Source organism: Magnolia sinica, chromosome 1, assembly GCF_029962835.1.
Source record: "Magnolia sinica isolate HGM2019 chromosome 1, MsV1, whole genome shotgun sequence".
In the NCBI taxonomy this organism is placed as follows: domain Eukaryota; kingdom Viridiplantae; phylum Streptophyta; class Magnoliopsida; order Magnoliales; family Magnoliaceae; genus Magnolia; species Magnolia sinica.
Window position 1 is genome coordinate 79754865 of NC_080573.1, and position 144179 is coordinate 79899043.

Sequence of the window (144179 nt, forward strand, 5' to 3'; positions counted from 1 at the left end):
TGACAACCTTAAACCCAACAATCCATTTTATTACTTCCAAAGGACCCATAGCTCAAGAATACAAGGGGGGACAAAGAATAGAGAAAAAAGACCAAATCACATATCAAAAAAGCAAAAATAATATTAACAAATTCAAAGCCTAAGCCAAGGAAGCAAAATAGAAGCCTCCATCCCAGGTCTGGAAACGAATAGAAAAATCCACACCGTGAGATAAGGAGAAAAGAAAACCGCATGGCTCCCACTAGAGGGAAAAAAAAACAAGAGGAAGAAGAAAAGAAACCAAGGAAAAACTATCTAAACAACTGAATATTTCTATGCTAACATATGTCATTTTGATTTTCCATAATCAGCTTGCTTCCAGATGTGATGGGCGAGTCACCTGGCGACTTAAGTTTGTGTTGATCATCACTTTACCTAATCATATGTATTAGAGCTCTTTCCTCATGGCTTTATATGCAGTCACTCATCTTTTACCATGTGTTGTGAGAAACATCATCCCCAGTTAAAATACTGGTCTGACTTAGTCTTATAAGCCACTAGGGAATATATGGCCTATCTTGCATGGTTACATATTACATAATGGCTTTTTCTTGAGACACAACAACACACATCTCGTGGCAGTGCCATTCCTTATATTACACAATCTCCTCCCATAGATTGTAAGGCCTGACAATCAAATCAAGTGTAAACATGTGTTATGGGGAAAATGGACCAACGCTTAACCAAGAAAATAATAAGCCCTTCCATTCTCCACTCTCCAACATCAAAAATTGCCTTGGACTTTGATATAGCCAGCTCCGACGAAGACATAGAGAGAAGAAGAGGGAGAAGAAGCTCAATCGCCATGGGAATCTGCTTCCTACTCAGAGTCTATGGCCGAGGAACGTCCCGCAAGAGCACCACCTCCGTTGATTCCACGACCTCCAAAGTTCGTCAAGAATGCTCCATTCCTTTGCCCGACAATGATGACAATGACAATGAGGAAGACGATAGTAACTGCGGTGCATCTCAACCGAACAAGCGACTCTGAAGCTGAGAAGGAGATGAGGTCAGGCTCGACGTCCCTCCAACAGGCCAGAAGGACCACATACCTGAATGGAGCCCAACCGCTCGACTAAGGAGACAGGTCGGTATGACCCAGGTCAGCATAACCCAGTTCGGCATGACCTAAGTCGGCATTTCCCAAGTTGGCATACTTCAGGTCGGTGCAGCTCACCTCTTATCAAGGCCTAACTGCATCCACCCGAGATCCTAGCCGAAGGTCCAAGAAGCTTATCGTGATAGAGATTTGCCCTAGGTCTTTGGAGGATATCCGCAATATGTTCAGGATCCCGAGATCTTTGCCAAGGATCTCGGGAGATTCCCCACGTGTTTGGAATTTGAATCCCTCTACAATATGCACCTACTAAAATAGGGAGATCTCCTCTACATTACCGTCTCTCCTAAACTATAAATAGAGATGCCTCTAATGGTGAATGATATGCACAATTATAAGCCTTAAACCCTACATTCGACTTTACCTGAATTCCTTAGTCTGACTTTTTCGTCGGAGGGTTCCCTACTCGAGACAGGGTCTCCTTTGTCTGTTACTTGTGCAGGCACACGAAGGTCCAAGGAAGGCACCATTTTTTCGCATCAACAGTTTAGCACTGTCTATAGGAACGACGTCGAAAGCTGTCTCATCTCACCACAGTTCAACAATGGCAAAAGAGAAGAAGAAAGCTCTGCCCTCCCCCATTGCACCTGATCTCTTAGCACCGAAACAGTCTACCAACAATCAGGATTCTTCTTCCCAGCTTCAGGCCAATTCCTCACCCGCGAGGCCAATGCAGTGATCCCGAAAACGGGGAGGACGACTTATATTCCTCGAGTAGCAAGTTGAATTGTTGAATAGCAATATGAACTCCATGAAGTAGTTGTTGGAACAACTACAACTACATCCCGTGCAGGGGGCTGGACAAGTGGCAGGACCAATGGGCCAAGGGCTCCCTGAACCACCCAACGTGCCCACTGTTTCCCATAGGAACGGACAACTTGGAACATAAAGACCGGCACCTTCTCATGTTTCTGGTACTATCGCACTAGTCATTTCTGACTTACACTATGAGTTGGACAGGAAGAAGTGTGACAATGTACCCGAAGCAGCGGCCGAGGTAATAGCTGAAAGCGGCGACCCCTGGGAAGCCGAGCTTAATGACTTGCGAGGTCAGATTGGGGACATACGAAAAGCCTACCCTGTGAATTTCTCAACCTCAATGGGCACAATATTGGAGGAAACCAACCCCCCATTCACCACCAACATCATGCATGCACAACTTCCATCGAGATTCTATATGCCTCAGATCGCCCCATATTATGGGGCCACCGACTAAGCCGAGCACCTGGAATATTTTAGGGCTTCGATGGAACTGCATGGCACATCAATTGCAGTAATGTGCCGAGCATTTTCATTAACCCTAATAGGAGCAACTCGAAAGTGGTTCCGGTAGTTAAAACTGCAGTCGATCAGTTCTTTCACACATCTTAGCAAAGGCTTCATCACCAACTTCATTGAGGGGAAAGAAAGCCTCAAACCAGCTTCCCACCTCCTCAATATATACCATTCAAAAAGAAAGTGAGTTGTTGAAGAATTATATCAAGCGCTTCAACCTAGAAACGATGCAGGTATAAGTACACTCGAAAGAAATTGCTCTGACTACCATGATGGGAGGCCTAAAAGAAGGAAGGTTTCTCTTCTCACTTGACAAGAACCCTCTAACAACAGAGCCCAAAAATACTCCAACGCCAAGGAAGTCGCTAGTCTACAAAGGGCTACTTGGAACAAGAGAAGCTTGACCAGGGAAAAGTGACCTAAGGAGGAGCCGACCTCGACCAACAATAATAAGAGAAGGAAAGATGACGAGCCCCTTAGGGGCCAACGCCCGAGCAGAGGACCCAACAGCAAGTTCCACTCGTACACCCCTCTCAACGCAATGCTCGAACAAGTCCTTGTGGAAGTTTGAGACAAGTGAATTCTCAAATGGCTGAATAACATGAAATCTGATGCCGACAAATGGGACAAGTGAAAGTACTATCACTTCCACCACAACCATTCGACTGGCGACTGCTTCGACCTACGAGGTGAAATCGAAGCCCTCATTCACAACAGGTACTTACGGGAGTACATTACCAAAAGAGAGGAGCAGGCAGACCCAAAGAACTAGCAACCCATTAACAATGTACCTAATGGGGAAATGTGCACTATCTTTGGCGGTCCCGCTGGAGGGGGCAACTTGAACAGAGCTCAGAGAGCCATGCCTGAAGTTTAGCCACCGTGGCTCGGAACACCAAATCAACGTCACCAGTAGGCCTCTGAAAGAGTAGAAGATGGCACCTTGTGACTTGGTTTTTATCGAAGAGGATGCCCGAGGTGTTCACCATTCCCATGCCAACACACTGGTGGTGACGATGACTATAGCCAGCCACTGAGTATTTTGAATCTTGGTAGACATTGGCAGCTCAGCAGACATCCTTTTTGTCAAAGCATTCAACAAGATGGGGCTTGGAAGGTCTCGACTCCGACCTATCAAAACCCCCTGCTCAATTTCACAGGAGAAAAAGTCACCTCAAAAGGATCGATTCAGCTTCCGGTCACCACAGGAGAAGGGTAGAACCAAACGACAACTATGATCGACTTCAATGTCATCCTTGGATGCCCCTCTCTCAAAACTCTCTGAGTAGTAGTGTCAACATATCACCTCGCGATGAAGTTCCCGACCGAGTATGACACTGGATTAATCAAAGGAGATCAATAAGAAGCTCGGCAGTGCTACTCCCTAACATTGAGAAGCCGACTTCATGGTCGAGGTTGTGCACGAAAACAACCCAGAATCTAGCCTTGAGGCCATGACTGATCAACCTGAAGATCAAATGACTGAGCTAGAAGTATCGACCTGGACGGTGCATGTTGATGGCTCATCCAATTCTAAAGGCAGTGGGGTCGGAGTAGTCCTGGAAGCTCTTGACTATGCCTACATGCAATATGCCTTGAGATTTTAATTTCAAACATCGAACAACGCGGCAGAATATGAGGCACTGCTAGCCAGATTCAGACTGGCAGCAGCAATGGGAACACAACACCTGGAAGTCCACAGTAACTCACAGCTCATCACTAATCAAATTACCAGCGAATATCAGGCTAAAGAAGAAAGAATGAAGGCCTACTTGTAAAAAGTCCAAGAACTGATCGGTAAATTTTCAAAGTGTAACATCAGCTTAATCCCTAGGTTAGAGAACTCCAAAGCAGACGTGTTGGCGAAGCTGTCCACAGTGAACAAAGATGATATCCTGAAGCCAATCCCAATCAAATTATTGACTGAACCAAGTATCAGTGGGTCCAACCTAGGCATAGTCCTCCCGATACATCCGAAACCGACCTGGATGGACCTAATAATCGACTACCTCCAGGAAGGCAAACTGCTCGAAGATCAGCCGAAGACGTGTAGACTATGATCCAGAGTAGCCTGATACATTATGATCGGAGATACCCTGTATAAAAAAGGATTCTCCCTGCCCTACCTCAGGTGCCTTCGACTTGAGGAGGCCGAGTATGTCCGGAGAGAAATCTATGAAGGCATTTGTGGGAACCACTCAGACGGTCGCACTCTCACTCATAAAGTCATCCAACAGAGATATTTTTGGCCAAACATCCAGAAAGATGCCAGAAAATATACTCGAAGATGCGACAAGTGCCAGTGCTTCACAGCAATACCCCATTAGCTTACCCCATTAGCTGCCCGACCAGCTGATTCCCATGACCGGACCATAGCCCTTCTCCCAATGGGAAATCGATATCATCAGTCCCCTATCGACCGGCAAAGACAAACCAAGTTCAATGTTGTCACGATCGACTACTTCACGAAATGGGTCGAGGCCGAGCCCCTAGCCACGATGACTAAGTAAAAGATTGCCAACTTTGTTTGAGAGAACATAATATGTCGATACGGGGTCCCCCATACATTCATATCAGATAATGGAAAATAATTCGACAATGACCGATTTCAAGGAATGTATAAAAACCCAGGGATTCAGAATATCTACTCATCACCCTGGCACCCTCAGGCCAACGGGTAGGTCGAAGCAGTCAACAAGATCATTAAGAATCACACATCCAAACTAAGCTCAAGAAAGCCAAAGGAGACTGGGCAAAAGAACTCCCTCTCAGTCTCTGGGCATACCGGACCACTGCTCAAACGGCCATAGGAGGAACCCCCTGAAATTACGATTTACACCGCTGATACTGAAGAAGGAATATGAGTTAAGGTCCTAAAGGGGGGTGAATAGGACTTTTCAATTATTTTTACCTATTTAAAGTCCTGATTGCCTAACTTAAATAATCATTCAATTTTAACCAATTTAGGCAAAATAACTCTAATGGCTTCCAAGCCAGTTAGAGGTTCCAATCACAAAGGCTATAAAGGATATGCAAAATATAACAACTAGCCTAGTGTTGTGAGCTTGTGTGTGGAATGTGCTTCCTATTAATCCATAACATTCATTCAATCATGTATGAGAAGTCAAAACATTCAAGCATATATAAGCATGATTAGATAGATGCATAAATGACAATTCCAAGCACAAGCATTTATAGTGGTTTGGCTACGTGCCTACTCCACTCCCAGCATCCACACTCAATCTCAGAGTACACCGGATTTCACTATTAATGGTTTTAAACAGGGTCACCAATAACCTTTATAGTCCTACACTAAGGACACCAATTTATGCTCTCCACAAGAGCAAAGGCTCTACACTAAGAACCCATGTTTAGGCCCACCGGCCAAGGTCCCACACTAGGTACCTACTGTTTAGGCCCATTGGCCAAGGTCTCACACAAGGCAACTACGTTTAGGCCCACTAGCCAAGGTCCCACACAAGGCACCTACATTTAAGCCCACTGACCAAGGTCCCACACAAGGAACCTAAATAAGTTTATTAATAGGAAACTCTTAGCCTCATCCTACACGAGGAAAGAGACTAAACTTTGAACTCTTAATTATGACATTTACGGGATGCTTAATCTTCGCGCTCTCATGCTTGAATCAGCTTTTCGGTGCTCCCCCGATCGTGTAGCTTGGATTTACCTGTTGGCTCGGCTTCACAATCAAGAACCTTACATAAGATGTACCTATAAAGGTGACCAATGTTATGGGAGTTGGTTGAGTCTCCTCTTTAGGATAATGAGTAGATTTTCTAAGGGATTCAACCTATGAATGCTCTAGAGTATCAAAGAACCAAAGATTTTTCTATTGGTTTGGTCTTTGTACTCTAGAGAAGGTACGAGTTTGTGTTCTCCATTAATCGGAGCTTTGAATGCTCATAGAAGTGAAGGATCACAATGAAGAGAACACGAAACTCATATAGATAGAGTCTAGATAGGGTAGGATAATCTTGGGATACACTAAAGACTCTATGATGCCTATTTTCACTAATTTTGCAAGTTTCTACAAGCCGCTTTTATAGATAAAACGTTCTAACGGATAGAAAATGGCTAGTTTATGGTACTACCAAAGCCAGCTTCGGTATCACCGAACTTGTTTTGGTGGTACCAAAATATCTTTCGATAGTACCTAATAAATTCCCCAAGTTACTATCTAAAAATAATCCCTTTCGATGGCACTGAACATTGTTCGTCGTTGGCAGTCAGTGTCACTGAAATATCCAGTCAATGACACCGAATTAACGTTATAAGTTTGCAGGATTGTTTTGAGCCCCTTCGGTAACATTGAAGGTATCTTCAGTGGTACCGAACATGTTATTCGGTGGCACCTTCGTCCTACCGATAATAGACAAATTTTTCTGCTTTTCCTATTTTGTCCAATAAATCTTTCACCAACTTGGGACTTGCTTAAGCCAAGGCTAAATGATAAAAACTATGAGTTTGAACTTGGCTTTGAATAGATGATCTAAGTAGGTTTTCCTATTTTGGTTGGGATCATCTATTTACAAGGTTTAAGGTCGTAGAAGCAGTCCTTTGTCTTCAGTATGACTTTAATGCTTCTGACCCAGTTGTGTCGCCGATCTTCATTTACCAAGAACTCATCTGAATACAAGACACAACCAGTCACGTAATTGACAAACATGTGTGCAATGTTAGGTGCACTTACACCCCCTTCTCCCTGACCTTCGATGTTGAGGTGGTCGTCCCGGTTGAGATCAGACTCTCGTCTGCCCGGACTTAATCCTACGACGAGCATCATAATGTGTTCACCACTCCAAGTATAGGGTTGCAATATAGTAATAATCTCTGTAAGATCGAGGTCGAATCCATAGGCACTGAACCTTGTACGTAATCTGAAAGTAATTAGAACTAGAACTAGAAGAAGATGTAATCTAAATCAGAAAATTTTAAGAGAATAATGGTGAAATCTTAAAGTAAAACTTGTGAAATTCAAAGATGAGAAACTAGGGTGCCAAGGATCCACATGTAGATATTAGGGAGATCTATGCTTGATTCATGAACACAACTGGATTTAGAGTCACATCTTCATCCAGTTGGAAGATATATCATTAAAAACTAAATCTGAACTTCCTTTGATCCAGTTTTCATGAGATGAGAGGTATGAGAATTAGATTTGATTCCATCATAAAACCATGCCCATGAGACAAAGCAAACAACAGAATTTAACCAATCCATAACCAATCTAAGAGATGTATGAACATTAGGAAGGATTCCATCATCCACCTATGCCCATGAGACGATGGCGAACAACAGGATTCCCAAATTCACAATCCCTATAATGAATAGAAAATACTCAAACCTATCGCAGATCTATTATAATTTAAGTCACAACAAACCATTAAAAACTATGAATACTCCTTATAATCAAACCATAATTAAAGAGAGTTCAACTTTACATAAATCAAAGCCATAAAAAACACCCCATCACGCTACAAGCTTCACCTCTTATCCCTCGCTAAGAGAATTAGCCTATCACAGAAATGATTAAATTAAGATCTTTCAAAGGAAAGATATAAAGAAAGCATATAATGAAAAAGGAAGAAGGAAGAAGGTTGATGAAGACCGGCCACTTCTCTCTCTCTCTCTCTCTCTCTCTCTCTCTCTCTCTCTCTCTCTCTCTCTCTCTCTCTTCTTAGCTTCCCACATCTCAGGATGGTCTTCAACTCTTTTTCTTCTCTCCTTTTATATGGAGCAAAGGGTGGTAGACATTGTGTGCACCAAAGGCAATGGAATGAAGTGCGTAACTCATACGCACGTTGCGTGCGCAGCGACAGCAGAAAAGCAAAAATTAACTTACATTTGGAGGAAATCTTTGGATGGTGGACGTTCCAAGAATTGATTTTAGCTTCATGGTTGGGGTAAAAACCACCTTTCCAAGCTGTTCGATGGTTCAGATCAAAGATCTGATCATCATCTGGGCTGTACAATGCCTTGTAACGTCCGGGAAAATCGGACGTGCGTAAGGTATGAATTTTCCTACACTGAGATGCTCGGTGAGCCCCACAGTGATGTTTTCAGAAATCCACCCCATTCATTAGATTCCTAGCGAAACTTCGGTCAGAAAAGAGTGGTTTTGGTCGAGTTTTGGTGCGGCCCACTGTATCAAATCACCCCACCATTCATCCTATATTTGACGGTGATCTACATGTGTACATGTGCATGGGACTAAACGATCACCATGGCTAGGGTTGGGGCCACCCCCCGGAGCGAATGGACGGTCCCAATCATCCAATGGGGTCATGATGCTGGCCCACTACGGTCGCCCGACAGACAGTGTCCGCTCGCTATTGTGAAGATGGGCGCGGGTCGAGTCAGCCGTGTGTTGACCGGACTCGCGATCCGGTGCAGTACGGGAGTGCACTGCACCTTGTACGGGCAAGTCCCCCTATGGGGTCCATTGTGATGCGTGTGAGAAATCCACTTCAGCCATTCATTTTTTCACCTCATTTAAGGGGTTGAGACCAAAATTGAAGCATATTCAGTTATCAGGTGGACCCCAAATTAGTGTCCAAATTAGTGTTTTATGGGCTGATCTGTCCGTTGGGCCACTTTCACAAGGATCCAATGGCTAAAATTCAATGTGTGCAGTTAATTTAGGGTCCTCAGGCCAGATATAAAGTTTCAAACCAAACAAATGGTGGGAACCCTGTGGTCTTGCATTCAAGATGAATTTCAGGCCTCTTGGACTTCAATTGCTTGATTTTCTCTGATTTTTGGCGTGTAATTTCTTCGATCTCGGTCCCCTAAGATCCGTCCCTTGCCTTGGTGATTTCTGAGCATTAAATCCATGCTTTTAGCACCCTTTTCAGTCCAAGCTCTTAAATTCACCTTGCAACACAAACACGATTAAAATAAGACATTAAACATTATCATGTTCGTAAAACCAAGCAATAACTGGGGTCTAGTATGCAATATTTGACCCTCAACATAATGTCGAGCTAATGACGCTAAACCTAGACCTAGTCTAGTAAAGAAGGGAGCAAGCCTAACTTAGAGTCGCAGCGAGGCAACAGCAAGTCGCCCGTTTCTATAACTCCAAAGTAAAGATGAGAAGATTCCAAGTAGGAGACCTAGTCCTACGAAGAACATTCCAGAATACCAAGGAGTTCCGATCATGGACCTTAGGACTAAACTGGGAAGGACCCTACAAAGTGACAAACACGAGCCGACCAGGAACATACCGACTTAAAAGTATGAAGGAATGTCCCTTACAACATCTATGGAATGTTGAGCCCTTGAAGATCTACTATAAGTAATCGACCAAGCTCAGGCACACCCATTTTTATTTTGTTTTCTACTATGTCGAATTTGCAATATTGACATTTACATGTTTCTTTTTTTTTAAAAAAAAAGTTACAATAAAAGTCCCGAGTCAAGGGAATTTCATGTTATGTTCCTACTTACTAATACCAACCTACAAAGTCTACTGAGGGCTCCCCTTCGAACAAGGGAAAAGGCGTCCTCGTTAATGGCCCAACCCTTAAAGAGGAGCTCGGTCCAATAGTCGACTACATGAGATTGTCAAGGATACCCCAGTAAAAGCAGTCCCTTACAAGTCTACAGATCCATGAAAGGGAGGTCAGACCTCCGAGCATCATTACTTAGACACTGCGGCCTAAGGAGGTCATCCCAACCTCTAAGAGTTCGGGATAAGCTCCCCTAATGTCTTCTAAGCACCTGTCGTACCCGGCACTGTAGAGAGTGTCCCTCTCTTCCTCCCATTTCTTGGAGGCCTTCAACTACTCTGCACCTACTTCCTTAGCCTTCGGAGGGCAACCTGAGCCTCCTTCACTTTGAAGTTAAGAGAATGCCTTAAATCAGCATTCCCAACTTTCCACCGAGCCCCCTTTTATAGGGCCTCCTTAAGGAGCACCTTCGCCCCTCGAACTTAGTCTCTGTAGACTCAAGTTCATCCTTCAGCCCATCCGCCCAAGCTTGTAATGCAACGTTTTCAAAACAAAGCTACTTGAACTCGACATTTTTCTACAGCAAGCTCGCCTCCGCCTCCTTACACTCCATCTTCAAATGAAGAATATTGTGACAAGCACTTACGAGGGAGGGGATGAACCGAAAGACATCCCCAAAGTTAGAAGAAGAAAAACTACTTAACCAGTAACCCACATAAGAAGGACGGCTCACCCGGTATAAAAGAGCCACAATAGACCCACGACAACTTTGGAAGGCAGGTCCATCAACCAAGTCAACTCGGCATCAGGTACGTGCCGAGCAATCTAGGGTATAAAGCCCTCTATCGCGGTGACAACGACATCAAGGAAGGCTGACCTTCACTAGCCAAGCTAGACAACTGAAGCGAAGAAGGTCGAGCCTCATTACTCGGAGCCGCCCACACCTCCAAAGGTCAAGCCTTTGTTGTAGGGGCCTTCCCTGCACCGACTTCGACTCCCCTAGAGACCATAGCTTGATCTGGAGGAGTAGCAGTAGCAGTAGGGGCAGGGTCGGTAGCCGCCTTCTTCTTCACGACATGCCTCAACTTCTTTTGAGCCAGCTCGGTTGTAAGAGGAGCCTTCCTCTTGACCTTTGTAACGTCTCAAAAAAATCGTACAAAGACCTGAGTACCACCTTAGGCAGAAATCACTAAGGACCGAATCCTTTAGAAATCAGACAAAAATTAATTAAGTACTAAACTGAATTAATCGGTAGATTAGCTGAACCACTTTCTATACGATCTGTAAGACCCAAAACAAGTAGGATCGCTAACTTTACATTACTTGAAAACCTAGGATCAATCTCAAAACCCAGTTGCTCTCGGGAGTATCACGAAACTTCGTATCAGACCTGGACCGCGCGTCAAAAGTTCGATTAACGCAAAGCTATACGATTATGACCACCTTACTGGGCTCGACAACCATCTCGAAAATCAAGTCCAAATGGTATCCCGAAACGCATAACTTGAGGCCGGAGTAAAGTGTGTGAGAAACGCGAATATCACTAGAAACTGAACTCAAACTTAAGTGAATTAGGTCGTTCGCTTGCGGGCCAAATTTAAGGTTTCAGACCGTCAGATTCCGACCCAACTACACCCTCGGATCAGGGAAATTTCCCTATACAGGTCAGTGTACTTGTGACCCTGATCGACTGACGACGACCGTTGAACTAAAACAGGTCCACTGTGGTCGATCTACTGATCCGATCGGACTGAAAACATAACCTAGCATAGATCCATTGTTAGGGGACTTTCTCCGGACCGTATGCAGGTAATGGGGCTCCATATGAACTCCATTGGCCCGAAACAACCGCCATTTGGCTATAACCTAAGTATACCATGGCCCTGGGGCCATTGAGCTCGCTTTTGAGCCTATATAAGGCCCTTAAACCCCCTCTCTCTCATGCCATACGAATTCTATAAACCCTAGGAGAGAGAAGAGAGAAAAGAGAAGGAGAAAGTGAGGAGAAGTGAGAGAGAGTGAGAGATAGTTGCTAGGATTTGATCCCACCGCTCTACGTACTGAATCGTCTCTCCCGTACCGCTATATCGACAATTCCAATTCTGATTTTGGGTAAAAAATCCTAACCCTAACCTATTTTAGGTATCCAAATAGAGTAAATGGTGAAATAGCTAACCTATTTCATGTCATAGGTAGCCGTTGTGCCATAGACGAAGGCATAGCGTTTGAACTAAGTTCGATACGAGTTTACCGGCGAAAGGTGCGGACTATAAACATTTAGGTTATGGTTTTCAAGGCTTTCAATGCCAGTTAATGATTTATAACTGACTTGATTGCTATCACATGTGCTTAGATACGACATTATCCGTATATTACACATATATGTGTATTATGTTGTTTTAATGCATTTTATGTGTTTGTTGAAATGTTTGATTGAATATGGAATTATGATTTGTGCTTGCCATGATTATTGATTGATAATACATGATCGATGTATGTGTGGCAACTCCTTAGTGAAAAGATTTGCTATAATATACGTTATAACAAATTTATTACATGTATGTGATATGTGTAGTCTAAGTGTTTGATAAAATGCCTGAATGTGAAAATGCTTGTTGAAATGGATTTCATGAGGGTGTGGAGATAGGATTCTCAATCCCCTCATCTATAGTTACCGTTTCCTTTAGGTAACCTATCTTATTACTATGTTATTTGTGGATGAAATGCCTATGTGTGATAACATGCGTATTATTTTTTTATTGAGATGCTTAAATGAGATTTATATTTAGATTAGTAGTCACATGTTGTCTTTGACTACCACATGTGAATGCTATTTTTGAAGTGTGATTGAGGCTATGATGTAGTCCAGACAATCGATAACGGTTTACAATCGGCGGCCGAATTGTTTAGCCATAACGGATACGTTCAACGAATCCAAGTCGTACGGTGATTATTGACAGTGGTTAGGCCACGAGGAGTGTGTATGCGCTCCATGTTGATTAATTCAACGTACGCTCGTACTAGTCGAGCTTGTCAAGTAACCCGATTAGCCTAATGTATGTTCACCATGTATGGACGCTACTGCTTGAATCTAAGGTACCAATGTATCAGTGAAAAACCTGTTTAACCTTGGTACCACAATCCACTAAGACTCATGAGTCGAGCATGGTGGTATGGGACACCGTGGTCGAGTTGTCGGCCTACGCTGGAATGACGAGCCTCCCTGTAGTGTCCAGTGAGCAAACAAACTCGTGAGCCGAATATGGTGGTATGGGACACTGTATTCGAGCTATCGGCCTACGACCAGGTGACGAGCCTCTCGTAGTAACCTCGAGTATACACTAAGACTACGCTAAGGTGACGAGCCTTCCGTAGTGACTTCGAGTATAAACTAGGCATGCGCTGAGGTGACGAGCCGATCCATAGCGACCTAGAACTGCTATCGTATGAGATTAACTAGGATTGACGACCCTAGATGGATCATTGTTTGGGTAAATGATATAAAGGGAGGTGCCTTAGCTTCCCAACCTGCTGTATGATAAGACTAAGTAAGAACTTGGCTAATCATGTACATGCACCGCATTGCGTGTGCCTTTGGCGTTGGAGTTGAGCATAGAGGAAGGGGTGCATGCCGCGATCGTGAGATGATGTCACAGAGGGAGTGTAGGTGAGGGTATGCATCATTAACACATATCATCCTTGCATTAACCAGAGTACCTAGGAATGCTTGTTTTATTGCTTTATCATTACCACTTGACTGAATTGATAACATGTTAACCTTTTCCTTATAGCTCCACTGAGTTGATCACTCACTCCCACTCTGGGACGGTGTTTTAAAATACCAACTAGACCCTGTTGTAGTTGCAGATAATGATGCAACTTACAATCTGGAGCCGGTCTTCTTCAACGACGAGGAGTTCTCCTACCTGTAACTCTCTGACGGGTCTATGTAGACAGGGAGTTGCGCCACCGGGGCTACAGGGTTATGGATTAGCAGACATTACATTTTATCATTTTGTAATTTTGGAAATTATATATGTAATTTACCTAACCTGGCGACATGTTGATACTCTAGGGACTTACCACTTTATGCTTATATGTACTTATCACAGATCTTCCGCTTGTGTAATTTAACTGTCTCTGAAGTATGATACATTGATTTGGTATAATCCCACTCATGTTTAATGCACTAATACGGACAACATTTAATCATCATTATCTATGTTGCATAAGTGAGGTGTTGGAACTTGGGAGTTGGGCTCCTGCTCGACTCCCGATTTTCAGGGCGTTACAACCTTGCTCTGCTCAGGCATCTTTGTATGACCAAATACGAAGGATATGAGTCAACAAACACATGAGTAAAAAGAATCTATAGTGGGGAGAAAGTTATACCGGTCAGAAATGAATTGAGACCTGATTTGAGCAGCAGCTGAGGGGTGATCCAGTGTTTCCAAGACCTCCGACTAGCCTCTATAATCCGAGTAAGAGCCTCTGCACCCACCGTAGTAGGATGCTTGGGAATGACTACCAGGAAACATCAATCAGACCAACCATGATGACAAAAACAAAGCTAAGCGACAAAAATCAAGTCCGGATATACCAACCTGGCTCGGAGAAAGAGGGAACCCACGAACACAGCCTAAAGATTCCTAGCACTTCCCACTCCCCAGGCACCCAAAACCACTTGTTCTTTCAATTTTTGTTGGAGGTCGGGGCGTCCATAATCAGGGTCTTGCTAGTTCCTTGCGAAGAGAAGTAATACCAACCCTCATGCAAAGGGTTGGATTTCACTTGGTATAGGTGGAGAAATTCATCCATGGTCAACTCGGGTTGGTTCAGCTCAGTGCATAGGATGAATGACCCCACCAACACTCTTCAAGCATTGGGAATCAGCTGCCCAGGGGCTACCCCAAGTGCGCAAGCACTCGCCTCACTATCCTCTAGAGGGGATGCCTAAGGCCACATTGGAGGGTGACCTGGAAAATGACCACCTCACCCTTAGGGGACTCGTTAGGAAGCTCGCCCGGTGAGGGAGGTCGGAGTACCATAGAGTCTGGAATGTGGTACCCCGACCTTATCCTCACCAGGTCGGCCTTCGTCAACACGGACCCAACTAGGCCCCTTTCCTCCACCTCTGACGAGGATTCTCTAGCCTCCTCCACCACTGGAAAAGTCCCATCCGCCTCCTCAGGCAGCTCTGCTAGGGACCGTTCAACCGCTCGTGATGCATGGGACACATGAAAATCCCTGTAGTTCATCATCATTAACGGTGACGGTGGGTTCGACATGGAGTGAAGGTCATTTGCCCCACGATCACGACCGGGGGTCCCCTCCCACGGACTCGAGGTTTCCGGCATGGCGGTGGGCCCAAAAAATGCTGGAAATTTTGAAGAAAAGAAGAAAAAAGGGGAGAAGGGCAAGAATATAGGAACAGAGCTTATCAAGGAAGAAGGTCTCTAGATATTGCCAGAATTCGTGCTGAGAATCATCTAAGTGCAGAAAAATGGGTGAACGGGTAGAGTGACGGCATAAAGTAAGCCCTACTCGTCTAGGGTTTCCCCTCTTTTATAGCGAAAACGTTCGTACAACATTAAATGCCACATTCATTACGACAGCAAGAACGGCTCCTCGACACACATGCCCGGACACGTGGAGCTTCGTCATTCGTCATACGACTCATGACCAAAGCGTGCGCCACGGGTTGTCGCCCCACTGGTCAAACGCCAAAAAGGCTCCCTAACGGCGCACGTAACCTCGAGCAGCGAGCATACTATATTGAGTACCACGTGTTATGATTGTAGATACGCTTCGAGTCTTGTGCATGACGCCTAAAATCGACATTAATGAGGAACCGGCTTAACAACTCGGGTAACAACAATCCGACCTGACCGGGTCCAACGTTCTTCTCAAGCCTACTTCGCAGGCTTGAAAGTAAGGGGGGCTTACTATTATGAGGAAATGGACCGACCTATGAGAAAAGGTCAAGTCGGAACCTTACACGCTCAACCAAGTAAATAATAAGCCCTTCCGTTCTCCTTTCTCCAACATCAGAAACTGCCTTCGACTTTGATATAACCAACTCCGTCGAAGAGATAGAGAGGGAAGGAGAGGGAGAAGAAGCTTAGTCGTCATGGGAGTCCACTTCCTACTCAAAGTCCGTGGCTGAGGAACGTGCCCACAAGAGCACCACCTCCTTCGATTCCAAGATCTCCGAGTTCGTCAGGAACGCTCCATTCCTTTGCCCGACAATGATGACGACGACGATGAGGAATACAACAGTGACTGCGATGCATCTTAACCAAACAAGCGACCCTGAAGCCGAGAAGGAGATGAGGTCAGGCTCGACGTCCCGCCAACAGGCCAAAAGGACCACTGACCTCAATGGAGCCCAACTGCTCAACTAAGGAGACAGGTCAGTATGACCCAAGTCGGCATGTCCTAGGTCAGCACACTTCAGGTTGGCGCATCCCAACTCCTATCAAGGCCTAACCGCATCCACCCAAGATCCTAGTCGAAGGTCCAGGAAGCCTATCACGATAGAGATCCGCCCGAAATCTTTAGAGGATATCCGCAACATGCTTGGGATCCCAAGATCTTCACCAAGGATCTCGAGAGATTCCCTACGCATTCGGAATCCGAATCCCTCTACAATACACACCTACTAAAATGGGGAGATCTTCTCTACGTTACCGCCTCTCATAAACTATAAATAGAGACGCCTCTAATGGTGAATGGTACGCACAATTCTAAGCCTTAAACCCTACATTCAACTTGACCTGAATTCCTTAGTCTGACTTTGTCATCGGAGGGTTCCTGCTTTAGTCAAGGTCTCCTTTGTTTGTTACTTGTGCAAGCACACGAAGTCTTAAGGATGGCTAACCAATTTTCTGCATAAACAATATGCAATGTGAACATACCCGTGTGGGTTTAATAAGCGTCCACTTTCATCATAAAAGTCTGATCCACCTGTAAGTAGATTGATCTAATCTATGGACCAGGCATGTTCAGGAAATCAATCTGAGTCGTTGAGGGTTTCCAAAGTGCATCTATACGCACATCATCATTCATCATTTGAATCAAAACGGCATTTCAGCTTCAGACGCCCCCTCCGGATGGTGCATCCAAGCAGGCCCCGAACTATCTCTGTAGTCCACAAATATAATGGCTAAGATTTCCCCGCACGGGAAATTGATGGGGCAGTTCGATCCTAAACATGTATCAAAGACTGAAGTTTTAGACCCAGTTGAGTCGACTTAACATGCATCTCTGATTCACCCTCAGCTCGGGCGAGTCTGGCTTCAACTCTAGGCTGAACAAGTTGATCCAAGCGGGTCCTTACTCTGGCCCCGGTGGTAGACTCTCAGGAGTTTCAACACCTGGTCAAGGGTTCGAGTACCCATAGGTGAGGAAATCCCAATACGGCTGCCTGCGTGTGTTTTTTTTTTTTTTTTTTTTTTTGAAAAAAAAAAAAAGTTGATCCAGATTAGAAAATTCCTTGGTAAAAGAAATCACAACTAAAACAATTATAATTGTACTGTGTTTTTTTATTGCAAGGAATTCAAGGCATAGATATAGAAACTGTTGTGATCATACACATCTCTTTTTTCTGGAAGAAAGTAGGATTTCAATTTTCGAGGTTGGATAGTATGCGAAAATCCCGGATTCACTAGAATGGCCTCACCACCTGCTTCTCGCACGAGAGGATCCTAACAGTGGATTAGCCTAGTAGAATTCATCTATCCAAACCACTCTGCATTTCTAACACGGTAGAATTGGTGAAAAAGTATCATATAATCATTGCATACTATAGAATTCTCTCATACAAACTGGCCCTAAGGCTCCTAGTTCATGCACTTTGGGCCGACATCTCAGTGGAATAGACTTTCAATGAATTCTCTCATACAAACTGGCCCTAAGGCTCCTAGTTCATGCACTTAGGGCCGACATCTCAGTGGAATAGACTTTCAATGAATTCTCTCATACAAACTGGCCCTAAGGCTCCTAGTTCATGCACTTCGGGCCGACATCTCAGTGGAATAGACTTTCAATTTGGAGGCTGAAAGGGTTAAATGATCATCACCACTGATTTGAGGACCTTTACCAGTTATGTACTGTCGGATTCTTTTCTAACCGTCCATTTATAGCCTGCAAAAGTATTCCAATAGGAGCTAACATCATCTAACCTATCTGAGTTTTGGGGGACGCCCCATCTGCAATAGGACCCAGCAGAACAATGGCCTGGATATCATACATGCATGCCATGAATAAAGTTACAAGGAGAAAAGCATATCATGGAAACAACGCCAGAACTTACATATATCTTATGATTATTTGAATGTAGTTTCAGGTAAGGTTACATCGAATTTTTGAGTGATTTCCAGATGTATACAATTCCATATCAACACAAACCTCCCGCAAAGTCCTCCAGATAAATAAGCAGCTTTTACATGATCGCGGAAGGGAATTCATCACCTTGGTACGTGGTCAATATGATAATTATGCACGCCTATATTCATCACCACAGTCACCAATTACTCTGAGTAGATCTTTCCCCCTCTTTGACACTTCTCTGATGCTGTTTATATCATCATCATCCAGAACAAGTGAAAACACAGCACTGGAGTCCCGGATATGCTCAGAGAGACCGAGTCTCACGCCTATCATGGAACCCGCCACTGCCGGCTGCAGTCACAAATCAGTAACAAAAACTAGCAGTATGTCAGCTGCACCATTGAAAGAGCTAATTTGAGTTCACAATCGGCGCATCTACAGGTCCAGATCATTCAATTTTTGGTATGTATTATGGATGAACCCTACCCTGAAAATTTGCTTCTGGTGATCCTGGTTGCATACTTGCGTTGGGGGATTTTTGTCCATTTACTGTCCGTAGACCATTTTCAATGTCTATTTGCAATATTCAAAAGTTCTCCAACATTGACCAGGATCACCTGACAGCTGTGATTTCAGGTACAGCCCATTCACCTGGATAATGAACAATCTGCATCTCTTACATGTGTGCCACATGTGCAGAGATAAGGTACTTACTACTAGAATATCATGATAGCACCGGAGCCTTTGAATTAGCAGGCAAGATCAACAGACCTGATCTAGTATGTATTTCACAGCCACAGTTGGGATAGAGGATCCATGCTTTGAAGCTATTTTCTTCAGTGTTTGAAGCAAAACTTGGAACAAACTCCACCCTCCCCAAGCATCAACCATCTGCAACATTTCAGCACTTGAAATCACGCAACATCATTCGAAGGTCCTGATACTGTCAAACAAAAGAGGCGTCGGGCGCGCCATTTCCTCCCTTGGTGCATTGAATGAAGCCCCTTTAGTGCATCACATGCAACATCTATGTGGAGCTTCTGTTGATTGCACTATGGGAGAGGCTATGAGGTCATCTGCAACCATATAGGGTTTGCCAACATGCAAAATTCCATACATGTGAGGACTACATGGTGATGATCCAAACCATAAATCTGACGAGACACAATGTGGCCAGTATTTACTAAAAACGGTGTTTTAAATAGCGGTAGCGTGTTGCGCAGTGTTTAGACCTTTGTAGCATGTAGCATAAATAGCGTACCGTGTAGAGTAAGCTACACGATACATCTATTTTTTTATTTAAAAATACAATAAGTGGTAAGAAAACTATATATATATATATATATATATATATATATATGCCTAAAAGATAATTCATTTTTTCAAGTATACATATGTTCAAGCAAGCTATTAATTATCATTTATCAAAAGCCAATCCATAGATATACGGTCTTAAACCAAGTCCAATAATTATCACATCAACAACTTTCTAAGCAAACCACTTTAATTAAAAATATGTAATTGGTAACCACAAGTCACAACTCACAAGTATGAAAAAAAAATAAAAAATCCACAGGTTAAGTGATGCAGGATATGAAAATTAAACATGATATGTAAGATTTCAAACTTTAGATCATACTAATTTAGAAACATTCACAAAACTTCCACATCCCACAAAAAGTCAAGCATTCAATCAAGGGGAATCTACAAGGGTCCAAGCCTACACATACTAGGGCTGAATCAATTAAAATTATAAACCAAACAATTATCAAAAGAGAATAGATTCATCCACACATGCAAATGATTATTTCCCCAATCAAAGGGATTCACATGTTTCAATTCGAGAAACCCTAAGGTTGAAAAAGGGGAATAGAAATTGGGATTTAGGATAATTTAGGATTAGAGTTAGGGAAATATAGTGAGAGAGGAGTGAAATAGAGGAAAGAAAGAACCTGAGATCAGTCCACGTGTGTGGACAGCAACCGAGCCTGACGCACGTGCGTGGATTGTGGCCCACACGTGTGTGGGGCCCACGAACCCAAAAGGGGTCAGCAAGGGGTTGGTCGGCCAGGGGTAGGCCACCCACACACTAATTTTCAGATCGAATGAATGACTGGTTTGAGCATGGTGCTCCGTCGAAGTTTCAGCCCTCCTGTAGGGCGTGATTCTGGAAATCTGTCATAGAGAAGGATTACTGCAAAATAAAAATGGATTTGTAGAGTGGATGGCTGTGAGAGATGATGATTATGGATGGTAGGAGATGGGGGTGATTTGAGATGCGTGTGGCTTCGCACCACCGTAGTTAGCCCTTCGAAGAAGGGAGGGTATCGCAGCCAATTGGATTTCCACAACTCAGAAAATTAGAGAAGCAAGAAAACGCAGAATTTTATTCATAATATTCAATGCCAAAAACCCTACAAGGGGTTGCTTATTTATAAGAAAAACCTATACCTCAAAAGCCGCGCCATGTGCGCACCCTATTACTTAAAGACGAAGTAATAAAAATAACAATTAATCAAAGCAATCTAAACCGTCCATGATATTCCCAATAACAATAATAAGCAAAACTCAAAGTACTAGATCATCTAGGGTAGTAGGCCACGATCATAAGATCCAATGGTAGGATCCACATGATGATCGGGTTCACTCCAAGGAACCAAAACACATTCTTCTAACTAGGAGGCCCTCCATGGATGTCATCATCGATCCAGATCGATGGAGAGGCCCTCCTCCTTGCGTACGTGCATCGGGAGGGCGTGCGTGTGCGCGAGATGTCCCCATCAACTCTCCCTGTCTGCGAAAATTTCGCCACTGACGAAACAAAACTTTTGAACCGCTCCAAAATGTCAGGATTAACTCATTGAAGCTCTTTCCCAGTGAGCCACGTACTATCTAAAGCTGGGCGTGACTTCCATTTAACCAGATACTTTTGAAACCTGCCGTCCGACATCGATTCCACTTGATGGTCCAAGATATCTTCTATCTCCTCTCTGGGTATGGGAAGGGTAGGTATGGGAGGTAGAGGCTGAGAAGAATGGTCGGGAAGAGGCCATGGATCAAGGAAAAAGGTCTGGGGAATCAAGATGGTTAGGTGAGAGGTTGGACAATGTATCATAAGTCCCCTAAAATGCAACTAGATCCTCCACATTAAATGTGGAACTAGTTCCCATGGAAGGTGGAAGATCTACCACATATGCATTAAGACCGTTTCGTTTTATAATTTTAAATGGTCCAGCGCTACGCACGTGTAATTTATGAACGGTTCCCTGAGGCTACCGCTCTGGCCTGATGCGGACCATCACAGAGTCCCCTACATTGAATTTCTTAAATCGTTTATGTTGGTCTGCAGAAGTTTTATAATGTTCATTACTAGTATTGATCTTTTGCCTAATTTCTTGATGCAATGAATGAATGTGATGTGCAAAGGACTCTGCAGACTCTGATGGCCTCCAGGACAGGGACATTGGGACAAAATCAATAGGCTTCCTAGGTTTATATGTCCCAAATTGAATATAAACAATATCACACAAAAATGTGTGTTTATATGATCCAAACTGAATAGGAACAAGACAACAGTGCGTGACTGGAATGGAAGTTTCATCAACCCACGACACTCTATACGGTTGAGGATAGGCTTCAAGCTTAAACCCAAACGGCTCACAGTGTCAGTTGATGCCACGTTGGCACAACTATCGCTCTCCACGATCATCTTGCAACTCTTTTCACCACATTTTGTGTAAGTATCAGAGATCATGTTGCGGCGCCAATCGTCAGTATTCTATGCATGTGCAAAGGTGCAACGCACAACTGCAAGGGTCGCGGACTCTTGCACTCCCTCTTCTTCATCAGTAGGGGTTTCTACTGGCTCATATTCTTCCTCCTCACCGTCACTGTCTGGGGGCACTAATTCCACTTGCCCCTCAATAAGGAACACCTTGGTGCCCTCTTTCGCGCCACACCGGTAGGCAAAGTGACCAAACCCCTGACATCTAAAACACATATTCGCATCGCTTCTGCGTAAGCTAGATCCTACAACTTCTTTACCCTTGTCATCCTTGGGCCTAGACTGAGAACTACTGGAAGACTTGTACTGATATCCAGTGCAAAGTTTATCACCAGAAGGGTTGGCCTTAGCGCCAGAATCACGAGGCTCAAACCGCCTTCCCACTGATGCTTTGAGGTATTGCTCGATCTCCAACACTACTTGATACATCTGTTCAAGAGTGTACATGTCCTTGGCGAGCAATTCTCTCCTAATGTCAGAACGAAGGCCCGTCTTAAATCGAGCAAGAGTGAGTACGGAATCCTCATCAACTTCACATCAGGTCAAGTAATCTTCGAACTTCTCAATGTATTCAACAACATCCATGGAACCTTGTCGAAGAGATTGCCATTCCTCAACCAACCTCAAGTAATAAGAGAAAGGGAGGTACTTTTCCTTAAGAGTTTCTTTCATTTCTCTCCAATGGACTATTGGGTCCTCCCTCAACCTTTCTTTCTTTCGCTCTACAGTAGCCCAAAATCTCTTTGCTTGGCCCACAAGCTTCATCTTGGCGAATCGGACTCGATGAGCATCCGACATGTCATACCACTCAAAATAGTGATCCATATCCACCAACCAATCTAAAAAAGCCTTAGGGTCCAAGTGGTCATCAAACATAGGGGCTTCTACACTAACTCCCTTGAGGAGTTGCGCATCTGGGTCATAATGATCGTGATGCCCCTCGTGGTGTGGGTGCACGGGTACTCACCCATGACCAATTCCTTGGCCACCTCCATTCCTTGATCTATCCTCCTGACCTCCTGCTTGAGATTGCCCAATCTCAAGCAGGTCTTTAATTGAGTAACGCGCACATTAAGTTATTCAAAGCGTTACTTCATACATTGTTCCAAGCACCTACCCAAAGACTCAAACTGTTGGGTTATACTGTTCATTATTCTTGCAATTGCTCCATGTTTAGTGTAGGGTGCAAGCCAAAACCACGACCAATACGTGTGGGCATACAACGACTTACTCAACTCAAAGACCCCCTAACACAACTATGTACCTAAATGGGACTAAATGATCTTATTGGACTCTATATGAGGGAAGCTACACAATGCTACTAAAATTCCAGTAACCTAACTGCCCAAAGAGTCTGTCAACAGAAAATTCAGCCAAGAAATTTGGGAATTTTCTGACAGCAGAAAATTCAGCAGCCCCTAATGTGAATGATAGGTCCCAAACAGCCCTATATGATGAGAGTTAATGCAAATTAAACGTGAGTAGACTAAACCTTAAACATGCAATACAATCCCCTATAAGAAACCTACGCTCTGATACCAAATTTGATGCAGGACATGGAAATTAAACATGATATGTAAGATTTCAGACTTTAGATCATACTAATTTAAAAACATTCACAAAACTTCCACATACCACATAAATTCAAGCATTCAATCAAGGAGAACCTACAAGGGTCCAAGCCTACACATGCCTGAATCAATTAAAATTATAGACCAAACAATGATTAAAAGAGAGTAGATTCATCCACACATGCAAAAGATTATTTCCCCAATCAAAGGGATTCACATGTTTAAATTGGGGAAACCCTAAGGTTGAAAAAGGGGAATAGAAATTTGGATTTAGGATAATATAGGGTTAGGGCTAGGGAAATATAATGAGAGAGGAGTGAAAGAGAGGAAAGAGAAAACCTGGGATCAGTCCACGCGTGTGAACAACAAGTGGGCCTGACGCACGTGCGTGGATTGTGGTCTGCACGTGTGTGGGGCTCACGAACCCAAAAGGGGTCAGCAAGGGGTTGGTCGACCAGGGGTGGGCCCCCACACACTAATTTTCAGATTGAACGAATGGCTGGTTTGAGCATGGTGCTCCGCCAAAGTTTCAACCCTCCTGCAAGGCCTGATTCTGGAAATCTGCCAGAGAAGGATTGGCTGCAAAATAAAGGTGGATTTGAAGAGTGGATGGCTATGAGAGATGATAATTACGGATGATAGGAGATGGGGCGATTTGAGATGGGTGTGGCTTCGCACTACGATAGTTAGCCCTTCGAAGAAGTGAGGGTTTCGCACCCAATTGGATTTCCATAATTCAGAGAATTAGAGAAGCAAGAAAACGCAAAATTTTATTCATAATATTCAATGCCAAAAACCTTCCAAGGGTTTGCCTATTTATAAGAAAAACCTATATACCAAAAGCCGCGCCATGTGCACGCCCTATTACTTAAAGACGAAGTAACAAAAATAACAACTAATCAAAGCAATCTAAACCGTCCATAATATTCCTAATAACAATAATAAGCAAAACTCAAAGTACTAGATCATCTAGGGTAGTGGGCCACGATCATGAGATCCAATGGTGGGATCTACATGATGATCGGGTCCACTCCAAGGAACCAAAACACTGTCCTCTAACTAGGAGGCCCTCCATGGATGTCATCATCGATCCAGATCGATGGTGGAGCCCTCCTCCTTGCGTACGTGCGTAGGGAGGGCGTGTGTGTGCGCGAGATGTCCCCATCATTAAGAGTATGAAGTACAATACAGATGTCATCTATACAAAGAAGGGTTTTCAAAAACCCCTTTTTAAAAAAGTTTAGTTTCAAAGGTTTTTTAACCTGTGAATTTCACACCAACTTTAAAGGATCACCACCATTTTAAGAAAAGTAAACAACGAAATGTTTAGTTTTAACTTTAGATTTTAAGTCTTTTATAATGTGAGTTTTACACAATTTTTGACAAACAAAACTTCAACAAATAAAAAATAAAAATAAAAAACATTATAGCGTACGCTACTAACGCTACACGCTACAGGGGATTTACGCTATTTAGCTACGCTACGAGCGCTATTTGAAACACTGACGAAAAATCCTAGATTCCTAGATATGAACCCTTCATTATTTGTCATTTCTCTGTTTAACAAGAATCATTGCTGCACCTTTTTGCTGCTAACAATCTATTTTGTTAAATTAATGCCCTTTTATGCAATGCATGTATGTGTTTGAATACATACATGAGAAAATGCTAAGGGTCTTAAGCATGCATGTATTCATGCTTAGAAATTTATGACAGAGTTGAAAATGGTGCATAATCTCTTAGTTTTTTATACACACATTAAGAAGCTTTTATTTGTTGCTTAGGAAAGTTAAAAGGTTGCTTACGGATTAGTATATCTTAAATATTGAAAATTTGAGAAGAATGTACCTGAAATTCTATAAATATGTATGTGTGATTCATTTTGTAGTGTGAGGAAGCAATACAACAAAAAATTCTGCAATTTCTCTTAGTATTTTCTAATTTTTTCCAAGTAGAAGGCCATAATAACCTACAAATTTGTGGGCCACCCTAACAAAAGGTTGGGATCTCCCAATCTAGTAAGAATTCTTTAGCAACCGCCATTGATTTTGGCTTGGATCACCGAACAATTGGCCCCACACATATAGAGTTCTTGCACGTCACTGAACTACACATTTGTCAATGTGATGGACCTACAACTCATCAGTGGGATGAAACCAAGAGAAGCAATTATAACTACCAGGTTTGACAACCAATAGACACGTATAAGGCAGCCGATCTACACAACGAAGCCAATGACACATACATATGAGGTGCATGATGCATATGAGAGAGCCCACATTTTTTTTATAAATAGGTACAACAAAATCTTATAACCGATTGGAATGGCCTTTCCTTTTTTGAAGTTCTTATATTTGGCTTCTCTAATGTTTGGATTGCCTTAGTGGAGAAATGTTTGAATAATTGTTGTTTTTCAATAGCCCTAGTAGCCATCCATTGGGTTTCTTTGGGTCTAAGACGGGGACCCTTCATCTCCCAAACTGTTTATTTAGGCTGAAGAGGTGCTGAGTAGAGGGTTAAAAAGATTTTTCTTTGATGGAAAATGCTAGCCATTTCATCCCCGACATGGCAGCCCTGTTTCCTCTCATTTCCTTCTGCTGACAATGCAAAGATTATTTATTTATTTTTTATTATTATTAATATTTTTCTTATCTTTTGAAAGATAACAAAAATTCTATTAACAACCCACAAAGTGGGAAAAGAATGCAACGAAGAAAGCATGAAACAATTGTGAAAAGATCACCAAACACACCACCCTTAACATAAACTGCCCAGCCCGAAACCAGCCCTTTGATCCACCTAACATGAACTCTTCCACCGACTTTGGCATAACCTAATCTATATGAAGCAACCGAATAAGATGGACCCACACTTTAGAAGCAAAGGAACAATGCAAAAACAAATGGTCAATTGATTATGTATTCTCCTCACACATCATACATATATTTGGTAATATCATCACTCTCCTTTGAAGATTGTCTAAGGTGAGAATCCTCTTGTACCCCACCAACCAAACAAAAACCCCGACCCTTGGAAAACCAGTAATGAAATGGTTGAGGAGCCATCGAAGATGGACTCTCCTCACAAATAGACTTCACTAAGGAACGCACCAAGAATTTACCAAAAGGGTGCCCCAACCAAACCAATGAATTTGAGTCAAAAGGGGAGGGAAAACCTTCTCCAGATGGGCCAACAAATCAACAAAGTCATCGAACTCCTCATTCAACATATTCCTCCTACGAGGGGGATTCCAAACCAGTGACCCACCAAGTGTAGAAAAAGAGTTCACAACCAAAACAAATCGTCATGAGCTAGTCTTTCCATTCTTGGAAACAGATCTTAAAGAGCTCGATCTCCACACCATCTATCAACCTAGAAACGAATGCGATGCCCATCTTCCAAAGAGAACGTAATCCTCCTAAACACAAGATGCTCCGTCATCGCTATCGCTTTCCATACATGAGAAGCCCTATAGAGCGAAGATCTCTTCACCAACCAGCCAGCCACCTGAACCCTATATTTTGAAGCAACAATTTCTCTCTATAATCTTGTCTCCTCAGACACGTATCGCCAGATCCATTTTCCAAGGAGAGCCAAAATCATACCTCCTACACATGGCAACCCTGTTACCTCTCATTTCCTTCTGCTGACAATGCGAAGATTTTTTATTTATTTTTTATTATTATTATTATTTTTTCCTTATCTTTTGAAAGATAACAAAAATTCTATTAACAACCCGCAAAGCGGGAAAAGAATGCAACGAAGAAAGCATGAAACAATTGTGAAAAGATCACCAGACACACCACCCTTAACATAAACCGCCTAGCCCGAAACCAGCCCTTTGATCCACCTAACATGATCTCTTCCACCGACTTCGGCATAACCTAATCTATATGAAGCAACCGAATAAAATGGACCCACACTTTAGAAGCAAAGGAACAATGCAAAAACAAATGGTCCATTGATTATGTATTCTCCTCACACATCATACACAAATTTGGTAATATCAGCACTCTCCTTTGAAGATTGTCTAAGGTGAGAATCCTCTTGTACCCCACCAACCAAACAAAAACCGCGACCCTTGGAAAACCAGTAATGAAATGGTTGAGGAGCCATCGAAGATGGACTCTCCTCACGAATAGACTTCACTAAGGAACGCACCAAGAATTTACCAGAAGGGTGCCCCAACCAAACCAAAGAATTTGAGTCCAAAGGGGAGGGAAAACCTTCTCCAGATGGGCCAACAAATCAACAAAGTCATTGAACTCCTCATTCAACATATTCCTCCTACGAGGGGGATTCCAAACCAGTGACCCACCAAGTGTAGAAAAAGAGTTCACAACCAAAACAAATCGTCATGAGCTAGTCTTTCCATTCTTGGAAACAGATCTTAAAGAGCTCAATCTCCACACCATCTATCAACCTAGAAACGAATGGGATGCCCATCTTCCAAAGAGAACGTAATCCTCCTACACACAAGATGCTCTATCATCGCTATCGCTTTCCATACATGAGAAGCCCTATAGAGCGAAGATCTCTTCACCAACCAGCCAGCCACCTGAACCCTGTATTTTGAAGCAACAATTTCTCTCCATAATCTTGTCTCCTCAGACACATATCGCCAGATCCATTTTCCAAGGAGAGCCAAAATCATAGCTCCTAGACATGGCAACCCTGTTACCTCTCATTTCCTTCTGCTGACAATGCAAAGATTTTTTATTTATTATTATTATTTTATTTTTTTTCTTATCTTTTGAAAGATAACAAAAATTCTATTAACAACCCGCAAAGCGGGAAAAGAATGCAATGAAGAAAGCGTGAAACAATTGTGGAAAGAGCACTAGACACACCACCCTTAACATAAACTGCCCAGCCCGAAACCAGCCCTTTGATCCATCTAACATGAACTCTTCCACCAACTTTGGCATAATCTAATCTATATGAAGCAACCGAATAAAATGGACCCACACTTTAGACACAAAGGAACAATGCAAAAACAAATGGCCAATTAATTATGTATTCTCCTCACACATCATACGAAGATTGTCTAAGGTGAGAATCCTCTTGTACCCCACCAACCAAACAAAAACCGCGACCCTTGGAAAACCAGTAATGAAATGGTTGAGGAGCCATCGAAGATGGACTCTCCTCACGAATAGACTTCACTAAGGAACACACCAAGAATTTACCAGAAGGGTGCCCCAACCAAACCAAAGAATTTGAGTCCAAAGGGGAGGGAAAACCTTCTCCAGATGGGCCAACAAATCAACAAAGTCATCGAACTCCTCATTCAACATATTCCTCCTACGAGGGGGATTCCAAACCAATGACCCACCAAGTGTAGAAAAAGAGTTCACAACCAAAACAAATCGTCATGAGCTAGTCTTTCCATTCTTGGAAACAGATCTTAAAGAGCTCGATCTCCACACCATCTATCAACCTAGAAATGAATGTGATGCCCATCTTCCAAAGAGAACGTAATCCTCCTAAACACAAGATGCTCTGTCATCGCTATCGCTTTCCATACATGAGAAGCCCTATAGAGCGAAGATCTCTTCACCAACCAGCCAACCACCTGAACCCTGTATTTTGAAGCAACAATTTCTCTCCATAATCTTGTCTCCTCAGACACGTATCACCAGATCCATTTTCCAAGGAGAGCCAAAATCATAACTCCTAGACATGGCAACCTGTTACCTCTCATTTCCTTCTGCTGACAATGCGAAGATTTTTTATTTATTTTTTATTATTATTATTTTTTTTTTTCTTATCTTTTGAAAGATAACAAAAATTCTATTAACAACCCGCAAAGCGGGAAAAGAATGCAACAAAGAAAGCGTGAAACAATTGTGAAAAGATCACCAGACACACCACCCTTAACATAAACTGCCCAACCCGAAACCAGCCCTTTGATCCACCTAACATGAACTCTTCCACCGACTTCGGCATAACCTAATCTATATGAAGCAACCGAATAAAATGGACCCACACTTTAGAAGCAAAGGAACAATGCAAAAACAAATGGTCAATTGATTATGTATTCTCCTCACACATCATACACATATTTGGTAATATCAGCACTCTCCTTTGAAGATTGTCTAAGGTGAGAATCCTCTCGTAACCCACCAACCAAACAAAAACTGCGACCCTTGGAAAACCAGTAATGAAATGGTTGAGAAGCCATCAAAGATGGGCTATCCTCACGAATAGACTTCACTAAGGAACGCACCAAGAATTTACCAGAAGGGTGCCCCAACCAAACCAAAGAATTTGAGTCAAAAGGGGAGGGAAAACCTTCTCCCGATGGGCCAACAAATCAACAAAGTCATCGAACTCCTCATTCAACATATTCCTCCTACGAGGGGGATTCCAAACCAGTGACCCACCAAGTGTAGAAAAAGAGTTCACAACCAAAACAAATCGTCATGAGCTAGTCTTTCCATTCTTGGAAACAGATCTTAAAGAGCTCAATCTCCACACCATCTATCAACTTAGAAACGAATGCGATGCCCATCTTCCAAAGAGAACGTAATCCTCCTAAACACAAGATGCTCGGTCATCCCGATCGCTTTCCATACATAAGAAGCCCTATAGAGCGAAGATCTCTTCACCAACCAGCCAGCCACCTGAACTCTGTATTTTGAAGCAACAATTTCTCTCCATAATCTTGTCTCCTCAGACACGTATCACCAGATCCATTTTCCAAGGAGACGCGCCATTCTAGAAAAAAAAAAAAAATCCATCCTCATCTTTTCCATCCTATCCAACACCTCCTTGGGACATTTAAATGGGGACATAAAATGAACCAACATATTAGAAAAAGCTATTTTGATCAAGGTGAGACAGCCCCTCATTGAATAGATACCGGTATTGCCAAGAAGCAAGCTTCCTTTTGTTAGTGCATTGTTCTATGCACCCTATTTCTCAATCACGTAAGTCCTTGTGTCATGTACTCAGTTGAGCCCTTGGAAGCTGAAGAACGAAGACACAAGTGAAGGTAGAGTATCAAGAAGCAAAGAACAGGTAAACATGGTGCATTGGTGATCCTAACCCTTGACCCAAAACAACCTAAACCTCTAGATAATCTTAAACCCAATAGGTAAAACCTTTATTGATCATCCCTTAAGCCACATGAGACTAAATTGGCCATCCTTAGATTGGCTTTAGAGCTCCCATGTTGCTGAGAAAAGTGCACAATTTCAGCAACCTTCGATCCCACCGAACCCACCTTCGTTCCAACCAAAAACGGCTAAAATAGGACAGTGAGCTAAGCAGAATTCAGGGTAATTCAGCTACAATCGAGTGTCACCTTTAGTCCCACTGAATACCATGTTTGTTGTGACCGAAAACCACTTTGGTGCAATCGTAAGGGCCCAAATCTGTCCAGCAGCTTTCTTGCCTAATTCAATTCGACAGAACGTCAATTTGGTGCGACCAAACATCCACTCGATGAGACCAAATCTTTATGGAAATGATGGATTTTGACATTTTAGAGACCCTGGTGCATTCCAAGCTCTATCAAACCTCCTAAGCTCTATCCCAATGAGATTCATACTCTCTTCTTATTAATTTTTCACTCTAATGAGCATTTCAAGCTCCTCCACAAGAAGACCATGATCTCAAGCCCTCTTCATAGTCTAGACACCATTTCTCTTGACAAACCCAAATATCTATCAACCTCTAGAGTGTCCATCAAGTAAAATTCCCTAGGCATAGTAGCTTCCCATTAGTTGTAGGAGATTCTACCTAACCTCCCATCACATTGGTCACTGCATCAGAGCATCACATATAAGGTGTTTGATTTTTGAGCTGAAGCCTTGGCAAAGCATCAGCATCATGATCGGAGGAGCAAGGAGAGCTGATTGAAGCACGAGAGAGCATCGATCAAGCAACCCAAGAAGGCATTATAAAAGGGGCTCAATTCGACAAGTAAGTTGCCTTGTGTAAGAGTCTGTATACACTCCTTCCTTGTGTATAAGTGTAAGAGTTTGAATCGAAAACAAACTATACTAAGTTCTTGTGTAGGACCTTGGCTCTTGTATAGGGCCTAAATCAAAAGTCCTTGTGTAGGCCACCAGACACGGGTGCTTACGTGTTAGTCTCTGTGTGAGCTTCTGGCAGGAGTAAACGTAAGTCCTTGGATTAGGACCGAGGTTGTTGGTTATCCTATAGAAAACCAACCAAAGTCTCTTTCAGAAGCCTCCAGTGAGAGTGTACATCAGTAGGTTCTTGAGTAGGACCGAGGTTCATGGCGAGCCTATAAAAAAACACAAAGTCTCTTGCGGGAGTTAGTACTTGTGTAGGATTGTAAAGGTTAGAGGTGAACCTGATTTCAAACATCTGATAATGAAATCCGGTACACTCATGGATTAAGTGCGTAGAGTGGTGTAGGGAAACTGAACTACTATACATGCTTGTGTTTGGGATTATTATTCAAGCATTTGCTTAATTATGCTTGTGGTGAATGTTTAATTATACATAAAGGTGTTCCGTATCCGTTACAATACGCCCGTAACGGCCGATACATATAGCTAACGGCCATGACCGTTACGCAATACGGGGGTGAAAAAGGGCAATTAGTTTTTTGAAAACGTATCAGCCGTTATGGTAGTCGTAAAGGCCGTTACAGGGCATAACGACCGTTACTCTCGTAACAGTCGAAAAACTATCACTTTTTTTTCTATTTAAATTCATTTTCTCCTCTTTTTTACTTTTCTCATTCCAAAAACTCTCCTATATCATTTTACAACAAATTTCGTCCACTCTTACTATAGCTTTTAAGATTAAAACTGTGAATTGAAGTGATTTGAGCAAATAGAATCTCCGAGGGCCTTTTTTTCAAAAAATTGAAAACGCAATATTTATGCCTTTTTAAAAAATAAAATAAAATAAAAAAAATTCTAGTTCTAATGCTTGATTGTGACGTGTAAACATTAGAGAAATAATCATACTAAACAATTCACTAAACAGTCCGATACAACACTCCTGTAACGGTCGAAAAACTATCACTTTTTTTTTATTTAAATTCATTTTTCTCCTCTTTTTCACTTTTCTCATTCCAAAAACTCTCCTATATCATTTTACAACAAATTTTGCCCACTCTTACTACAACTTTTAAGATTAAAACTGTGAATTGAAGTGATTTGAGCGAATAGAATCTCCAACAGCCTTTTTCTCAAAAAATTGAAAACGCAATATTTATGCCTTTTTCTGATTTCTAGTTCTAATGCTTGATTGTGATGTGTAAACATTAGAGACATAATCATACTAAACAATTCACTAGACAGCCCGATACAACACTCTCACCAAATAGTGGACTGTTACGCTACCATAAATATGTTCAAAACAAAAAATGAATACATATTTGAAATATTTACATTATTCTTGATTTTCTAAATATTTTTTCAGAATTTTTCGGGCAAAAGAAAATTTTCAACCGTTACGAGAGTCGTAACGGTTGTTACACCCCCGTATTAGCTATTATGGCCAATACCCGTATCAATAATGGTGGTGACCGTTACAGCCACCGTTACCGATACGGAATACCTTGATACGTATGCATAATTAGATGAATGCTAGGTGTTGATTGTTAGCATATCCCACACACACATGTACACTATCATATTGATAAAATATCATGGCGTAGGGAAACAGAACCAGTATACAAGCTTGAGTAGGACTAGTTTATGCTAGATCAAGGATATCCTCATATCCCCAAATCCTTCATTTTTACTATTTACGTGATTTTATGCTAAGGGGCATGATCCTGACGGAATGATTTCATAGCTGTGTTGAGATTTGCTTAATCAACGTGCATGATAACTATTAGTTAATTAATTTTATTATTTGAATCTCTTCAACCTGATTATACATGCATCTATGGTTAGGCCATCACATGTCCCTACATCAAACTCACTCCTAACCGGCCGATTCTTGGTGTCCATTGCACATGACCAAATCATCAAAGTCTACTTTCCCTGATCTTATTACATATTGGTGCTACTCCTAATTCCCTCGAATGCATTCACTTTTTGTTCTATCCTTGTCTTGCCACTCATCCATCCCAACATCCACATTTCAGCCACATCATCCCATGAACATTTTGTTCCTTCACTATCCAACATTCTGTCCCATAAAGCATGACTGGTGTTATAGCCATCCTATACAATTTCCCTTTCAATTTGAGTAGTATATTCAATATGGACCATAAATTTACTAACCTAGGCTCATACAAGCAAACTGATTTCAAAGGAATAAGCAATCAAATAGAAGGCCAAATAATGTCCGCATCCCACCCTGTGAGAAAACACTTTCCTTTGTAAATTGCTTCCTTTGGTTTTACAATCTCAATGTGGACCATCCATTTCCCAAATCACTAATCAAATGGTTATGTCATCTGATCAAAGGATGATCAATCAACAGCGGGCCCATAGGATAGACACACTTTAGTATACTCAATGTGGACTATACATTTCCTATCCCACTAATCCGGTGGTTAGACTCATACGATCAAAGTGATTTCAGACGAATAAGCAATCAAAGTGGGCCCCACATGTTGGACAGTCCACAACAATGCTTAGACCTCTCTAGTATACTCAATATATATTGTCCATTTCACCAAACCACTAATTGAATAGTTAGGATTATCGGATAAAAGAGATTTAAAAGGGATGGACAATCAAAGGTGGACCCCACATGATGGACAATTCACCTCAAAGCTTAGACCTCTTTACTCTTGTATACACAATCTGGACCGTCCATTTCGAAAGCACTAATCTGATGGTTAGGCTAATCAGATAAGAGTGATTTGAGCGGGACATACATCATAACAAACTAAGGTAGCATGAGCATTGTTGTTCAACATGAAGGTTCCCAAAATGTTCCTGAGTAATGTTGTCCTAACAACGTGTTAATTAAGCAATTGTATGCCATGATCTGTTCTGAACAGTCGTACCCTTTATTCCATCTTATGTCCCAACATTTCTATGTTCTCCATTCCTCCTAAGGTGTTCAGTTGTGTGTGTTTTGCATATCAAATGGATCACTCTCTTAAAAATTTGAACCCAAAGCTATTAAATATATCATTCTTGGATACTCTTGCACAAGGATACAAGTACTACAAGCCGTCCTCATGAAAACACTATGTCTCGATTGATGTTACCTTCTTTGAGTGTACACTTTTTTTCTCCTCAGGGATACAGAAACAATATCGATATCGCTGATAACCATAAATGCGAGAAAACATGGGAACAACGGTAGAATTTTCAGTAAGACTTCAAGAGATGCTAAAATACACATATTTGCATATTTAGGAACAAAAAATTTGCAAAAAGAATGAATACACAATAAGTTTCCATTTAATGGGGGGTTAAAAGCATGTGTGTCGTTGTAAGAACCATTTCCAGGCTTTTTTAACCATCACATCCATCCAACCTTCCACCCAAACATCCATCAATATTGCAGAATATTGACAACTCATAATATTTTGCAAAGAAATCATCAACAATAGGAAAGGAAACAAAAGATTGTGGTCTTGATATCGCACGTGTTGCGATAATCATAATATTGAGATATTATCAATATTAGCAACAACAAATTGAAAAGTGCATACAACAATGCGCTCATAAAAAATTTTGAAATAGAATTTTTTTTTTTAATAAACAAACTTTCTGTAATATCACTACATTGGCGATATTATTGAAATATCGCTGATGCACTTGTGATACAAGCGTCCCTAGAATTTACACAGTTGGAAATATTGGCGATACATAGGCGATATCGATACATTAGTAATACAAGCGACGCCTGGAATTTACAAAATTGAAAATATTGGTGATATCAATTCGTAGGCAGTACTTAGCAATACATTGTTGATGCTTGGAATTTCTAATACTACCGATGTTATTGGTATCGCCAAGCTGGAGATAATGATACTATCGGAGATACTTCGATAATGTCATAGATAATTCAAACAATGATGTTTCTCAAGTCAATTTATGGTCCAAAACAGTCCTCTTGAGCATAGTTCAACAAGTTCAATAAAGTGATGTGTGATATAGCATGAGATGGAGACAGGCTGATCACTCAATTTTTGTGAAGCATAGTCAAGTAAGCATCATTGTACCAATAGTCTTGTGGATGATATCATTTTCACATGCAGAAATAGTGCAAGCAATGTTGTCGAATCGCATAAGCGATCATGTGCAATTGCATATGCCTATGCGCATGTGCGATTGCATATGCCTATGCGCATATGCGATCGCATATATTTTTTTTTTTAATAATTTTAAAAAATAAAAATTATATATGGGGAAATTTTTTTTAAAAAAATGTAAAATATATATATATATATATATATATATATATATATATATATATATATATATATATATATATATATAAAAGAAATTAAGGAAAACTTTCTTAAGTTATAATAGATAACTAATTTTACATATTTAAAATACATTTGAGAGAAATAGAATCAAATAAACAATGAAGTAAACATCAAGTGCTTGAATCTTAATTTTCCAACTTCCAAGAGAGGGAATGTGGGAGAGAGAGATTAAGACCACTTGGAATTAAGAAATGTAAGAGAAGAAGAGAGTAAGAGAGCTTTAGAGTGAGAATATTGCAAATGGAAAACGTTTGGAAGCCTTTTTATAGGCAAAAAGTTATTTTTTACAAAAATAAAAATAAAAAATTATGTGCCAACCGTTGGCCAATATGCGATCGCATATGTTGTATGCGATCACATACATCGCATATGCGATCGCATATTTTCGCCTATGCCACATATGTGCCAAATCGCATATGCCATGATCGCATATGCGATCTACATATGGATATGCGCATATGCAATCGCATATGCGGTCGCACATGACAACAATGAGTGCAAGCATTGAAAATGTTAAAAGCATTTCTTTAAAAGCACTTCTATATGAAGGACTTCAATCAACTATGGTATTTCTTAGGTATTGAAATAGCTAGATCCAAGATGGGTATTAATTTCTCACAACAAAGTATGTGATGGTGTTACTACCGGAGACCACTCGTCAAGGTTCCATGCAATTTGAAACACCTATGGGTCCAATTTCAAGCTGAGTGTAGATTAAGGATAATTGATTAATGGTCCAGGAAGATACTATCGTCTTGTCGGCAAATTGATTTATTTAACAATCACTCGACTAGATATCACCTTGCCTGTGAATGTAGTTAGTTAGTTTATGCAGGCTCCTCGTGTTCCTCATATGAAAGCCATATCGCGCATCCTCAAATATCTTAAAGGGGCTCATGGCCATGGGATTCTTCACAAGAACAATGGTCATCTTAGAATTGAGGGATATTCTGATACTCCTGACAAGCAATCTACCACTGACTATTATAACTTTGTTGGAGAAAACTTAGTTACTTGGAGTAGCAACAGGTAGAGTGTGCTAGCACATTCAAGTGTAGAATCAAAGTACAAGGAAATGGCACATACCACATGAACTTTTGTCATTCAAGACAATGATAAATATGTTGGGATTTGAAGTTAAGGGTCCAGTCAAGCTTCATTGCGACAATCAAGCGGCACCATATTTTGCTAACAGTCCAGTTTATCATGAGAGGGAAATTGTTTCTTGGTCATGTTGGTATAATGAATATCGAGATCAAATGATGGTTTTGGTTGTTTCTTTGTTACTGGTTTTAATTTCAACTTCTTTTATAGAATTTGTGAGGAGTAAGGTTTCATGCCCCCCACTGTTAAGGTGTAATTATTTTCCTTTCAATTAATTATATTAGAGGTGGCACCGCCCACCTTTCACAAAAGAAAGGGTACAGCCAGTATAAACGCAACTCATGAGCCCAGCTACACACATCAGGTGGATCCCAATTAAAAGATTCTACTTAAAAGGTTAGGTTATTCAACTGAACAAGGGGGCCAAGGTTTATGACAAAAATGGGTGGCTAAAAAAATGGCCAATATTTTCTAAGCCATCTAATTTTTTGCCCATGTGATGAGTTGATGGCCTGATTTTCAGAATAGGCATCTTCATTGTCAGACCCACCTAATGGACAGCTTGGATCTCCCATTTACCATTTGGTACAGGTGGTGGCATGTAGATGGGGGCTGCCTCATACATGTGCTTGTGATTAGAAAACATCTACAGTTAGTTACAGATGACTGACAGAACAAATGTAAAGAAGGGATATATACCCTTTTATACTTCTGGAGGGAGGGAGTGTTTAAAGGAGGGCCAGCAAAAGGAATAGATAAGTTTGTGTCTAGGAACTTTTCAGATAAGAGGCCACCCATCACAGTTCCATACCTGCAATCAAAAGTCTATCCGGTCATGAAAGAAGTATATAAACATATGCAAAGATAAATTGTCAAAGCATTAAACTTCTTTTAGATTCGATGAGGGCTGGAGTGCCACTAGGCTCAGAACTTAATCGAATCTTCAATACACTTTTCAAGGTTAAAAGGCACATGCCCATTTGATTTTTTGAGACTTTGGGTAGTCAATGGGGTTTCTATGGTTCACTCCTGACAGTTTGATGCTCACCCAGGTTTCTTTTTGAGGTACTCACAAAAGTTCTCAATAGAGTTTCTTGTGGTCTTAAAGAAACCATAACAAAACATGAGAGAGTATCTGGTGCTAAGGTTTGCTAATCCTACATCCGTGCATAACCCATCTAATGCGGCACATGGATGCAAGCTCCAACCCATCCATCAGATGGGTCCCACCTAGGGGTGGCAATGGGCCAGCCAGCCCAACCTATAGAGCCATGGCATGGGCCCATAAACATGGCCGGAGGGCTGGGCAGGCTGGACCCAGAATGAAATCTAGGCCAGCCTGGCCTGTTGCCACTCCCAGTCCCACCATGTACATGCCCTGCCAAAAAAAAAAAAAAAACAGTACAGCATACTCATCAAGTGGGTCAAATGATACAAATGAATGGACGCCTTAGAAAACTCATGCATTTTTTCATTAGTTGTCCATTTGTATAATAACGGTTGCCCACATGATGATCAAAATGGCCTGATCCTTGGGCAGGACACCTATATCTTGCATCCACGTGATATTGATGTGTGTAGATGGGCTGCCTTATACGTGAAATGCAGGATTAGCAGATCTCTTCCAGTGCTAAACACAAATACCTAAGTTATCAAGAGCTCACTTTCCATAAAAGTGCTAGACAAGCAAGTCTGGACCATTCATACACTTGGCCTTCCAGTAATTATGGGAACCTCAGTCAGGTAAGCCTCACCACTGGTTGGATGTTTTTTTAAGATTAAAGTTGTGCATCTAGATAAAAGTTCAACAAAATGTCAATATTCAACTTTAGAAGTCTTCCCGCTTCTGCTAGGATCTTCTCGCCAACATGGTTGTTGGCAATCTGGCGCATCCAAATTAGGATCAAACAGATGAACGACTTGAATCCCATACATTTGCAGACATGTACCACGGTTGAGTGCTTGAAACTAAGAGCAAAGCATGCATGGGTGTATGCAAAGAGAGAGAGAGAGAGAGAGAGAGAGAGAGAGAGAGAGAGAGAGAGACGTTATGAGTTTGACTCCTGTAAGCTGACAAAGTTCTGCCATTCTCTGTTGAGGACGCATGTCAACAATAGAGTGTTGTACCTAACAATGCACCAATTTGGTTTGATTAGTGTATGAATATTTCATACTAAAACAAACACCAGTAAATCTCGGGAAGAACAAAAAGTATTTTAGTTACCTGATTGCTGACAATTGGGATTCCATTTTCCAGGATTATTTGTAACCTTTCCGTATCAAAATTTGTCAAAGCCAATGTTTTGATTTTACCTGCATCCCTTTCACCAGAGTAATCAAAGCTTTATCAAAGATGTGGAGAACATGGATTTCATCACGAGTTTTTATAAGAAACCATGATTTATCTAAGAAGCTTCAAAAGCCCACAGCAAGAACACCGCATGGAACAAACAAACCTTCTTCTTTTAGATCTGTAAGGTGTTTTAGCGCATCCAGGTAGCCAGGATTGGAGTAATCCCACCTATTGACAAAGAAACAACAAATAAATGTTAAGATTTCTAAAATTGAGTAGGCAAGCAGTGGAATGAGTGCAACATCTTCGCAGATATCAAAGTTCGAAAATCAAGCTAGTTAGTGGGGTTCACCAAGAAAACATGTTGCATTTTGTGTGGAGGCAGGCAGAAAATTGAATTTGCATTAAGAAGGCTGACGTTTTCCCACTTTCAACACCTTGGAACATGCTTTTGGAAAGGAACCCAAAGTACAGATGATCATAACAACCATAGTCTCAAGCGAGCATATCTTGTTTTTTATTCCTTTTTTTTTTTTTAATAGCAAAAGGTCATGATCATGCTTTCTTTTCTTGAATACTTGACCTGAGGTTCAAGCAGTGTTCCATAGTGATGTTAATGGTAATTCGCCGTATATTATCTATATCGTGGGGTCGGAGATACCAAAACCCCAAGTACCATACAAAATTCCAAATATCAATATTATCGGTGATATTTGGTGATATCAATGATATTTTGGTCTCTAGACAGTATAAAGCTTCCTTGGTATTGACAATAATAGCAACAATATCACTAATAACAGGGATACTCCTGTAAAACGCCAGAAATTCACGAGAAAATGGACATATCCCAAAAATTGAAAAAAAAAAAAAAAAAAAAAAAAAAAACCATTGGTTTTTTACGATTTTTTTTCCTTAAATGATTTCAACCACTCCTGGTTTGTGTTGAACCAAAGTTTAAATTTGGGGAGAAATCTGAAACCAAAACCCAAAGGTAACAAATAATCAATAGGAACTTTATTTATTTCAAATGTTAGCATCAACTGCAATGTCCATGCAAAATTCTCATGTATTAACATGGATTTGAGGCGAATAAATCAACATTTAAGTGGGTGAATTGAGGAAATCCTAATTTCCTCCATTTCTACCCGTCAAATTGAGAATGAATGTTTTATTACTTGCATCATATGGTATTTGAATAATATGAACTCATTTTGGATATAATTGCACTGCTTTTTCTCCAACAGCACATGGTCCCTATAAAATGAAATCTTATTACGTATAGGTTTTTTTTTTTTTTCCTAAATATGTAAACATGGGTCATTTAAGATCACCTGAAGTTTCACTGAACAATTCCACCTTTTCCTAATGTTTCCCTCAATCAGCGATATTTTTCCAACGCGACAGTATCAGCAATATTGATACATGTTTTCGTCCCTCTAGTCATCGATACATATAACAAAAGCAATACTCTGAAACTGTGTTCAAGTGACATGTGCACCTTAAGTTTCATCAGCTAGTAGCATGCAACGTATGCATTCCTGCTAGTAGCCGTTTCTTTTTTCATGTATTCATTTATAATTCCTAAATATGTAAACATGGGTCTTTTAAGATCACCTGAAGTTTCACTGAACAATTCCACCTTTTCCTAATGTTTCCCTCAATCAGCGATATTTTTCCAACGCGACAGTATCAGCGATATTGATACATGTTTTCGTCCCTCTAGTCATCGATACATATAACAAAAGCAATACTTTGAAACTGGGTTCAAGTGACATGTGCACCTTAAGTTTCATCAGCTAGTTGCATGCAACGTATGCATTCCTGCTAGTAGCCGTTTCTTTTTTCATGTATTCATTTATGATGATGCACTTTAAATCAATGATCTCGGGGTATGTGATCATAACTAGATTTCTTACTTCTTCCTTGGCCTTATTAAATTGTCCACTTGGCATCTTTGCTGATCATGAAGCATCAGCTGCTCTCATCCTATGATTCCCATTTAAACAAACATTTTCCTCTGGTTAAATTTATCAAGGCCTATGTAATTAGTCCATCCAAAGTGAGTTCACTATGATAATCAGGGCCTCCGTAACCCCACTAATTCATGCACTTGTAAGTTTACTTTTGACACTTCATTCCTTTTGGTGTCTTCATGACCGATTCATTGTGTGGTAGAAAAATGAGTTCGCCATAGTCTTGAAATGTCATGCTCAAACTAGTGCTCTGTGTATCAGCAATACAACCGATAATATCAGCTGATATTATCTGTATCCCACACTACCTATACAAACATAGGAGGAAAAATAAAAAAAAACTTTACAAAATATCAAGGTCATTATCAACAATATAGGCCGATATGTGGCCAGTGTTCGAAATATCGGTATCGCGCAATGTATCGCACCCTTGGGATACAGATATGTATCGGTTATCGCACGAGATATATCGTTTGTATTGCGTAATTTATCGCACTTTTTGGGAAACATGGAGAAACATTGGGAAAATGGTTGAATTTTTCAATGAAACTTCTGGGATTATTAAAAAAGACCTTAATACATACTTTTAAATCATAAAGTTTCAAAAAAGAAGTGTACATGATAGATTTCCTTTGTATAGGGTCGTAAGCTATGCGCTGTCCGATTGAACTAAGACAACTATATTCAGTATCAACCCCGTCCATCCGTTTTTCCATATCATTTCAGGACATTATCCAAAAAATAAAATAGATCCAATAATCAGGTAGACCATACCATAGGAAACAATGGTGATCGACCATTAGTGGGCCACAAAAGTTTTGGATCAAGCTAATAATAGTTTTTTCTCTTCATTCAAAGCATAAAATTATCTGGTAAAATGGATGGAAGGAGTGGATAAAATACACGAATTATAGTGGGCCCACAAAGTTTACAAAGTACACTGCTCACTAGGGGATCCACTTCCCACCACACTGGGGTGGGGTGCTGACGCACGCATATTTCTTGCAAAGTTCCTTCGCTCGAAACCTAGGTGGGGCCCACTGTGATGTTTGTAAGAAATCCACCCCGTCCATTCGTTTTTTGAGATCATTTTAGAACTTGAGAGCAAAAATGAGCAGGATCCAAGACTAAAGTGGGCCACACTAAAGGAAAAGGTGGGTAAGGAAATTCCTACCGTTGAAACCTCCTTGGGTCGACAGTGATGTTAACATGCCATCCATACCATTCATTACGTTATTCCTACACGGATGAATTTAAAGTACAAATATTAGTCTGATTCAAAACTTATGTGCCCCATGAATATTTCAAGTGTGGATGTTCAATCCTCACTTTTTTGGCACACTTGAGTTTTAGATTCTACTCATTTTTGACTCCATGTCCTAAAATGATCTCTCAAAACGGATGGACGGAGTGGATTCCTCACAAACATCATAGTAGGCCCCACTAAGGTTTCAAGCGCAGGAACTTCCCACGGAAGGCTTTGGCAGCAAATTCATGTCTAGCACTGACGCTTCTCGAGCTCAAGTTGTACTAACATTTCAAAGTTACATGGCCCCACAATAATGTATTTATTATATCTACACCGTTCATGCATTTGGAGAGATCATTTTAGATCATGAACCCAAAAATGAGTCATATCCAAAGCTTAAGTAGACCACACCACAAATAGCAGGGGGGGACTGATTTTCACCATTAACATATTCGTAGGGCCCACCATAACGTTTATTTTCCATCCAATTTGTTAATTACGTCGCACAGATCTGGATGAAGAGGAAAAATAAATATTACATTGATCCAAAACTTCTGTGACCCCCAAAAGGGTTTCAATAGTAGACGTTCAATCTACCACTGCTGTTTGCAGTGTGGTCCAGTTGATCTTTGGATCTGTCTTATTTTTCGACTCAAGCCTTACGAAGAGCTCGCCAAATGGATGAACGGTCTGGATATAACACATACCTCATGATGGGACCCACAGAACTTGGTGACGTCAACACACTAGTTAGCTCGGTGGTGTGCTCAGTGGTCAATTTCAATTAAAAAAAAAGGCTTGAACGACCTTTTTTTTAAGCAAAGAGGGTTCCAGAAGCTGGAACCCTATAATTTCCCCCAAATCTCATCATATCGGCGAGGATGTATCCGGATTTCCCTCCAAAATCGGAGATTTTATTTGCGGTAAACTAGGAACGATGCTTCGATTCGAATGGCCCACCAAATTGAAGCTTCCGATCATGGCGATCTCTTCTACAGGTATTGAAATCCACCCTCTAATTTTATTTTATTTTATTTTCGATTTTTTTGGATGATGACAAAATCTCGAATGATATTTGCTTTCTTTTTAAAAAAAAAAAAAAACTTTTTGGTATCTTTCGAAGGATATCGTATCGCTGGACCGCGATACCGATAATATCGGCCAATGGTATCGATATTATGGACACTGTATGTGGGATATCTCGCCATATCGAAAATTTCACGAGATGTCAGCAAGTCCCATTTAATATAAATGCACTATAGCATCACAAGCAATAATTATTGAATGTAATGACAATAACACCGAAATTTTTGTGAAAATTAGATATTCTGAAAATTTGAAAAAACTTAAGTCTTCATTTTTTAAAGAAATTTTCTTGGGAGAATCTCTTCATAAGGTTGTTTTAACAACTCCTTCTGGGATGTTTGACATCAAACACGATTTTGATATAGAAATTGCAATTTGAGAGGCATCAAGCTACAAACACCACTAGTAGGAGCATCGATTATTGTTACGCTACAAACTCAGTATCCACCAATGTTCATACCAATTAAATTTGGTGAAATGAGTACCATATGTCAAAGAGTACACGGCCTGGATCATCAGCTCATGAGCTGGCATATTGCTGCAGAAACATGGAGCAGCAACATTATAGCCACCCTGGTGAGGACAGCAAACAACTTTGAGCCACCTCATACTCCATTCAGGTCTAAGGCCAACTTATATGTTTGGTTCTCTTTAGTTTCTCCTTGTATTATTTGCATTTTATTACTTTTATTTCATGATATTTTAATGATATGAACCCATTTTCATATCATTGCAACACTTGCAGTTGACAACGCATGGTTTTTCCTAAACAATGGAAAACTACTATGCATTTTGTTTAATCTTTCGAATCCTAAGTGTGCAATAGGGAGAAGGCTTAGATGATGATGATGATGTCCTAAGTGTGCAATCCAAGGTATTCCATAATGGTGGCCGTAACGGCAATAACCATTATTGGTACTGTACGGCCATTATGGTCTCTCAAAAAAAAACCTATATTGGCCTGTAACGGACTGTTACAGGGTCGGTATGGGGCATTTTTTCCCATAACATCGTTACGATCCCATAGCACATAATAGTTGCCACCATTATCATTACATGACAGCCGTTATGGCACACCATGGTGCAATCATGTGTCTTTTAATATCTCTTGAAGTTACAATGAAAAATTCCACCACTTTCCTAATGTTTCTCCAATCTTTCCCTCTAACAGCAATATATTTCCTGGTCTCTGTAATATCATGGACAGTATCTATACATGTTTTGGTATCCCAAGGGTGTGATACGTATACAATAACAATACATAAAAAATTGCTCTAACCAAGCTTGGTTCACAATATTAAAAAAATAAAAAATAAAAATTCTTTTGGTTGCTTCATTTGTTGATTCACCCACATTGTGCCATCTCAACCACAGAAATGAGCAAACACCACAAACAGACAAAATATGGGTATATTGCACACATGAATCACAAAAAAAAGGGGGGGGGGGGGGGAGGATATGGTATTACTTTAATAGATGCCAATTGAAATATGCCACCACAAATAGGTGCATGTGTTCCTTAAATGTAATTTCTAATTGATAAGACTCTATGTAGGTGGTCGCGGTTCCCAAGCCAAACTGAATGTGTTAGCATCAAATCATGGGTGAAATAATGACGGGTGTTTGGATCTTTATGTTCTTATTACAACCATGGTTTGGGAAAAGAACGGAAAAACAACTAGCAGCTTGATGCAGATTATTGCTTTTATCACTAAAGCCTAACACCATGCACACAAGATTTACCTGCAAGCACCAACTGCAATTTGGAAGTACACCCAAATGTTAACTAAACAACACCAATTAGATTCTCAAATTCTGATGACGCCATCCTATCTCATTTCTTACCCACACATTCTGCAACATAGATTTCAACATTTCATTCTTAAACATTTAATTACAGATGACACACAAAGGAATGAAAAGAGTACCAATGAAATTGGAGCATGTCCAAGCAAGCAACATCCATCCTCTTTCGTGAAACATTGATGCTTTCCTTGACATAACTACTCGTCATTTTAACCGGAGGTGGCACCCACTTTGTCAGACTGCATTACATAATATATAGGTGAGATGGAACAAAGTCCGGTTCAACCAGAAAGAATGAAAGCAAAAGCTGAAATGTCAAGATAATAATTTAAACGAACAATCCAGTGCACACTCAGAGACCTTGTTCCCTAATACAAAAGGAAAGAAAAAGGTCCAGAGTCCAGACACAAATCCAACCACTACAAGACTTGCTTCTAGCGAGGCCTAAACATGATATGATACTAAACATATTATGGGTTCTGCATCTTTAATACAATCATTGAATCTCTTCAACATGATCATCAATTCCAAATTCAGTAGATGCCTTGGGCACTCAACTCGGATGTCGGATCAAATTATTTTAACAGCATTAATACTTGAGTGAAAGCTTCCAAGATGATGTCATCACCAGTTTCATAACAGATTTACATTTAGAGTGGACTTTTGGTTTACCCAAAATCCTAGTAGCCTTGATGCTAGTATTTGGACAGACGAATCCCCCTTCTCTGTTACCATTTGTGAGAACTTTTATTCAATAAACAGCATAAATACCTGAGCGAAAGCTTCAAACATGAGGCCATTGTCAGTTTCATAACAGATTTACATTTAGAATGGACCTCAGATCTGAAAAGGAAATTAAACAGCTCCAAAGAATTCCAAAGTATCAGTCTCCTTCATAACCCATGTATGGACTGTTTACATATACGAAATGCACAGGGTTATTTATGAAATTTTCTGGCAAGCATACTTCTTGGGTCCATAGTCCATCCAGTTGTCTTTCTGTTGCCCTTCTGTGGATGGTTGTAGAAGTCCATTTATAGACCTATGTGCAAAATGATTTGATTGACTTGGACTCTTCTATTTTCGTTCCTCCGCATAATCACAAGTTGACACAAGGAATTCAGATCTAGAAAGAAAACTGAACAGCTGTCGAAGGCTCCAACCTGCCAAAGACTCCTGCAAACGCCTGGGTACAGACTGTTTGCATATCCATACTCAAACTCAGGGGTATTTATGACATTTTGCGTCAACCGTATGGAGTTGTTGAGCCCACAGTCCATCCAATTGGTTTTTATTGGCCTTTCAATCATACGTGGGATCAAGTGGAGCCCATTTCCTCTCCTTTGTGGGCTGAAACTCACATGCATCTATTTCCCTCAGCCTGGAAGAACTCAGCCCTTAATTGTGTACTCTTCATATAACTCCAGGTGGATGCACTAGAAGTCCTGAGGTGGGAGTGACACCTGCTTAGAAGGATCGTGCAACTAGGCATACTCAATTGCCTCATTGAATTGTCACGTACCTCTAGGGTCATTATGTATGTTCTTATGCGTTCTCATCATAATTTCCAAAATAGGCAATGAAATACTCCTCTTTGAATATAGGGTTGATCTTTAGTCCGAGTGGAAGTTCTATAAGATCTACATTGCCACCTGACTGCTTCAAGACACAGTAAGGATCCACATTTCACAAGCACAATTTGTTGTGGAAGGCCCATCAAAACCGCTCCAGTTTGAAAGATATCATAAGTTCATAACCTATCACCTTCTTTGAACTACACCGAACAGCATCGAATGTCTACATGGCCATTATAGTCTCACCGTTAAGGCCTACTTTCCACCTCACTTCTTCATGTATCCCCCTGATATGTTGTCACAAACCCTTGGCATATTGTCTTCATCTGGTGGAAATAGTTAGTGCCAAATCAATAGGCTTACAAGGTCCAATATCATACGCAATTTCGAATGGAGAAAGCCCTGTAGTACAGTTCATGGAACTTTTATAAACACATGGAAAAACAACATCCCAAGTACTAATAAGATCACCCACAAAATATCATAGAAGTTTTCAAAGACCATAGTTGACTATGTCTATCTAGCCACTATTCAAAGGATGATAAGTGCTTGAGAATTTAAGCTCGGTTCCCATCTTAGCCTGAAGTGTCTTCCAAAAGTAGCTAGTGAACTAAATGTCCTGACAAGATACAATGACATTAGGTGTCCATACAGACAAACAACCTACTTGAAGAAGACAATGGTGATGCATTACGCCCAATTGCTTCTTGCAAGGGATGAAATGGGCAATCTTAAAAAATAGGTCAACCACAACACAGCATCATAACCATGTCATGTCTTATGTAATCCTGAGACAATCCATGCTGACATTTTCCTGTGGAGTGTTTGGCACGGGCAGTAGGGCGTATAGTCTAGTATTCTATTTGTCCTTTTCCCAATTGACAAGCGCGACATTGCAGAATAATAGTCCCAACATCTTTCTTCAAGCCTGGCAAATGGTAACAATCTTCGACCAAGGCAGTCATCTTATCCAACCTGGAATAACCAACCATGACCACCACAGTGGAGCTCACTAACAAGGAGTTCTAACAAGTACGCTCTTAGGAAGACATAATTTTGTGTCACACAACAAATATCCATTGTGAACAATAGCATGGATACTGAACATTGGATCTCTTGGACAATGTTACATACATTTTGCCAAAATCTCCATTAGTGGTGTTAATCCCTCTACTTTTTCAAACCTGACAACAAAAGCTGCGAGTGATGATTTTTCAGGCTAAGAAAATTCACCACTTGTTTTCCACACCCACTCAACATTTAAGGTAAACATGAACTCCTGAATATGCGCACTCCAATTAGTGCATCATGCATTCAATTTCTTTTGAAGTGCAAATAACACACCACCTCATAGTCAGATTACCGCACAAACTCCCAATGAATCATAAAATGTCAACAATGTGGATGGTGTAGAACTCAAAAGTCGTAAGTGGAATACCTCTTACAAGAATTATCGAGTTTCTCACTAAAGAATGTAACAAGTTGTCCTTTTGACTGAGAACACCATCAATTCCCACATGGGGATGCAACCAAGTTGCAAGGCTGAATCTAGAACTTGTTGATATGGGGTAAAATCTCCATAACAACATTCACATGAAGAAGGATAACAAAAAGATAGAGGCCCCCTTCTGCTCCTATTTGAAAGAGATCAGTTTCAGAGCTTTTATAATACCGGGGCATTTTCACACTGGGCTCGAGTGGGGTGGCCTGTGGATGTAGGGGCACGCTCGGGGTGGGCGGCGCATGTAAGGCGGACCCCACCCATGTGAGGTGGGTGGCTCGTGTGAGGCAAAACCGGTGTGATGTGGGGCCCACGAGGAGGGTTCAACCGAGGACCTAAACCATGGGATGTGGGGCATGAGCTATGAGATAAATGGATTGATTCTCCACGCTCTATCAGTATGAGCTTTTAGAGCAAGTGGTTAGTTGTCTTGCGTCAAAGTGGTATCAAAGTAAGAGGTCTTATGTTCGAGACTCCTCACCAAGGGTGATTAATGCAGGAGCATTTTCACACCGAGCTCGAGTGGTGTGGCCTGTGGATGCAGGGGCACACTTGGGTTAGGTGACCCGTGTGAGGCGGGCCCCACTTGTGTGAGATGAGCGGCTCGTGTGAGGTGGAACCCATGTGATGTAGGACCCACGATGAGGGTTCGGCTGAGGACCTAACCAATGGAGTGTTTGTCAATGGTGTCTCTGGCACCAAGGGCTCAGCTGATGATTCGAAGTGGCTTCAAGAGGGCTAAGGAGATGAGGATTGGCGAGTCACAAGATTTGCCCTCCTTGGAGCCAATTTTTCGATGTAAAAGAGATAACAATGTGAAGGAACAAGGAAATCTTGGAAGACAAGGGAGACGAGATACCCACCAACCAATGCGAGATGAAATTCGAGTGCGGGTGATGGGGACATCATGTGCACGCCCCCCACCCTACGCACGTATTCGAGGAAGAGGCAGGCCCCACTTTCAATCTGGATCGACGACGACATCTTTGGAGGCCTCACAGTTAGGGGCTGTGCTATGGCGCTTTGGAGTGGACTCGATCATCATATAGGTTCTACCATCGGATCTCATAATCGTGGCCCACTACCTTAAATGATCTAAGATTTTGAGTTTTGACTATTCTCGTTATTAGAAACATCATGAACGACTTTGATTGCTTAGATTAGTTATTATTTTATTTACTTAAGCTTTAAGTATTAGTGTGCGCATATGGCACAAGGGTAAAATTGTCTTTTGGGGTTTAGGGTTTTCTTATAAATAAGCAACCCCATGTAGGTATTCTCAATGAAGTTTATAAATAAAAATTCTGCGTTTTTTCTTCTTCTGTCTCTTTGGGTTGAAGAATCGAATTGGGTGCGAAACCCTCCCTTCCTCGAAGGGCTAACTACCGTGGTGCGAAGCCACAATCATCCCAAATCACCCCCACTTCATTATGCCCCACATCCATCATCCTCTACATCCCTTCCACCTTTAAATTCACCCTCTTTCGTATCTAAGTTTTATCCTATAACAGTGTACAAATAGATTTTCAGATTCTGGCCCATCTGAGGGGCTGAAACTTCGGCAAAGCACCATACACAAACCGTGCATCGAATTGACAGGAAATTTGGCATGGAGGCAGTCATACCCTAGCCGATCCTAGCCTAGGAGTCGGTTTCGGACTTTGTGGGCCCCACACACATGCGGACAAGTGGTCACGCACATGCACCCAAGGCCAACTGCTGTCCACACACTTGGCTCATCTCAGGTTCTATTTTTCCTCTATTTTCCTCCTCTTTAGACTTAAATCCAGATCTTTAACCCTAAAGAATCTCAAATCCCAATTATCCCCAAATTTGAGCCCTAGATTTTCCCTCGAATTGAAACCTGTGAATCTCTCGAATTGGGGAACAATCCTTTGCAAGAATGGACGAATCTTACACTCCTTTGGGCATGTTTGGTTTATAATTTTATTTGATCCAACCCTAAACTTGTGTAGGCTTGGACCCCCATAGATTCCCCTTTTTGAATGTTTGATAGCATGTAGGATGTGGAATTTTGTGACTGTTTAAATTGGTATAATCATGAGCTTGATTTCTTGCATTCCACATTTAATTTCACATCCTACATCAGCAGGAGTTGTGGAGGAAGGATTTGATGCAAAGAGAACTTGATTTTAACACTAAAATCAAACACTCCTTCCTTCTACAGCAGCTGTGGAGACTCGAAGTAAGAAACCCCCAAAAAGAAGATTTGAAGCTGAACTGTCGTGCGAGATTTATATCATTGTCCTAGCACTTCGATTAATCTTCGATGCCATCATAGCTTTACTTCGATGGCATTAAGGTCCCATCGAAGCTTCCATCGAGCAGCAAAATTGGAAATTTTGTTTTCCAACTTTGAAAAGGACAAAATTTTGTTGTGAGGTGCAAGCAAATTTGAGAGTCCATGGTCCACAAATACACTCACGTATACACACACAAAAATTAAAAATAAAATTAAAAAATGAGGCTATGAATCCTCATAATTACCAATTAATTCACAGAAAGCTGATAGATACCTATGAAGCACATACCCCGATGGACTTTTGAAGATCTCCAAATCGATTTGTGTCCAGGGGTTTAGTTAATATGTCAACTAATTTCCTTTCAGTAGGCACATAATCGAGCGAGATGATATGCTCCTCAACAAGCTCACGAATGAAATGGTGTCGGATATCTCTGTGTTTCGTCCTAGAACGTTGAACCGGATTTTTGGATGTATTGATGGAACTAGTATTGTCAGAAAATAGTGTCATTGTAGTTTATTCAATTCTATAATCCATCAACATTTGTTTCATCCATAGAAACTGGGAGCAACAACTCCCAACTTCAATGCCTTCGGCTTCGGTGGTGGATAAGGAGATGGAGTTTTGCTTTTTACTATACCAAGATACCAAGTAGTTTCCAATGTAAAAACACCCGCCGCTAGTCGATTTTCTATCGTCCATATTTCCAGCCCAATAAGCATCTGAGTACCCGGCAATTGTGGTTAAGATGTCAAATGGGTACCAGAGAACAAAATATGTAGTCCCAGCCACACATCGAATGACTCTTTTCACAGCGCTTACGTGTGACTCTTTATGATCAGCCTGAAATCAAGCACATGTGATGGGGACATCTCGCGCACACGCACACCCCCCTTACGCACATACACAAGGAGGGCCCCGCCTTCGATCTGGATCGATGACGACATCTATGAAGGGCTTCCTAGTTAAAGGACTGTTTTGGTTCCTTGGGGTGGACTCAATCATCATATGGATCTCATCATTGGATCTCATGATCGTGGCCCACTACCCTAAGTGACCTAGGACTTTGAGTTTTTCATATTACCGTTATTAGAAACATCATGAACGGTTTAGATTGCATTAATTAGTTGTTATTTTTTATTACTTCCGTCTTTAAGTAATAGTATGCGCACATGGCGCAGCTTTTGGGGTATAGGTTTTTCTTATAAATAGGCAACCCCTTGTAAGCTTTTTTGGGATTGAAGATGATTAATAAAATTATGTGTTTTCCTGCTTCTCTAATTCTCTGAGTTGTGGAAACCTAATCGGGTGCGAAACCCTCCCTTCTTCGAAGGGCTAATTACCGTGGTGCGAAGCCACACCCATCCCAAATCGCCCCCATCTCTTGCCCTCCATGTTCCTCATCTCCTACAGCCATCCCCACATCAAATCCACCCACATTTGCAGCTAATCTTTCTCCTACAACAGATTTTCAGAATCTGGCCCTGCAGGAGGGCTGAAACTTCGACAGAGCACCGTGTTCAAACCGATCATCCATTTGGCCTAAAATTTGGAGGGAAGGTGGCCCATCCCTGTCCGACTAGGCCCTAGCTGACTGATTCCAGATTCATGAGCCCCACACACGTGCGGGCCACCATCCACACACGTGCTTCAGGCCGATTTGTTGTCCACACATGCGGGCTGATCACAGGTTCCCTCTCGTCTCTATTTCACTCCTCTTTCACCTTGTTTCCATAACCTTAACCCTAGATCATCTCAAATCTCCAAATTCTATTCCACTTTTGAAACCCTAGGTTTTCCCGAATTGAAACATGAGAATCCCTTGGATTGGGAAATAATCTTTTGCATGTGTGGATGAATCTACTATCCTTTAAGCATTGTTTGGTCTATAATTTTTAATTGATTCAGCCCTAACATGTGTAGGCTTGGACCTTTATAGATTCCCCTTGTTGAATGCTTGACTTTATGTGGGATGTGGAATTATTGTAATTGTTTCTAAATTATTATGATCTAAAGCCTAAAATCTTGCACATCATATCTAATTTTCATGTCCTGCATCAAATTTGGTATCAAAGCTTAGGTTTTTCATAGGAGATTGCATTGCATGTTTAGGGTTTAGTCTACTTGCGTTTATTTTGCATTAAGTTTCATCATATAGGGTTGTTTAGGACCCATCATTCACAACATAGACTACTGAATTTTCTATTGTCAGAAATTCCCCAATTTTCATTGCTGAATTTTTTGTTAACAAACTGTTTGGATAGTTATGTTGCTGGAATTTTAGGAGCATTACATAGTTTCCCTCATATAGAGTCTTATAAGAGCATTTAGTCCCGTTTAGATGCATATAATTGCATTAGAGGACCTTTGAGTTGAGTGGGTAGTTATATGCCTACACGTACTGGTCGCGGTTTTGGGTTGCACCCTGCACTAAACATGGAGCAATTACAAGAGTCAATGGACAACATAACCCAGCAGTTTAAGTCTTTGAGTAGGCACTTGGAACAACATATTGACAAATGTTAGAATTAGCTTAATGTGCGCGTTACCTAACTAGAGACCTCCGCCTGGGCAAACCCCGCCATTGGGGAAGATGCCCAATATCAGGTATGTAGTCAGGAGGATAGACAAGCGAATGGGGGTGGCCAAAGAAACAGACATGGGCGCGCACCCGTGCACCTACCCCGCGAAAGGCATCATGATTATTATGACCCAGATGTGTAACTCCTCAAGGGAGTTAGAGTAGAAGCCCCTACATTTAATGGCCACTTGGGCCCTAAAGCTTTTCTATATTAGTTGGCGGATATGGACCACTATTTTGAGTGGTACGACATGTCGGATGCTCGTCGAGTCCGATTTGCCAAGATGAAGCTTGTGGGCTAAGCAAAGAGGTTTTGGGCTATTGTGGAGAGAAAGAAAGAGACGTTGAGAGAACCCCCAATAGTCCATTGGGGAGGAATGAAAGAAACTCTTATGGAAAAATACCTCCCTTTCTCTTATCACTTGAGGTTGGTTGGGGAATCGAAATCCAAGTCTAAGCCTCTCTATATTCTAAATACCAAAGACTTTGAGCAAGAGACTGAGTCGGACTCGATGGTGTAGGCCCTTGTGGCTAGGGAAAGTGCACCAGAGGCTAGTGCAGAGTTACCCACTGAGGTCATTCAGGTAGTGAATGAGTTTCATGATGTCTTTCCTAATGGTCTACCGAATGAGCTTCCCCCTATGAGGGATATACAGCACGCCATTGATTTAGTCCCTAGGGCGACTCTACCAAACCTGTCTAAGGTGGTTAATAGGAGTCTGGGAAATTTGATCAGGTGTTTAGTGGGGGAGCACACCAGGACGTGGGACACTGCACTAATTATTGCCGAGTTTGCATTTAATAGTTTTATCAATAAATCCACAGGTTTAAGTCCTTTTGAAGTCGTTACTAGTTATAAACCTAAGAAGCCTATTGATCTTGTCCCTATGTCCCTGTCTCATAAGTCATCAGAGTCTGCAAAGTCCTTTGCACATCACATTCAATCATTGGATCAAGAAATCAAGCAAAAGATCAATACTATTAATAAACATTACAAAATTTCTACTGAGCAACATAAACAATTCAAGAAACTCAATGTAGGGGACTCTATGATGGTCCGCATCAGGCCAGAGGGTACCCTTAGGGAGCCGTTCGTAAATTACACGGGCGTAGCGCTGGACCATTCAAAATTATAAAACGAAACGGTCTCAATGCGTATGTGGTAGATCTTCAACCTTCCATGGGAATTAGTTCCACATTTAATGTGGAGGATCTAGTATTTCAGGAGACCACTGATACATTGTCCAGCCTGTCACCTAACCATCCTGATTCCCCAAACCTTTACCTTGATCCACAGCCCCCTCCCGACCCATCTTCTCAGCCTCTACCTCCCATACCTACCATTCCTACACCCAGAGAGGAGATAAAGGATATTCTGGACCATCAGATAATATCAACGTCAGATGGCGGATTTCAAAAGTTCCTAGTCAAGTGGAAGTCACACCCAGCTTCAGACAGTACGTAGCTCACTGAGGAAGAGCTTCAGAGACTTGATCCTGACAACTTGTAGCGGTTCAGGAGTTTTGTTTCGCCAGTGGCGAAATCTTCGCAGCCGGGGAGAGTTGATGGAGACATCTCGCACACAACCACGCCCCCCTTACGCACATACGCAAGGAGGAGGGCCCGACCTTCGATTTGGATCGATGACAACATATATGGAGGGCCTCCTAGTTAAAGGACTGTATTTTGGTTCCTTGGGATGGATCCCATCATTGGATCTCGTGATCGTGACCCACTACCCTAGGTGACCTAAGACTTTGAGTTTTGCTTATTACCGTTATTAGAAACATCATGAACGGTTTAGATTGCATTGATTAGTTGTTACTTTTTATTACTTCGTCTTTAAGTAATAGTATGCGCATATGGCACGGCTTTTGGGATATAGGGTTTTCTTATAAATAGGCAACCCCTTGTAGCCTTTTTTGGGATTGAAGATGATTAATAAAATTCTGCGTTTTCCTACTTCTCCAATTCTCTAAGTTGTGGAAACCTAATTGGGCGCGAAACCCTCCCTTCTTCGAAGGGCTAACTATCGTGGTGCGAAGCCACACTCATCCCAAATCGCCCCCATCTCCTACCCTCCATATTCCTCATCTCCTACAGTCATCCCCTCATCAAATCCACACACGTTTGTAGCTAATCTTTCTCCCACAGCAGATTTTCAAAATTTGGCCCTGCAGGAAGGCTGAAACTTCGACGGAGCACCGTGTTCAAACTGATCATCCGTTTGGCCTAAAATTTGGAGGGAAGGTGGCCCATCCCTGGCCGACTAGGCCCTAGCTGGCCGATTCCAGATTCGTGGGCCCCACACATGTGCGTTAGGCCAGTTTGCTGTCCACACAAGTTCCCTCTCATCTCTATTTCACTCCTCTTTCGCCTTATTTCCATAACCCTAACCCTAGATCATCTCAAATCCCCAAGTTCTATTCCACTTTTGAAACCCTAGGTTTTTCCGAATTGAAACGTAAGAATCCCTTGGATTGGAAAATAATCATTTGCGTGTGTGGATGAATCTATTATCCTTTGAGCATTGTTTGGTCTATAATTTTTAATTGATTCAGCCCTAACATGTGTAGGCTTAGACCCTCGTCCCCTTGTTGAATGCTTGACTTTATGCGGGATATGGAATTATTGTGATTGTTTTTAAATTATTATGATCTAAAGCCTGAAATCTTACACATCATATCTAATTTTCATGTCCTACATCAACATGCCCCTACACAAAATGCTATATCAGGCCAAATAGCTGTGAGATAGAGGAGGCTACCTATCATGCTTCGATACAAGTGCTGATCCACACTTTTTCCAAATATATCCTTAGATAGCTTCCAGTGTGGTGCTCATATGCGTGTGATGGGTACGACCAGACTCAAGTCCAAAACGTTTTACCAATTCTTTTGCATACTTGGTCTGGCTCACAAAAATGTCATTCTCAGGCTGCTTGACTTCTAAACCTGAGAAGAAATTCATTTCTCTCACCATACTTATTTCAAATTCAGATTGCATCAAGTAGGCAACCTGATGAGCCATTTCCTCACAGGAACCAAATGTCATCCACATAAATCTAAGCATGAGAATGGAATCCCCCAGCCTTTTGAACAAAGAGTCTTTTATCCACACTCCCCCTCCCCCTAGAGAACTTGTGGTCCATTAAGAATTGAGTTAATCGTCCGTACCACACACAAGGAGCTTGTTTAAGACCATAAAGTGTTTTCCTCAATTTGTATACTTGACAAGGATATGTGCGATGAGCAAATCCCTTTAGTTGTTCTACATATAATTCTTCCTCAAGTACACCATTTAAGAAGGCACTTTTCACGTCCATCTGAAATCATTTAAATTGTAAAGCACACGCTATAGACATGAGGATTCGAATAGACTCAAGTCGCGCAACAGGGGCAAATGTTTCGTTAAAGTCAATACCCTCAATCTGAGAGTAGCCCTGCACAGCCAACCTAGCTTTGTTTCTAACAACATTACCAGATTCATCAGATTTGTTTTTGTAAATCCACTTGGTTCTGATGATATTTGTGTTTTGTGGCCTGGGAACTAATTGTCACAACCCGTTTCTTTCGAATTATTGAATCTCTTCTTACATAGCTTGTATCCAGTACTCATCCTGTAGAGCTTCAACAACATTCTTTGGTTTGATTTTGGAGGTGAAGCAAAAATAATTGTTTATGGTCTCAAGTTGTCCTCTGGTTTTCATACTAGTTCCACGATCTCCAATGATTTGATTAAGAGAATGATCCTTGATAATCGGAAGGTCAACCAGAGGTTGAGACATGCTTGGAGAAGAGGGTTTTTTATTAGATTTACCTATTTCGCTCGGACCCCCCATTTTCATCCACGTCCATCTCAGGACCAAATTTGTCGTTGGGTTGGTCATCAACAACCACATTGACTAATTCTTGTAGTGTTAAGGTCCTAAGATTATAAACCCTATATACTTGACTATTCAAGGAATATCCTAAAAAGATCATGTTGTCACTCATAAGATCAAACTTGCCTAAGTTGTCACGATCTCTTAGAATGTAGCATTTACTACTAAAGACTTTGAAATACTTGACACTAGGTGGCTTTCCATGTCACAACCCTTATGCCGTTTTTTCCAGCCCTTCTCTTAAATAAACTCTGATAATAGTATAGTAGGTTGCATTAACAACCTCAACCCAGAAAGATTCTTATCAGCATCGGATATTTAACATAACTGAGGCCATTTCTTGAAGCACCCTATTTTTCCTCTCAGCTACTCCATTTTGCTGAGGGGTTTTAGGTGCTAAGAATTCATGCCGAATTCCAAATTCACCACAAAATGTTTGGAATCGGTCATTTTCAAATTCTCCACCATGAGCACTCTGGATCCTGTCTATCATGTAGCCTTTTTCATTCTAGAGTCACCTAGCAAGCTTCTTGAATTCATCAAATGTATCTAGTTTTTCTCTCAAGAAGGCGACCCAGGTGAACCTGGAGTAATCATCCATGACTACGAAGAAATGTCTTTTACCACCCTGACTTTGTATTCTGGTAGGACCGACAAGGTCCATGTGTAAGAGCTCGAGGGGCTTAGAAGTTGCCACAGAAGTTGTCTTTTTGTGAGCGACTTTGATTTGTTTTACTTTTTCACAGTCACCACAGACAATCCTGGCCTTTTTTCCAATCTTAGGAAGCCCTCTTACCAGATTTTTGGAACTCAAGCAAGACAGATTTCTATAGTGGACGTGGTCGAGTCTTTGATGCCAAAGTTCAGTCTCGTTATCTCAGGCTATGTGGCATATAGCTCGAGATACAGATCCTCCACTGCTTTCCATAACATAACAATTATCGTTGGTGCGAAGACCTCTCATAATAAGTTTACCTATGGAATTAGAGATCTCGCACATTTCTTTTGAGAACCTAACCGAATGTTCTTTGTCACAAATCTGCGATACGCTTAAGAGACTATGCTTTAATCCCTCTACGCAAGAACATTATCGATTTTGGGCACTCCTGGCCCAACAAATGTCCCTTGCCCAATCAACTTAGCGGTGCTCCCATCTCCAAAAGTGATTGACCCATCATCAAAATCGGTGTAATGGTAGAAATGAGTTCGGTGACTTGTCATGTGTCTCGAGCACGCACTATCCAAATACCATCTAACATTACTACCAGCCTTAAGAGCGGTATGTATTACTAGGCAGTTTGTTTTGTTCTTTATGACCCAATTAGAGACAACTTTCTTTCGGCCGGTATTGGATTTTAGAGAGAGAGTATCTTTCTTGGACTCATCTCTCAAGGGCGAGTTCTAGGAGAATAGATTTTCATAGCCAATTGTTCATTGCCCTGATTCACTTGAATCATCATCTCCTTTGTTTTTCAATTTATCTAGGCAACTTACTTGAACAGTTCCTTCATTCTCCTATTCATTTTAGGAGTGGGATACTTCCTCCTCTTATTTTCCTTTTGAGGTGACTTTCTAGGTGGACTTCTCACGGTCTGCAACATTTTCCCAGTTGGTATATATTTACCTATGATGCTTGTACATGGGTAGTTCATGAGTGTCTAAATGCTAGATATTCAAATTTTAGGTGTCCCATGTCACTGCATGCATGACATACTAGAGATGTTTGCAGTTTACTACCTGAAGCCATTGATTCTTTCCTAATCACAAGGGGAATTAAAGTTGAGCTTGTTTTGATGCTATCATATCCTAATCCTCTCTTATCCCTTGAACTCTTACCCATTCCGAGAAGTCTTTCTAATTTTTCTTCGTTCTGGGTAAATGATGCAGGACATGAAATTCAAGTGTGATGTGCAAGATTTTCACGCTTTAGATCACACTAGTTCAAAAACAATTACACAAAATTCCACATCCCACACAAAAGTTCAAACACTCAAACAAGAGGAATCTTATGCGGATACAGGCCTACAAATGCTACAGCCGAATCAATCAAAATTATAGACCAAATAAGAATCAAAGGAGGGTAAATTCATCCACATATGCACAGAAATAATTCCCCAATCCAAGGGGTTCACAGATTTCAATTCAGTGAACCCTAAGGTCGAAAAAAGGACAAAACTGGGGATTTGAGTAATTTAGGGTTACGGTTAGGGATTTGGGGTGAAAGAGGGGTGAAAGACAAACCAGAAAAGTACCGCACGTGTAGACAGCAGCAATGGCCCAGACGCACGTGCATGTGATCTCGGCCACACGTGTGTGGGGCCCACTATTCAGAAAAATGCTACCTTGGCCCTGGTCGGCCAGGGATAGACTCTAAAACCCCCAAATCTCAGCTCAATCCGATGCATGGTTTGTACATGGTGCTCCGCCAAAGTTTCGGCCCTCCTTTAGAGCCAGATTCTAGAAATCTGTTGTAGATGGAGAAACGCCTGCAAATATTGACGAATTTGCAAATGGAATGCTTGTAGGAGAAGAGAAATATGGATGGAAAAAGGTGGGGGCGAATCGGGATAGGTGTGGCTTCGCACCACGGTAGTCAGCCCTTCGAGGAAAGGAGAGTTTCGCACCCAATTAAATCTCCACAACTCAGAAATTTAGAGCAGAAAAACGCAGCAATTTTATTAATCTTCATCAAATAAAAAAGACTACAAAGGGTGCCTATTTATAATAAAACCCTATACCCCAAAACTCACGCCATGTGCGCAATCTATTACTAGGCGACAAAGTAATAAAAAATAACAACTAATCAAAGCAATCTAAACCCTCCATGATACTCCTAATAAAAATAATAAGCAAAACCCAAAGAACTAAATTAATTGGAATAGTGGGCCACAATCATGAGATCCCATGGTGGGATTCACATGACTATCGGGTCCACTCCAACGAACCAAAACGCAACCCTCTAACTAGGAGGCCCTCCCTGGATGTCGTCATCAATCCAGATTGATGGTGGGGCCCTCCTCCTTACGTACCTGCATGGAGAGGGGGGGGGGGCGTGCATGTGTGCGAGATGTCCCCATCAGTAAACCTGTAATTTATGTTGATATGAGATTTTGATTTTTCTAACTCTAATTTCAGACCTTGATTAATTGTTTGTCTTGCTTAGTTCAGTTTCTAGGTCTTTGCTCTTCCTTGTTAATTCAACCAAGTTGCTTTCGTATGAGGCGTTTTCCATGGCGTAATTGGCATTATCTCTGGTGAATTCTTCAATCTCACTTGCCAATCGTTCATTGGCTTCTTCAAGTTCCATGCTCAATTGCTTATTTTCGATCTTAGCCTGGCCAAGCTTTTTACGAACTTTTAAGCTTTTGGTGTAAAATTGGTTGTAGGCTTCTTACAGACCGGTATTGTCAACTTCCTCCTCTTCTTCTTCGGAGGAAGACTTTTCTTCCATATGTTCATCCTTGTTTCCTATGTCCGTTAACTCAAGGATGTCTGTAGTAGTGGAGGCCATGAGAATTCTCAAAGAGCCTTGGTCTCCATCACTTTGGGATTCATCTGAGTCTGAGTTTGAATCCTCAGAGTCATCCCATGTGGCAGCCATTGCCTTCACTTTTGATTTGTTTTTTGTGGGACATTTAGAAACAAGGTGATCATACCCTCTACAATTGTAGCATTGGGGATCTTTTAACCGCTTGGGAGATTTACCTATTCGGCATTTCGAGTCATACTTCTTCCCCATTTTGTAGAAGGTTTTTCCTTGATTCTTATTAAAGAATTTTTTGAACCTTTTGGCCAACAAGGCCATTTCTTCATCTTCTTCATCGTGATCACTATCGTCCTCAGATTCATATCTTTTCTGTGAGGCTTTTAGAATATTGTTTTTGAATTTTGCGGAATTTTGAAATGTAGTTCATATGTTTGTAGGGAACCTAATAGTTCTTCTACTTTCATGTCTTCAATGTTCCTTAGACCTTGGTCACAAGCCGAGTTAGCTCGATAAACTCGATTGACTCAACTCGAAAAAACTCGCCTTGACTCAGTGGGACGAGTTGAGTCGAGTCACATTTTGGAGCTCGAGTCAAAAAACGAGTCGAGTTCGAGCACTAGGTCACTCGACGCGGTTCAAACTTGACTTGACCCACCATATATAAAGCAGGCTTTAAAAAAAAAATTAATATAAAAAAAATGCCTTAATTTGTTTTGTACTTTGTTTCACCTCACGCAGCGCCCACGACTCCTCATTCTTTTTGGCTTTTCCTTTCTTCTCCCTTTCCCTTTTCGGCTTTTCCTCTTCTTCTCATTCTCCAATCTCTCCATTCCTCCTTCCCAAATCCGATTCGAATCATGCAGTCTTCGTTGGAGCCTGGAAGTGGAATCGAAGAAATTGGTACTCTCTCTCTTATTTTCCTATGTTGGAGCTGGAAACTGAAATCGTCCATCATCATCATCATCATCATCTCTCTCCTGTTCTTTTTTTTCTTTTTTCTTTCTTTTTTTTTTTTAACGTTGCTAAAAGAAGAATCAAGCAAGACTGCCAAGGCAGGCCGTACCTCATCAGCAGAAACTACTGATTTTGGAATGGTGGGACCCACGTCCTTGAGTGGGCCTTACAATGATCCACGTGGCCCAAATGGCAAGCTACGATTTCATCTCAAGACGGTAGTCCAAGGTGTACCAGACCTCAGAAATGAGAACCAATGCATTCCATGCAATGTATGCCACCATGAGCTTATGTTGGTACCGACAGATGTGCGAGGCCCACATGATACATCAACACTACCTAACCCGTGTATCAAATGCGTCACGTCAAGAAATCCCTAGCACCCAAAACTTAGCCCGATCCAAAACTAAGGTGGGCCACAAAAAAGGTAACAATCTGGATTGGATTAAGGGTCTGGACGGTGTTGATAACATATGCACAACACAGTGGGCCTCCAAATGTAATCAACAGTGGTTGTTCCCTGTCAACATGTTTCCAGTGTTGTGGACCATCTGAGTTTTGGATCGGTCTGATTTTTGGGTTATTTAGGTTTTCTGAGGCAACCCATCTTATGGACGGGCCCATCTGGTGATCCAAACCATCTGATGGTAGAATAATCAGAACCATACATCTTCTACGTGATGGTCGGATGTGGTCTCAAAAAATGCTATTGGAAGAGCATTTGGCCTTAGAAAGTTATTAATAGTGGGCGTTCAATCACCATTGTTTTCCTGAGGTATGGTCAACCTGAGATTTGGATCTGCCTCATTTTTAGGCTCATTCCCTAAAGCAATGATGCAAAACAGATGGATGGCGTGGATAAAATACATACATCATGGTCCAATGCACAAAACACTGTCCAGTAGCAATGTTGCCATTGGCAATGTAAGTATGCAAGTTGCACTCGGTTTGAGTCGGGTCTTTCCCAGAATGGCCCAAATCAGATTAATTTAAAAAGGTGATGGGGACATCATGCGCACGCGCACGCCCCCCACCCTACGCACGTACTCGAGGAGGAGGAAGACCCCACTATCGATCTGGATTGACAACGACATCTATGGAGGACCTCTTAGTTAGGAGGCCGTGCTATAGAGCATTGGAGTGGACCCGATCATCATAGGGATTCCACCATTGGATCTCATAATCGTGGCCCACTACCCTAGATGATCTACGATTTTGAGTTTTGGTTATTATCGTTATTAGAAACATCATGAACGGTTTTAATTGCGTTGATTAGTTGTTATTTTTGTTACTTTGTCTCCAAGTAATAGTGTGCACACATGCCGCGGCTTTTGGGGTTTAGGGTTTTCTTGCATGTAGGTTTTTTTTCATTGAAGTTTATAAATAAAATTCTGCGTTTTTTCTTCTCTATTCCTCGAAGTTGAAGAAGCTAATTGGGTGTGAAATCATCCCTTCCTCTAAGGGCTAACTACCGTGGTGTGAAGCCACAACCATCTCAAATCGTCCCTACTTCGTACACCACACATCTATTATCTCCCACAACCTTCCCATCTTCAAATTTATCTTTTTTTTGCACCCAAATTCGCCTTTATAGCAGATTTTCATATTATGGCCCTCCAGGGGGCCGAAACTTCAGCGGAGCACCACGCACACACCGGACCGCGGATCGATGTGAAACTTGGCTTGAGGGTGAACCTCCACTGACCGGCCAACCCCTAGCTAGCCGTTTCCAGTTTCGTGGGCCCCACACATGGGCGGACAGGAACCCACGCATGTGCATCTGGGCTGGGCTGCTGTCCACACGTGTGGACTATCTCAGGTTATTCTCTCTTCCCTATTTCACTCCTCTCTCGCCTTAAATTCCCAACTCTAACCCTAGATAATCCCAAATTCCAAGTTTTCCAACTTTTGCAAACCCTAGACTTTCCCCGAATTGAAACATGGTGAATCTCTTGAATTGGGGAACAATCCTTTGCAAGAGTGGATGAATCTACACTCCTTTGGGCATTGTTTGGTTTATAATTTTATTTGATCCAGCCCTAACGTGTGTAGGCTTGGACCCCCATAGATTCCCCTTGTTAAATGTTTGATCGTATGTGGGAAGTGGAATTTTGTGATTGTTTAAAATTGGTATGATCTAACGCTTGAAATCTTGCATGTCATATTTAATTTCATGTCCTGCATCATAAGGGGCCACGTTAGATTTTTCAAGTTGATTTTGAGAGGCTCGACTCAACTCGAGGTAAGCTCGAGTCGACTCGATCCACTAGCTCAACTCGATCTCAACTCAAAAGCTTTGGCAAACAAGCCAAGCTCCAATGTTGAGCTTGAGGGCGAGCTCGAGCTCGAACTCGACTAGAGCACGGACGAGTCAAGCCGTTCTTGGCCCACCTCGACTCGACTCGGCTCGATGTACAGCCCTAATGTTCCTACATTCCTCTATTGTTGTGACCTTGGAGGAGAATCGCTCTAGTAATTATCTCATGATTTTCCTACAAATATGTGGTACTGGAACTCTCTCCTAACCCCCACATGGAGTCATATGTCACTTAGTTTGGTTTAAAACTCTACAAATGTCTCATGCTCCTCCATCTTTATGTTTTCAAATTGAGTTGTTAGGAGCTGGAGTTTATAATGTTTTACTGTGCTTGTCCCTTTATGGGTGGTTTTTAGTAAATCCCATGCTTGTTTAACCGTTTCGCACATGCAGATTCTTTTAAATTCTTCTTGGGAGGCAGCGCAGTAAATAGCATTCATCGCTTTTGCATCGCAGTTGGACCTGGTTTTGTCATAGTCGGTCTAAAGCGTTTGAGGTTTGGATCTTGATGTATTAGTACCATCATCAGATATGATTTGTTCCATCAGTGCATGCCACCCATTTTCAAACATGTCCCAAACTGCATAATCTAGGAACCTAGGGAAAATACGCATTCTAGTTTTCCAATATGCATAATTAGATCCGTCAAAAAGTGGTGGTCTTGACACCGACGTCCCCTCAGTTTTAGACATTTTTAGTTTCAACTAGAATCTCCCTTTCGGTTGTCCCTTCAAAATGAACCCGCTTTGATACCAATTGAAATTGAGGTCTTACCGTTATAAGCGAAGCTTGAATATATGACAAATGTCTTAGAGGGGGTGAATAGGACTTTTTTAAATATTCAACTAGATAGGCAACAATCACTTACTTCTAATTACTCATACACATCAATAGAAACAAGAAGTGTATCTATTAATTCTACTATAGTGAAAACATCATTCAAGCATTCTGTCAAACATGCTTGCTATAGTAAACAGAGTCATTCATATTATCTAGCAAAATAGAACAAATAAAAGGATAAAACATTTAGCCCATTGCACACAACGTATAGTGGTTCGGCTACGTGCCTACTCCACTCCCGACTGACTCACTCACTCTCTCCTGAAGTGTGCTGGATTTCACAATCCAAATCGTTTTAAATTAGGTTCACTATAAACCTTTATAACCTGCACAAGGTCGATAAGATTTGCATCCGTCCATGGCCTACACAAGGTCCTAGTGAATTTGGATCTCAAACTCAAACACGAAGTCTTACACAAGGACGACAAACGTACTCTCTCGTCGAAGGCCTACACAAGGACTTGGCAAGTTTGGTATTTCAAACTATGAAACTCAATCCTACACAAGAATCGGTTTCCAGACACAATGGACACATAAACTTTCTTACCTAAAGTGGATAAGCCCTATACAAGTTCCTTAATGAAGAATCATAAAAGCATCTTCAACTTCCTTGAACCGCATCCTTGATGATGATATGCCTTAGAAGATGTTGAGGTATGGGTCAAGGGTAGGTGAATCCAAACTTGCTAATGATGAGTCTTTATGGTTATGGTTAGGATTCCTGAGGATGGGCATTCAATGCTTTTCTAGCATGACAAATTTGCCATTAAAGATGGTTGTTAAAGCATTAATGAATGATGGAGTTCATTCTTCAATCCGAGCTTTGAATACTCAATTAATGTCTTTAACACAAGGATTGAATGATGAACTCCACAAGGAAAGAGAGCTTGGGAGAAAGGTTTTAAGCTAGGGTTTCACACACTCACAAGGCTCTCTCTATTACTCACCCATTTGCAAAGAAACCCATCTTTTGTTTATGTAGAGGGATTTGAAACAGTCAAAAAACCGGGCAGAAATATGTTAACTTCGATGGCATCGAAGTCCCCTTTGATGTCATTGAGAAAATCCAATTTTAACTTGAGGGGTTGCTGGACAGTTTTGGTTCTCTGCTCGATGCCATCGAGTGGTTTGCGATGCCATCGAGGTGACCATCCGATACCATCAAAGGTCCCTCGATGCCATAGAGAAAATCAGGGATTTTTTCCACTAGCTTGTTGGACAGTTTGAAGCATCCACTTGATGTCATCGAGTGGTCTTTAATGCCAACGAGGTCACCCTTCGATGCCATCGAAAAAAATCCAAGAATTTTACTTGAGCTTGCTAGACATTTTGAAGTCTCCATTCGATGTCATCGAGTGGTCTTCGATGCCATCGAGGTGTCCCTTCAATGCCATCGAATGTGCCTCGATGCCATCGGAAAAATTCAAGATTTAATCATAAGCTTGTTGGACAATTTGCTCTACCTACTCAATGAGCGGTCAATGGGATCGAAAACAGTTTATTTTTCTGAAGTTCTTTTTAAACAATTTTCTTCCCATGACCATTTACTAGCTCGTATTGGATTGGTTTTTCATATTGGGTTTAGGCTACTTGGAATGTCAAGTTTAAGGGTTTTATAATGGGTTTTGAAGAGGGTATGGCACTTCATCTTTTCTTTGAATTTCCACTGCTTGGATGCCTATTCTCTTCGAGCCTTCAGTCTTCCATGGGCCTCTTTGGACTCGATGACTCACAACTCACGCTAATCGACAAAACAGAGCACTTACAGTGTCTAACTTAAACTTATTTACACAATTGACTAGTGGTCAATGTATGTATTTGACCAGACTAGGAGGGATCTGGCACTAAGCTGGCGATGACAAGGCTTGGCCTTATGTGTTCTGCGAGCGGTTGCGAGCACAACTGGAGTGCATTCATGTCGGTATGTTTCACAACTTAAAGTTCTATAATTCACTTTCAGTTCCAATGCTAAATTGCTAATTCACATTTAATTGAAATTTCTAAATGTTATGCAAATTCACACAACAAAAAAGAAAAAAAAAAATTCACCTCGAATAAAAAAAACTCAATGACTTGGTATGCGTCCAATATAAGCAGAAGCTATGGGAATGATTTCAAGCTAGGTGAGAAAAGACTGGATTCTATGATCCTATCAGCCTAAATGATTTGGAGGCAGATAGTAAATGGCTTGTGGATATGGAGGATCCAGTCTTTGCCGGCGAGACCCTTACATGGTACCAAGTCGAAGACGCCGCTTAAGGATCGGCAACTGGCGAAGGTTCTCAAAGGCGGAGAAGAGGGGCGAGCAGTAGCACAAGGGCTAAGAAGAAAAGATGCTTGACCATTAGATGTGGATGAACAACTTGTGCGGACAGATGATGAAGAAACAAAAGATGAAGTATATGTTGAATAAGGAGATGACTTTGACAATGATGACGACGATGGTGGTGGTGGTGATGTGCCACAATAGGAGAGGGAACAATGTATATAGATTAGTAGTTTGTAGATTCGTTTATCAATAAAATTATTAAGTTTTTTAAAACAAGTCATTGAGTTGTTAATTTTTAGTTTTTTACATCTTGTGGTTAATGGTTGTACACAAATTAGATTGAAAATTGAAATAGGTAAACAAAACCAAATTAGAGTAGTTGAAGTCTATGTGAAAAATAAAAAATAAATTTCTTCCCATTTTTTCACATTTTTTCTTTTTTAAATTTTTTATTTTTTTTAAATAAAATCATGTGATCACTTATGCGATTGTGCGATCACATAAGCGATCACACATGTGGGATTGCTTACGATCACTTAAGCAATTTGACAACATTGCTTGAGATACGATATTCATTACACTGCCGCCATCAATGATAATGCTACATAACCTACCCTGGCATTTAACTCGCGTATGGAAAACAGTGGTCAGTCATCAGTGTTCCTCTTCATCCTTGGTAGTGTTCGAAATATCGGTATTGCGTTACGTATCACACCCTTGGGATACGGATACGTATTGGTTATCGCATGGGATATATCGGTTGTATCACGTACTGTATTGTTGTTGTTTAAAACAAGGGGAAACATTGGAAATTGGTAGAATTTTTCAATGAATTTTTAGTGGTTGTTAAAAAAGACATCAATACACACTTACAAATTAAAACATTACAAAAAACAAGTGCACCTAATAGGTTTTCTTTGTATGGGGTTCTAATCTATGCGTTATCTAACTGAATTGATGCAAGTATATTCAAAGTCTATTCATGTAATTTATAAATGTAAGAAGATGTGTAGAAATACAAGCAATACATTCAAAAGCAAAAGAAGAATCACTAGATTAGGTTACATACATGTTTGATTTTGATTTTTTTCAATTATCCACAACTCATTCCTTCTCCTCCAAATCTAGAATCGAAGCTCCCAATCCATGATTTTTCATGTTTTTCATGGATTTGTAACAATTTGACACTGATTTAACATGATTTATAGAAAAAAAAAAGAAAATGCTCACCGGATCGAACATGTGGGATATATCCCACTACTTGTGCGTTTCGTATCGCACAAGTGGGATACAAGATATATCGTGGGATATATCGGCCAATATCATCGATATTTAAAACATTGATCCTCAGTGGTGGTAAGGAGGCGGCATGTGATAAGAATGGGACCTTCAACCTCAACTTCAAACACAGTCTCAGCAAGGGGGTCCTCTGGCTGTGATGAAGGTTCTACATAGAGTTATTCCATCTAGATGTGCTCTTCGTAATACTCGTGGTTGTACAAGTAGCAGGGGTGATCCTTATTACCGTAGTAATGGAGGTTCCTGGCTCGCAGCAACTCGTTAGAAAAGTGACATATCTGCCTGCAATGGTAACAGTCAACACCTCGTCGTTCTCTCCTGAGGGAAGGATTAAGATTAAGACCTCACTCCCTGGTGTCATGTCCCTGCATTGTTGGCTGCTTTGGGTATGAATTTTGTGGCAGAAAGCATTGAAAACATTAAGACTACCTTTTAAGAGGAGTCTACATCTATGAGCACGGCTGAAAAGGGTAGGGAGGTGGTCAATAACCCTGTGGTGGAGTCCAGTTGAGACGCAGATTCGGACGCTTTCTCACATAAGGTTCCCCAACTGGAGAACCAAAGCGTCGAGAGTATGCCGTCGCAACTATGGTTCAATTCATCGAGCCTTCCTACGAACACCATCAACTGACTCGAAATCATACATGACCATCTCGTGTTAGATCTCTTGGCATAACCCTACACGATAGTATTCAGTTGTTATGCGATCTATCTCTACAAGCTTACAGTAGACAGAACCTCATTGAACTTCTCAATGTAATCATCCATCAATAAAGTTCCCTATTTGAATGCAAAGAGCTCTTGGATAGCAAGATGACCCATGATGAGGTTGTCGTCATCAATGCTTCACCACCAGATTATTGTTGGGCCCTTCAACTTTACTTGACCTTGACAAAAGCCACTTGCTAGACATCATCCATGTCCTACGGCCACCATACAAGCGTTATAATCCAATCGACAAAAGCCTTTGCATAAAGGCGACCCATGAAGTCCGGAACTTCAAACAAACTAGATTGGTGATACACTTTATTAGGTGTCTCTATCGTGGTGTCATGGGCTTTCTCTACAAAGAGACTTTGCATGAAGTTATAAACACTCCTGAGGACTTGTACCATTTTGATTCACCAAAGGTTCTCGTTAGAACCCTTGTTGGAGATTTAGATCACCATCGAGATCTCCAATGGGATCAAGTTGCTCACCATGTTGTTCTCCACCCATACCATTAGGGTTGTTAATAGTTTGGGATTTTGGACTTAATAGTTATAATGGGGACTAGATTTGAACCTGAATATGACTCCTTTTTTCTTATGGGGGGGGCGCTTCTACTAGGCTAAAAAAGGGTTGATTTTTTTTTAATGGGCTAATTTTGGCGATTTAATGAGCTGCAATGGGGCTGATTTAGGAGGTTTTTATGGGCTAGAATGTCGCGCCCCAGACTCGGAAACCAGCCTCACAAAATTCGACAACCTCCATAGTACCCCATTCTCGGACCAAGTTCTGATCCTAGGATCTTACAAAGAGGATTTGTATAACATAAGTCTAATTTATAAAGAGCATACCCAAAATCATAACATCATAACCACGGATAGATAACCACAGGAACAGCATTACAAAATCCACTAAGAATTTAAACATTTCACAAGTACCAGGCTCAAGGGAGAATTACAAAGGCTATACAAGAACAACTCCAAAAGGGTCCACGGCACGCTCCACGCTCCTGCTCAGCTACTGTTGCTGCCTAGAATCACCTGCACGCATCAATCGTGCATAAGCTTACAGAAAGCTTAGAGGGCAGTGTAAGTGTGTGCAAGATACCATCTGCTAATCAAGGGTTATGCAATGCGGGGCTATACAGCCAAGTGTCATATGCAATATGCAACGCGATCATGCTCATCCCCGTATCAAGTCCACAAATCAGTACAATTCCTCTCTAGGAAATCACCGAAGTCAAATACACTACATGCTGACTGCCGCCTCCCTAACTGCCCAGCCCAACGAGCGTAAGAGACCTCACTACCTGCCTGTGGACAGTCAATCATCAACAAGACTCGACGGTAGCGGACCCATTTACGAGCTGGTCAAACTCAGCTTAGCTATTGCCCCCTCACTCAGGTGGATAAGGCCACACCCCCTCCTAACTGACCACGATACAGTGGGAGACGCGGCCTAATAGTAAAGGCACCGGCACTCATGTTTTCCACTCGGTCTCGGCGTTGGAGCATCTCCTGGTACCATGAAGGTTCTGGGACTTTCACCCAAGGACATCCTACGTGCCCACAATGCTCAAACTAATATTTCCGGTGTCCAAAAACTGGCCATCCATGATAAACCTGTGGAGGTTACGGCTTTGATGAAGCTAGGGCGAATATCAACTGTGCTATGCAATGCCAAATGCATGAACCGCACAAATCAACCATGCATCAGACCTGTGCATACAGCGCGCTCAAAAGGGGCAACTCCACCACTCAGGGAGTCCCATACAGCCTGGCCAATGGCATAAACCATGACCAATCACATCTCAACCAAGCACACATATGATGCACATGGGAATGGGTCATGAAGATAACTAAGTATGCCATGCGTTGATGTTGTACTCTCCTCATAACAAGGTAGGGTCTAGGTACTTAGTTTTACATGGAATGGAAGGAGCACAACTACTAATGGGGACCCAATAGTTTGGGGTATCCCACGAGACTAAGTAGACAATGCCATGGGCCTAAATGATGAGAATGGGCCTAGCAACGGGTCTAAGGTGGACATTCAACCACCAATAGATGAAATGGGCCTACCAAATGGGCTTAGAGGGGTTCTCAATGGGGACATTTAACCACCATTGTCTCCTAACAAAGCGGCCCAACAATAATCTACCTAGAAGCAAGGCCCAAGGCCCAAATACCACCATAAAAATGGGTAGCCACATATATATACATATTTCTCACATAATGGCCTAAAGAAAATGGCCCAAACCTACATATAACAACATGGGCCCATAGGGGAGATTATGGCCCAATATCAATGTCACCAAATCCATGCATTATGTTGGACTTAGTGGGCAACCCATAAGCCCAAGTACATAGGCAAAAATCATATCCAAGTTGGGCGAAATGGGCCTTACAACATCAGCCCAAAAACTGGTAAATTGGGTGGGCAATCAAGGACCCAATCACATCTACATTTCAGCCCAACTAGTCCAACATAATGATGGAAGCAGCCCATATATACAACTGGGCCAAGCTTGGACGTCCCAACCCATCTGGGCCTGCTAGACATCCCAAAAATTCTGGTCTATTTATTTCGGGCTCAAACAACAACAAAGGGTGGGCCTTTCTTGGCACTAATTAAGCCCAAAAGCCTTAGAATTAAAAGTATAGCATATACACACATTATTTCTCCACTTGGTGGGCCCCACATTCTTAAAATATCCAGCCACATATACGATTTCTTTAATAACACCTTGCTGGACCTTCAGCCCACCCAACTTCCTGGGCCTGCTGAGGTCCTGCAGAAAATGATTTTTGGGGAGATATAAATTTTATGGTGGTCCTTGATCATCATGGTGGACCCCAACAGATGGAGAATGTGGATAGAACACATAAACTCAAGTGGCCTGCTACTGGACTTGCCCCAAAAGCCTGGACGTCCCAGGTGGGCCTGGGCGTCCTAAAGGCTTGGACGGCCAGCCTAGAACACATCAAGGTGGGCTCCACAAGTGGACGTCCCACCAAGGGATGGTCCACACTTCAGTGGGCCACACAAGGGGGTACATGTGGGAAGAAACCAGTGTTTGAAATATCGATACTATCGGCCGATATTATCGTTATCGCACCACTGCGAGACAATAAACCCTCGATAACCCTCGGAAGATACCAAAAAATCTCAAATTCAAATGTCGGCCGATATATCGTCGATATCGCACCATAAAAATCGGATCCGAGTTGTGGAGAATAAAAATAAAAATAAAAAATGAATTAGAAAAAATAAAAAATAAAAAATCGGAGAGTACCTGGTTGTAGCGGTGATCGGAGGTGGGCCATTCGACAGGTAAGTAGGATTTTCTTACCATTTTCTTCAACTTCCCTCTTTCTCGGAAATTCCAGTGAGGAATCAGGCCGGATCGACGAACCGTTCCTTCCGGAACGAGATTTGAGGGGAAGAGCCTTGCGTGCGTGAAAGAATCGGATCGGACTCCATGGATGGCAGTGAAAATGGAGAGAGAAAGGAAAGAGGGGCGGGATGGGGAAATCAGATTGCGTATGAGTTACTCGGTACGCTCTTATCGTACTGAGTAAACTCTGTAGGGCCCATTGTGCAGTTTTTTAGTTCATCCACGCCGTCCATCCGTTTTTCCAGATCATTTTAGGGGTTGAGCCCAAAAATAAAGTATATCAAAATCTCAAGTAGACCGTACCAAAGGAAATAGTGGAAGTATTGATTTCCACAGTTGAAATATTTACAAGGCCCCCAATGATGTTTATTTGTCATCCAAACTGTTCGTAATATCACAAAGACATGGATGAATGGAAAAAACAAATATAATCTTGATCTGAAACTTCTATGGGCCCCAAGAACTTTTCAACGGTAGACTTCAATTCAAACTGTTTCAGGTGGTGTAGTCCACTTGAGCTTTGGATATGATTAATTTTTCTTTTAAAGCCCTGAAATTATATGATAAAACAGATGGACGGATTTGATAAAATGCGTGAATGACAGTGGGCCCCACAGTTTACTCAGTACACACTGCGCAATCCGCTTCCGTGTATGGCTTGTCGTGGTGCGTGGTGTGTTACTCAGTACGCTCTTATCATACTCAGTAAACTCACTTGGGCCCACCTTTAATGTATGTGGTCCATCCACGCCGTCCATCCGTTTTCCCATCTAATTTAAGGGTTGATCCCAAATTTTATAAAAATCTAAGATCATACCACAGGAAACAACGGTGATACTGATTTCCACCGTTGAAACCTTTCTCAACTGTTTTCTATAGTGGGGTCCACTTGAGCTCTGGATCTAACCCATTTTTTGGCTCATGCTATAAAATGATCTCTTCAAATGTATGGACGGTGTAGATAGAAAAAATACATCATGGTGGGACCCACGTAACTTGGTGACGTCTTGTGCCCCTCAGTGACGAGCGTTCATACAGATTGCGTACTCAGTACGCTCTTATCTTACTGAGTAAACTCCGTTGGGCCCACCGTGATTACACGTGGTTTATCCACACTGTCCATCCGCTTTTACTGATCATTTCAAATGTTGAGCCCAAAATTGAACCATATCCACAACTCAAGTGGACCACATTACAGGAAACAGTGTTGAATGAATGTTGACCATTAAAACGTTGTGGGAGCCATAAAAGCTTTGGATCAACCTGATATTTATTTTTTCCCTTCATCTGGGTCTGTAGGACCCAATCAACAGATTGGATGTCAAATAAACAGTACAGTGGGCCTTAGGAGGATTTTAATGGTGGATATCCAATCATTATTGTTTTCCTTTGGTGCTCTGTGGGGGCCACCATGATATTTATGTTTCATCCATGCCGTCCACCCATTTTCCCAGATCATTTTATGATATGAGCCCAAAAATGAGATTGATCCAAATCTCAAGTGGACCGCACAATGTTGATTGAACGCCCACCATTAAACACTTCTTGGAGGCCACAAAAGTTTTGGATCAAGCTGATATATATTTTTTCCTTTCATACAAGTCTGTATGACCTGATCAACAGTTTGGTTACAATGGGCTCAAGAGGTTTTTAATGGTGGAGATTCAATCACTACTGTTTTCCCATGATGGACGGCGTGGAAAAAACAAATACATCATGGTGGGGTCCACGTAGCACTACCCCACAATTCTTCACTTACCCGTTACCTGTAAGGAAATGGGGCCCACATGCTAGAGTTACTATCACACCACTGCATGGGTGGGGCCCACTGCAAGCTGACGGGACAAACAGGCGTGGTTTTCCCGGATCCACAGAGGTGGGTGGATCCCTCACTGTGGGGCCCACTATGATATATTTTCATCACATCTATTCCGTTCATCCGTTTTGAAAGATCATTTTAGAGCATGATCCCAAAAATGAAGAATATAAAATTTTGAGGTGGACCACACCATAGAAAACGTTTATTATTGGATATCCACTTTGTAGTCCACTTAAGCCATGGACCTGCCTCATTTTTTGCATCATAAATTAAAATGACCTGAGAAAAATTAGGACCCTATACAAAGGAAATTTATTATGTGCATCTTTTTTTTTGAGATGTTATGATTTTAAAGTGTGTATTAAGGGCCTTTTTAACAATCCCCAAAGTTTCATTAAAAAATTCAACCATTTTCCCAATGTTTCCCAAAAAGTGCGATAAGCTATGTGATACAAACGATATACCCCGTGCGATAACCGATACGTATCTGTATCCCAAGGGTGCAATACATTGTGCGATACCGATATTTCGAACACTGGAAGAAACACATACGTCAAAGTGGGCCACAAGGGGTGGACGTCCAGGCCAGCGCATGGTTGGACGTCAGCCCAGCTGGACGTCCGGCATGGTGCTGCCGTCCCAGCCCCCCAAAAACCCCAAAAATTCTATGATTCAGGTGACCCACATGCACCTGAGGTAGGTCCCAACAAGTAGGCCACAAAATGGGGGAAAGAGTATGGCCATAAACACTTCCAAATAACTGTAATACAAATGGACAGCAAGGTTGTAAAAATTCTGCTGCTGGAACAAATGTTGCTGGCCCCATCTTGTACACCCAATGGGGTTGGCCCAGGCCTGCCAAATCAAAGGGGAAATGGGTGGATTGCATGCACCCATATATAGACAACATGTGGGGTCCACCAGAGTGGCCCACTATCCCCAAAACTAGGCTGATACAGGGGCATTTTCTGCATGCGGGACTGCTGGACAGTCCAGAAAATTTGGACCGTCCAGCCCTCTTGGGCCCACTCCATGGAGCTCAAATCAAGGGTGGATGGTGTGGGGTCCATCCTACATCAAGGTGGGGTCCACACCTCAGAGAATACTCAAAAAAAAATCAGGAGGAAAAGCATTATAAACAGGCCCTACAACAATGTCCAAAACTATACAACAATGGGCCTAAAATCTAGACAGCAATATGTGTTGTCCATTTCCAGCCCATTGTAAAATTAATAGAGGGATTAAAGCTTAGATTAAACAAGTGGGGTCCACCTAGATGGGCCACAAATATTCTAGACCCAAGCCCCTTACAAAAACATCCAAGAAAGCAGGCCTTAATGGCCATCCAACCCATACAACCAAGATGGGCCTGGACATCCAGCATGGTGGGCCTGGACGTCCCAAAATGTGGATGGTCTGGGATGTCATAGTCACATCAAGCAGGCCACATTCATCAGGGACAAAAGAGGGTAAGAGAGAGAGAGAGAGAGAGAGAGAGAGAGAGAGAGAGAGAGAGAATCACGGCCATGGGAGGACTCCGCCACTACGAGTCCTCCAACAATCCAAACCTTACATCATAGGTCCATGCATACATAGATTCTTACATCCAAAGAAAATCTGAGGTGGGGATGTCATCCCCACCATTCAATCTTGGGTCTAGATGACCCAACAACCATAGATCAAAGGGAAAATCATCATGATGGGGTCCATGGAGAATGGCCCCATCATTGCAACATGCATGCATGAAGTGAGCCACTAGCCATACTCATAGAGTCATGTAGGATCTCCACCATTGATTGGTGGATCCTACAAGCTCCCAAGAATGAGAAACAAGATTACATGAAGGAAAAATCAGAAAACTAATCCTAGAAGTACACCCACCTCTAAGATCTTCCTTCTTCTTCTAGCCTTAGGTTCTATAGCTCCAATGGTGAGGTTTTAATGGTGAGGATGGGATTTAGAGGGTTAGATTAGGAGGATTTTTGGGTGAAAGGGGCTGAAGAAAGAGAGCTCTCCCATGGACGTCCAAGGGCTAGAGAAGAGAATGAGAGAAAAGAGGGAGATGAGAAGGAGGAAATGGTAGCTAGAGAAAAGAAATGATGAGTTTTGGGAGAGTGGGAGCATGCTTGCAATCATGGCAAGCAAGGCATGCTCTAGAATGACATCATAAGGCATGCTCAAGGTTGACATCATGCTAGGGTGTTAGGGTAGCTATAGGCTAGTTGTAGCTTGCATGGGGAATGTGAAACACTAGGGTGGGCCCACATGGGAAAATGTGCACATGGGTAAAGTGGGTCCCATATCATGATCAAGGGCCCAAAAATGGTGTGGGCCACAACTTTAGATCTAAACCTCGGATTGACGCACGAGACGCAGCGTTGGAACCACGGCGTCGATGCAGTCGCAACGGTATAGGTTTCGGGTCGATCCGGGTCGGGTTTACATGATGAGTCTTAAGCAGTGTTCAAATTTTCGACGAAATGTTGATATTATCGCCGATAATATCGGTGTCGCTAGTCTAGCGATACCGAAACCCCAATTTTTCATCTCTCCCTATTATCGACGAAAAATCAAAGATATTGTCGATAATTTTGGATTATCGCCGAGAATATCGACCATAGCCACCAACCACGTAGCCAACAACCTATTTTTTCGATAAATAGGTAAAAATAAGGAAAAAAAATCAAAAAATCGCTTTGATTTCGCTGTTTTTGTAAATACGTGAGAGTGATCGCATACCTAGTTAATCGGAACTCACAGCTCGGAAGAATGCCTCCTGTCGATCTTCGAACATTGCAAAGAGGTAAGAAAAACCTCAAAATCCCCTTTCCCTTTTCGATTGGAAGCTTGAAATTTCTGCGAAAAATCAGCGATTGGGGAATTTCCTCGCGATTTGGGAATGATATAGGGTTTCGAAACCCTCCCTCAAAAAACCCCTTTCTTCGGCAAGAATCCCTCGCGAACAACATTTCAGGATTTTCTTCTTCATTTTTATTTTATTTTTTTCTTTACTTCGAGGCTCGATATAAGGACGCGGATTGGCTGGTGTACCTTACACAAGCTGTATACCTGCTGTTTTGATGTATTGACGTCAGCAAGTTCAGTGGGTCTGATCATGAGGTATGTGTTATATCCAGACCGTCAATCCATTCGGCGAGCTCGTCTTAAGGCTTTGGAAGAAAAATAAGACAGATCTAACTATCAAGTGGACCACACTGTAAAAAATAGTGGGAAATTGAACGTCTACCATTGAAACACTTTTTGAGGTCACAGAAGTTTTGGATCAATATGAAATTTGTTTTTCCTCTTCATTCAAGTCTTTGTGACCTTATGAACAGATTGGATGGAAAATAAACGTTACGGTGGTCCTTAGGAAGGTTTCAACAGTTTACATCAATCTTCCCGCTGTTTTGTGTGGTGGGGTCCACTAAAGCTTTGGATCTGCCTCGTTCTCTGGGTAATGCCTTAAAATAATATCTCCAAATGAATGGACATTGTGGATACAACATGTACATCATAGTGGGGTCCACAGAACTTGGTGACGTGTAGCGAGTCTCACTACTCAACCTGTCAGTATCTAATCCGCATCCGGTTTTTTCGCGGAAACCAGATTGCATACTAAGTTACTCAATACGCTCTTATCGTATTGAGTAAACTTTATTAGGCCCACCGTGAATGTATCTGGTCCATCCACGCCGTCCATCCGTTTTTCCATATTATTTTAGGGGTCGAGACCAAAATTTAAGCATACCCAAAGATTAAGTGGACCATACCATTGGAAACAGTTGGAATAATAACTTCCACCGTTGAAACATTTCTTAGGCCCACAGTGATGTTTATTTGTCATCCAACCTGTTCATAAGATCACACGGACATGGATGAAGGAAAAACACAAATACAAGCTTGATCCAAAACTTCTGTGGCCCCCAAGAAATTTTCAACGGTAGATGTTCAATTCACATTGTTTCCCATTGTGTGTTCACTTGAGGTTTGGATATATTTCATTTTTAGGCTAAGTCCAAAAATTATCTATTAAAATGGATGGACGGAGTGGATAAAATACATAAATCACGGTGGACCCCACAGAGTTTACTCAGTACGCTTAGCCTATTGAGTTACTCAGTACGCAATCTGCTTCATTTTAGCGTGGTGTGCGGGTGCGACCGTAAGTGGCGTGTGGACGTCACCAAGTTCTATGGGCCCCACCATGATGTATATGTTATATCCACGTGGTCCATCCAATTAGCGAGATCATTTTAGGTAGTGAACCTAAAAATGAGGCAGATCCAAAGCTAGGGTGGACCACACCGCCAAGGCAGTGGGGACAATGATTCCTACCGTTGAAACCTTCCTAGGCGCTATGGCCCACAGTGGTGTTTATTTGTCATCCAAGTCGTTCATAAGATCATACGGGGATGGATGAAGGTAAAATACAAAAATGACATGGATCCAAAACTTTTGTGGCCCCTAATGATTTTTCAATGGTAGGCATGTTCAATTCACATTGTTTCCTATGGTGTGGTCTATTTGAGCATTGGATATGCTTCATCTTTGGGATCAAGCCTTAAAATTATCTTGTTAAATGGATGGATGGGGTGAATAAAATACATAAATCACAATGGGCCCCACACAGTTGACTCAGTACGATAAGCGTACTGATTAATAGGGTGCGCACGTGTCACTTGTTTTGATGGGTCGATGTTATGTGGGGGCATCATAATGATAAATATTTTATCAATGTCGTCCATTTATTTTGATAGATAATTTTAAGGCACGAGTCCAAAATGAGACAGATCTGCATGACTGCATCTCAGGTGGACCACACTAAAGGAAACAGTGGTGATTAAATGCCCACCATTAAAAACTTCATAGGACCATTGTAATGGTTTTTTTTTTTTTTTTTTTGTCATCCAACCTCTTGATTAGGTTACACAGATCTTGATGAAGCAAAAACACGATTTAGATTATGTTAGAATTTGCCACATGTACCATTTTCAAATGATAGGTATCAAGTGTCATACGCAGCCAAAGTATCAAATACCACACTGATTGGATAATCTAATCCATCCTTGATTTGGCATCTTTGAGTTCATTTACTTTTACATGTCTTAATTACTGTATGCCAGCTACATTTGTATTATATGAACTCATTTTGGTTACTATCTGAGTTATTTTTTATGACAACGCATGCTTTTTGGCCCCCATTAAATGGAAACTTCTAATTTAATGCATTTTTTTTGCAATTTTTTCATTCTTGAATATGTAAATATGTGTATTTGGGCATGTCCTGAAGTTTCACTAAAAAATTCCACCATTTTCTCCATGTTTCCCCCTTTTTCCCTGCATTTCCGATTATCAGCGATAACGATATTATATCTTTATCTCCGGCCAGCGAAACTTGTAGCAATACCGACAACTCGAACACTGGTCTTAAGAATGATCGCAAATGAAATCTACAGGTCGCGGATCACCGGAATTTGACCGGTAGGACAGCGGGACCTAACGGAACAAAATGGACACTAAGGTTAAGGGTCTTACATAGAATTTGATTGATTTTGGGGATTTTAATAGGTTGGAAAATGGCTTTTTTTTGGGGGCTTTTTAATGGGCTGGTTTTGGAGGTTTTAATGAGTTGGAATATGGTAAATTTTTTAGGGTTTTAATGAGCTAGAATGTGACTGATTTTGGGGGTTGGAAAATGGCTGATTTTTTTTTATTTTTTTTTTGGGGGGGGGGGGGGGGGGGGTTTAATGGGCTAGAATGGGGCTGATTTTTTTGGGGTTTTAATGGGCTGGAATAGGGCTGATTTTGGGGGTTTTAATGAGTTGGAATATGGCAGATATTTTAGGGTTTTAACGGGCTGGAACATGGCTGTTATTTGGGAATTTTAATGGGCTAAAATGAGGCTGATTTTGGGTTTTAATGGGCGGGATTATGAAGGGTAGATGGCTGCCAAATTTTCGACATAGTTTCCCCTTATCAATTAGACTTTTGGGCTTTGTAAAAGAAAAAAAAAAAGGTGAATAGGAGTAAGAGAGATGAATGCAATGAAGAAAATAAGAGCATGTTTGGATTCATGGAAAGCATGAAAAAGGAAATGGTGTTTCCCATGAAACTCACTTTCCTTTGTTTGTTAAGCCTTTCTTTGTGGGAAATTGTGGGAAACACCATTTCCCACTTTCTATCCTTGTTGGAAAATCCCACCTCCACACCTAAGAAATGCATTTTCCCACGATGGAAGGAAAATGGGTTTCTCAAGGGTGCCCAAATGTGTCACTATCCATGTTCAATCACCTTACATGTGCCACATGTGCCAATGTGCCAAATGAGACATTGTCCATCTTCAGTCATACTCCACACATGCCACTATGCCACATGTGACACCATCCATCTTCTCTTGCACCCTACATCAGCTATTCTTCCACATGTAACACCATTCATTTTACTTGTGCCTCCACATGTGCCAATGTGCCACACGTGCCATTGTCCATCTTCAATCTTGAAATATGGCATGTGCGAATGGTGCCAATGTGCACAAGTACTGTTATCTATCTTTAGTGCCCACATGTCAAATGTGCCAATGTGTGTCTTGTGTCACATGTGCCAGCATACAACTTCAAGTACCTCACATGTACCACACGTTCCACAATTCAACTTCAAGTGCTCATGTATGCCATGTATGCCACATGTGCCATTGTTCATCTCTAATCATCACACATGTGCCACATGTGCTAATCTGACACATGCTAGTGACTAAAGTTTTTTTCCAAAAAAAAAAAAAATGTTTTGCCAAACAACAAACTTGAAAATAAATCCTAAATTTCTATGAAAATCTTGTCGAAAAGCAAACAAGGAAAACAATTTTTCCTTCTCCACAATTTCCTGGAAATAAGGTTTCCCAAGAAACACTATTTCCTTTCTCAAGCTTTTCATGAATCCAAACAAGCCCTAAAGGAAAAGATGCAGAATTTTATGATTAAAGAACCTGAAACAAAATATGAAGATTGTTGTTGATCCAGGACTTCAACCCAGCCATTGGAACATGTCTCTAATACCAAACTAGCGCAGCCAGATGATGGGGAGGATCAGCCCAACCGTGGGCACCTCCAATTTAAGCACAAGAATCACACAAAGTAGAAAGAGGCGATCTAGAATTTGCATGAGGTTCATCAAGTCTTAAAGTTTTATTGGCAAATGCATTCCCTAAGGCTCTTGATCGGACTCATTTGGATCACATGTTCATCAAGATGGGTATTCATTATACATATGCTCTAACTTGAAGGGGAGTGTTGACAAACCATGATGGACAGTGATGATCTCACATGTGGCCCACCTACATGGAGATTATTGTTACCATTGTTACATATTATTATTTTCTTCTTTAGCCCTTAAGGTGATGTGTTAGAATAGAATTTTAAGCAAATAGGCTTTGGTTTATGTAAAAACTTTAGCATGGGGAACATTTTTATACTTTCACAAATACTATGAAAGGCCTAATGATAAGGGATAGGCTAGGAGCATCACTAATCTTTTGAGCCCCCTCCATATTTCTCCTCTCATATTCTCTCTTTCTCCTTCTCAATCTCACTTGAGGAACAAAGACAATGGTCCACATTCAGCATAAACATATCGCTAATTAACGCGTACCAACCTAGTTTCAAGGGCATGTCATCTGTGGTGGCCTCACCTAATGTCACATTCATGAGTAAGGTTGGCATGTGGCAACATGTGGAGGTGCATCTAGGTTTACAAATACTCATGAGAATAGAGCACCTATAGCTGCATGAAGCATGAAGAGGAAACAGATTCAGGTGCAGGAGCAGGGAAACATATGTTCCAAACGTTGGATAGTACAAGCCGCTAGGAAGCAGTAGGAGAGGGACCACAAGCTCAAAGAATGATGCAGAATGGAGGGGCAACTTAACAGAAGTCCATGCAGCTAAGAGAGCACCCAGAGCATCAGACATGTAAAAGGTTTGTCTTAGTATGTTACCAGAACTCTGTTTTATCACCTCTTCATAAGCCAACTTTCGAAACTATTGTTGAACGGTGTAAAGTGAAGCGGCAACAGATTTGGGTGCGAAAGCAGGGAAGCATCTACTTCAATGTGTTATCTAGCATAAACTGCTTGGAAACAGAAGTAGGACCGCAGGAATCTGAAGCGTGATTAAAAGCAAAGAGACACCTAGTTAGCAAGATCCTGCAACTAAACTACAAACAGTAATGGAACCTTACATTCCCTTAACCAGTGTTTTAAATATCAACGATATCAGCCAATATACCCACGATATATCTTGTATCCCACCAGTGTGAAACGAAATGCACTAGTGCGATATATCCCACGTGTTCAATCTAGTGAGCATTTTCAAATTTCGATCATTTTATTTTCTGTAAATCATGTTAAATTAGTGTTAAATTGTTATAAATCCATGATTTTTCATGTTTTGCATGAAAAATCATGGATTAGGAGCTTCAATTTCGAGATTTGGAAGAGATGGGCGGAGATGCAGAAAATTGAAAAAAAAAAATCAAATCAAATTTTCCCAATTTCTCGCAAATCGTTTGCAATCTTTGTGTCCAAACATTAAATCAAACTTATAACCTAATCTAGTGATTCTTCTTTTGCTTTTGAATGTATCGCTTGTGTTTCCACACGTCTTCTTACATTTATAAATTATATGAATAGACATTGAATATACTTGCATCAATTTTATGTGTACTTGTTTTTTTATAATGTTTTGATTTATACGTGTGTATTGAGGTCTTTTTTAACAATCACTGAAGTTTCATTGAAAAATTCAACCAATTTCCTAATGTTCCCCCATGTTTCTAACAACAGCGATACATTACACGATACAACCGATATATCCCATGTGATAACCGATACGTATCTGTATCCCAAGAATGCGATACATAAAGCGATACCAATATTTTGAACACTACCCTTAACTAAATCCTGTGATCCGTATCCAATTTTCTGAATAGAATTCAAGCTGAGATATGGTTCACTCCTATGAATCAAGTCAATAAGATTTCAATCATATACCCTAGGATTTCAATTACATTCCAGCAGATGGTGTCAACTTAGAACAAATGCCCAAGCAATATGACACAAAAGTTTCATAATATGCAAAGTTAATACTCACCCTCTAACCTCATCAAGCAACTCTAGTGGGCGCTCTCGACGAACTATGTTGATGAAAATGCCATACAGATCCTCCGCTGGTCCATCTACAAGAGCAAAGAGATTCCATTTATTTCATCTTTATGATGTAAATAAGAATATAAGCAATAGAGAGATGTTTGTAGATAGTGCACATATACATTCTACAATGTAAGTACCATTATTCCCAACAAAACACAGAGCTTCAAGGCAGGTAACAATGAAATCCTAATGTAGGCCCACGGCCCACCATAAGGCCCAAGGCCACTGTAGCGCCCAACATATGTTGAGTTTGGACTGTTTATTGATAAATTTAGAGTCTAAGTATCAAGAACTATAATTTAGTGTTTATGAAAGATATGAGGGGATGTAATGGAAGAGATGGGGGCTGATTTAAAGATGTGATTGAAGATATGGGGGGATGCGATTGAAGATATGGAGGATGATTTAAAGATGTAATTGAAGATTTTAAGAATTATTTCATACATTTGTTTTTATCATTATTAGGCTTGTCGCCATCTTAAGTAGATCGGATCGATTTTAATCAATTAGGGTTGCACCATTTTAGTACAAGAGTAGGTCATCTTTGGGGATTTTCAACTCTACATCATCACCTAATGACTTCAAAGGGGTTACACAAGAAGAGCTCGTGTAAGAAACCCAATTGATCCACACTCACAAAGCAAGAAAACCAACTCACACAAACGGTAAGCAATCTCACTAATCAAGTCGGAGAGCTCCTACATGGAGGGAGTCGGGGGATTTTCATTAAATATTCATTTAAGGTTTATAAAACGGAAAGGGGAGGGATGTAGGAGGTAGTCATTTTAATATTTTCTAAGTTTTCTAAGTATGAGTTTTTCTTGGGTATTGTAAGAGAAAAAGTTTGATATTAATGAAGTTCTCCCCTCTCAACTCGAATATTCTTATGGGTGTACTCTTGTCCGGTTCCTTGCAATCCAGTGTCAAGATCGTATTGACTCAATAACCGGGTTGCACCATTTTAGTACAAGAGTAGGTCATCTTTGGAGATTTTCAACTCTACATCATCACCTAATGACTTCAAAGGGGTTAACACGAGAGCTCGCATAAGAAACCCAATTGATCTGCACTCACAAAGCAAGAAAATCAATTCACAAAAATGGTAAGCAATCTCACTAATCAAGTCAGAGAGCTCCTACGTGGAGGGAGTGTAAAGATCGAAGTTAGAGCATGTGTAAACGTAGGGAGAGGTTCCCACCAAGGTCTTAACCAACAATGAGAGCCTTGGTTTGTGAACACACCAATGATCTAATCCTTTAATTGTTGAAATGTGACAAAGAGCACGAAATTAAGGCAGAAATCCCAAAATTCCAAGTATAAGGAAATCATGAACAACCAGAAGATTAAGTTGGTAACTATGAAGTTTTCTGGTCAGGCGTTAGCATGGTTGGACGATCTCCAAGCCAAACGAATCCATTAAGGTAAGGAGAAAGTAAATTCTTGGGAGAATGAAAAAGAAGTTAAATAGGAAATTCCTACCTGCAACTTTGCTCGTGACTCCTATCAAATATGTCATAATTAACGAGCAGGGTTTTGTGAGAATGAAGACCAAAAGATTTCAAGATATCTTAATAATCTTAACCCAGACATCATAAATGAATTGTCTATCAAAGATGTATTTATGATGTTCGATGCATGCACACTTGCAATAAAAACCGAAGATATAATTAACTGGGAACTTGGGAAACAATTTGGTGTCCCATGAGGATTGTCATTAATGATGGGGTATCGTGCTAACTTCCCACGCAAGGCAAGGACAAGATCTCTTGTAGGTCGAGGGACGATGGGCCAACATCCAACAATGAAGCCAAACCCCAACCCAAGGAGAGGTGGTTATAAACAATGGCTAGTACGCCTAAGACGGGGCAAAATAGAACTCCTTTCACGTGCTTTAAGTGTTGGCAACCGGGACATCATTTTTATTTTTATTTTACTATCCTAACCATCAATCCACAATTAAAATGAATTTAGCAAAGGAGAATATGTTGAAGACACTCCCGACCGAATGCAAATGAAAGATGAAGATGACACATGATATAAAGAACATGCATACAAGGATGGGGTGCATATTAAGGAGGATATGGCAGATGAGTATGATGATAAGGGCAAGTCGTTGGTTATCCAACGAACTATGCTATCGACACCTCGGGTGATTAATGAAGGGCGAATGGTTGGTATATAGTATCTTCTGCACCACTTGCACTTATGGTGGGAAGATATGTATGATTTTGGTAGATAGGGAAAGCAGTGAGAATATCTTCTCACAAAAAATGATGGAGAAATTAAAAATCAAAGAACATAAGCATCCATGACCATACAAATTTGTTGGTTTAAAAAAATGGGAAAAGTTTCTGTTAATTCCAGGTGCTTAGTTTCCTTCCTTATTGGATTTAAGTACAAGAATGAGGTGAAGTGTGTGACGTAGTCTCCATGGATGCATGCCACATGTTGTTAGAGAGACCGTGGTTATGGGACCAAGAAATGATGCATTTGACTCGGGCTAACACCTATTCCTTCGCTAAGGATTGTGTTAATATAACATTTTACCCAATGAAACATCTCTAGCACCCAAATCTGATAAAGATGAGAGTTAAAAATCACTCAATATGTCTTGGTTACTAAAGAAGACACAAAATGGTTTGATATTCCACTTCCTATGCAAGAGCTCCTTCACAAATATGAAGATTTGGTGCCCGAAGAAGTCCTAGCTAGACTTCCTCATATAATAAACATTCAACACCACATTGATTTAGTGTCAGGATTGAGTCTATCAAATCTTGTGCACGACCTAATGAGTCCAGCCAAGCATGCCGAGCTCCACACACCGGTTACTGATACAGAAGGGTCTGATTCGAGAAAGCATGCTACCATTTCTTATTCCTTCATTTTTAACCCCCTAAGAAGGATGGATCTTGGATGATGTGTATGGACGATCATGTGATAAACCGATTACCATCAAATACCGATTTCCTATTCCTCGCTTGAATGATATTTTGGACATGTTGCATGAAGCAAAGGTATTTCCAAAGATGGACCCGAGGAGTGGATATCATCAGGCCAGAGAGCAAGTGGAAAACTACATTTAAGACTCGAGACGAACTAAACGAATGGCTCGTCATGCCATTCGACCTCTCAAATACACCAAGCACTTTTATGAGGCTGATGAAAGAAGTTCTCTGCCAATCATGGGAAAGTTCTTAGTTGTTTGTTTCAATGATGTTCTTGTCTTTAGTCTTGATTCATCCATTCACCTTGATCACTTGAAGCAAATATTTGATGTATTACAAAAAGAGTCACTATTTGCTAACTTGAAAAGGTGTTCCTTTTGTCGATAGTGTTGTAATTTTTACGTATATTGTGTCTACATAAAGGATTAAGGTTGATCAGGAGAAAATCAAGGCCATTGCGGAGTGGCCTACTGCCTACCCTATGAACCCTTCTAGAGGTCCATTCTTTCCATAGCTTAGGGACATTTTACTAGAAATTTATCCAAATTTTCAATAGATTGCTTGTGCATAGGTAAGTTTGAATGGACTAAAGCAACAGACTAAAGCTTCAGCGCCATAAAAAAGAATATGACAGAAGCTCCAGTTCTTGCACTTCAATGCTTCAATAAAGTCTTTTAAAGTAGAAAGCGATGCTTCAAAAGTTAGATTTGGCGCAGTGTTGAGTCAAGGTGTTAGTGCACTGATTTGTATATCTTGTTTGTCAATCACGTGAGTCCATGTGTCAAGTAGTCGATTGAGCCCTTGGAAGCTGAAGACGAAGACACAAGAGGACATGAGCATCAAGAAGTAAAGAATGGGTAAATGAGATACCTTGGTAACCCTAACCCTTGACCCAAAACAACCCTTGAACCTTTAGATGATCCCAACCTTATAGGCAAATCTTGTTGATCATCCCTTAGCCTTAGAAGCTTAATTAGAAGATGATAAGCTATAAGAGGTGCAAAGTTGCAGTGAAATCGTATGGCCAAAACTGTAGACTTTCGAGTGGTGCTCGATCTCATCGAGCAGTCCTCTTGGGGTCTTCAATGGCATGGAAGACCACTCAATGGAATCGAGTAGGTAACTCAAATCTGTCCAGCAAGACATGATTTTTTTTATCTGGTTTCTCGATGGCATCAGGTAGCAGCAGTGTGTAAACTGTTCAGCAACAATTCAGCTGGAAACTCGATTTTCTCGATGCCATTGACAGAGCTATTATCTGCCCTTTTTTTTTTTAACTGTTGGAGCTCGAACTCCATATATAGGGTATTCGGTTCTTGGGCATTTGGATGGGTTTTTGGTGTAATAGAAGCTTAAATGATTCCATGATCATATTCCTCACATTTCAAGCCTCGTAGTCCATGAGATCTAAGTTATCTTTCTTATGATTATCACTTGAAAGAGGATTTCATCCTCAATGATGAAGATGAACTTGATCTCCACCTTGTTCTAAATATTATACTTGAACCAATAAATAAATCCTTATCTCAACCCTCTTGAACACCCATCTTGTGAATCTTCAAGGCATTACAACTTCACATTAGTTGTAGGAGATTTTAACCAACCTCCCATCACCTTGGTCACCACATTAGAGCATCGCATGCAAGGTGTTTGATCTTGGAGCTGAAGCATTAGCGACGCATCGGTATCATGATCGGGGGAGCAATTAAGGAGTGGATTCAAGCACGGGAGAGCTTTGAAGAAGCGAGTCAAGAACGGCGCATCAATTGGGCTCAATTCGACAAGTGTCATTTAGTGAGTCCATACTCTCTTTCCTTGTGTAGGATTGAGGGTAAGAGTTTGTGAGCTAAACTCAATAGGTTCTTGTATAGGACCGAGGCTCTTGTGTAGGGCCGAATCCACCGGACATGAGTGTATGTACGTGTTAGTCTCCAAGGGAGCCTCCAACAGGAGTAAACGTAGGTGATGGGGACATCACGCGCACACGTGCACGCACGCCACCCCCTACGCACGTACGTACGAAGAAAGAGGGCCCCACCATCGATCTGGCTCGATGACGACGTCCAGGGAGGGCTTCCTAGTTAGAAGATGGAGTTATTATTCAAAGAGTAGGCCCGATAGTCAAGAAAAGCCTATCATGGGATCTCATGATCGTGGCCCACTAGTCGGATTGATTTCATATTTTAAGTTTTGCTTATTGTTATTATTTATAACATCATAAACGCTTTAGATTTCTTTGTTTGATTTTTATTTTAATTTACTTCATTGCCAAGTAATAAATTGCACACATGGCGCGAGTTTAGGGGTATAAGGTTTTCCCTATAAATAGGCACCCATTGTAGTTCTTTTGATTCAATGAAGATGAATAAAAATTGTTGCGTTTTCCTACTCCTTGCCAAGTTATGAAAACCTAATTAGGTGCGAAGCCCTCCCTTCTTCGAAGGGCTAACTACCGTGGTGCGAAGCCACATCTATTCCGATTCGCCCCCACCTTCTTCCATCCATATTTCTCCTCCTACAAGCATTCCATCTGCAAATCCATTAATAGTTGCAGCCAGTTTTCTCTCTACAGCAGATTTTCAGAATCTCGCCCTGCAGGAGGATTGAAACTTCGGCGTAGCACCACGCACAAACCATGCACCGGATCAAGCTGAGATTTTGTGGTTTTGGAGTCCAACCCTGGCCAACCAGGGCCAAGGTGGCCCTTTTCTGAATAGTGGGCCCCACACACATGCGGCCGTGATCACACGCACGTGCGTCTAGGCCATTGTTGCTATCCGCACGTGGGAACTATCTTTCGGTTCAGGTTTTCTTCTTATTTTACCCTCTCATACTAGTTTTTCATAAACCCTAACCCTAAACTGCATTATCCTTAAATTTATTTGCCCATTTTCTCCCCCTGGGGTTCCTGAATTGAAATTGGTGAATCCCTTGGATTAAGGACTAATTGTTGTGCATGTGTGGATGATTACTGCTTATCTTTGAGCATCGTTTGGTTTATAATTTTAACAGATCCAGCCCTAACATGTGTAGGCCTGAACCCGCATAGATTCCCCTTAATTGAATGGTTTGGACTTTCAAATGGGATATGGAATTTGTGTAATTGTTTTTGAACTAACGTGATCTTAAGCCTGAAATCTCGCACATCATATTTAAATTTCATATCCTGCATCAGTAGGTCCTTTGATTAGGACCAAGGTTGTTAGGTAGCTAATAGAAAATCAACTCAAGTCTCTTACGGGAACCTCCGGCGAGAGTGTACGTCAGCAGGTTCTTGTGTAGGACCAAGGTTCGTGACAAGCCTATAGAAAACCACGTAAAGTCTCTTGCGGGAGCCGATCCTTGATGCAGGACATAAAAATTAAATATGATATGCAAGATCTCAGGCTTTAGATCATACTAATTCAGAAACAATCACATAATAATTCCACATCCCACACAAAAGCTCAAACATTCAAACAAGGGGAATCTGCACGGGTCCAGGCCTACACAGGCTAGGGCTGGATCAGTAAAAATTACGAACCAAACGATACTCAAAGGTAACTAATAATCATCCACACATGCACAGCAATCAGTCCTTAATCCAAGGGATTCACCAATTTCAATTCAGGGAACCTTGGGGTAAGAAAAGGGGCAAACAAATTAAAGGTAAGTAATAACGCAATCTAGGGTTAGCATCATGAAAAACCGGTATGAGAGGGGAAAATAGGAAGAAAACCAAAACAGGAAGACAGTCCCCACGTGCGGACAGCAGGCCAGGCCTGACGCACGTGCATAGGGGCCTGGCCGCACGTGCGAGGGGGTCCGACACAGAGAAACCGACGCCTTGAGTCTGGTCGGCCAGGGGTGGGCTCCAAAACCCCCAAGTTTCAGGTCGATCCAAACTACGGGCTGTACGTGGTGCTATGCCGAAGTTTCAGCCCTCCTGCAGGGCCAGAATCTAGAATTCTGTTGTAAAGAGAAAAATTGTTGCAATAAAGGACAGATTTGACACACGGATGGTGGTAGGAGATGAGAAGTAGAGATGGTAGAGGATGGGGACGAATCGGGATAGATATGGCTTCGTGCCATGGTAGTTAGCCCTTTGATGAAGGGCGGGCTTCGCACCCAATTGGATTTCCACAACTCAAGAACTCAAGGTAAGAAAACACAGAATTTTTATTAAACTTCAATAGATTCCAAAAGCTACAAGGGTGCCTATTTATAAGAAAACTCTATACCCCAAAACTTGCGCCATTTGCGCAACCTATTACTTGGCGATGAAGTAAATTATAATAAAAACTAATCAAAGAAATCTAAAGCGTCTATGATATTCTAAATAAAATTAATAAGCAAAACCTAAAATATGAGATTAACTAGACTAGTGGGCTACGATCATGAGATCCCAAGATGGGCTTTACTTGACTACCGGGCCCACTCCAACGAACCAAAACTCAGTATTCTAATAGCATAGTCATCATATCCAACATGTCATCAAGACGTGGTATGGGAAACCGATACTTGACTATGATTTTGTTGATGACCCTACTATTAACACACATTCTCCATGTATCATCCTTTTTAGGTGTTAGAAGGGCGGGCACAGCACACGGGCTCATGCTCTCTCGAATGAAACCCTTTTCTAGGAGCTCATCAATTTGTCTTTTCAACTCTGCATGCTCCTTTGGGTTCATTTTGTAATGAGGGAAGTTTGGTAAAGTCTCCTTGAGGACTAAATCAATGGCATGTTGTATATCCCTTGTAGGGGGAAGTTCATTCGGTAAATCCTCATGAAAGACATCACGGAACTCATCCACAACCGAAATGGCTTCAGTAGATAACTCTACACTAGCCTCTGGTGCACTCTCCCTGGCCATAAGGACGTACACCACCGAGTCCGACTCAGTATCTCGCTCAAAGTCTTTAGCATTTAGAATATGGAAAGGTCTAGACTTGGACTTCGACTCCTTCACTTCGTTCGAGCCACCCACACCACTCTTTGTGGTGGACTCCTTTCCTGTCGTGTTCTTGGGTGGAAGTGGATTTAGCTTGACTTTTTTTCCCTCAAACCAGAATGTACACACATTTGAACGACCAAAAATGGTGACATCTCTGTCATAGAGCCAGGGCCTACCCAAAATAATATGGCCAACATCCATGGGAACAACATCACACCAAAGTGTGTCTTTATATGATCCAAACTGAATAGGAACAAGACAACGGTGTGAGACTGGAATGGAAGTCTCATCAACCCAAGACACTCTATAGGGTTGAAGATGGGCTTCGAGTTTCAAGCCCAATCGGCTCACAGTGCCAGTTGATGTCACATTGGCACTACCACTATCTACGATCATCTTCCAACTCTTATCACCACACTTTGCATAGGTATAGAAGATCGTGTCGCGATGCCAATCGTCGGTATCCTTTGCTTCAGCAAAGGCGCAACGCACAACTGTCTGGGTCGTAGACTCTTACGCTCCCTCTTTCTCATCACTAGGGGTCTCTGCTGGCTCATACTCTTCCGCCTCACCGTCACTTTTTAGGGGCACTACTTCTACTTGCCCATCAATAAGGAGCACCTTGGTGCCCTCTTTCGTGCCGCACTGGTGGGCAAAGTAACCAAACCCATGACATCTAAAACACCTAGTTGCATCACTTCTGCGTGAGCTAGACCCGACAATTCCTTTACCCTTATCATCCTTGAGCCTAGATTGGGAACTACTGAAAGCTTTGTTTTGGTATCCAGTGCTAGGCTTAGCCCCAGAAGGGTTGGCCTTAGCGTCAGAATCGCAAAACTCAAATCGCCTTCCCACAGATGCTTTGAGGTATTATTCAACCTCCAACACTACTTGATACAACTATTCAAGAGTTTTTATGTCCTTGGCAAGCAACTCTCTCCTGATGATAGAACAGAGGCCCGTCTTAAATCGAGCAAGAGTACGGGATCCTCATCCACTTCACACCTGGTCAAGTACTCTTCGAACTTCTCAATGTATTCCGCCGCACTCATGAAACCTTGTCAAAGAGATTGTCATTCCTCAACTAATCTCAAGTGATAAGAGAAAGAGAGGTACTTTTCCTTAAGAGTTTCTTTCATTTCTTCCCAACGGACTATTGGGGGCTCTCTCAACCTTTCTTTCTCTCGCTCAACCGTAGCCCAAAACCTCTTTGCTTGACCCACAAGCTTCATCTTGGCAAGTCGGACCTGACGAGCATCCGACATGTCATACCACTCAAAATAGTGGTCCATATCCGCCAGCCAATCTAAAAAAGCTTTAGGGTCCAAGTGGCCATCAAACGTAGGGGCATCTACTCAAACTCCCTTGAAGAGTTGCGCATCTGGGTTATAATGATCCTGATGTCCCTCGTGAGGTGGGTGCACGAGTGCGCGCCCATGATCGCTTCTTTGGCCACCTCCATTCCTTGGCCTATCCTCTTGACCACTTGCTTGCAATTGGGCATCTCCCTCAATGGTGGTTTCTAGTTGGGTAACGCGCACATTAAGCTGATACAAGCATTGGTCAATACGTGATTCCATGCGCCTACCCAAAGACTCAAACTGCCAAGTTATGTCGTTCATGGATTCTTGTAATTGCTCCATGTTTAGTGTAGGGTGCAAACCAAAACCACGACCAATACGCGTGGGCATACAACCACTCACTCAAAGATCCTCTAATGCAACTATATGCGCCTAAATGGGACTATGATCCTATATAACTCTATATGAGGGAAATTACACAACACTACTAAAATTCCAGCAACATAATTACCCAATTAGCTTGTTAACAGAAAATTCAGCCATGAAAATTGGGGATTTTCTGACAACAGAAAATTCAGCAGCCCATGTTGTGAATGATGGGTCTTAAACAGCCCTATATGATGAGTTTTAACGCAAAAATAAACGTGAGTAAACTAAACCCTAAACATGCAATGCAATCCCCTATGAAAAACCCAGGCTCTGATACCAAATTTGATGCAGGACATGACAATTAATTATGATATGTAAGATTTCAAGCTTTAGATCATACTAATTTAGAAACAATCACAAAATTTTCACATCCCACAAAAAAGTCAAGCATTCAACAAGGGGAATCTACGTGGATCCAAGCCTACACATGTTAGGGCTGAATCAATTAAAAATTATACACCAAACAACACTAAAAGGAGAGTAGATTCATCCACACATGCAAAGGATTACTTCCCAATCCAAGGGATTCACATGTTTCAAATCGGGAACGCCTAGGGTTTGCAAAAGTGGAATAGAACGTGGGATTTAGGATTATCTAGGGTTCGAGTTAGGGAAACAAGGTTAGAGAGGAGTGAAATAGAGCAGAGAGATGAACCCAAGAGGTTCCACACGTATGGACAACAGCGGGGTCCAGACTCACGTGCATGGGATCCTGCCCGCACATGTGTGGGGCCCACAAACCCAAAAAAGGCAAGCTTGGGTCTGGTCAGCCAGGGGTGGGCCACACACACACCAAATTTCAGGATGATCCGACGTCCGGTCTGTGGATGGTACTTCGCCGAATTTTTAGCCCTCCTGTAGGGTCTGATTCTGTAAATTTGCTGTAGAGGAAGGATCGACTGCAAAAGGGGGTGGATTTGATGATTAGATGGTTGTAGGAGATGATGAATATTGCGGGTAGGAGGTGGGGGCGATTTGAGATGGATGTGGCTTCGCACTACGGTAATTAGTCCTTCGAAGAAGGGAGGGTTTCATAGCCAATTAGATTTCTACAACTTTGAGAATTAGAAAAGCAGGAAAGTGCAGAATTTTATTAATAATATTCAATGAAAAAACTTACAAGGGGTTGCCTATTTATAAGAAAACCCTATACCCCAAAAGTCGCGCCATGCGCGCACACTATTACTTAGAGACGAAGTAACAAAAATAACAACTAATTAAAGCAATCTAAACTATTCATGATGTTCCTAATAACAATAATAAACAAAACTCAAAGTCCTAGATCATCTAGGGTAGTGGGTCACGATCATGAGATCCAATGATGGGATCCACATGATGATCGGGTCCACTCCAAGGAACCAAAACACAGTCCTCTAACTAGGAAGCCCTCCATGGATGTCGTCATCGATCCAGATCGATGGTGGGGCCCTCCTCCTCCTTGTGTACGTGCATAGGGGGGGTGTGCGTGTGCGCGAGATGTCCCAATCATCTGGCCTCTTTGGCTCGTAATAAATTTCACCTTTTAAAAAAGATCAGGTGGGTCATCAAGTCAAGTGGGCTACAATTATTGAAAAACTACAGTTGTGAAAATGTCTGCTAAAGTTCTTTAACCGGTCAATTTACCTAGATCATGGCTCTCCTACTGAATTGTCATCATTTAAGCCTTTATCCCGGGCCACTACATGAATCCTATTCTGCCATTCCACTCTCTTGAAATATTAGATTGTCAAGATTCATAAGAAGTTGTTGAAGTTTGAAGCCGGTTGCAAACCTGATGCAACCCTCTTTTAACTGGGCTTGGGGTCAGCAACAAGAACACAAAACTCCCACTGGCAAAGTTATCGCTCACCTACTGAATGGACCACCTTTATCTTCGGGTAGTAACATGTACACAGCAAGGTCCACCTGATGGATGGCTTGGATATTTCACCTGTCTACCACACTGGTATTTGTGGTGGAATGTGTATTAGCTGACTGTACACATGTGTGGGCTTATGGAAAATCCCCCTAAGAGTTTTTATTTCTTCATGAATGATATGCACGGCATCTATTCTTAAAATTTAGTTATTGGACTAATGAGGCCAATTCAATGAAATAGTGAATCCAAATGCACCCTGAGTTTGTATTCTAAGGCCCTGTTTGAATGAAACCCTTACCAAGCCAAAAATGAATTTTGAAGGGGTAAAGGTGTGTTTGGATGATGCTTTAACATGAAATTAGTCCGTTAGGGGGGCATTTTGGCCTATATTTCCTTTCTTGTGGCAATGCAGGAACACCCCATTTTCCACTTAAGGGAACTTGTTCCAACCCTACAGGTCCCAGTTTATCTCCCTAGTCCCTCCCTCTCGCCACCCTACAAGCCGCTCCCCCTCTTCCTCATGCTGGAGTTGTTTCTTAATTGAATAATGGCAGTTGTTCAATTTATGTTATTAACCGTCTTTTTACATGCCACCAATCAAAGATTAGAATTGGTCATAATAAGAAGATTTTTATATAACAATATGACTTTAGAGCCCAAAAGATGCAATGGTTTTGATAAATTGTCTTCAAAAACTGATTTCCCAGGGCTGCATTCTATATAATTTCATCTAAATATGGATGTTTGGATCAGCTTTATAATAGTTGGTTGCACACATGTAATATGCTAATAGTTGCATAACATTCCCATACTGTGAATTAATGGAGAAAAGCTGGTTAGGCTGTCACGAAAGACAAAAGCACTCCTAAGCTTTTTGAATTACCATGAATGACTAGTGACGCTTGAGAGCACCTATTATTTGTAGAATTACAAAACTATTTTTAATGCACGCATGAATCATCCATACAATCATCTATCCAGACTGTCAATTCCTGGACCTCTGTGATATAATTACTGAGGGGGCCAATCCTAAGAGTCCAATCATCAGCCATTTCTTCATAACCCTTTTTGTCTGGCATACCACTGGTTGGATGGTTAGAGCTGCCCAACAAAGTGATTCTTGACAATCATTAGTAATCCAAGGACCCACCAGATGGACGGCCCAGAATCCAGATAGATGATCGCGCCCCTTTCCACTTCAACCAATCTGGTGCAATTGTTTTGTAGGCAATGTGTTGGTGACCAACATTATCAGATTGGTGTAGACACATGAAGGGATGGCGATAGACGTGCCTGTGCTAGTGGCCCATTTACAGTAATCGAATAATCTCATCCACCATCCATTATGGATGGAGCATGTCCCAGAAATTACACTGACCAAATGATTCTAACCATCCAAATTGTGGCTATCAAAGCGACGGCTAATAACGAAATGACCAGTGCTCAGACTGTCCAATTTCAAGGAACGAAAACCAGATGGTTGAGATTATTCAATCAGTATGCATTTCCATCAATGGATGCCACGTGTACAGTCGACAAGAAAAATAGAGAAGGAGAGGGAGGACGGTCTGACAGTGATCGGCCATGTCGAAGGTGGAGAGACCGGCATCGGAGTATCGGAGCATGGCGTCGACGGCATCATCTCGATCGATCCTCCCCCATCCCCCACTGGTCTGCCACATCCCGTTCAGGACTCGGCATATCTCCAACGAGTCGTCCCCGTTCTTCACCCTAACTCGCCGTTTCTCCCCTGTTGTCTCGATTGTCGTCTCGCACCGGAATGATTCTGGACGCCGAGTCCGGAACACGGGACCGGGTTTCCTTCTGAGCGATTTCAGGGTGGGATTCGAAAGGACGGAGTGTACGGAAGCTACTGCCATTTCGAAAGAGAAGCAGAGGCGAGTAAGGGGAAGATTGGGTTTTTGGCGCCCAAAAGCTTTCCACGTCAGTAAATCGACTGCGGCAAGCACCAGTTACGTAGTCCGTTGAACTATCCCAACCTGTGATTCTCCAGTCCTCCGCTGCGCCCGCTTGATGCCTATGCAAAGTAAATGACCTATCATTACGCGTTTGTTTCAACGGGAATTATGGCTCCTAGGTTGGTAATAGTTGTTACTTAGTCTACGGCCATGCGTGTGCCGGATTGCTGGAATTAAAACTGCGGCTTCAATTTAAACCGAACGACAGTGAGCTGCATCTGTCGCATATTTAACCACTTAATGTATAAACAGATTATGCCATATTTAGAAGGTGTATTTCGTCATCTGATAATGGTTACACATTTGTTTTACATATGAAAAGACTTTTCGATACATATAAAATGAGATGATGAATAAATTCTCACCGTCAATCGTGAAGAACAGCTGCAAAACACATTTCCAACTGAAGAACTAAATACAGCATACGAATGGAGACTCAAATTACATCTAAAGATTACCAGCTACTTGATTAATGCTACTGATTATCTTATGGACTGTAAATAGCAGACTGAAAGTAAAATATTACACCAAGAAATGTAATTTACTTAGACAAGAAAAGTAAAGGAGTACCCTATTAAGTGTAAATTGACTAATAATTGAAAGATAGATTTGGTTTGATTGGATTGTGTAAGGCCCCGAATTTAGGAGGCCGAGTAGATACTCGACTCCCGATATCCCGGGTGCCACTTATGCTTAGCGGTAGTGGAGTTTTATAGTTCGTTTCACCTGGCATTTGAGCAATTCATGGAATTAAATTAGACTACGCGATGTACTCTGAAATAAACATAAATTTTAACGCAAGTAAATCAACTAACAAGTAAAATATGTTTATCCAGAGTACGAGACTACAACTGAGCTAAATATACAGTTTCAAAAATACAAAATGTATCAACTATAAAATCTCATTAACGTCCTGAAAGTATCCTACATCAGCCCATCCAGCAACCGAAAGTATGATGACTCCTCTGAGTCCATGTGAGCCTCCTTCAACGCATTGGACTCATAGTACCTTCATCTACAAAGGTGTCTGGTTGGTGTTTTAAAACACCATCCCAGAGTGAGAGTGAGTGATCAACTCAATGGTTCCAATAGCATCAAGTTACACAAGTTATCAATTCCATAAATGCAAATAATGAAAAGAAACTAAGCACACGATTCCTAAATATTCTTATTAATGCACATACATGGTATTATGATATGATGCATGCCCTCACCATCTAACACTCTCTCAAGCGACACCATCAATACGTTCGCATATGACCAACACTCCCTCAATGCGACCTCGATTGCCGAGTCGTCAACTAATGCTAATGCAATACTATAAATATTTATGTTAGTTGACTATTTAATTAAGTCCGTTCATCTAGCAAGATTAGGGAAGCTGAAACACCTTCATTTAATCAATGGCCTTATCCAGATCACCTGACCCAGGGTGGCCGTAGTGGCTCTGAGCCTATGATCCATGATCCAAATTTAACCATCATCCATTTGTCTCACAAATCAATAATTCCAAAGGTATAACATGATACCGAAAGGTATGAGAATCAACTCGGTATGGGTCGTCACACAAACACTGAGTATAATTACTTAGTTCCAAAGTGCATGCTTATCACATAACCAAATCACTACAAGGAAGAGCTCGTCACCAAATTTCATTCATACTCAGGTCATTTGAACAGTTCTCTGACACGGAACTATCAGCCGGGTAATTCGACGAGGGTCGTTCGAATAAGGACCTATCACCTCCTGTGCTCGCTGGTCACTATGGGGAGGCTCGTCATCCCAGCGTAAGCTGACAGCACGGACACAGTGTTCCATACCATCATACCCGGTGTAAGACCCGTATCCTAGACCGTACCGTTCTGTAGGCTTCCGCAATCCTCCCGGTCGAATTTCGGCAACCATCGACCTGTAATCGGCATTTGCGCACAATCCTAAATTGCAACCAGTAGATCTGAATCGACTCAACTCGAAACTTATATCCTAGCGACCGCATTGTTGCAGCTATTCCAACGTCGCGTCTCGCGCATTGATACGATGCCCGGGCCAGAAGATGTGGGCCCGCATTCATTTCAAGGAAAACGTCGTGCGTGCGAATTTTGAGAGAATCTCTACAACCTATCCCATCAATCAAATTAATCAAGTACAAGCAACCCAACCCATCCCTCTCTTACAACCTTACCCAAAGTCAACTCTCTCTCTCTCCACCTATCCCTCTCTCACCCAAAATTAAAAAAGCCCATCCCTCTTCTTACACATTCATCCCTCTCTCCTTGCATCACTCATCTCCCTCTCATTTATCTCTCATTCCAAGCAACTTCCAAGAGAACACCCAACGTCCAACTTCCCAAGCAACCCAAGTGTGGCCCACTTCTCTACCACCCAATCTCTCTCATCCCCACAATCAAAACTTCATTATCCTCCATCAAGATCGAAGCTAAGGAGCCTAGGAGTCCAAGGAGCTAAAGAAGAAGGCTGATAGGTGGGTGATCAACCGTTGATTTCCATTTGAGGGATCACTTGTATGTGGGACCCATTTTGATGTATGTGTTGTAATCTAGAGGAGCCTATAGTGGCGGGGTCCCTCCACTACGCCGATCTCCCTCTCTTTCTCTCTATTTATCTCTCTCTCTCTCTCTCTCTCTCTCTCTCTCTCTTTCCTGATTGTATGGCCCACCTTGAAATATGTATCATATCCATGTCGTTCATGCATTAGGCCCACTTTGTTGGACTGTCCAGCAGACGAGATTGCTGCCTGTCCGTTTGGACAAGCCCGGATGAAGAAAAACACAAACATCAACTCAATCCAAAGTTGAGTTGGGCCACACGTGTGGACCCACCTTGATTTTGTGATGATCCACACCGTCCAGATCCCTGGACGGTGGGACCCACGTCACACACACACACACACACACACACACTCTCTCTCTCTCTCTCTCTCTCTCTCTCTCTCTCTCTCTTTTTCCTGATTGTATGGCCCACCTTGAAATATGAATCATATCCATGCCGTCCATGCATTGGGCCCACTTTGCTGGACTGTCCAGCAGATGAGATTGCTGCCCGTCCATCTGGACAGGCCCGGATGAAGAAAAACACAAACATCAACTTAATCCAAAGCTGAGTTGGGCCACACGTGTGGACCCACCTTGATTCTGTGATGATCCACACCGTCCAGATCCCTGGACGGTGGGACCCCGTTGTGACGTTTGTGTCCACATGTCCAGGCGTCCAGGTCTGGACGCTGGATCCCCCCTTTAACAAAAAAAGAAAAAGAAAAGAAATAATAGAATAATATAATATTATATATATATATATTAATATATGTATGTATGTGGTGGGCCCCATGTGGGACCCACCTGCTGGAGTTGGATTGGCTGGGTACCTCACACCAGCTATATAGCTGCTGTACAACAGCTAGTTCTGTGGGACCCACCAAATGCATGGGCCTTATCCTCACCGTCCGTCCATTTGCTAGACGGTGGGACCCAGCCACACGTGTGGGGTCCTCACCGTCCAGCTGGGACATGGACCCCAACCATGATGTATGTGTTACATCCAAACCATTCATTCATTTGGTAAGCTTGTCTTAAGGCTTGAGACAAAAAATGAAGCAGATTCAAATCTCTGGTGAGCCCACGAACGTGGACCCCACCCCTGATGTATGTGTTACATCCAAACCGTCCATCCATTGGGTGAGATCGTCCTAAGGCTTTTACTAATAATAATAATAATAATAATAATAATAATAATAATAATGAGGCAAATCTATTAGGTGGACCACACTGCAGAAAACGTAGGGAGTGAACGTCCACCATTGAAACCTTTTTGGGTCACAGAAGTTTTGGACCAATATGAAATTTATTTTTCCTCTTAGCTCAGGTCTTTATGACCTAATGAACAGACTGGATTTAAAATAAACATTATGGTGGGCCCTAGAAATTTTAAACAATAAAAATCTTTATCTCCACTGTTATTTGTGGTATGGTCCAGATGATCTCTCGATATGATTAATTTTTAAGATGCTCTAAAATGACCTCTAAAAATAGATGTATGGTGCAAATAGTTCACCTAGAACGGTGGGCCCAACTTGATGCATTTGGGGCCCATTTGATGAGGCCCGATGTGATATATGTTGGCCCATTTGTTGAGGCCCATTGGTGCGGCCCATTTAATGTATATGAGGCCCATTGGTGCAACCCGTTGATACGGCCCATTTGATGTATATGAGGCCCATTGGTGTGGCTCGTTGATGCCGCCCATTTAATGTAACTGAGACCCATCGGCCTGTTGATGTAGCCCACTTGATGTATATGAGGCCCATTGATACGACCCACTTGATGTATATAAGGCCCATTGGTGTAGCCTATGTGATGCAGCCCACTTGATGTATTTGAGGCCCATGGGTTGAGGTCCAATGTGATGTATATAAGGACCACGATTGAGGCCCGATGAGACGTATGAAAAGCCTTTGTGTGGGGTTGGATGTGTTGTATATGAGGCCCATTGCAATGTAAGATTCCACCATGATGTATGTAATGATGTTTATGGCGGTCATGCCTTAGGAGTAATGATGGGTTGACGTCCACATTGTAAGAGCAATGATGGTTAAATGTCCGCATTGTAACTCTCCCTAGGGCCCATTGTTAGGCCCAAACTTATAGTGTGTAGGCCGCCTAGGCCCATCTTCGTTATGAATAGAGCTCATTACCATATAACATGCTTAGTATAGCCCCATGATTCATGCTTATACGCATCATATGTATGCCTAATATGAGGAGTGACTGATCATAGCATATGCCTTCAGGTAGATTACTTATGGGGCTCCCTGATAGGCGGATTTGCCCCACATGAGCACGCAGTACGCGCAGGATTACTGCTTGACTGATAGTGTGATTCATGCACCCCGTATTTGTATGACATGATTTTTGTACGCCCTAACGACATCAAGGCTGTGACCTCCACAGGCATATCGTGGATGACAGGATCGAACACCGAAAATACTGTTACTATCATTGGGGCACCATAGATGTCCCTGGGTGAAAATTTTTAAACCCGATGGTACCAAAGGATGACTCCAATGTTGAGACCGAGTGGATACATAAGTGCACGAGGGCCGTATACCAGTAGGCAGTGTCTCCCACTGTGTCGTGGTCAGTTGGAGAGGGGTGTGACCTTACCCGTTTGAGTGAGGGGGCAATATCTAGGTTGAGTTTGACCAGCTTGAGGAATGGGTCCACTATTGATGAGCCGGGCCCAATATTGGCAGGCGGATAGTGAAGTCTCTTCCACTTACCTAGTTGTGCACTCGGATAGGGGTGGCAAGCTGGCGTAGAGTGAACTAGACCCTGCTGATTGTCCAGAGTAAGAACTGTACTAATATTTGATGCTCTAAAGATGAGTTTCATTGATATGTGGATTCGGATGAGGACTGGTATGCTTGAGTTGCATCTCGCATCGCTTGGCCTTGGTTAGCCTACATTATTCACTCCTTGCATCGTATGGCCTTGATGTGGCCGATAGTATTCATGCCTTACACCGCATGGTCTTAATATGACCGATAGCATTCATGCCTTGCATTGCATAGCCTTAGTACGGCTGATTGCATTCTTGGACTCATCAGCATGATTTCGCATTACTCTGATATTGCATTATGAGCACGCTCATATTGTGCACACACTTACAACACCCTCTAAGCTTTCTATAAGCTTATACACGATTGATGCATGCAGGTGATGCCATGACGCAATCATAACTTAGTCGCAGCAGAAGCATGCAGTCGAGCTTCAGGAGTTTCCGTTATTATTATCATTGTATTTTCCTTCATGCACATTGTACCTTGAAGTTTTTTTTTTTATCATAGTTGATTTTGTGATGATGTCTTGGTTATTGTTCGTGGGTTATGCTTATGGTTATGCTTATTACGAATCAAATTCATGTTAAAAATCCTCCTTATAGGATCCCAGGATCGGAACCTGGTGTATAGGTGCCAGGAGCCGAGAATGGGGTACTATGAAGGCTATTGGCACCGGATTCGGCGATCGAGAATTTTGTGAGCCTGGTTTCTGAGTTTATGGCGTGACACCCGGCTCTCAAGACTTAGGGATCATATCACTAATGGTTAATAGTAGACCCCTCAAAGCTATGGGGTGCTTAGATTCAAGTAGGTGTGACCATACATGGTGAACATATATGGTTGGCCAATTGGTGGACTAATTCGGGTGACTTAGGTGAAGTACGGCGTAACTGGCGCTAGGTGCAAGCATCCCGCGTAGTTCAACTATTGTTGGTTGTCCATCTTCAGCCTGAATCGATCAAATTGGCACAGGGCAGCCGATCCAGTGGGGTTACCCATGCGAATCTTTCTGATTTTGCTGGCCAATCCAATTACCATTAGACTAAAATTTTATAGCATGCCGCAAATAATTCTATTCAAGAATAAGCAACTAAATTTATCAGTACCTTCGGATATTCTAGCTAATATGGGCAAACAAAAGGCATGCAAGTGCATTTCTCAATCATCGCACAATTTACAATGACTAGATAATTACGCACAAGTATTAAGGGGAGAATGTGGAGCATATGGGCATGCAAATTTCAGCGAAATAGTCTATTTTAGCATGCAATCAACGATCAATTATTCTAGGTAAAATTCACAATTCATGGAGGGTATTACACCTAAGAATTTCTCAATGTTTAGCATGCAAATTTCAAATTTCACTACACAATCACTAATTACAACATATGTTCGATAATTGGTAACCTAAGGGTAATGGTCCGTACCTAGGAGTAGTCCATCGATTCGTGTGCCACTCCTAAGATTTTGAGTCTGCGGATTGGTGTATCGAGGCCCTGCGCTAACGAAATTAGCTCGTAAAAGTGCATGCAAATAGTTCTACAATGTTGAAATTTGGAGAGGGCTGGAGGGTTACCTTTCTAACGCCGGTGGGCCACTCTCTATGGTGGGGCATGGTTGCAGTTCATTGTAGGCAGCGACAAGGGGGATTTTCCCTAAATCAGCTCCCCCAAAGAGCTCCTTCTTCCACTCTCCCCACTCCCTCTCTCCGTTGCAGGGCCCCTATGGGGGCCCGCTGGCTCATCCAACCATGGGGCAGGTGCCTCATCATAGGATGAGTAATTGGTCCAAATTAGGTGGAGATCAAATACCTTAATCGACCGTGAGGACCTACTTGTGATAGATGGTCATTAGTGATCGATCGGAGCCATAGTTATACGGATATGAGTAGGAAAATATCCTTAACTCATGCCTCGAGTTTGGTTGTGATCTAATGGTCGAAAATCCACAACTTCGCGAAAGAATGGAATGTCTATTTCACTTAAGTTTTCAGATTTTAACATAGGAGATTTGCACTTTCCAAGCACTTGGCTTCTGGCCCAAGTTGAGCAGTTATAGGCACTTTCTTGGTTCGCCACCCATAATGGACATCAAGCCCAGTGAGACGGACATTATTCTATAATTTTGAAACTAGTAGCCCACTAATGAGCGGTCTAAAGCTTGTTCAGATAATCAGGGCATTTTTCGAATGAATTCGATAGGGAGATTTCTTGGGCGCAACTGTTAGGGTTTAGATTAACTATGTACATTATGTGATTGATTCATAATTAGCGAAAATGGCGATTCTGTCATAATCACTCCAAACCATTGGTTCATAGGGTAAATGAGTAACTGGGTTAATTTAGTTTATTAATTAAGATTTGACCCATAGTCATCTCGACTTTAGGTACGTCTTTATTTGGTTATGGCTGTCTCGATTGGTCAGTGGTACGTTGGATAGATTTGGGCCCTAAGCGAACAAATCACGGGGTTAAACTCGATGTTTAAGAGATCAGTCAGATTCGTTGGCATTTTATGGTTGATCAATCTTATTTGTACAGTTCTTTATCGGTACTGTTGATGCAAAAATCTAAATCACCCTCCACTGAGTCGTGCGTGCTTAGAGGTAACCTTGGTCCTGCACAGAACAGTAAACAAAGGAGACCTTGGCTCAAGTAGGGGACGCTCCGATGCCAAAGTCAGGCTAGGAAAACTGGGTCTAAGTAGTGTAGAGTTGGGTGAGGGTGAGAGATGTTGCATACCTATTCCTATAGAAATGATCTGTATTTATACCTGAGGATTGTCTTGAATGTATTCGATGATCTCGACATGGTTATTGAAAGTGCCCTAGTTTGTTAATTAGCGTGATCGCTAAGTCAGCTAGACAAAGGAGCCCCATAGGAAGATTGATTAAGCGTCTGCCTCAACAGCATGTCTACCCGAATTCGCCATAGGTAAATCTTAGTCTTATATCCCATGTACCAAAATATCAGGTAATTAAAACCCTTAAAATTGAACAGAACACCTTAGGGTTTTTAGTGAGAAAACTTTTTCAAACTTCAGGAAAATCTTTAAGTTTTCTACCTTTGTCAATTTATCGACAAGTGGTTTGATAAAATCGAACATTGTTGTCGATGTCCTCGAAGCTCACTCGATCTTATCAAAATGAGGACCAAAGATGTCTAGCAACCATAAAGATATCTGGACTAAATTATTGATGGATCGGTGGACTCATCGATATTATCGATGTTTGAATCTCGAGTCCATCGAGCCGACTCGATAACATCGACATCTGGTCTATTGTGTCCAAAGAACTGCTAAGGCAAAATCATATAATCCTCAATATATCGAAGAGCTCCTCGATATCCTCGGAATTCAAATCTCGATGATATCAGAAGCCCTTCGATGATATCGGATTGCAGGTTATTTTTCTTGGATCGAGAGTCACTCGATAAAATCAATATTCAAATATCGATCATATCGAGGCAAGGTCGATGTCATTGAAAGTGGACATAAACTATCTAGCAAGTTTATAGAAAAATTTCTTGGAATTATCGATGAATCGACACTGCCCTTGATATCATCGATATTCAAATTCTGATGATATTGAGTGATACTCGATCATATCATATACCTGAAATATTTCAAAGGCAAGTGCTCTCACATTTTCACATGTCGAGGAATCGAACCTTGTGTCGATGAAATCGGAGTTCGAAATCCGATGACATTGATGCTCGTTCGATATCCTCAACCAGTTGACGAAAGGTTTCAAAAGCATTTGACAGTTGAGTTCGTGTCATCGAGCAGCCAGTCGATGCTATCGAGAGTATACGCTCGATGATATCGACGCTGCTCGATGATATCGAACTCTGTCAAAAATGTGACCATTTTATATCCATTGGAACCTTTTACCTATTTAATGAGAGCTTGCCCTTAGTTGTTGGTAGATAAGATAGAGAGTGCTTTTGAGTGTTTAACCCTAGATCATATATCCTAAGCCTTTTCTCTCATGGAAGTTCATCCTCTAATCCACCCTCATCATTGACATTCAATAGAGTGGATTGGGGAATGAACTTCTATAAGTACTATGGTTTCTAACTCCTATTATTGTCAAATTTTGTAGTGTTAAAACCTCTTAGAATCTGTCTTGTGTAGCGCATTTACATATTCAAGACAATGCATCTCATGTACAAGGACAAAGATCTTTACTTCAAGAACTTCAAATGCAAGATTACATGTTTAAGTTCAAGTACAACACCAAGTGTGATTTCAATCTTTTAAGCTTCAAAGTTCAAGTTTTCAAAGCTTTGTCCAAGTTAAGACAATATTTCTTTACGTTGAACTCCAAGCTCAAGCTTTAATGTTAGTCATATTCAAGCCTCAAAAGTCTCAAGCTCAAGATTCATCATATGACAAGATACCAAGCTTCGTGAACTTCAAAGAACAACTATCAATTGAAGTAAATGAAGATTCAATGTTCATACATTACTTACAAGGTATGAATGACTCTAGATTGACCATAGGGTAGGTCATTTTGAATACATAATTTAAATTGAGTCACTTTATAAGTGCATTGACTGTTTCTCGACTAGTCTTAGACTAAGTTCGACTAGTCTTAGCACTGGCTTGACCAGTCCAAGAATTTCTCGACTAGTCCTAAGTTTGTTACTGATTTTTGAGAATTTTTGTTAAAGCCTCGACCAGTCTTGGAGATTGCTCGACTGGTTGTGTGAACAGTTCTCGACCTATGCTCGACCAGTCTTGCAGGCTCGACTTAAAGTCCAGCAACTAAATTGGGTTCTAGACAACCAATCGTGGACAGGACTCGACTGGTCATGGAGGCCACTCAACCGGTCGAGCAGACCCTATGACTAGTCGTGGAACGGCCTTATCTTAACGCACCCAAACTTTCAAACATTTGTTAGTCCTACGACCAGTCATGCCGACCTCAAGACTAGTCGAGAGTGTGATTTCTACAATTATAAATAGAGCACAAATTTCAGAGTTTTATATTCAATTCAAGCTAAATCAATATGCCCCTTTTAGATATAATTTAGTGATATTCTTAAGCTATTTAGTGCTCATTTTATATTCTCTTTAATTAGCTTTCTTTGCATTTGATTTTGTATTCTGCATTCCAATTTTATTTAAAAGAGGGATTGAGGTATTCTCATTTCTTGGAATCAAAATTAAAGCAAGCTAGCCCAAAGTGTTTTAATTTAAAATCTATTTAGAACCTATAACCATTTTATAAGAGAGTGTGAACATTGAATTTCTACGTTGAACTTCTACTCCGAATTGGTTCTTCCGGGCTACATTAAAAGGAGAATATCCAGATAAGTATTTTACAGTTTTGTAAATTCATTATTTTGGTTTCATTGAGATTGTGCCAGAAAAATCTCTTTGTTTTGGTTTGTCTGAGGTGATCTAAAAAACTCAGAGTGTGGGGTTTTTGATTTGTGTAAGCACACTTGAAAGACACAATTGTGAGGGTTTTAGGTGAACCTGAAAAACCTATTTTCATAGTGAATGCTAATATCCACTGTGTGAGGATATTAGGAGTGGAGTAGTTGTGTGGCTATTTTTCTAAACAGTTGGTATACACACAAGCGAACCACTATAACTTCTGGTCTTGTGGTTGATTAATTATTTCTTTTTGTAGATGTTTGTAATTTTTCTTTTTGCATTTGTGGAGAATGTTGTAATTTCTTTTATGCAAGTGTGGGAATGTTGTAATAGCTTAGTTATTTCCTTTGTTATTTATTTCTTTATTCCTTTGTATCAGTTTGAGTTTTTGATACACAGACCGTTCTAGGAATCAGGTTGTCCTACCATAAACCTTTGATTTTTGGTGCAAGGTTGTCCTTATAACAACATCTGTATCAACTTCTCAATACTTGTACCCTTGAGGTTGTTTTACATTTTTGCATTGTGGGATTGCTTATTGCTATCAGTATTTATATTTGTTTAAATTCCGGTGTTAATTTTTTAATTTGGTACAGTCCTATTCACCCCCTCTCCAGGAGTTAATAGCTCGGCCTTTTCAACTTCCACATTCAAGGATCTTGCAGCTACTATCTTAATGGCAAATCATTAACCTGGGATGCCATGAATGCATAGATGATTGGAATCGCTCTATCTTCCTTATAGGAAAACATTCAATAGAGTAGGATTCCATCATAACCTTAACCCTACTCGTCGCCATGTATTGGTATATCTTCTGAGTTGTGATTCAAGGGAGCTGAAGATTCTTCGTCATCAAAGGAGGAGATCTTCATCAACGCGCTGAATGGGGCTCATCTACTTATTTGTAAGTCATTAGAGTCCAGAGGACCCTTGTGATCATTCCTTCTGTAGGATTGGGTCTAAGGTGTTTCTCACCCCTTGCAAGTCCTCATAGGAGGCCTCCGGCAGGAGTATACGTGGGGGTGCTTTGTGTTGACCCTTGCTCTATGGAGAAGATAAACTCTTAGGTCCTTGTATAGGTCTTTGGCCTGTGTGGTCTAAAACTTGGGTGCTTTGTGTTGACCTTTGCTCAAGGGAGCATAAACTGGTGAGGTTCCTTGAGTGGATCATTGGCCTATATGGCCTAAAAGTCAGGTGCTGTGTGTTGACCCTTGCTCATGGGAGTATAAACTGTGTCGTGTAGATACGTTGTGTCAGCCTAGGTGTAGGTTGTACCGATTAGAGGTGAACTTGATTTAAAACCTCCAGTTTGAGGTGAACCTGTTGTGAAACCTCCGTTAGTGAGATCCAGTACACTCAAGGGTTGAGTGCGTCCGCCGGAAGTGGAGTAGACAAGTAGTCGAACCACTATAAAAATAACTGTGTTTGCGATTGTTATTGCTTGTATGATTTCCTTAAATAGCTTCATAATTGCTTATCTGAGATCACACCTCACACACAGTCACATCCATCATAAACTATGATTTGCACCTTGTTTATCTTTCAAATAGTTTTTACAACTGGATGCTCTATTTGGCTTAGAAGCCATTAGAGTTACTTTGAAGAAATCCTGATATATGTATATTATCTCAGGATAAGTTGGATAGGATTTTAAATTACCATAAAATATTAAAAAGTCCTATTCAGCCCCCTCTAGGACATATTGGCATATTCCCACTTCAACTACATCGGTCATTACCACAATTTCAATTGGTATCAGAGCGGGTCTCTCTTAAGGGCTTCACCGCCTAGAGAGTGATCTTGACTGAAGTTGGTAATATGGCCAAAGGAGAGAGCTCATCGCTCACTAGGCCTCCAGTATTTGATGGATCAAATTATGCATACTAGAAGGCTAGAATGCATTACTTTCTAAGATCTTTGGATCATGATGTTTGGGACATTTTTGAAAGAGGATATGTGCCACCAACCGAACAAATAGTATTTGAAAATGGCACTACTATCACCAAACCAAAATCTAAAGAAATGTGGACAACATTCAATAAAGAAAAACAAACATCTGAAGTTAAAGCTATGAATGCTATCTATTGTGCTGTGTCCCAAGAAGTTTTCAATCAAATCAGTATGTGTGGGATAGCTGAAGAAGCATGGGACTTATTGGAAACAACCCGTGAAGGAACAAGTACTGTGAAACGATCCAAACTGCAACTCCTAACATCACAGTTTGAAAGTCTCAGAATGAAAGAGCATGAGACCTTCATGGAGTTTTTCACAAAACTGAACATCATTTGCAACTCCATAGGTGGATTAGGTGAAAAAGTTCTAGTCTCGAAAATTTATAGGAAAATATTAAGTTCATTACTGGAACAGTTTAATCCTAAAGTAACAATCATTGAAGAGTGTAAAAACATAGATGAAATGAAAGTAGAAGAACTAGTAGGTTCCTTATAAACATTTGAACTACGCTTCAAACAAATCCCTAAATCCAAAACTACCGTCCTCAAAACTTCAAAGAATACAACAAATGAGGACATTGAAAGTGAAAGAGAAAACGAAGATGAGGAAGTGGCCTTGTTGGCACAATGGTTCAGAAAGTTCTTTCAGAAAAATCGTGGTCGTCCATTTAAAGGAAGATAGGTGGACAACAAACATTTCACAGGTAAATCTGGTAAAAAGTCCAAGGAACCACAATGTTATACCTGTCGAAAGTTTGGACACCTGTCCACCGAATGCCTGAATAGGAAAACTAAAGGAAAAGTGATGGCAGCCACATGGGATGACACGGAAGAGTCAAACTCAGAATGTAGCGACTCATAGAGCGATGGAGACCAGAAATCTCTGAAAATTCTTATAGTCTCCACTGCCTCAACCATTCCCATTGAAACTGAGAACGTTGAAGAACCGCAGGCCACTGAGTCATTTCCATCAGATAACGAGGAAACTGAGAAGGAAGACGAAGAACAGGATAAACTACAGGATGCTTACAATTAACTCTACATTCATAGCATCAATATCCTTTAAAGACTTGGAATAACTGAAAATAAAAATGAATTACTACAAAAAGATCTGGATAAAACATTGAAAATCAATACACACCTAATTAATGTTTTACATCAATACCACTCAGATAATGATAGACTAGAAAGAATTAATATCTTCCTTAAATCCGAGTCTGAAAAACTAAACAAACAGGTTGAACTATTAAAAGATAAGAACATGCTCCTTCAAAATGAAAATCACACACTCCTGTTTGATTTAGAAAAATACAAAAAATCTGCTAAAGTAAACTATAAGTTTTCCCAGAGCGGTGAAAAATTAGAAAAAACTCTTAGGGATGGGAAGACTTGGAAAAGACAAGAGTGGCCTGGGATATGATAAGTTTAAAACAAAATATGGAAATACAGCACAAATGGCTGAAAAATCTGCTGCTTCAGGAAGTAAGACAAAAACTACTCCAGTTTGTCATTCATGTGGTGATTCTGGTCATTATAAGTTTGAATGCATGTCACCTAGGAGGACTCAACATAATTCTGGTCAAAATCATATTGGTAAATTTAAACCAACCAGAAAAATACAAGATGTTAGGTGTCCACCTAGGAATATGGATAAAAGAAATACACATCCATCACCACCCAGAATGACTAACAGAATGAAGGAATTATTAAATCAAGTGGTTGAATTAAACAAAAGAACTAATGAATTGGTGAGACAAGAAAACACGATTCAGGTGCCCAATTTGATTAGAGAAACAAAAACTACCACAATTAGAAATCCTGTCACAGAATGGGTAGTGAAAGAAAAGAAGAATTGCCTTGTTACTCACTCAAATCATATAATAGGCAATGATGCTAAGTGGTATCTGGATAGCGGATGCTCAAGACATGTCACGGGTGACAAATCCCTTTTCTCAAACTATTCAGATCTTAATGATGGGATAGTCACCTATGGAGATGGGAACACTGCTAAGGTAATTGGACAGGGAATTATCAAAGGAATAAATATGCTAAAAAATGAGAATGCCTTTTACATTAAAGGATTGACACATAATCTTTTGAGCATTTCTCAAATATGTGACAATAAGCATGTAGTTACATTCAACAAGGAGGAACGCGAGATCCTAGATTTATCAGGTAAACCATTGATAAAAGGTTACCGCACAAATAACCACTGCTATGTCATTAAAGGCAAAGAAAGGGCTGACCCATATGCCTAGAAACATTTGAGCATGGCAAACATGTCCAGTTCATGCATCTGGATCTAGATGGCTGTTGAAAAGATGCAATTTTGATGAACTTTTAATGATATATCTGAGGTCCCTCACCTCAATCTTTTTGTATATAAACATCCTAATGTTTATAATTTTGGATTGTGCATGTTTGTACAAATTTTTATATGTATACTGAAGCTGACATGATTGAAGATATGCATGTATGAAAGATTATCGAAGACTGGAGATAACTTGTCCCATCTTTCCTCTCGATAAATGAATCATTGAATCAAACAAATCATCAATACCATTGGAACTGAATCGATCCCATCGACGACCTCTTGAGAATCTGAAATGTCAGGTCGATTGGTATGCCCTCGAACTCATCATTGATAACATCGATTTGATGAAATCGAAGCTTACTGCTTAATAAAAGTCAGGCGAGTGGGAAAAAGGGTTTTACTTGTCCTTCTTCCCATTTTGGCGTCTTATCTTCCAAAGCATTTTTCTTCTCTTGGTTAACTATTTTTCATTCAAAGTTTCAATGTCTAAAGACAAGGGTCTGGTCCTCATACAAAGTGCCTCAATTAAGAGTAAGAAAGGTAAGAAAAATGCAACTGCCTCATGTTCATTTTCAAACTTAGAAATCGTGGTAGAACGAGCTGTTCATAGTAAGTGCATTGAACCCTTTGGGATCATCAATCTCTTGGAACTGATTGGGTGGGGCAATATCGTGAATTTCAGAGGAGGATTTCAGTATGATCTTGTACATTAGTTTTTGAACTTAATCTACAACGTTGAAAATAATCCCCTACTCATTTCAGTCGCTGTCATAAATCGAATTGAGCACATTACCCCTGGACTGATAAGTCGTCTGGTTGGTGTAAAAGTCACTAGGATACCTGTAATGGAACAAAATATGAACGGTCTTGGAGTATGGGGAGAAGTTACTCGAGCATTATGTAATGGTTCTACAATACCCAAAAATGCAAAGAATGTTCTTCATGTTAAGCATCTCAATCCTATTTATAAAATTCTTCACAGCGTCTTCAACGCAAATGTCTATCCCTGTGAAGTTTCTGACAACAAGCTTTCCTCATACATTCTCAATATTTTGTATGATGTTCATCAAGGTATTCAAGTGTGTCTACCCACTCTTCTTCTACAACAGTAATTCATGTGACTACAAAAGAATACATCACTACACTTCTGTTCTCGTGTCTTATGTCCAAGCTTTCCCGACAGATTGGGCTGCCCCCTACTAATGATCTCCTGCACCCTTGTGCTTGGTTCAACTACGAAGACATTTGCAACTTGAATATCATTGACAACGTGTTTCATGGTGGTACAACCAATCCAACCTCAAGCAAGGGAAATCCTGTGCACAGCCCCGACTTCGTCAATATCATTAAGGCTTTCACAGAACAAGACATTATGCAACACCTTCTAGACGGACAATCTCACATGATGAAATGACTTGACAACTGTGAAGCCTATCTTTCAAAGATTAAGCACATGATGATGGCTCTGCAACGTACTACAAAACAAATTTTGGACTCCCTACCTGAGCACTAAGCATACCCAGGCTTTCATTATTTGTAGTGCGTCCTTCCTTTCATCACATGCCTAGAGTCTCCATGGAATGCTTAGGGCAAAAATATCTTTTTGAATGCCCTATGCTCATATGAGTGTATGTGATGAATTACTAACTTGCAAAGTCTGACAAGTTCTTTTTAGTTGTGATATCCTCTGAGTGAGGAACATACTTTCTTTTTATGCCCATAGATGGGCTAGATACTTGTGGATGTTTTGGGTTGCCCATGCATGGGCTTGGTTTTTATTTTGGTTTGGGATGGAAGTTATACAGCTGCCAACCTTGGGCAGTACATATTTAGGATATTTTGCTTTATGGCTGTTTATAATTCATCTATACTTACTGCCATATTTCTGTGGACTGCTTCAAATGATGTTTATCCCTGTTGCCCTATTTTATTTGGTTTATATCAACTGTGGTTTATGAGGCTTGATCTCTATTCTCATATTCTTAATCATCATAGCTTTTCTGTACACTGGTATGCTTCCATGGGATGTTCTTTTACATCTATCTATTATGATTATCCTCCCTGAATTCTGGTTCTATCATATGCTTCAAGTTCAGTCAATATCCACTGTTAGATTATCCTTTGCCAATGATTGACAAAAAGGGGAAGAAATTCTACACCCCAAAGGAAAATTGTGTGTATCTGTGGGTGGATGGTGGTGCAGGTGTTAGGGGGAGCAGCTGCATAAAAACAAGGGAAGATTGCTGTTAGGGGGAGCAACTACTGAATGCAATAGTCATCTGTGTGTATGAACTAGATAGCTTTGTAAAATTGTGTAAAGTTCATGAACACACAATTTAGGGTGTTAGTCTAGAAGTTGTTCTAGGGTGTTTTGGTGTTTTGTCACGTAATGGACAAAGGGGAAGATTGAAAGTGCCCTGGTTTGTTAATTAAAGTGATCGTTGAGTCAGCTAGACAAAGGAGCCCTATAGAAAGATTGATCAAGCATCTACCTCAACAGGATGTGTGCCTGAACTTGCCACAAGTAAATCTTAGCCTCACATCCCATGTCCCAAAACACCAGGTAATTAAAACCCTTAAAATTGAACAGAACACCTTAGGGTTTTTGGTTAGAAAACTTTTTCAAACTTCAGGAAAATCTTTAAGTTTTCTACCTTTGTCAATTTATCGACAAGTGGTTCGATAAAATCGAATACTGTTGTCGATGTCCTCGAAGCTCACTCGATCTTACCGAAATGAGGACCAAAGATGTCCAGTAACCTCAAAGATATTTGGACTGAATTATCGATGGATCGATGGACTCATCGATATCATCGATGTTTGAATCTCGAGTCCATTGAGCCGGCATTTGGTCAATTGTGTTAAAAGAACTGCTAAGGTAAAATCATATAATCCTCAATGTATTGAAGAGCTCCTCGATATCCTCAGAATTCAAATCTCGATTCTCACGCCCCAAACTCGAAAACCGAGCTCACAAAATTCTCGATCGCCGAATCCGGTGCTGACAGCTTCCGTAGTACCCCATTCTTGGCTCCCAGTGCACATGCGCCAGATTCCGATCCTGGGATCCTACGAGGAGGATTTTCAGTATGATTTTTTTTTGTATGGAGCATAACCACAAGTTTACCCAAATCACAAAGGGAACATCATCGTCACATATCCGCTAATATAAATATTTGAATACAATGCTAAAAGGGAAATACATATGTCAAAAATTAAAACTCCAGAAGACCGCTGCACACTCCAAGCTCAACGCTGCTACAACCTAATGCCACCTGCACGCATCTATCGTACATAAGCTTATAGAAAGCTTAGAGGGTGGTGAAAGTGTGTGTAAGGTAAGTGCCAAGTATATGATAAAGCCCATAAATCATACATCATCGGAATAAGCGAAAATTCTGACAAGATCATGAATCATATAATATTAGAGTAATGCAGAAATATGCGGTAAGTCCATGAATGCTATCAGCTGTACCAAAGCTATGTGATGCAAGGCATGAATGCTATCGGCCATACCAAGGCCATGCGATGCGAAACATAAAAAGACAATAACAGATGCTGAGGATGCAATGCAATATGCAAATCCTAACGAGGCATGAATACCATCAACCTCATCTAGGCCATATAGTACAAAAACATAATAACCCAAAATGCTAAGTACTGTAGATGCAATGTAATATACGGTGCGAATAAAATGACCATGCTGGAATATGAAATCGGGGTGATAGTACGTAGTATCGCAGGCTACGGGGTCCACCACAAGGGACTTCTATCCAAACTAGTCCCATACCTAAATTTGGATAGTCCGACTTAATATGGTAAACTCCTGATCTCAGGTTAGTCATGCGCCTAACTGAAATCCTGGCCATGCAAAGGTACACGTAACAAACAGTTACGCACCACCAGCCCGAGTGGATAGTGAATGAATGAATATATACAATTCCTGCTCAATAAGTCCACATATCAGTACGGTTGCACAGCCCAAAGAGCAGAAATCACCGAGGTCTATTACACTCGACACTGATTGCCTCCTCCCTAACTGCACAGCCCAGCGAGCGGAATAGACCTCACTATCTAACTGACCAGTAGTTTGCTAATACCTACCCGGCTTGTCGATAGCGGACCCATTTACGAGATGGTCATACTTAGCCTAGCTTATAACCCTCTCACTCGGGCGGATAAGGCTACACTCCCTCCGAACCGACCACGACACAGTGGGAGACGCGGCCTACTGGTATTCGGCACTTGGACGCTCATGTTCCACTCGGTCTAGACGTTGGGGCACCTCCTGGCCTCGGAGATTCTGAGATTTTCACCCAAGGACATCCTAAGTGCTCACAGTGCTAGAACCAAGTATTTTCGGTGTCCTATTTAGCCATTCACGATGTGCCTGTGGAGGCTACGACCCTGATGTCGCTAGGGCGTATAATGATCAAGTCACACATATGCGAGATGCATGAGTCATACCTTACAATTATGCAGCAATCTCGCGCGTACCATACGCTCATTTGAGGCACTCCGTCTTATAAGGAGTCCCGTAAATGTCTCAGCCCAACGGCTTATGCTATGATCAAACATTCCTCATATCAAGCATACATATGATGCATATGACATGATGCATGGAATTATACTAAGCATGTTATAAAGTGATGAACTATCCTTGCAATGAAGATGGGCCTAGATGGCCTACACGTACAAGTATGGGCCTATCAATGGGCCCTAAGGAGAGTGACAATGTGGACATTTAACCAACATCATCCTTACAATGTGGACGTCAGACCAACATTGCTCCCTAGGCACGACCCGCCATAAACATCATTACATAAACCATGGTGAAATCACATTACAATGGGCCTTATGTACATCCCATTGGGCCTCGACCCATGGGCTTCCAATACATCAAATGGGCCTCATAAATATCAAGGTGGGCCTCCTCAAATGGGCCTTAACCCATGGGCCTCCAATTACATCACAATGGCCTTCAACCCATGGGCCCTAATACATCACAATGGGCCTTCACCCATGGGCTCCAAAATACATGATAGGTGGGCCCTGCACCTGGGCCTCAAAACACTCAACAGGTGGGCCCCGCTCATGGGTCAAAGATACATCCTGATGAGTCACATGTATATCAAAGTGGGCCCCTCGATTGGGCTACAAAAATACATCAAAGTGGGCCTGATGGATGGGCCATAAAGTACATCAAGGTGGGCCTCACAGATGGCCACAAAACACATCAAAGTGGGCCTCAATGGATGCTCATATCACGGAGTGGCCCATCGTGATGTGTTTGAGATCCAACCAATTCATAAGTTAACATAGAGCTAGAAGAAGTGGAAGCAAAATATAAGCTTAATTGGAAGCTAATGTGGCTCCTAAGAAGTTTGAACGGTGGATGTCACTGTCCCCACTATTTTCAATGATGGGGTCCACTTGAGCCTTAGATCTGACTCATTATTAGTCTCAAGCCTGTTAAGATAAGCTCGCTAAGTGGTTGGACGGTTTGGATGCAACACATGCATCAAGGGTGCGGTCCACATGAACTATGGATCTGACTCAGTCTTTAGCTCATGCCATCAAATGAGCTTTCAAAGGGGCTGGATGGCTTGGATGCATCACATGCATAATGGTGGGGGGTCCACATGAAGGCTCATCATTAAGTATATATTATATATAACATAATATATAATCTACATATAATATATATATAATATATACAATATTATATATACTATAATACAATATTATATCTAATATAATACACACACACACACACACACACTGCACACACACACACACACACACACACCGTCCCACACGTGGGGGCGGCTCCCACCGTCCAGTGTGGACTGTGTGGATAGAACACATAAATTAGGGAGGGGTTCCACCGTCCACAGTCAGTAGATGGTGGGAATAAAACACATACATCTCTGTGGGTCCCACGTGGGCCCACCACAATGTTTATTTGACATCCAACTATTGATAAGGTCGCACGGACTTGGCTGAATAGGAAAAACAAATTCCATCTTGATCTAGAACTTCTGTGGCCCAGAAAAGGGGTTTCAAGGGCAGATGTTTAATCGCACTGTTTCCTCTGATGTGAGCCACCTAAGCTTTGGATGTGGCTGATTTTTGGAGGGGGCCCACTTCAAGCAGGGGCCCACCTAATGCTCGTTTGCCCGCCAGCAGCAGGCACTGCCTGTGCCTCTGACAGCAGCAGCAGCAATGCTGCTATTGTATATTTTATTTTATTATTTTATTTTTAAAAAAAAACTGAAATCCCGGGGTTTTTCATACGTGCGGCCCACATCAGCTGAATCCAACCCATCCATTGTACTCTATAGTTCGTGACCATCCATACGAGCCCAATATTCGATGTGTTTTGGTGTATAAAAATATCAGGGTGAATTTCAATGGTAGAAAACATTATTTGCTATGCTATGGCCCATCAGAAATTCAGATCAGCTTCATTTTTTGGCTCAACGCCTGAAATGATCTAAGGAATGAAATGGATGGCTTGGATTACAAACACACATCAAGATGGGGCCTATACAAGTGTCCCTTCCCAAGAGCTTAAAACAAGCTCATATTTGTGTTTTCATTTCATGTCCAGGGACGTCCCTGGACGTGGACGGTCTGTGTAGAACACATATAGCAAGGTGGGTCTTGCTCAGGTGGGCCACCAAATGATGGATGGTGTGGATACAATACATATAAAGTGGGCCCCACCTATGGATCACTTGGATAAAATACATGCCTCATCGTGGGGTCCATCCGGGTGGGTGGGCCACACAGCCATATCATCACATGAAAACATGAAAAAGAGGAGGAGAGAGAGAGAGAAAGAGAGACACGTGATGATGGAGGGACCCCGGCACTGTGGGCTCTCCCTTGCATGATATATTACATACATCAAGTGGGTCCCATTTCAAATGGGCCCACTGATCAAAATCAACGGTGGAGATCCTTTCTCCACCGAAATAGAAGGTCTAGATGACCCCCTTTCAAGCTAGAAAATAAACATCATGATGGGGTCCATGGAGAATGGCCCCATCATGGAATGATCATGAAGATCAAGGTGGGCCATCGGCCACATCTTAAGGTCCAAAGTGAAATCCATACCATCAATCGGTAGGCCTCACTTGGCCCATCATCAAATCATGAAAAATCTAGCCTATAGAAGCACCTACCGTTCAATCTTCTTGGTTCGTTGGAATGCCAGTCTCCTTGTGTTCCTCTTTGATGGTGGAAGATGAGAAATGAATGGTTAGGATGAAGGTTTTTGGGATGGGAAGGTGGGCCACCAAAATCACTTTTCTCTCCATGGGAAGCTTGGATGTGAGCTCATTTTGGTGCTTAGAAAATGTGTTGGAGAAATGAGAGAGAGAGAGGGTTGTGTGAGAGGAGTGATGGTTCATAGATGTGAGGTGATGGTGTACTTGACTAACATGGGTGTGTAAGAGAGAGGGTGAGAAAGAGTTGACTTTGGGGTTGCTTGACTTGAGGAGAAAGAAAGCATCGATTGATTGATTGATTGATTGATGGGACATGTTGTAGAGATTCTCTTGGGATTGTAAACGCGCGACATTTTCTTCGAACTGAATGCCGGCCCACATCTCCCTTCCAGGGTATCGGATCGGTATGCAAGATGCGGCGTTGGAATCACGGCGATAGTGCAGTTGCAATGGTACAAGTCTCGGATTAAGTCGACCCAAATCTACAGGATACGACTTCGGGTCGCGCATAAATATCAATTATAGGTCACGGATTGCCGGACTTCGTCGGGAAGGATCACGAGAGTCGTTGGAATAGTACGGACTAGGATACGGTTCTTACATCGATGATATCGGAAGCCCTTCGATGATATCGGTTGGGACACAAATCTATCTAGCAAGTTTTCAGGTTATTTTTCTTAGATCGAGAGTCACTCAATAAAATCGATATTTAAATATCAATCATATCGAGGCAAGGTCGATGTCATCAAAAGTGGACATAAACTGTCCAGCAGGCTTATAGGAAAATTACTTGGAATTATCGATGAATCGACACAGCCCTCGATATCATCGATATTCAAATTCTAATGATATCGAGTAATACTCGATCATATTATATACCTGAAATATTTCAAAGGCAAGTGCTCTCACATTTTCACATGTCGAGGAATCGAACCTCGTGTCGATGAAATCGGAGTTCAAAATTTGATGACATCGATGCTCGTTCAATTTCCTCGACCAGTTGGCAAAAGGTTTCAAAAGCGTTTGACAGTTGAGTTCGTGTCATCGAGCAGCCAATCGATGCTATCAAGAGTATACGCTCGATGATATCAACCCTGCTCGATGATATCGAACTCTATAAAAAATGTGACCTTTTTATGTCTGTTGGAACCTTTTGCTTAATGAGAGTTTGCCCTTGGTTGTTGGTAGAGAAAATAGAGAGTGCTTTTGAGTGTTTAACCCTAGATCATATATCCTAAGCCTTTTCTCTCATGGAAGTTCATCCTCCAATCCACCCTCATCATTGACATTCAATAGAGTGGATTGGGGAATGAACTTCCGCATTCAAGGATCCTGCAACTACTACCTTAATGGCAAATCATTAAGCTGGGATGCCTTGAATGCCTAGATGATTGAAATCGCTCTATCTTCCTTATAAGAAAACATTCAATAGAATAGGATTCCATCATAACCTTAACCCAACCCGTCGCTATGTATTGGTACATCTTCTGAGTTGCGGTTCAAGGGAGCTGAAGATTCTTCATCATCAAAGGAGGAGATCTTCATCAATGTGCTAAATGGGGCTCACCTACTTATTTGTCAGTCATTAAAGTCCAGATGTAATGACCTTGGAATTTTTGTGCTAATTTTTCCTTAAGTAGTTGTTTTTGGGGTAATTAGCGCTATGCTCGATTGCTTGTGAAATTCGCATCAATCACTTTAAATTGTATCTGCATGGCTCTAAACTTGTAGATTAGTTAGCGCTACGTTACTCTGAAATCTGAGATCCATCGCTAAACCAGTTGTTCTGGAGAATTTTTGGAAGATCTGGATCGGACCTGGACCGCGCGTCGAAAGTCCGATGGCGATGATCTTAGGCTGTTGCGGTCACCGAGTTGGGCTTGACCATCACCTTGAAAATCAAGTCCATGTGATGTTCTGGGTCGATTTGATTGAGTTCGGAGTGAAGAGTGTGAGAACGGTTGGAATTTAATAAGTTTTTATGAAATCTGAGTCGTGTCGCTTGCGCGGCAATTTTAAGCTATCTGACCGTTGGATTCTAACCCAATTTCACCCTCTGATCAGGGAAGGTGGCCCAGGCATATCCTAGTACTTATGGACCTGATCGAGATTCCGTGACCGTTGAATTGAGTGTGGTCCGCCACGGCTGATCTGAAGAGCCGGTCGGTAAGAAAACTCAGCCTGACTTAGATCCATGATCAATGAGCTTAAGTCCGACCTTTCGTGGTTATAGGCCCACCAGAAGTGCTTCGTTGGATCGAGAAATGCATGCTTTGGTTATAACCTAAGTATACCTTGACCCTGGGGTTATTTTCATCAATAATAGGCCTATTTATAGTCCTTAAACCCTAGCCCTCTTTTCCATACGAATTTTCTCTAACCCTAGCTTGGAAAGAGAGTGGAAAAGAGAGAGAAAGTGAGAGAGTTAAGTTGGTGAATCATCTTGGATTCTTCCTTGTTCTTCTTCATCTTTGAACCATCACTTTGAATCGTTATTCTGACGGTTCTGAGTTCATTTTGGGGTAAGTTAATCTAACCCTAATTTGTGTTAGAGCTTAGATTAGTCTTGGTGTTATTGTATCTCATTTCTATCCATGTTTTAGGGTATTCTTTCGCCGTTGACGAAGACAACTCGTCTAAATCAGTTCGGTGTTCTTTCCTTGCTTAAGGTGCGGACTTTAAGTGTATAGGTTATGGTTTTCAAGGCTTTCAACGCCAGTTAGTGATTTATTCTTGTTATGGATGAGATTTCACATGCCAAATGTTGTGTTTATGTTGCTTTCCTGATATGCATGTGCTATATTGAGATTTGTTATTCTATGTGTATTTATAAAGTACCGTATACGTGTAAAATATGCACATATGTTTGCCATGATTATTTGTCATGTATGTATGCTAGATGCATGTATGACAACTCCTTGGTAAAAGGAATTGTCTAAATACATGTTCTTTGACATACGTCATGTATGTTGTTCCATGTATGCTAAGTGTTTGTAGAAATGCATGAATGATCTAAAGTGTAATTTATTACACTAATTGCGGGCGTTGAGAAGTGATTCTCAACACTCCTATTGATGTGCATGATTTCCTTTATGCAAGTTACATTCCATGTTATTTAAATTCAAGCATTACCTATGCTTACATTTATGTTAAGTTGAGATTCTTCAGATGCGTATGTACCATGATTTAAGTTGTTGTTCCATTACTGTTTTTCATTCCATATGAATATCTGTTGTAGTGTAAGGTGTTTGGGACTATGCATTAGTCCAGGAAATCGGTAATCGACTCTATGTTCGTGATTGAGGTTGCTTTCGCCACGTAGGACGTATTAGACGAACCCGAGCGGTATTAGAGTTGTCGGCAGTGGTTTGGCCACGCGGAGTGTTTGTGCACTCTATGTCGCTCAACTCAACGTGTGCTTGTACTAGTCGAGTTCGTCAAGTAACCCGATTGTCTGATGTATGTTCACCATGTATGGACGCTACTGCTTGAATCTAGGGTACCAAACTTACCAGTGAAATCCTATTAACCATGGTACCTCGATCCGCTAAGACTCATGAGCCGGACATGGTGGTATGGGACACCGTGGTTGAGCTGTCGGCCTACGTTGGGGTGACGAGCCTCCCCGTAGTGACCAGTGAGTAACTCAACTCGTGAGCCAATTGTGGTGGTATGGGACACTATATTCGTGCTGTCGGCCTACATTGACTGGTGACGAGCCCTTTGTAGTGACCTGGAGCATACCTGGATACCGCAAGGAGGTGAAAGCCGAACTGTGGTAGTAAGGGCATGAAAGGCGTGCATTGATTGGTGACGAGCCCTTTGCTACGACCTCAAACATATGATCGTATGAGATGTCTAGGATTGACGACCCTAGTATGGATTACTGTTTGGATGGTGATATGAGGAAGGTATCTTAGCTTCCCAATCCTGCTGTGTGAAATGGACTAATAACAACTTGGTAATCATATCCATGCACCGCATTTGCATGTGCTTTGTAGATGTGGCGCACTTTGAGGCGATGTCATGCATAACGTAAGATGAAGACGCTGAGGGTGTACGCGTGAGGGCACGCATCATATTGCATACATCCTTGCATTAACAAGAGTACTTAGGATTTATTTAATTGTCCTGCTTTATCATACTGTTTGATTGAACTGATAACATGTTAACCAGTGCCTTATTATTTCACTGAGTTGATCACTCACTCCCACGTTTCTGGGGCAGTGTTAAACACCCACCAGACTCTGTCTTAGGCTCTGATGTTGCAAATGTGGATGCGACTTCTGAGGCAGAGCGGGAGCTGGATGATGATGAGGCTGCGTTCTCTTATATGCAGTTTTCAGACGGGTTCTAGCGAGCCTCGGTCTGATGCGCGGGATCTCTGAGATTATTTTTGGGAACTTAAATGATGTAACTTGATACTTACTATTTTGTTAAATAACACTTTCATACGACCTGGTTTGTATATGTACTTCCGGGATTTACACTTGTGCACATATTTTTCTATAAGTCTTCCGCTTGCTTTATTCACTTATCCCTGAACCATATCTGTGTTTTGGCTTAATCTATTCAATGTTTTATGCACTAATATAGCCAACATACATTCATCATTAAATATGTTGCATAAGTGATGTTTTGGAACTCGGGAGCTGAGTTATGCTCGACCCCCGAATTTCAGGGCGTTACACCAGAGGACCCTTGTGATCATTCCTTTTGTAGGATTGGGTCTAAGGTGTTTCTCACCCCTTACAAGTCCTCATAGGACGCCTCCGGCGAGAGTGTACGTGGGGGTGTTTTGTGTTGACCCTTGCTCTGTGGAGAACATAAACTCTTAGGTCCTTGTGTAGGTCCTTGACCTGTGTGGTCTAAGGCTTGGGTGCTTTGTGTTGACCCTTGCTCAAGGGAGCATAAATTGGTGAGGTTCCTTGAGTAGATCCTTGGCCTGTGTGGCCTAAAAGTCGGGTGCTGTGTGTTGACCCTTGCTCATGAGAGCATAAACTGTGTCGTGTAGACATGTTATGTTAGCCTAGGTGTAGGTTGTACCAGTTAGAGGTGAACTTGATTTAAAACCTCCAGTTTGAGGTGAACCTATTGTGAAACCTCCGTTAGTGAGATCCGATACACTCAAGGGTTGAGTGTGTTCCGCCGGAAGTGGAGTGGACAAGTAGTCGAACCACTATAAAAACAACTGTGTTAGCGATTGTTATTGCTTGTATGATTTCCTTAAATAGTTTCATAATTGCTTATCTGAGATCACACCTCACAACAGTCACATCCATCATAAACTATAATTTGCACCTTGTTTATCTTTCAAGTTGTTTTTACGACTGGATCCTCTATTTGGCTTGGAAGCCATTAGAGTTACTTTGAAGAAATCCTGATATATGTATATTATCTCAGGATAAGTTGGATAGGATTTTAAATTACCATAAAATATTAAAAAGTCCTATTCACCCCCCTCTAGGACATATTGGCATATTCCCACTTCAACTACAATGGTCATTACTGCAATAACCTCAATGCGGCTCGGTTCGGATTTACCCATAATAGAAGCCCCTTACTCTCTAAGTCCTAGCTCGGACTTAGAGAGTAATAGACTTGAGAAAGCGAATCGAGGCTTGGGGGAAGTGAACTGCCGCTCTCCCTGTAATGATGGCTTGGGCGAAGTGGTGCTATGATGATCTTTGAGAACTGTGCCCTGCATGGAGGTAGCCGCTTCCTCTGCTCTAGCCGATCGGCATCATACACTGGGCCAAAGATGTTGAGACGTTTCATCTGAATGAATCAGATGATGCCTCGTGGATTTTGAAAGGCGAAGAGACATCGGTGCATTGAATGTTGACTGCGCACGGGTCAGAGCGACATTCAGTTTGGTGTATCGTAAGTTGCCACATATACAGATAGGCTCGAGTTCGAGCTGTTTTAGCTTCTGAGACAGTTGTCTGCCATGATTCCAGGCGGTGGGCTCGGGCTATAAAAATCTTGAGGTTCCTCAATTCGACCTCTCCTGTATTCCAATCTCCCTGAGTTTTCCTGATCTCTGCTTTCCTTCCTGAGTCGTCTTGCTAATGGAAAAGGGGTTTTTCTAGTTGGAAAAGGGATTCCATTGACCGGGAAGGGAATTCTGCTCATAAAAGTCTACCAGAAAAGGTGGATCTTCATCAGAGGAAATCACCCAGAGCTCTGTGAGTCCTCCACCGTTTCACTACATTCCTTTCATTATGTCGAACAACTCTGACGAGGTTCGCTAGGTCGTAAACTGGTCCGAACCTGAGAGTACAGAGTCTGAGCGTAGGAGCTCGGAGGGTCCTCTCGAAGTCGTCTAGCTCTGCACAAAGTCCAAAGGCCAAGCTAAGGGGTTGAGGAGGGTACTCGGAGATCCTACTGGGAGGATGTTGGCCAGGCCTTTCGGAGGCCGATCTGAAGCTAAAGTGCCGGGGGGTCAGTTCTGTTTGAGTCTTAGATGGCCAGTCTCTACGTAGAGTTCTGGATCCCAGACTCTATGCACATCAGGGCTCTCTCTGCCCTTATTACACCTGGAGACCTTTCTGACGGGGAAGTAGCAGTTTTCGTTTGTGCCCTCCAATGCAGACTTCAGTTCCCGCTCCATCCCTTTATGCGTGCGTTGATGGCACGGCTGAGGCTAGCTCTAGGTTAGCTCATCCCGAACGCATGATGCATCCTGGTGTCATCCTTCATTATTTGGCGAAAGCTGTAGAGCCAGGGGTTGTTGCCAGATGAGTTCTTGGCCATGTATCTGGCCAGGCATGACAAGATGAGTCGTGCTAGTACTACTTCTCGGCCAGGGCCCAGTATACCCCGGGCCTCATCGCTAAGCTCCCCTCTTCCAACAAAGATTGGAAGGGGAAATGGTTCTGGGCCTCGGGAGAGTGGGAAGCTCCAGCATCCGAGCTCGGACACCTGCGAGTCAGAGTACCCACCAAATTTGCCACCCCGGGTAGACTCGTGTGGATTTGACCCTTCTTTGCCCTCTGCTTGTTTTATATTCTAACATCTGTTCTTACTTGTAGATTATTTGAGGGGCTCGCCAGAACTGCCATCCCCCTCCGAGCTTAGATAGCCAGGGCGCGGCTGCTCGGTGAGGAGGATCGCACTTGGCATTACCTCATCAGCCTGGACAACCTCATTTCGTTCGGTTTCTGTAGATTCAGACCCTCCCCATCGCCTTGGGTAAGCCTTGCAACTTCACATTTTGCACTTGAATTTTCTGAGTAGACTGACTTGTTTTTTTATTGATCAGGAATGGCCGAGGTGTCGGGCTCGAAGAGGAAACGGGGGGCGGTGGTTCACCCTCCGCTCATTGTGGCGTCAACACCAGAAACCCGGGTCAAGATAACGGCCCAGAAGAAAAAGACTTCATCGATCGAGGCCAATGTGACTAAGCCGTCAGTGGCAAAGGTGGCTGCGGCAGTAGCACTAGCACCGACATTAGCCCCGGCCTCTGAGGCCTTTCTTTCCCTGCCTCCAGGGATTCGGAGGGAGGCCGTGGGAGAGATTGCCACAGTAGATTTCTCTTATGACTTGGTCGCTGACACCGAGAACCCCAACCTTATGTTCACCGATGCGGAGGTGAACATAATTTTGGCCCATGGTGTCGACGCGTTGATCGGCTCCACTGTCCCAGAGACTGAGGATCAGGCCTCGGCTGCTAGCGGCATTGGCGCGCTACTGACCCGGTCCCTTCCGAGGGACAGGAGAATTTCATACCCGACTACCATATGTCATTGTTAAACGATTGGGCGGCCAAGCATGCAACAGTCTTTCATTGCCCGCACCATGACTCGGCTCCCCGAGTCAGTGGTCAATGACTTCACGTCATGCTGTTATGTGGTAAACTTCTCAGCCTTACTCTTTTACTCGCCGATTTCCAATTATTGATCTAACCTTCTGGACTTTTACTTTTTTAGGTGCTACCGATGCTCGTCCACAATTGACAGAGGCTGAAGACGATGACTCGGCTGGAGAGAGAGAAGGCTGAATTGGAGGAGAGCCTGAAGGCCTATAAGTGCTATGTTTTCTTGCTCTTATTATTGTCAAATTTTGTAGTGCCAAAAGCTCTTGGAATCTGTGTCTTGTGTAACTCATCTACAAGTTCAAGACATTGCATCTCATGTACAAGATTAAAGGTCTTTACCTCAAGAACTTCAAATGCAAGATCAAGAGATATACAAGTTCAAGTACATAGTTCACTCCTTCAAACTCCAAAGTTCAAGGTTTTAAAGATTTATCTAAAGGTAAGACAATAGTCTTCACTTTGGTACTTAAAACTCAATTTGGAATATAAGACAAGTACTTCAATTTCAAGCTTCAAAAAGTCTCAAGATCAAGCTTCATAGTATGTCAAGATCTCAAGCTTTGTGAACTTCAAAGAACAACTATCAACTAAAGTAAAAGAAGATTCAATGTTCATACATTGCTTATAAGGTATGAATGACCCTAGATTGACCATAGGATAGGTCATTTTGAATATATAATTTAATTGGGTCATTTTATAAGTGCATAGTCTGTTTTTCGACTAGTCTTACACTAAGTTCGACTAGTCCTAACACTGGCTTGATGAGTACAAGAAATCCTCAACCAGTCCTAAGGTTGTTACTTATTTTTGAGATTTTTTGTTATTGCCTCGACCAGTCTTGGAGACTGCTCGACCGGTCGTGTGACCAGTGCTCCACCAGTCCCGCAGGCTCAACTCAAAGTCTAGCAACTAATTTGAATTCCACATGACCAGTCGTAGACTGGACTCGACTGGTCATGGAGGCCACTCTACTGGTCAAGTAGGTCCTTCGACCAGTCGTGGAATGGTCTGATCTTATTGTACCCAAATTTTTAAAAGTTTGTTGGTCCTTCGACCAGTTGAACCGACCTCAGGACCAGTCGAAGCTGCGATTTCTGTACTTATAAATAGACAACAAATTTCAGAGTTTGATATTCAATTCAAGAAAAATCAATACGCCACTCTGAGAGATAAGTTAGTGATATTCTTAAGCTATCTAGTGTTCATTTCATATTCTCTTTAATTAGCTTTCTTTATATTTGATTTTGAGTTTCTGCATTCCAATCATATTTGAAGAAGGGATTGAAATTTCCCATTTCTTGGAATCAAAATCAAATCAAGCTAGCCCAACTTGATTTAATTTAAAAATCATTTAGAACCTAGAATCATTTTATAAGTGAGTGTGGACATTAAACTTCTACATTGAACTTCTACTCCGATTCGGTTCTACTGAGCTGCATCAAAGGAGAATATCCAGATAAGTTTATTTACTTTTCTGTAAATTTCTGTTTTGGTTTTTGAGATTGTGCCAGGAAAATCTCTGTTTTGGTTTATCTGAGGTGATCCAGGAAACTTAGAGTGTGGGGTTTCTTGAATTATGTAAGCCCACTTGAAAGACACAATTATGAGGGTTTTAGGTGAACCTTGAAAAACCTATTTTCATAGTGAACTCTAATATCCACGGTGTGAGGATATTAGGAGTGGAGTAGTTGTGTGGCTATTTTTCTAACAGTTGGTGTACACACAAGCGAACCACTATAATTTCTGGTCTTGTGGTGATTGATTATTTATTCATTTTGTGGATGTTGTAATTTTCCTTTATGCATTTGTGGAGAATGTTGTAATTTCTTTTATGCAAGTGTGAGAATGTTGTAACAGCTTAGTTATTTCCTTTACTATTTATTTCTTTATTCCTCTGTATCAGTTTGAGTTTTTCATACACAGACCGTTCTAGAAATCAGGTTGTCCTACCATAAGCCATTGGTTTTTGGTGTAAGGTTGTCCTTAGAACAACATCTGTATCAACCTCTCAATACTTGTACACTTGAGGTTTTTTTACATTTCTGCATTGTGGATTCTTTAAGTGCTATTTTTATTTATACTTGTTTAAATTCCGCATTTAATTTTTAATTGGGGATATTCCTATTCACCCCCCCTCCCCCCCTCTAGGACACTTAGCTCGGCCTTTTCAAGTGGTATTAAACCCTAATAGCTCGCTTTAATTATTCTTTTTGGATTTCTTTCTTGAGCTAATCGATCTGAGCTATTTGAGATGTCAAATTTTGATGGCCTTTCAATCACTAGGCTTCCACCATTTAATGGTTCCAATTATGCCTATTAGAAAGCCAAGATGAGAATTTTCTTAAAATCCTTGGATGAGAGCGTGTGGCAAGCCTCAGTGACTAATTGGATCCCTCCTACCACTAAAGTAACTGGTACCGCCGGATCCAAAACTATGAAAGTCTCACCTTATTTTTCTTAGACCACTCTTCGAAAAAGTGAGAGTAGTGCTAATGCAAAGGCTTTAAATGTCATAACTTGTGCATTATCACCGGATGAATTCAAAAGAATCATATCTTATGATACTGTAAAGTAAGCCTGGATTATTTTAGAAATGACACAAAAGGGAACAACAATTGTCAAGAAATCTGAAGTCCAAATCTCACAACTAAATTTGAGGAAATGTGTTTGGAAGAAAATGAAACCTTCATGGACTTCTATATAAGATTAAATGACATTGTGAACTCTATGTGGGGTCTCAGTGATAGAATCATAGAAAGTAAAGTCTATATAAAGATACTAAGCTCACTCCCTGAACGGTTCAATTCAAAGGTGACTGCGATCCAGGAACTTCGTGATATGGATAATATGAGGGTAGAAGAATTAGTTGGCTCATTACAGACTTATGAGTTAACTTTTAAAGCTCCTAAAGGTAAATCTATCACCCTTAAATCTTTTAAAAGTATTTCTCAAGAAAAAAGTAGTAATTCTAATTTAGAAAACTTAAAAGATGATATGGCCCTTTTAGCTAAAAAGTTTTATAAGATTTTCAAAAGTAAAAAGAGGGTAGATTTGCAAAAATCTAATGAAAAGACAAAAATCTAAATCTAAAACTTAAAAATCTTTAACAGACAGTCAGTGTTACAACTGCCGTGAATATGGGCATTTGCCGAACAAGAATCCTTAAAAGGACAAATCTAAAAAGAAAGGTATGTTAGCTACTTGGGATGAATCTTTTTGCTCTGAAGCCTCTTCTGAGTTAGAAGATTCTGAAACCGAGTTGGGTAATGAAGTTAAAGCCCTTATGACTCTAGCCAAGTTCACTTTTTCAAATAATGATGATTCAACTAGTGAAGAAAATGTGAATAGTGATCATGAAATTGAAGAAGATCTTCAAGACACTTATAATGCCCTATACAAGGATAGTTGTAAAATTGTTGTAAAACTAAAACTTCAGAAAGAAAAGTTTTCAAAACTTTTATAAAAATTGATAATCTTGTTTTAGAAAAATCTCATATTTCAGACTGTTTTGAAAAAACTAAGTGTGACTTAGATATCAAAAACTCCCAAGTTGAAAACTTAAAATCTGAAAATGAAAAGCTAAAGCTTGAAGTCTCTTCACTTTTGAGTTTAAAAGACACATGGAGGTATGCCCAAGGTGATCCTAAGTTAGAGAAACTCTTATCCGAATCCAGAAAATGTGGCGATCGATCTGGATTGTGTTATGATAAAAGTATTCCTCCTAAACATAAGAATACTCCACCCAAATTTGTGAAAGGGGAGTCTTCAAACTCAAAAGGGAAAAGTCTGAATAAAAACTATTCAAAAAATGTTAAGATTTTTCAATCTTTAAAACCTAAAAGCAACCATATCAACTATAAAAATCAGAATTGTAATCCTTTAGCCGAGAAAATTGTTGATTTACTTAAGGAACTCTTAAAATCTAACTCAGTGGGTCAGTCTTATAATAACTACAAACATAAGCAGACCAACTATACTCCTAAACCCATGACTGTAACGAAATGGGTTCCTAAGGTTTCTTGCTTAGTTACCCACACTGCTTTTAAAGCTACAAGCCATTCAAAGTGGTACCTATATAGTAGATGCTCTAGACACGTGACTGGTGACAAAGGTCTGTGCACCAATCTTAAAGATATGACTGATGGTTCAGTCATATTCGGTGATGGTTGCAACTGCAGGATTGTTGGCCAAGGTACAGTTCAACTCTTTAACCTTCCTTTATTTAAGAATGTTTTATATGTAGAAGGGTTAAAACACAAGTTATTAAGCATCTCTAAAATATGCGATAATAATCATATTGTAAAATTTACTAACCAAGGATGTGAAATTCTAAATAAAAATGTTCTGTAATATTAACTGGTCACAGAATGTCTAAAAACTGCTACATTGTGAGTGATTCAAGCTCATCTAATCTATCATGTTACATGGTCCATACCGATGAGACCGAGTTATGGTATAAACGCCTTGGACATGTACACTACCGCAACTTGTATAGATTAAACAAAAGAGAGTTGGTAAGAGGCTTACCCAAAATACAGAAAATAGATAAGATATGTGACGAATGCCAGATTGGCAAACAAACTAGGAGTACTCACAAAAAGGTAAACTCCAATGCTACATCTAAACCGCTCCAACTTCTCTACATGAATCTTATTGGACTAACTAGAACCGAGAGTCGAGGTGGCAAGAAGTACATTCTGGTAATCGTTGATAACTTTACCAGAGATACTTGGGTAGTCTTCTTAAGGGACAAATCAGAAACTCTCGATGAAGTAAAAAAGGGTACTTAAACGTATCCAAATAGAAAAAGGTTCTCAAGTCTGTAAGATCCATAGTGATCATGGATCAGAATTTGAGAATAGCGGTTTTAAGAAGTTTTGCAGTGATCAGGGAATAACACATGAATTCTCTGCACCCAAAACACCACTACAAACTGGTATAGTAGAAAAAAAATAGAGTGCTTCAAGAAATGACAAATGTAATGTTAAATAGTATGAAGCTCCCTAAAAATCTTTGGGCCGTAGTTGTAAATACTGCTTGTTATATAATTAACCGCGTTTATACTAGAAAATCAAATGGTAAAATGACTTATGAAATGTGGTTTGATAAGAAGCCTACTGTCAAATACTTTTGATGTTTTGGCAGCAAGTGCTACATTTTATGTGATTGAGAAAATCTGGGTAAGTTTGACACCAAAAGTGATGAAGGAATATTTTTAGGGTATGCTCTGAATAGTTGAGCGTATCGGGTTCTTAATAAGAGGACCGATGTAATTCAAGAGTCCATTAATGTGGTTATTGACGATCACTTGAATACACCTATCTCAAGTTTAGAAAATGATGAAGTCCTTCTAATTGATAAATCAGACTCTTCATCAAGTCAAAATAACTCTGAACTAAGGACTGTTAAAGACCATCCAACTAATCAGATTCTTGAAAACCCTCTCACTACTCATAAACAATTGGAAGATATGTGTAATTATGTGTGCTTTACATCTCAGATAGAACCGGCTAACTTAAAAGAAGCTCTTACTAACGAAAACTGGATAGTTGCGATGCAAGAAGAGCTCAATCAATTTGTTAGAAATGATGTTTGGTACTTAGTTCCTAGACCTAAAGATAATCACATTATCGGAACTAAATGGATTTTCAAATATAAGTTTGATGAACTTGGTAATATTATTAGAAACATGTCTTGGCTGGTTGTACAGGGAAACACTTAAATTGAAGGCGTTGATTTTGATGAAACTTTTGCCCCGGTAGCTCGTCTTAAATCAATTAGATTATTTATATCCATTGGATGCTTTAGAAAGTTCAAAATATATCAAATGGATGTAAAGAGTACTTTTTTAAATGGCGATTTGCATGAAGAAGTGTAATTTGAACAACCAATGAGTTTTAAAGACTCTAAGAATGCTGATCATGTATACCGCTTAAAAATGGCCCTTTACAGTTTAAAACAAGCTCCCAGGGCATGGTATGAAAAGTTGACTAAGTTTTTACTAAGTCATAACTTTATAATGGGAAGTGTTGAAAATACATTATTTGTAAAGAAACATAATGATTACATTTTAATAGTGCAAATCTATGTTGATGATATTATATATGGATATACTTATGCTAACATGGCTGTTGAGTTTGCAGATCTTATTAAGACTAAGTTCAAAATGAGCATGGTTGGGGAATTGAATTATTTCCTAGGGTTGCAAGTAAAACAGTAACCTAATGGTTTCTTTATCTCTCAAACCAAGTATGCTATGAATTTAGTTAAAAAGTTTAGATTTGATAGTGGGAAAAATTTTGATATTCCTATGAGTACTACTTTAAAACTCTCAAAGGACTCTGCGGGTAAGAGTGTGGATCCTAAGATATATCGCAGTATGATTGGAAGTTTACTTTATTTAACTGCGAGCGTAGGAATTTGCGCTAGATATCAATCTGACCCTAAAGAGTCACATTTAATTGCTGTTAAGCGCATTTTGCGATATGTCTCTAGTTCAGCTAATCTTGATCTATGGTATCCACATGATACTAGTGTGCAATTAGCTGGTTACATGGATGCTGATTGGGCTGGTAACATTGATGATCGAAAATCAACCAGTGGGGGTTGTTTCTATGTAGGAAACTGTTTAGTTTCTTGGCAAAGTAAGAAACAAAGTTCCGTATCGCTCTCAACTGCTGAGGTTGAATACATTGCGGTAGGTAATGCATGTGCTCAGCTTGTATGGATGAAAAGAATGTTAAGTGATTACGGAATTGCACAAGATTCTATGGTTTTATATTGTGATAATTTCAGTGCAATTAATATATCCAAAAATCTGATCCAGCATTCACGAACCAAGCAAATTGATATTAGATATCATTACATTCTTGAATTAGTGGAAGAAAAAGACAATTTCTTTGGAATATATTTCGATCGAGATCAACTAGCTGACATATTCATAAAACCGCTTGATAAAAGCAGGTTTGCTAAATTGAAATTTGATCTTGGTATGTGAAATTTGAATTGATTATTCATGCATTTTTGTATCATAATGTACATATTTGTTATTTGAAATGTTTAAAATTTCAAATTTTATGAAAATTACATTTTTTGGGCTGTGCATGACCAGTCGAGTACATACTCGACCAGTCGTGGCACGACCGGTCGAGCATGTACTCGATCAGTCGTGTAGCGCGGGTTGGATGCTTTATTTGGGGGAAAATTACTTTTTCCTCATTTTGGGTGTCTTTTCCAATGGCTCCTAGGTCTACCGGTCGAACCCATCTCCTATTTCTTTAAGGTTAGTACATGGTTTTTATTTTCCTTGTAGAATTAAGTTCTTTGCATTCCCTTTTCATCATTAGTGTGGTTTATTTCTTAATTCATAGGGTTTTTGGGGTTTTCTTCTCAAAAATCTGATCTAGTGAAAACCCTCTCTACCTCTTTTGTAATCTGTTTGTTCTTTGTTATCTTTGGTACATATGGATGGTAGAGCCAAGAAGAAAGGATCTCGTGGTCCTTTTACTTCTCGATTAACTCCTATAATAGTACGCCACCTTCGGTCACCCGAAGATGATCCCTCTTATGTACGAGATATTAGGTTAAGCAATGTTATAGTTGAACGACCTATTAATGTTGATCATCTAGCTCCATTTGATATCCTTCCTCTCCTTTTGCCTGTAAGATGGGATAACATACTACATTGGGGTGGGCCGGCATACCGCTCTATTGCGCAAGCTATGTATGCTTGTATTACTGATTATTCTACTGAAAATCTGACATTCACTATCTCAACCAGAGAAGGTCCAATTGCTGTGGATTGACATCTTATCTCTGGCTTAATGGATTTACCTATCAATGATGAAGGTATTCCCATTAGTACTCTAGTGGCAAAACCATCTGAATCTGAGAAGCGAATGCTTATTAAAGATTTGTGCAATATAGATGTGGAATGGAATACTGCTGGAAATGTGCTTGCCTCAAAGTATTTGATACCTAGATACAAAGTCCTTCACAAGATATTCATTTCGAATGTTTATCCTCGTTCTGGTAACAAAACCAAACTCACTACGTTCGTGGTCCGTATGCTTCATTCCATCTTCTCTGGTTCATCTGTATATCTTCCTTCTTTGATTTATCATTGCATCATTCAGTTCCGTCTTCATCCAGGACACAGTGACATTCCCTTCGCGTATCTTATGTCTGTGTTGGCCACACAATTTAATGGCTATGCCTATAGGAGAAGCTCCCATTCATCACCTACCATTCAACAACTCCAATATTTATAAGATGAATTTGAAGTTGGCCCCAGGCCAAGTCAATGTGGGTATTGATGGAGCTTTGTAAGTGCTATAGTTTATATCCCTGTAAGTTGTCAAATTTGTGGTGACAAAATCTCTGTTATGTTTTATATAACCTGCTTAAGTGAAGCTCTCTCAAGGATCAACATTCATGACTTCATGAACAAACTAAGCTCACATCAAGCAAAGCTCTCAAGTACAAGACTCAAGATCTTGAATAAAAGAACTGATCACAAGACAAGACTCTTGAATGCAAGAACTGCTCACAAGACTCAAGCTGAAAAGAAAAAGAAAGTACAAGGCAAGACTCAAGCTGAACTCAAGACTCAAGTTGAAAGTCAAGCTGAACTCAAGACTCAAGCTGAAACTCAAGCCACTTCCATGATTGAGATACTTCAAGGTTTAGTCTACATCAAGACTTCAAGGCTCATTCTTCATGGTCTCTTGTTTCAATGTCCATACTTCATGATTGAGGTTTGTTTGACCATAGGATGACCTTAGAAGTAGGTCATTTTGGATACATAAGTCGAATGTTATTTTACATGTGATTGGTCTGTTCTTCGACCAGTCTTAGGTCTGCTTCGACTAGTCCTAGACTTGCTTCGACCAGTCTAAGAAAATCCTCGACCAGTCGTAAGTTTGTTACAAATTCCGGATAAAATCTGTTAGCCTTCGACTAGTCCGGATTGCTCGACCGATCGTAGGAACAATGTCAACTGCATTTCGACCAATCGTAGAATCTACGACTCGAAGTCAGCGAACCTTTGCGGGAGTTACGACGATCGAAGGAAATCTACGACCCGATCGTAGGAGGGCTACGACGATCGTAGAAGCAGTCAAAGTATATCCCGCCGGATTTTTCAAATATATATTACATCTTCGACTAGTCGAAGAGCACTCTAGACAGTCGAAGACCTGATCTTCTCACCTATAAATAGAGCACGAATCTCGGAAGAAATCATCGATTTAATTATAGTATTCAAGCCAATCTTCGTCGAACTTCGAGAGATAATTCGTGCTCCATCTAAGCTAAGTGTGCTTATTTAATATCTTCTTTCCTTAGCTTTATTTTAATTGATTTTGTTTCGTATATTCCAATCTGATTTGAAAAGAGGAATTGTTATTCCCTTTCTTTGGAATCAAAATCAATTAAGGCAAGCCCCTGTTTGGTTTAATTTAAAATCAATTAGATCTAGAACCATTGTAATCGAGTCTTGGACATTGAACTTGGACATTCAATCATCTACTTTGATTTGGTTCTACCGGTCTACAACGAAGAAGATATTCGTATTTTACATATTGTAAATTCCTTTCTATTATTTTGGTTTCTTTCAAGATTTGCGGAAAAATCTTGTTATTTTGGTTATCCGAGGAGAGCCAGAAAACTCAGAAGTGGGGGTTTTTTTAATTGTGTAAGCCCACATACAAAGACACAATTGTAAGGGTTTTGGGTGAACCTGGGAAAACCTATCTTTAGTGAATGCTAATATCCCCTGTGTGAGGATATTAGGAGTGGAGTAGCTTTTTGTGTGGCTGTTGGATAACAGTTGGTGAACACACAGGCGAACCACTATAAACCCTTGTGTTGTGGTTGATTGTTTTACTCTTCTAATTTTTATTCTTTTTGTGGGATGTATGTATGGTGGTGAATGTTGTAATTATTTTAAGCTTTGTGAGAATGTTGTAATAGCTTAGAATTTACTTTCTGCTATTCCTTTATAAGCTTGATTTTCAATTTCATTTGAAAGTTGTTCCAGCAAGGTTGCCCTGCCATTTTTATGGTGTATGGTTGTCCCTAGAACAATACATCTTTAATTACAAGTTATTTCATTTCAGTTTATATTTAATTCTGTATTCCTCTTCGATTTGAGACTTGATACAAAGACCTTTCTAGAAATAAGGTTGTCCTACCATAAACTCTGTTTTTGGTGTAAGGTTGTCCTTAGAATAACGTTTGTATCAACCTCTCAAGATCTGAATTTTGAGGTTGTTTTACTTTCCTGCATTGTTATTTAATTTGGCTATCATTTTCTTTATTATTCCGCTGTTATAAGTTTTTATTTGGCATTGTCCTATTCACCCCCCCTCTAGGACATATAGCTTGGCCTTTTCAAGTAGTATCAGAGCCTAATAGCTCGTTTTTTTTTGGATTTAATTCCTGAGCTAACGATTTAAGCTATTTAAGATGTCAAATTTTGATAGCCTTTCAGTCACTAGGCCTCCACCCTTTGATGGCTCCAACTATGCTTATTGGAAAGCCAGAATGAGGATCTTCCTCAAATCAATGGATGAAAATGTGTGGCAAGCCACAGTGACTGAATGGAATCCTCCTATCATGGAAGTTACTGGGGTTGATGGTTCAAAGTCTATGAAAACCACACCATATTACCAATGGACCACCCTTCAGAAAAGTGAGAGTAGTGCAAATGCTAAAGCACTAAATGCAATTACTTGCGCACTATCACCGAATGAGTTCAAAAGAATCATCTCTTGTGATACTGCAAAGCAAGCTTGGGATGTATTAGAAATGACACACGAGGGTACTACAATTGTCAAAAAATCTAAAGTCCAACTCCTCATAACCAGATTTGAAGAAATTCATATGGAGGAAAATGAAATGTTTATGGACTTCTACACTAGATTGAATGACATTGTAAACTCAATGTGGGGTCTTGGCGATAAAATCCCAGAAAGTAAAGTGTGTGCAAAAATACTACGCTCACTTCCTGAACGGTTCAATTCTAAAGTAACCGCAATCCAGGAACTTCGTGATACGGATAATATGAGGGTTGAAGAACTAGTTGGTTCTCTACAAACCTACGAGTTAAACTTTAAAGCTCTTAAAGGTAAATCTATCGCGCTAAAATCTTCTAAATGTAACTCAGAAGAAAATTCTGATTCAGAAGATGATATGGCTCTTTTGGCTAAAAAATTTTATAAGATTTTCAAAAGCAAGAAAAGGGTTGATTTTCAAAAATCAAATGACAAAAAGAAGTTTAGACCTAAATCTCGAAAATCCTTGAAAGATAGTCAATGTTACAACTGTCTAGAATATGGGCACTTAGCAAATAGATGTCCTAAAAGGGACAAACCCAAGAAGAAGGGTATGTTGGCTATATGGGATGAATCATCTGATTCTGAAGGTTCTTCTGAATCAGAAGATTCTGAAACTGAGTCGGGTAATGAGGTCAAAGCTCTTATGACTCTAGCCAAATTCACATTTTCAGATAATGACTCTACAAGTGAAGAAAATCTGAATAGTGAATGTGAAAATGAAGATGATCTTCAAGACGCTTACAATGCCCTATATAAGGAAAGTTGTAAAATTGTCAAACTTAAACTTCAAAAAGAAAAGTTTTCTAAACTCAAAAATTGTTTTGATTCACTTGTCTTAGAAAAATCACAAATTTCAGATAGTTTTGAAAAATCAAAATGTGATTTGGAATTCAAAAACTCACTAATTGTTGATTTAAAATCTGAAATTGAGAATCTTAAAACTGAAGTATCTTCTCTTCTGAGTTTAAAGGACACATGGAAATATGCCCAAGGTGATCCAAAGTTAGAAAAACTTTTATCCGGATCAAGAAAATGTGGCGATCGATCCGGATTGGGGTATGATAAAAATCTACCTCCTAAACAAAAGTATACTCCTCCTATGTTTGTTAAAGGAGAGTCCTCAAACTCAAAAGGGAAAAGTACTTATCAAGATTTTTCTAAAAATTCAAAAACTTTTCAAAAACTTAGAAACAGTCATGTCAACTTTAATCAGAATCGAAATCCACTAGCTGAAAAGATAGTTGATTTACTCAAGGAGCTATTAAAATCTAACTCTATAGGTCATTCCTACAAGTATACACAAAAGAAGACCAACTATGTTCCTAAACCCAAAACAGTTATGAAATGGGTTCCTAAAGTCACCTGCTTGGTTGCTCACACTGCTTTCAAAGCAACAAGTCATTCAAAGTGGTACCTAGACAGTGGATGCTCCAGGCATATGACAGGTGACAAAGCCTTATTCACCGATCTGAAAGATATGACTGATGGTTCAGTCACATTTGGTGATGGAAGCAACTGCAAGATTTTAGGCCAAGGTACGGTTCAACTTTTTAATCTTCCTGTGTTTAAAAATGTTTTATATGTTGAAGGCCTAAAGCACAACTTGCTTAGTATATCACAAATATGTGATAATAACCATAATATTCGGTTTTCTAATCAAAGTTGTGAAATACAAAATAATAAGGGTTCTGTAATATTAACTGGACGTAGAACGTCTGAAAATTGCTATATTATTTGCGAATCCAACTCATCTAATCAAACATGTTACATGGTCCATATAGACGAGACTGATTTATGGCACAAACGTCTTGGACATGTACATTATCGAAATCTATATCGATTGAGCAAACGAGAACTTGTAAGAGGTTTACCCAAACTTCAAAAATTAGATAAAATATGTGGTGAGTGCCAGATAGGCAAACAAACAAAGAACTCACACAAAAAGGTGAATTTAAATACCACATCAAGACCACTCGAACTTCTCCACATGGACCTGATAGGACATACCAGAACGGAAAGTCGTGGTGGTAAAAAGTACATCTTGGTAATAGTTGATGACTTTACCAGATTCACTTGGGTAGTCTTCTTAAGGGATAAATTTGAAACCCTTGAAGAAGTAAGAAAAGTTCTCAAAAGGATTCAAACTGAAAAATCCTCTCAAATCAGTAAAATTCGTAGTGATCATGGATCTGAATTTGAGAATAGCAATTTTGAGAAGTTCTGTACCGACCAAGGAATATTACATGAATTCTCTGCTCCCAAAACTCCACAACAAAATGGAATTGTAGAAAGGAAAATAGGGTGCTTCAAGAAATGGCTAATGTTATGTTAAATAGCATGAAGCTCTCTAAAAATCTTTGGGCTGAAGCAGTCAACACAGCTTGCTTTATTATTAACCGAGTCTACACTAGAAAAGATAATAATAAAACGGCTTACGAATTGTGGTTCAATAAAAAGCCTACTGTTAAATACATTCGAGTTTTTGGCAGCAAGTGCTATATTTTACGTGATCGTGAACATTTGGGAAAGTTCGATACGAAGAGTGATGAAGGTATTTTTCTAGGATACTCTTTAAACAGTCGAGCTTATAGAGTTTTGAATAAAAGGACTGGTGTGATTCAAGAATCCATTAATGTTGTCATTGATGATCACTTAAACACACCAATCTCTAATTCAGATAATGATGAAGTACTAATCATTGATAAACCCGATACTTCATCGAATCAGACTGATTCTGAGTTAAGGACTGTTAAAGATCATCCAACAACACAAATTCTTGGAAACCCTCTCACCGGTGTTCGCACCCGTAGACAACTTGAGGATATATGTAATTATGTATGTTTTACATCCCAAATTGAACCATCTAACGTAAAAGAAGCTCTGGCTGATGAACCGGATTGTTGCGATGCAAGATGAACTCAACCAATTCGTAAGAAATGATGTTTGGTATCTCGTACCAAGACCTAAAGATAAACACATCATTGGAACAAAATGGATTTTCAAAAATAAGTCTGATGAATGTGGAAATATAATTAGAAACAAGGCTAGACTGGTGGTACAAGGTTATACTCAAATTGAAGGGATTGATTTCGATGAAACCTTTGCACCAGTAGCACGTCTTGAATCTATCAGACTATTTATATCCATTGCATGTTTTAGAAAGATAAAGATCTATCAGATGAATGTGAAAAGTGCTTTTCTAAATGGCGATTTACATGAAGAAGTCTATGTTGAACAGCCAATGGGATTTGAAGATTCCAAAAATATTGATCATGTATATCGGCTTAAAAAGGCACTTTATGGATTAAAACAGGCACCTAGGGCATGGTATGAGAAATTAACAAAATTTCTTTTAACTCATAATTTTCAAATGGGATCTGTTGATAAAACTCTGTTTGTTAAGAAACATAATGATCATATCTTAATGGTACAGATTTATGTTGATGATATCATTTATGGATCAACTTGTACTGACTTGACTACTGAGTTTGCAGATTTGATGAAATCACAGTTTGAAATGAGCATGGTTGGGGAATTGACTTATTTCCTTGGATTGCAAGTAAAGCAACAACCTGAAGGAATATTCATTTCTCAATCTAAGTATGCCTTGAATCTAATCAAGAGATTTGGATTTGAAAATGGCAAAAATTTTGATACTCCTATGAGTACTACCCTGAAACTATCAAAAGACTCTAATGGTAAAAATGTTGACTCAAAACTTTATCGGAGTATGATTGGTAGTTTGTTATATTTAACTGCTAGTAGACCTGATATTTCACTAAGTGTTGGTATTTGCGCAAGATATCAATCTGATCCAAAAGAATCTCACTTGATTGCTGTCAAGCGAATTATTAGATATGTCGCAAGTACTGTAAATCTAGGTCTCTGGTATCCTCATGAAACCAATGCCCAATTAGCTGGGTACTCGGATGCTGACTGGGCTGGCAATCTAGATGATAGAAAATCAACCAGTGATGGTTATTTTTTTATTGGAAATTGTCTAGTTTCCTGGTTTAGTAAGAAACAAAATTCTATATCACTTTCAACAGCTGATATTATTGCTGGTAATGCATGTACACAGCTTGTCTGGATGCAACGAATGCTAAGTGATTATGGAATTAAACAGGATTCTATGTTATTACACTGATAATTCCAGTGCGATAAATATTTCAAAAAATCCTATTCAGCATTCTCGTACTAAGCACATTGACATTAGATTTCATTATATAAGGGAATTAGTAGAAGAAAAAGTTATATCTCTAGAATATATTCCTACTTAAGATCAACGCGCTGATATTTTCACAAAACCTCTAGATAAAAGTAGGTTCAAAAAGATGAAATTTGATCTTGGCATGTGTATTTTAAATTGATAATTTATGCCTTCTTGTATAATATTGTATATATTTGCTAGATTGTATTTCAATTTTTGTAAAAATTGCTAGAAAATTGAATTTTTTGGGGTTTGTATGACCAGTCGTGAGTATACACGACCAGTCGTACTACGACCGGTCGTAGATACCCACGACCAGTCGTGGAGCACGGGTTTCACTTCAAATAGTATCCATGCTATCTCAAATGGTACTCAGATTTGTTTGCCTTCCTTAATCTGTCATTTCATTCTTCAGTTTCGCCTCCATCCTGGTCATAATGACATTCCATTTGCATACTTTATGACTGTATTGGCTACTCATATGTTAGTCGATATGCCTGTTGATGAAGCACCAATCCATCATATGATCTTCAACAATACAAATATTAATAAGATGAAGTTGGATCTGCTTCCTGAACAAGGTGGTGGTGTTGATGGTGGTCCTGAAGAAGCTGATGTTGATATTAATATGGATGATATTTTTGAGGAACTGGATTCTGACTTTGCTAATGATCCAGATTTTGTACCATCTGATGTTGATGCACGTCTGAGTGCATTAGAAGTTAGAGTTGAGGATATAAATGTTAAGTTGGAAAACATGTCTGTTGCTCATGATTTGCAATTCAAGTATATGCGCAAATATCTTAGGCGCTTGAACAAAGGCATGCACCAACTTGATCCTTCTATTCCTGCTCCATCTTCAAGTTCTAATTCTGACTAGTTTTTATGAGACTTTTTGGTCTGTAATAACTTTCTTACTTAGCACTTATTTGCTTGGGTATGAGTTGGATTCTATTTATGTATTATGCTGAATATTTGTTCTTGATGTAATGCTGAATATATGTGATGTTATCTTGTGTATCTCTATGTCACTCTAAATATTTCTTTTGCTATACTCTCTTACTTCCTCATGTTTCCTCTCATGACTTCCTTTATTTAGTTCTCCTTTGTCATATTGTGACAAAAAGGGGGAGAATGGTTTGTTCTTAATGTGATTGTGTGAGGGGAATAGCAGTGGTTATGTTACCCAGGGGGAGTTAGGGGGAGTATATGAGAGTATATGTGATCTTGTTGAATGAATCTGAGCTGAGACTGGTTGAATGTTAAATGTTGAATATTGATTTGCATGTATTAACCAGTTGATTTACTTTTGTTTGGTTATGTGTTTTGTCACTAATTTGACAAAGGGGGAGATTGTAAGTGCCATAGTTTATATCCCTGTAAGTTGTCAAATTTGTGGTGACAAAATCTCTGTTATGTTTTATATAACCTGCTTAAGTGAAGCTCTCTCAAGGATCAACATTCATGACTTCATGAACAAACTAAGCTCACATCAAGCAAAGCTCTCAAGTACAAGACTCAAGATCTTGAATGAAAGAACTGATCACAAGATAAGACTCTTGAATGCAAGAACTGCTCACAAGACTCAAGCTGAAAAGAAAAAGAAAGTACAAGGCAAGACTCAAGCTGAACTCAAGACTCAAGTTGAAAGTCAAGCTGAACTCAAGACTCAAGCTGAAACTCAAGCCACTTCCATGATTGAGATACTTCAAGGTTTAGTCTACATCAAGACTTCAAGGCTCATTCTTCATGGTCTCTTGTTTCAATGTCCATACTTCATGATTGAGGTTTGTTTGACCATAGGATGACCTTAGAAGTAGGTCATTTTGGATACATAAGTCGAATGTTATTTTACATGTGATTGGTCTGTTCTTCGACCAGTCTTAGGTCTGCTTCGACTAGTCCTAGACTTGCTTCGACCAGTCTAAGAAAATCCTCGACCAGTCATAAGTTTGTTACAAATTCCGGATAAAATCTGTTAGCCTTCGACTAGTCCTGGAATCTGTTCGACCAGTCGTAGGAACAGTGT

General features: G+C 41.0%; 1 protein-coding gene across 1 annotated transcript; it reads right to left on the reverse strand.

Moving 5' to 3' along the window:
* Positions 1-18192: 18192 nt before the first annotated feature.
* LOC131251153 (uncharacterized) lies at positions 18193-97099 on the reverse strand. Its single transcript, XM_058251689.1, has 9 exons — positions 96639-97099; positions 83534-83618; positions 45617-45733; positions 39544-39608; positions 39312-39400; positions 39135-39214; positions 37787-37898; positions 19006-19125; positions 18193-18585 (listed from the first exon to the last, which is right to left on the reverse strand). Exons 1-9 carry the CDS (start codon positions 96943-96945, stop codon positions 18400-18402), a joined length of 1161 nt encoding a protein of 386 aa, XP_058107672.1. The 5' UTR covers positions 96946-97099; the 3' UTR covers positions 18193-18399.
* Positions 97100-144179: the final 47080 nt, after the last annotated feature.

What these genes read in the sequence shown, in the direction of transcription:
- LOC131251153 (XM_058251689.1), bottom strand. Translation starts at nt 96,945, where the DNA reads ATGGCAGTAGCTTCCGTACACTCCGTCCTTTCGAATCCCACCCTGAAA. An exon ending in GACATGCTCCAATTTCATTG is followed by an intron (nt 39,609 to 45,616) that starts GTACTCTTTTCA and finishes CTTTGTCAATAG; the next exon opens with GTGGGATTACTCCAATCCTG. An exon ending in CCCTCCAGAAGTATAAAAGG is followed by an intron (nt 19,126 to 37,786) that starts GTATATATCCCT and finishes GAAATGTTGCAG; the next exon opens with ATGGTTGATGCTTGGGGAGG.